The following is a 144179-nucleotide window of genomic DNA, read 5'->3' on the forward strand; positions in this document are numbered from 1 at the left end:
ACAAAATATTTCCTTGATCAGATTTAGTTTTATTATTCACAGGCATCCTTCCAGATATATGTGCATAGAAGCATAGGTGTATATGTATGCTACACCTACATACATGGATTAAAGAACTGATTATTATTTCATGGAATGTAAGTACTTTTCCTTTTATTAGCTGTGTGATTTTTAGCAATTAAGCACAGATGTGTGTTTAAATTTTCTTACTTGTAAAATGGGAGTAGTGATAGTACCACCCTCAAAATGGGATTGTGAAGATTAAATGAAACTTGTTGGAAAGTGCCTGATATATAGAAAATACGCAATAATTTTTAGATGTTATCATTGCCAAAATATTCTCTCACAGTTTTACTCAGTGGCATCCATTACAATTATTGGTTCCAAAGGATCTTCAGATCAGAGCTGCTAGGTCAATACTGTTCATGTATACTGTGTGCTTTCTATTCATATTCCAACACTGGAAGTTTATTTTTCATTTTGTCTTAACACCAGAAGACCACTTATTTGCTGCCTTCTACTCATCTCACACTTTCCCTGAACATAGGAAATGAAGAAAAAAATCAATATTTGGAAAGCTATAAAAGAAGGTAAAGGTTTCTGTAGTTCTCAAAGTTGGTGTTCAGTGTGTATTGATCCATGAGCCTAAAAGAGATTTGAAAAAGATGCCTTTGCCCCCCTTTTCTGTGGTGACTGAGGTCAGGAGGAGAATGTGAATGGGTATAAAAAAAAGTAAAGTTCTTAGGTAAAGGTTTATTTGAAATTGTCAGGCAGCTACCATAAAAAAACCTCCCTGGTTCTGAGAAAACTTCTTTGCCCTATTCATTCATTCATTCATTCATTCATTCATTGCTCTCTTTCTTTAATGCAGCATACAAACTTTATTTAACATATGTAACATGTAATGCCAAATAGGCATTTATATTAAAGAAAAATTGGCTAGAATAAATTTTATCTTAAACACCTTACAATAACCCAATTGCAGTTACATTTAACTTGAGCTCTGTTGCTGTGTAGAATATAGCTTAAACACAGGTGTTTGGATGAATGATTTGTATATTTTTTAAGTATCCACTGAATATTACCTTATGTACACACATACATTAATTTTGCAAAAGATTTAATTGATGATTCCCGATATACTTCATTTTTGTTGCTCTTTTGAGAGAGGTTGTCTAAAGAGAAGAATATGAGGTTTTGGCTCATGAATTGTGTAATGAACCCAGCCTAGACACTAACTCTGTTGAACACCAAGATTCCTCAACTCCTCTTCAGACATTATATGAGTTTTGGGTACTTGTTTGGAAAGTTCTCTGGGTAACATGACGTGCCAGTACTCCTAGCAGTGTTGGAAGAAATCATTCAAGTAGTAGAATGGCTTTGGGGTCGCCCTGCCCATGCACAGCAGGGAGGAAACCAGGGGAGCAAGGAAGAGTAAAGGCCCAGCAGTGCATGTCTCTCTCAAGTCAGGGCAAGGACTCCCTCTGTCCAATTTCTTACCTGACTGATATTGCTACTTGAATAAGGATAGAATAAAGCAAATAAATAAAAATAAAATAGATTTTAAAATAAGTGAATTAACCATATGAGCAGCAGAATAAATCAAAGTAACCAGAAAAATTTCACAAACTTAAGCAAAGGCCAGTTAGGTTGTCCCATCCCATGTAGTTTGGTGTTGCTGGGGTAGTGATGTTTTTCTGTTTTCAGTCATTTCCAGATTAATTCTTTCTGTGGGAATTCATGTTTTCCAACAAGTTTGGATCTCCTTTATTTCCACAATAAAGGACGTATAGAAAACCAGAAGTACAAATGTTGCTTATGAAAAATTTTCTTGCCTTGATATTGATGAAAATTTAACATATATGATTGATTTATCAACATCCAACTAATCTTGATATAAAAATTCAGTCATATTGCAATTTTAATTAAATTTATAGCTAACTTTATTTCATATTATTTCATCCCAGGAAATACAAAATGTCAAAAGTGAATACTAACTTCAAGAAAACTTTCATTCTTAATACACTTAATACAGTATAGATCATTAAGTAGTTACCAAATATAAGGGCTAATAAATTTTAAAACCTTGGAACAATGATTTCATTGTCAGAAAAAACTTCCATGGATAATTTTAAAGAGAAAAACTCTAAATATAATTGAATATTTGGAATTACTCTAGAAACTAACAAGATGTTTCTTTTATCTTTCAAAAGTTGTGCTTTTAGAAATAAATAGGTAATCTATGGTACTGAATCAAAACCTATAGACTTAATTATAGGCTTCCATTGTTTCTCTGATTAAAACCTTGTGTGTGTGCATGTGTGTGTGTATGTGTGTGTGTGTGTGTATGTGTGTGTGTGTTGAGTCATTACTCAGTTCTGGTTTTCCCCTTATTTTCTATATCCAATTCTTAGACATATAGTCAGCAAGAGACATGGCGGGCAAGTACAGAGAAAGAAACTCATTAAATATTTAGATAAGTGAATTATTTTCTTTCAGTTTGTTTTCTGAAACAATTATATTTCTACTTTTTTCTATTAAGATTGCATTTAGATAAGATCTAGTAAAGATGTCCTGCAGTCATTGATTCAAGGTTCAAATTTAGTTTTATTTGGACATGTAATAAGGACAATGTTTGGTTGGTTCTCAGTAGTTCTTGTTTCTAAGTTACTATAAGGCTCTTTATCAAGTTTACACCTGGAAGACTCAGATCAGAATTTCTTTCAAAACATGAAAAAGATAACTAATTCAGTATTAAAATTGAATCATTGTGCTTAGTGTGAGCAGTGGAAAGAAGACTATGGTGTAGAGAATGTCCTCTGCAAAGAGAAAGAAGAAGAAGAAAAGTCTCTTTCCAGAGGAAGATAGAAGTTGGATAAGCAAACTCTTGGGGTGGAGCTTTGAGGGAGGATGCTGGTGGAAGCATCCAGGGACTCTTCAGTACCCTTCAGGGGACACCAGTCCAGAGACCACTTCAGATTATCTACCAGATGGCAAAGATCAATAGAAAACGATTTAGGAAAGCCAAGTGCCTGCATTGTCAAGAATACTTCCCCTTATAAACTCTGAGTAGAAAAGCAAAGAGGGAAGAAACATCCCCAATAGGGACCCTTAAACTGACAAGATATTTAACTGAATGCAATTGTTTAACCTAGAAGTTATTTTAATTGGCAAGTTAAAGTGCCTGTCATTCTGCCATTGAACTGTATACTTAAAAATAGTTAAGATGTTATGTGTATTTTATTACAATTATTTTATGTATTTATGATTTTTAATTCAAGGCACTTTTGATGGGCATGGAGGCTGTACAAAGGCAGGGCCACTGACACCTCAAGTGGAAGCAGGCTGTGCTGTCCCACAGTGTGGGTGCCCTTCCTCCACCTCTGAAAAGAATGAGGGTGAACTCTTCTGGAAGAAGGAATGAAACTAGCCTATCCCCATCCCCTGGCCTCTCTCTTAACCAGGACTCAAAACAGAAGAGGGATTGGTGATAGAGAGGGTACCAAAGTTCTCCACGAATCTCTGGGCTTCAGTTGAAACCCTGTTCCTTCAGATGACCCTATTTTTATGAAAACCCTCTATAATAAGTTGATGCACAGAAAGGATAAGTTTCTCCTTGTGAGGAAATGAAGGAAAATTGCTGTTATTCCCTACGTCTTCATGCATGGCTTTCTCCATCGTTTATGTATTCAGCAAACATTAATATGGTACCATTTAAGTACCGGGCACTGTGCTAGATGCTGGGGAATACAGAGAGACAACACAGTCTAGAGCTAGGTTAGACAACAAACAAACAAACAAACAAAAAACCCAAAGATTACACTGTTTATGAAAGCTCTAACAGAAATACATTCAGGGCACCTGAGAGAGAAGTTAGGGTGATCCACCATTCCAGTTTACCTGGTGCTATCTCCATTTAGCACTGAAGATCTTCTTTCCTGGAAACACCTCAATTCTGCACAAACTGGAACAATTGGTTACCCTTGCTATGGGACATAGCAGGCTCCCATAATACAGCCTGGCCTAGCTGGTGGAAAGTATAATCATGTTAGAATTGATATCCAGCATAAACTTAATGAAATACTGGATGGATGAAGACATTGAGAGCATTTGTTAAGTCAATGGATTTAGCACGTGGGAACTAGATTACACTGAATGATTAGACAAGTTCTTGCAATATGCCCCCAGTTCATGTGGAACATTATTTCTAGAGCTGTTTGGAGATTAAGTAATGTAAATATATCTGACAAAGTCACTGCCTACAAAGAACTTCTATTTCAATAAAGGATAAAGCTATATGTACAAATCATTATGAAATAAGTTATAGAACAACCTGAAAGCAATTCAGTTAAAGGGCAATGGGATTCAGAAGACTATGTCATTGTGTTGGCCTGGCAGGGAGGATTGTCTTCAGGGCCCAGTGTTGGCTTTCTGGAATATCAAAGGAGAATCCCTGAGGGATGGGAGAGAGGGTGCTCAGGAGGAAAAGCAAGAAGAAAGCAAAGAGTACACCTGGTACCTCCAGATAGGGTGGAACAGGCAAAGTTGTGGGATAGGGTAACCCATTCTAGTCTCTTCCCATGTTGACATTTTCTCTCTCAAGATAGTTCCCAGAGATTCTGCAAAAAAAGTGTTCATTTGGAATTATTTGGACCGTGGCTATACTTTTTTGTAATTAAAGTCAATGTGTCAATATTTTGTTACCCCTAAGTCTTCACAGTGTGAAGAAGGTATTAGTGGACACTTTGATAACTATCCTTGACATATCTATTTACCATTTCTTTTTCAAGCTGAAACTGAATGACAATTGATAGCAAGATCCATGCTAGTACCTCCTAGTCTCTCACTCTGAGCCCTCATAAATTCAGTCACACTGTTCATCCATGTTCTCTCTCAGCTCCCCTCCTCCAGCTCTTGCTACCAATAAAATGGAGCATCCATGTCTCATTTCTCAGCAAAATTATGAGACGTGTTGAATGAATTCACATTAATAATATTTTAGCTAACAACGCTTTGAAGAGTCTACAGACCATTTACCAAGGAAACTAAATTATTTCAAATACTTGTGTCAAAATAAATGAACCAAGGCTTTCCTGAAGTAGTAGCCTAATATTTTATTGTGGGAATAAACACAATTCACTAACCTCCCAAATTCAGCAATCCTTATTAGGTTCTTTCTTCATTATTGAGAGTAAAGAATTGTTCCACTAGAGATTTTCCTGTAACTTTTAGTGGTAGAATAGGACATTGCTTTCCTATAGTAATTCAAACTAACCTGAAACCATTTTATAATATAAAACTATCTTTAGAATACCTTGGAATTATTGCAAATGATAAACAGAATTTATTAAGGTTATGAATCAAAAGAGAAATGTTGTGTGTTCTTGTCATTAAAAAGAAATTTGGATGTTAATCTTTCTTTCTTCTTTCAGCTTAGCTTTTTGAGGTTTTTGTTTGTTTGTTTGTTTTCAATTCTCTCTTAATAGGTTCTCTTTGGTTCCAAGTTACTCCCGGCTGCTGAGAGTCACAAATTCTGTCTGAATAGCAGGGTGACCTTTTCAGAGAGGAGCCAATGTTTGTAAGCTAAAATGCAAAGAAAGGGGGGAAAGGTTTACAAAATGACTGTGCTGGAAGAAGAAAGCTCCTTTAAATCAGCCCTCTTTCACCCCAGCTTCCATCCCACACCTAAGTATCCTAGCTCCTTCCTTTTCCATTCCTCCCTGACCTTACTAGACCAGTAGGATGGCCAGCTACAGAGTGTGGTGGTAGTCTGCCCAAGCTCTTTGATGTCTTTAAAATTCTCCTTAGTCTGTGCTCATTTCCTGGGGGGAGGAAGCAGCATATGGCACCTCAGCTGTGTGGAACATAGCCCACTGCTCCCAGGAACGGGAGTCAAGAGGCAGTGACCTAACTCAGGAAGGCAGGTGACCTGGGTTACCCTCTCTGCCACCAGTCACACAGGCAACATTTTGTCTGGATATAACCAGATGTCTTCAATTCCTTAGGCTTGAGTACACTTAACCTTGCTTCTCCAAACTGCTTTGCATTCTTTACCCACCCCCTCATCCCCTCCATTCTTAGCTCTTAAAAAAAAAAAAATCACAGATGCTGCAGTTATCATCTATCTTCTGACTTTTCATCATAGCTTTGCAGGCTCCTTTCAAATATTCTTTTCCTTTCTCCCTGTTTCTTTTTAACCTGACAATTTAGCTTTTTGGCGACTCACCAAAGATTTCTGTGCGACTTAAAAGAAATATTACCAGACAAACTCTCTCCTGGTATGAGAACTACAGAGTTATTTGCATATATAATCTCTTCTTGTGCCTTCTGCTAGCATGGGCCTTTTCATCTCCAAGCCTCATGACATGACAAAAGAATAAATTATGTTACTACTGATAGAACATTAAACTGACAATCTTCCAAGGCTCCGGCAATTTTAATAGAAACCAAAGAAAATTCAAGATTATACATTTTCTTGTAAATGTATTTCTTTTTCCTGTACTTCTACCATATTATCAATTTTCTTGCCTTCTTATTATTCAATTTCCTATCTGGCAGATAACAAACTTGCCAAGCTACCTTTGAGTCATTCTCCAATCAATGGAACTGTGTTTGTTGATAAAAGAATAAGGTATTGACAAATCAGTTATAAGGAGTTCAAGTTTATAATTAAAGATTTTGCTAAATTAATAAACTATTGCAGTTTTTAAAAAGACTACATGGATTTTCCTTACCTAATATTTTGCCTCCTTCCCAACTCCTTGGGAAGATAAAAGGACTGAAAATAAAGGTGTTTATATAGTGCCATCTAGTGACAGATGGTTTAAAAAGCTCTGTGTCATTTAGGGATTGCTTAAAAGAGCACAAAAATCAACAGGCTGTCATAAGGGTCTGGTATGGAATCTTCAGGTTTAATTCTAGATTTGTTTTTCCTCCTATGCGGACAATCCAATCCTAGGATCTGTTGGCGCTACTGAGAGTTTTAAGGTTTATTATGCTTTGCGAAAAGCCAAAATCAATGAAAACTTCAATATCCATAGGAATTACTGCCATAGGCTCTGTATTTTGGACTTTTCTGTGCCACCCTGTTCCTATCTGTTACACCAAAATAAAATACTGATTTTGCTGAGATTAGGAAAATGTTAACAATCCAGAAAACCCCAAAATGATTGCACCACTTAAACTACAACACTGCTGCCCTCTTAAATGGATCATTCTTTAATTTTACAAATATGCATGTGAAAAAACAAAGCTGTCATCAGTTAATTCTTATTAAGGAGATTTACATCTACAAGAACAATAACCAGAGTCTTAGAAGTTGGTCCACTATAAGCAGTGTTGAAAATCAAAGTGCAACCCTTCCTCTACACATATGGAAAGAAATAAAGAGTTAACAAATCACAGACAAATCATAAACTACTAACTTAAATATTTGTGTTTCCCACAAATCCACTTGCCCTTTCAAAGGCTAATCTTTAACTGTGAAATACATTCAGGAACAGGTCTTTATCCTGCCCCTCTCTTACCAGCTGCTCTGTTTCCAAAGCACTTTCACCTTTCCTAGCTTGAACTCTTTTACACAGGCACTGACAGGCTGACCAAATTTGCATGTGTCAATCATGGCCTGCTTCCCCGCTGGTGACAGAGGTAAATTATTACCCTGTTTGCCTCACAGGCCTCAAGTTTCCAGAGACTTCTTTTTTCCTCTTGTGCATTCTTTCATTCTATCATGATCTTGTAAATAACTGATAGGTATAAAAGCAAATCAAAATCTAAAACATGCTGGCAAGTAAAAAATGCTTTGTTTAAAATAATAAAATTAAACAACTTTCAGAACTCATATGTTGTCTGCTGAGATATCATAGATCGGCTGGGTCAAATACCTAATTTCTCAATACAACCCATCAATTAGAAATTTCTCCTCTGATAAATTTGATTTTGGCTCCTTAACAAATATGAAAGAGCTTCTTTGGTCTTAATTTTTTCATCACCGAGATTTAAAAATGAATGCAATTTTTCAGGATGTAAGATTTTAGAATATACTTTCACCATATTATTAGAGTAACCAAATGAGGCATTCCTGCCTAAAGCAGTTCAGGTTAAAAAGGACTCAACACCTCTGATCTTAATTTCAGCTAAACTACTTCAGAATTTTCTTTTCAAACAGGATAGTGATCTCTTGATTTCTTTGGTTTCAGTACCTCCCCTGACTCCCAATTCAAAGACTCCTATTTTATTGATGGCATTAGCAGTGATTTCATAATTGCTAGTTAGAACTGACATGCAGTGAAGTTCAAGTGGTTGTTGGGATCCTTGTTGATTAAAGATTTTTAAATTAAATACCAGTTCAGTACTTGGTGTTATTTGAAAGGGCCAATCTTCCACAGCAGGAATGTTTGTGGAAGAAAGCCAAGCAATGCTCGCTTTATGTCTCTCTTCCAACCTTCTCTAGTAGTGCCAAGTTTATTATGGGTTAGAAACTGAACAGGATTAAGCAGCCCATTTCTAAAATGTAATCATTTAATTTTCATATAATTATATGCAGTCAGTTTAATTATTTTATAATTACATAACCAGAACATGATCTGATGCAAGGTCGTGGTGAATAAACTATATCTAGACTAGAAGTATGGCAAAAATCAAAAACAAAAAAATGTAATCAAATAATTTATGCAAATTTAATTAAGGTAATTCATAATCTATGTTGTTCTCTCCCTTTTTCTCCTTGTTGAGTGGGCATTTACTCAGAATTTTCTGGAGCATGTAGTAAAAAAGAGTTATCCTCTGTGTTATTCTGGTTTTCTTTAGTTCTCGAAATTTCTAGTAACCTATAAGGCACAATTTTTTGTTAGTCTTAAAGAAGAATAATGAGACCCAATGGTGAGATAGGAGAGTGGCCCTACTTAGAGGACTTTCCTCTTGAAATCTGTCAACAAATGTGTAGCCTCTGCTCTTGGCACTAGTGTGCAGAGTGAATGGGTACAGATATTGGGGACTGGGCTTTGTACCTTCACCTCACTTAAAAATAATAAAAAGATGGATGTCTGTCACATCCAAAAGAGTATCTAGATTTCTTATTTAACATTTCATGGATCTTTGTAGATGCAATTAAGAGGAAAAAGGACATGCATCTTATGAGACCAAGTCTGGGTACTCTACAGTACCAATGATTTCTTGTATTACCATCCTCCTTATCCTCATGGGAATTTTTATACTTTGAATACTAAACAGAACATGATTGATAGGGATAAACATGAATACATATTTATATCTTTATGTTCCAGAATCCAGGTCTGTAGAAGTATTATAACTCTCTATTTTTTTTTAAAGGGCAGACTGATTCCTGTGTATTAGGGTAAGAGAAAGCATGGGTACTATGAGCTCCATCAAGAAGGAGAGAGGAACCTGCTTGGATGTCATGCCTCTTCAAAGAGAGACCTCAGTCGGAGAGAATTTGGAGTGTCACTGACTACATGGGCACTCAGATCGTGCACTAGGATTCTACTTGAAGTGTCTGGGGAGTAGTGGGGAGGGTATGACCGCTACTAGACAATCTTCTGAAGGAAGATCTATGTAAGTGTTGAGTAGAGACTGGACCAGAAGATTCTGCAATCTCATGTGGTATCAATGGCAGAACAGCAGAGCATCAGCTCTGACAGATGGATTACATGAGGCCAAGCCATGGTGCAAGAGCTATTCCTGCAGACTATAAAATCAATGCTCAAGGTTCTGAAATGCAGAAGAAGTTTCCAAATGACATATAAAAGACTCATTCCCTAATGGGATGATTATAAATGAATAGGTAGATAAATACATGTTTACGTATGTGTGTGTGTATATATATATATATATATATATATACACACACACACACACACACGAGATGACTTTTTCTGGTATTTTTTGGTGTGTATATATATATATATATATATACACACACACATATATGTTTATCTTTATATTTGATATATAAAGATATTTATAAGTATTAAATACTTGTACTATATAAAAGATAAATATGAAATATTTATTATTATATATATGATATATACTTTTTTTTTCAAATAAAGACTTCATTTTCATTTAAAAACCTAAGACTAAAAACAGTCTCCATATTCAAAGCTTTAGTTGCAATCATTGTTGGTTTGAATATTAGGGAGGAAAGATTATGGAACTCACAGAATCTTAATCTCACCTTTCATTTCCACCCTCAAATTCCCATATGTTCTACACAGCTTTGAGGAGTATTATGTTGCTCAAAGAAAGAGAAAAATGAAAAGATATATTAATAAATACTTGAAAATTATATGTTGATAAACATGTTTATGTTAAAGAATAATATTTTAAATAGGATATAATCATGACCCTCATCCAAATGTAACACGGACATATGCCAAAAATTTTATGTAGTTCATTAATTAATTAATAAGGGAAGTACTAAGGTGCTAGAACTGATTCATAGGAGAATTATTCAAAATCTCTCTCCCTTCTTCTTTTTTATTATCTTAATCTTCCATCTTCCACCATGGGAGACATAGCAAAAAGCTCCTTTCGCAAGAAGCAGATGCTTTAATACTGGACTTCTCAGTCTCCAGAACTGTAAGGAATACATCTTTATTGCTTATAAATTATCTAGTCTCAGGTATTCTGTTTTAGCAACACAAAATAGACTAAGCTAATCAGCAAAAAAATTATTTTATAAATAAATGCAAAACTTGCTTACTATATGAATGAAGGTAGGTAAATCAGTCATACTTCCATGTAATGAAATTAGTTTGCATGCCTGTGTGCCTGTGAACAGGAGTTACCTAAATTGCTATCACTTACTGACAATTTAATAGTTCAATAACAATGAAAGCCCCAGTGACCAAACAGAATCAGCTAAACCATATAGCTTTTCATTGAAATCATACAGTCATTTCTTTGATCCATTCCAGTCTTCCACAATCTTTATCTATGTTGACCATCATGGAAATAACAGATAGATTTCAGATGCTCCACAAAATCCTATTCAGTCTTCAATTCTCTCACAAAAAACTTCATTTAGAAGTTTTTCCTGATCCCCTCAACTGACTGCATTCTCTCTCATATGTAGTTCCAAAATTCCATGGTCTATCTTCTATGATAATATTTCTCTTTATCATTGGTGATACTTAAGAATCTATCTTATTTCCTATACTAGATTTTAAGTTGTTTTGTTGTGGTTATTGTTTTGATCCTCTACAGTGGGGATCAGGGTGCCTATGTATGCAGTATACTCAATAGATATGTTTTATTGAGTTCTGTGTAATTATTGGGTCCATTCAGTTAGTGCTGATTAGCTTTGCTTACCGGTAAGATAACAGTTTCCTACAAAGTAAGATCTGAGGAACTGATCTTTATATATTATTTTATTCTATGGCAATCATATAAATTAAAGAACTCTAGGCAATGTTTTTGTTAGATCCAATCTATAACCAAATCTATCCCTCTTAAATTACTGTCTCTGGAAACATTTCCACCACTGGATTTGCTAGTCAATTTAGTGAATTAAAGTATTATCTATGAAAGGGTATTTCAGTGCCTTACTAACCACTAGCTGCATTAATATCAGTATGGAACAATTTCCCAGTTTGATAGATCCCAAAAGAATGGTAGAAAAGGAAGTAGGCTTTTTTCCCCTTTCTTCTTTTAAACAGGATGAAGAACTAGAACACTTGGAGTTCAGGATGTGCTGGGTCTATAGTTAATAAAAATGAATGAAGTCAAGTCCCTCAATGTTATTCTTATGAGATGACTATTTCTGATATTTTTCCAGTAAAATTAGAAATCTAGAAAAATATTCATTTTAAAGCACTAATAAAAGTTTTAAAAACTTTTTTTTTAAAAAAGGATGCCTTTTATTTTTTGAAATGCAGTTCAGATCATAGCAATTATCTAAAAGTTATGGGTTGGTATTACATTGACATCTTCTTTATGTCATTGGGTATATAAATAGAGGAAATTTAAAATAATGCCATCATAATTAGAAATTATTGCATTGGGACCTAGAAACAGTTGGTATCCTTGCATGAAAGACAGTTGGTGTCAATTATTTATGAAGTAAATGGGTCTGAAATTCCAGATTAAATTATCCACAGTTTTGATTCAATTAGCTTTTGATTCAATGCCTATGTCTTTAATGACAAAGTTATTCCAGGAAAAGTTGAGTTCTGGAAAAGTTTTACCTAGCTAAGTTTCCCCTGAAGGGAGGATGTGAGTCACACTGTACTTACATTGGCAAATAAAACCACAGTGCATGTCTGCTCCCTGTGGATTTTAATTTGCAGCAACAATAAACTGAAAGTAATGGGTCTTAGGTTAAATGGTTGAATATGAGGTTCAAGTCAGAACTAAGAGGTCTTGCTTTGAAAAAAGATAAGGCAAATGTCACAGACCATGTGGTGTGAGAAGCCTATAGAAATGCCCTCCACCCCTTCACATCTAAATAGCCTGATTTTATCCATCCCCCTCCCATCCCTGTTGCTTTCATGTTTTTAAAAAATATTTAATTGGTTCTCTCAACTCAGGTTGTGCCTTGTACCCTCAGCTCTAGGGGAAAAGAGCAGAAAATATGATCAGGGCAAAATTTTAAGTTGTTAAAGCATGAGTTTCCTGTTGGTGCCTCCTGTTAGGGGGTAGACTTATATCTCCAAATACAGCATTCATGCTGTTTTTCCCCCTTCGTATATTCATTAATTTCTTCTTCCTTTGTTTTTATTTTTCTTATTCATGTACATTAATATATTCATCCCTAAACAAAAACCTATGGAGAACCTATGGTATTTCTTAATGCACATGCCATTGGCATTTTTAAAATCTCCTTTATTGTTTTACTAGCTATAATAATTGGCATTTTGGGTATGATAATTCTTTGAAATGAATCTCTGTGGCAGAATGTACATATATTTCATTTTATTTATTTTATGTGGTATTGAGGATCGAACTCAGGGCCTCGCATGTGCTAGGCGAGCGCTCTACCGCTGAGCCACAAACCCAGCCCTATATATGTATTTCAAAGTATTAATCATCTCTGGGCCTCACACACAAAGCAGTCCTCAGTCCTTGAGTGCACTAACACCTCTGCCCTAATTTCATTCCCAGACATTGTCAAAGAAGAACTCTTCAATCTACAATCTCCCTTTTTGAACATTGCAGGAGAACCTTGGGTAAGGTCCACTGCTGGGGGATAGCAGGATGAATAAGAAAATATTCTGTACAGAATAGAGGACACAGAAACCAATCCACAAAATTACAACTTTCTTATATTTGATAAAGGGGCTAAAAGCATGCAATGGAGGAAGGATAGGATCTTCAACAAATGGTGCTGGGAAAATTGGAAATCCATATGCAACAAAATGAAACTGAATCCCTTTCTCTCGCCATGCACAAAAGTTAACTCAAAATGGATCAAGGAGCTAGATATTAAATCAGAGACACCCCTCCAAATTCCTTAATAGGACGCCCATAGCCCAAGAGTTAATAACAAGAATAAATAAATGTGACTTACTTAAACTAAAAAGTTTTTTCTCAGCAAGAGAAACAATAAGAGAGGTAAATAGAGAGCCTACATCCTGGGAACAAATTTTTACCCCTCACACTTCAGATAGAGCCCTAATATCCAGAATATACAAAGAACTCAAAAAATTAAACAATAAGATAACAAATAACCCAATCAACAAATGGGCCAAGGACCTGAACAGACACTTCACAGAGGAGGACATACAATCAATCAACAAGTACATGAAAAAATGCTCACCATCTCTAGCAGTCAGATAAATGCAAATCAAAACCACCCTAAGATACCATCTCACTCCAGTAAGATTGGCAGCCATTATGAAGTCAAACAACAATAAGTGTTGGCGAGGATGTGGGGAAAAGGGTACACTTGTACACTGCTGGTGGGACTGCAAATTGGTGAGGCCAATTTGGAAAGCAGTATGGAGATACCTGGGAAAGCTGGGAATGGATCCACCATTTGACCCAGCTATCGCCCTCCTCAGACTATTCCCTGAGGATCTTAAAAGAGCGTACTATAGGGATACTGCCACATCAATGATCATAGCGGCACAATTCACAATAGCTAGACTGTGGAACCAACCTAGATGCCCTTCAATAGATGAATGGATAAAAAAAAATGTGGCATCTATACACAATGGAGTACTACGCAGCAATAAAAAATGACAAAAATCATAGAATTTGCAGGGAAATGGATGGCATTAGAGCAGATTATGGTAAGCGAAGCTAGCCAATCCTTAAAAAACAAATGCCAAATGTCTTCTTTGATATAAAGAGAGCAACTAAGAACAGAACAGGGAGGAAGAGCATGAGGAAAAGATTAACATTAAATAAAGACGAGTGGGGGAGAGAGAAAGGGAGAGAGAAGGGAAAGCATATGGAAATGGTAGGAGACCCTCAATGTTACACAAAATTACATAGAAGAGGATGTGAGGGGAAAGGGGGGGAAACAAGGGAGAGAATTGAACAACAGCAGATGAGGTAGAGAGGGAAGATGGGAGGGGAGGGGAGGGGGGATAGTAGGGGATAGGAAAAGTAGCAGAATACAACAGTCACTAATATGCCATTATGTAAAAATGTGAGTGTGTAACTGATGTGATTCTGCAATTTGTATTTGGGGTAAAAATGGGAGTTCATAACCCAATTGAGTCAAATGTATGAAAGATGATATATCATGAGCTTTGTAATGTTTTGAACAACCAATAAAAAAATATTTTTTTAAAAAAGAAAATATTCTGGACCTCAAAAAATTGTTACATCCCAGGGAAAACATACAAGTAAATATAATGCAGGTTAATACATATTATGTAAAAAAGAAAAGCAAATCAGTGACTCTGGAATTTTCATGATGGCTTCTCCGAGGAAAACATGTTTGAACTAAGTCTTTTAAAAACATGTATAAGTTCAATAAAGGTTTTCATAATCAGAAAAGGTTCAAAGGACATACCAGACTTCAGAAAAAATGTTCAGAAGTTGCAAGCAAATTCATCAAGAATGGTTTATGGAACTGGAATGAGGAAGGTGATTATTGATAAGGCAGAATTTGTGGATGGGAAACCAATAAAGAAGGGTGTCACAGGCCAGGCTGATATGCCTGGAATTTATTCTTAGAAATATGGGGGGATGGGGTGACACAATCAGATCTTTCAGGAAGATGACTCCAGCGAGAATTCTGTTATTGATTGGAAGAAATAAGACTAGAAGCAGGGAACACCATTTTGAGGATATTGAAATAATTTGGAAGATAAATTAAAAACACTTCAATATATTTCAATGGGTACTTCAATCAATACAGTAAGGACTACCAATACTCTCTAGCCAAATCCACCAGGAACATGCCTTTAGTTGAATAAGTTAGTTTTCTTACTAATGGCAATAAGGAAGAATGTTCATCATAAAGGAACAGGGCGTTTTAATAAGAAGGTGTTAGAAGGAACCTATTTATAGGATCTGAACTTCAGGTGGGTAATTTTGGAGAGAGTCTAAGGAAACAGGGTTTTACTATTATCAAAAAGTGAGGACAAAGGGCTGGGGTTGTGGTTCAGTGGTAGAGCCCTTGCCTTTCATGCATGAAACCCTGGGTTTGATCCTCAGCACCACATAAAAATAAATAAAAATAAAGATATTTTAAAAAGTGAGGGCAATTATGCATTTGAATATCTCAATAAGTCTCATCTAATCTACAGGGAAGGCAAGCTAAAAAGAAGATTTTTTCCCCCCTAGGGGGGTCTCACTGAGTTGCTAAGCGCCTTGCCATTGCTGAGGCTGGCTTATGAACTTGCCATCCTCCTGTCTCAGCCTTCCAGCTGTTGGGATTACAGGTGTGCACTACCAAGCCCAGTCAGTGATTGTTTTTTTTTTTTTTTTAACATATTTTTTTAATTGTAGATGGACACAATACCTTTATTTTATTTGTTTTTATTTTTATGTGGTTCCGGAAATTGAACCTAGTGCCTCACGCATGCTAGGCAAGTGCTCCACCACTGAGCCATAACCCCGGTTGGTCCCCTAGTCAGAGATTGATAAAGAAGTAGCAGTCACTCATATTAGCTGGGGACGGAGATGGTCAATGTTTTCGGTATTGCCCAGTGATCTTGTTCCTGACTCCCATTACCAGTGGTTTACATTGTAGGCAGACTTCAAGTGCTTGGCCGTAAGGGGAGAAAGATCAAGCTATAGTCAAAAGGCTTTGATTTAGGTGAGGTTTGTTTGTTTGTTTTTCAATTTCATGAAGAGAGATATTTTATCAAGATAATAAACTGGGGTAAAGCACTGCATAGAGAGTTTAAAGTGAGGGAGGAAAATAACATAATTCTGAAGACATTGGAGATTATGAATTTTTTGGTGAATTTCACAATTTGATTTTTTCTATTAACACCTATCAGCTAAGATGCAGGTAAGTAGAGGATAGATATTAGTTATTTCTGGTATCTATTTCCCTCTTTCAAGTGACTGCTAATTTCTATTTGCATATCCATGTGATTCTAGGGAAATTAATTCTATTTTTCTATTCTAATGGGGAACATATGGGTAAGTTTAAGCTTATTTTATTCTATTTCCCTGACTAGAAGGATGACTTTTCATAGTAGGCACAAGACTAAAAAGACTTTTATTGTGAATACTGGGACATATTTTTGCTTTTCCCTGCTGGATATGAATGCAGAAGGACTTGGTAACAGGCATCTTGAGGTCATCAGGGCCTGTCCTGAGAATGAGGCTAAACCTGAGAAAAAAGACAGAGTGAAAAGACAAAAAGTAACTTGGTCTCATTCCCATCATTTGACCTGCAAGATCAAACCTTATTTGAAGTCTGTTTTACCTTGAGACTTTTCAGTCTGACTACTCTACTATCTGAGAAAGTCTAAGATACTCTCACTGTTGTCTGTAACTTTGTCTCTCACCTAACTAATGTAAGAAATGAAGAAGGCTGACTTTCTGATTGATCCAAAGATATGGTTGAATACAACATACACTAGTATGGCAGTATGTAAAAAAGTGGATGTGTAACCGATGTGATTCTGCAATATGTATACGGGGTAAAAATGGGAGTTCATAATCCGCTTGAATCAAATGTATGAAATATGATATGTCAAGAGCTTTGTAATGTTTTGAACAACTAATAATAATAAAAAAATTTTTAAAAAACCAAAGATATGGTTGAAGTGGGCATGTGCAACAAGAAAGGTGGCTGAATTAAGATTGTTGGAAAATGTATGGCCAAAATGATGGTGATAGACTCAATAGGCAAAAAAGTACCTTGCCTACTTCCTCTAAAAATTTCCTTTCCTCTATCTTTTCTTGCTAGGGTCAAAGTCTGTACTTTCTATGTTGTCATCTAATTTAATTAGATTCCAACAAAAATTAACATTTATCAGAATACTGTGGTAAATTTTGTGAGAATACAAGTCTATACTCCTGTTTATAATAGTCAGGCCATATAATTGGGGAATTAGCATGTGCTCACACACACATGCACACCACTCACCCATTTGCTTATTAAACACTTTAAGACAAGACAAGGCAAAATATGAGGAAAAGCTCAAGTGACTTTTACGATAGCAAGTGCAATGGGATTTGAGAAGTAGAAGTCAATCTGTTATTCAGCTAATGTGGGGTGATTAGAGGAAGTTCCCCAGGGCTCACTCATCTCTCAGCTAATGTGTTAGTATTAGAGAGGGCAGTGGGCCTACTCTGCCTGATTGAGGTGAGGAATTTTTTACTAGTTCCTGTGTCATTCACCAAGTCATTTAACCTCTTTGAACTTTTATCTTTTTCATTTAAAAATATTTTAAAAATTAAAATGATATAATTGACACATAATAATCATACATACTTATGGGATATAATGCAATCATTTGATATATTTGTACAATGCATAATAATCAAATCAGGGTAATTAATATTTCTGTCTCATCAAACAGTTAACCATTTCTCTGTGTTGAGAATCTTTTCCACAGAACACCAGAACTTATTCTTCCTAGTTGCACTTTGGTATCTATTAATGTCACTGTATTCCCCTCCTGCTTTCCATCCCTAGCCTCTAGAGACCTATATCCTAATGTCAACTTCCAAGAAATCAAGTATTTTAGCTTGCACATATGAGTGAGAACATGCAGTATTTATCTTTCTGTGACTGCTTTATATCATTTTACATAATGTTCTTAAGTTTCTCCATGATGCCACAAGGCACTTTTTTTTTATGATTGAATAGCATACCATTGTGCATATATACCACATTTCTTTATTCATTTTTTTAATTAATGGGCTCTTTGCTTGATTCCACATCTTGGCTATTGTGAATAGGGCTACAATAAACATGGAAGTTAATGTATCTCTTTCATATGTACTGATTTCATTTCCTTTAGGTATATGCCCAGTATTGGAGTGGCTGGATTATATAGTAGTTCTGTTTGTGTGTGTTTTTTTTTTTTGAGGACCCTCCACACTGTTTTCCACAATGGTTATACTAAATTTATATTCCACTCCATATCAGAGTTCACCTTTCTCTACATCCTTGCCAGCATTTGTTAAATTTTGCCTTTTTTTTTTTTTTGAGACCGCCTGTATCTGTATGTGTATGTCTTAGTGTCTTCTGTTCTGTTTTATTGGTTTATGTGTTTTATTTATGTAAAGTACCAAAAAGCTTTTTTTTAAAAAATTATAACTCTGAAGCATAATTTGAAGTCAGGTATTGTGATGCCTCCAACATTGTTGTTTTGGCTTAGAGTTGCTTTTAATGTTCTGGGTCTTTATTCTTCCAAATTAATTTTAGGACTCATTTTCTATTTCTGTGAAGAATATCATTGGTATTCTGATAGACATTTCATCAAATTTGTATATTGCTTTTGGTAATATGGCCATTTTTTACTAATATTAATCTGCCTATCCATGAACATAGAAAGCCTTTTCCATCTTCTAATGACTTTTTCAATTTCTTTCTTCAGTGTTCTACACTTTTCAATATAGAAGTCTTTTTCCTTTTTGGGTAGATTTTTTCCCCAGGTATTTTATTTTACTTTTTCAGGCTATAATGAATGGGATTTTTTCCTGATTTCTTTCTCAGCAGATGTATTATTGGTGTTTAGGAAAGCTACTGATTTATACATGTTGGTTTTGCAACCTGTTACTTTGCTGATTTTTTAAATTAGCTCTGTCTTCCGGTGGAGTTTTGTGGATCTTTTAAGTAAAGGTTTATATAATCTGGGAACAAGTGATATTTTAATTTCTTCATTTTCTATTTTTATTCCTTTCATTTTCTTCTCTTGCCTAATTACTCTAGCTAGAATTTCTAGTACTATATTAAATAGAAGAACAAGAGTAGAACTACTTTACCTGTTCTGGATTTTGAAGGGAATGCTTTCAGTTTTTTATCATTCACTATGATGATGGTTTTGGGCTTGTCATATATATAATTTATGGTGTTGAGGCAAGTTCCTTCTATCTCTGGTTTCTTTAGTGTTTTTATGATGATTGAGTGCTGAATTTTGTTGAAGGCTTTCTCTGCAGTATATTGAAATCATTATGTGACTTTTGTAGTTAATCTATTTATGTAATGAATGACATTTATTTCTGATTGTTTTAAAAAGTTGGTATATCTTTTGCTGAGAGAGAGAGGTGTTAAAATATCCTATTGTGATTATGGTATTGTCTATTTATCCTTTTAGTTCAGTCAATTTTTGATTCATGTATTTTGAAGTTTAATTATCAGGCACATACATATTAATGATTAGGCATACTCATATTATTTCATCCTGAAGAATTGACACTTTTATCATGACACAATATACCTCTTTATCTCTGATGATACTTTGTCTTAAAGTCTTTTCTTTTTTGCTATTATAGTAACTAGTTCAGCTTTATAATGCTAATGATATATCTTTTAAAATATATTTACATTTTTGAGGTACTACAGATTGAATCCAGGAGTGCTTTACCACTGAGCTACTTGCCAGCCTTTTTTATTTTTTATTTTAAGACAGGGTTTCACTAAGTTACTGAGGCTGGCCTTGAACTTGCAATCCTCCTGCCTCAACCTCCCAAGTTGCTGGAATCATGGGCATGCTCCACTGTGCTGGGCAATCTGTTTATTTTATATATATATATATATTGTGTACCAGGGATTGAATTCAGGACACTCAACCACTGAGCCACATCCCCAGCCCTATTCTGTATTTTATTTAGAGACAGAGTCTCACTGAGTTGCTTAGTGCCTTGCTTTTTACTAAGGCTAGTTTTGAACTCTGGATTCTCCTGCCTCAGCCTCTGGAGCCGCTGTGATTACAGGTGTGCGCCACCATGCCAGGCTCTCTATATTTAAAGTGAGTCTCTTTAGACAACATATACTTGGGTCTTTTATTCAAATTATCATTCATTATACCTAGGAGTATTCACATTTCAGCACAAAAATAGACCATGAAAAGATACTTGTTTATACTATGAGAGCTGGAAAAAAAAAAAAGGCAGAACATCACTCTGTTTACTTTGTGCTGGGAATGTGCTGGGCAGGTTTGCTTTGGGCAATTCAGATTTTTTGCTCTTTCGCACATGACCCTGAGTCATGGTGAAAGACCGTATTGATTTTTGGGGTCACAAATATGTTTTAGCAAGCAGAATTTGCAAATATGGAATTTGTGACTAGAGGACCTCCTGTAGGTCTTCAAATATTTCCATTTCTCATGTTATTCCCTCTTTCCTGAAATTTCAAGTTTCTATTTGGGAACATTCCTTTCAGGCTAAAGAACTTTCTTCAGATCATTTCTTACGTGGCAGTTTTCATAGTAACTAATTTCTTTAGTTTTTTTTTTTTTTTATGAAAATATCTTCATCATGGCTTCATTACTGAGGGATGTTTTCTCAGTTGAAGACAAGGTGACAATAAGTCCTCATAGTTCACAATGTAAAATCTGTGATGGTTCAAGTTATTAATCCTTTTGTGTCATACTTCATTTTTGTTTCAATGCTTTCAGTTTCTATTTTTGGTTTTCAGCAATTTGGGTAAGATTTGTGTTTTTCCAAGCTAAGATTTACTGAGCTTATTTAGGTCTTTCAGGATTTTGGCTTTGCTTGTTGATTCTTGGTTTTTTGCTCATCTGTGTTTTTATATTTAGAAAAAAAATAGTTTATAGAGAAGGTTGTGTCTATTGCATGTTCTCCTTGAGGGCAGGAAAAGGACCTGCTGCTGCTTTCTGAATATGTGTCTCCCTTCAGGGATATGAATATGGGGTGGAACATACAGACAAAAGGAAGAGCTAGTACCTAATGTTCTTGATATGTTTCCTGATTATTTCAAGTTTTACCAGTCACATGGGCTCTTGTCCTATCTATTAAACTTAAGAGCCTATATTCTAAATAGAGACAGAAACCACTGGTGCTATTGTGGGATGAGGAATGAGGAAGCTTAATCGTTACCTGCTCTTGCTATGATCCCTTATAGTTAGGACTCTTTCTTGTTACCTCTGGATGTAAAAGATTCTTTGTGCTTTACTATTTATTTACTTTTTGGTAACAGCCGTTTCTTCTGTTGTTTGGGGGCTTTTACTCCTTTCTTGATATCTAGCCTCTTATTTTTCAAGGACTCCTCATAGGTTTTGGATGATAAGTGCCTTATCTTCTTGTTTACCAATGCATTTATGGGATTAACTATTTAAAGTATTTCTTTTCTGCCAGTTCTACAGATTTGTGCCATGAAGAAGACTCCAATGTATATCAAACATCTTTCTTCTCTTTTCTCCTCCTCCTCCTTCCTCTCTCTTTCTTCCAACTGGTATTATATTGTATTTGATTACTTAGCTAAGTAGACAGAGTAGACAAGCAACACTACATAAGATGGGGTGGCAAAAGAACACTACACATTGTCAGTAAAGAGGAGAGTTTGGGGAATTCAGAGTGATTTGATTATAATAGAATGAAGCATACTTAGTTGATAGAACTGATTTCTCACAAACTTTTACTTGTTTCATGCAGGCTCCGAATTTGCCTTGAATTTCTCTAGTATTAGCCTTGAATTTCTTATATTTCTTAGTGAACTATGCTTTTAAGAATATGCAGTTCTAAAATTATATTCAAACACTGCCACCTTGTGGGTCATCCCTGGTGTCTCCCCATCACACCATTCAAACACTTGGAAATGGTCCATTCAGAAAATTTTGGGTTATGTTAAACAAATGTTAAGAGCTTTACATGTATTCTCTCATTTAAACTTTTAAAGAACTTAATGAAAGAAGTAATATTAATCCCTTTTCAGAGTTGAGCACATTAGGCCTAAAGTAGTTATGTAACTTGCCAGAGTGAGTTATAATAGGAGTAAAAATTTGTAATCAGGCAATTTGTCTCCAGAGTCTTTGTTTTTACTGGACCCATATAAAAAACTAATAATTTTTTTTAAAAAGTGTGGCACATAAGTTATAGAAGTAGAATAATGTAAAAGGGAATGTTGTTAGGAAAAGCCATTACAGAAGGCTCACAGATTTGTGAGGAGATGGCCTTTTTGGAGGGAGGATTTGAAGGATAGTCACTATATAGGAAGAATGTAGCTGAAACCATATCCTCCAGTTCCAAGAATACAAAAATAGCCTATTGCTTAATTTCTATCTTTAGCGTTCTGTAGTTTTCATTGCAGATGTCTTTCACCGCTTTCGTTAGGTTGACTCCCAAGTATTTTATTTTTTGAGGCTATTGTAAATGGGGTAGTTTTCCTCATTTATCTTTCAGATGATTTGTCACTGATATACAGAAAAACCTTTGATATATGGGTGTTGATTTTGTATCCTGCTACTTTGATGAATTCATTTTCTAGTTCTAGAAGTTTTCTGGTAGAATTTTTTGGGTCTTCTAGGTATAGAATCATATTGTTAGCAAATAGTGTTAATTTGAGTTCTTCTTTTCTTATCCATATTCCTTTCATTTCTTTCCTTTAATTGCTCTGGGAAGTGTTTCAAGAACTAAGTTAAATAGAAGTGGTGAAAGAGGGCATCCTTCCCTTGTTCCAGTTTTTAGAGGGAATGCTTTCAATTTTTCTCCATTTAGAATGATATTAGCCTGGGGCTTAGCATAGATAGCTTTTACAATGTTGAGATATGTTCCTGTTGTCCCTAGTTTTTCTAGTGTTTTGAACATGAAGCGGTGCTCTATTTCATTTAATGCTTTTTCTGCACCTATTGAGATGATCATATAGTTCTCATCTTTAAGTTTATTGATGTGATGAATTACATTTATTGATTTCTATATGTCGAACTAAACTTGCATCCCTGGGATGAACCCCACTTATGGAAAGATCTCCCTTGTTCTTGGATAGGCAGAATTAATATTGTCAAAATAACCATACTACCAAAAGCACTATACAGATTTAATGCAATTCCAATCAAAATCTCAATGACATTTCTCATAGAAATAGAAAAAGCAGTCATGAAATTCATTTGGAAAAATAAGAGACCTAGAATAGCTACAGCAATCCTTAGCAAGAAGAGTGAAACAGGTGGCATTACAATGCCAGATCTTAAACTATACTCCAGAGCAATAGTAACAAAAACAGCATGGCATTGGCACCAAAATAGATTGGTAGACCAATGATACAGAATAGAGTACATAGAAACTAACCCACATAATTACAGTTATATTAGACAAAGGTGCCAAAAACATACATTGGAGAAAAGACAGCCTCTTCAACAAATGGTGCTGAGAAAACTGGAAATCCATATGCAACAAAATGAAATTAAACCCCTATCTCTCACCACGCACAAAACTCAACTCAAAGTGGATCAAGAACCTAGGAATTAAACCAGAGACACTGCACCTATTAGAAGAAAAAATAGGCCCAAATCTGCATCCTGTTGGATTAGGCCCCTATTTCCTTAATAAGACGCCTATAACACAAGAATTAAAATCAAGGATCAGTAAATGGATGGATTCAAACTAAAAACTTCTCAGCAAAAGAAACAATCAGCGAGGTGAATAGAGAGCCTACATCTTGGGAGTAAATTTTTACCATTCGCACATCAGATAGAGCACTAATCTCTAGGGCATATAAAGAATTTAAAAAGCTAAATACCAAAAAAACAAATAGCCCAATGAGTTAATGGGCTAAGAAACTGAACAGACACTTCTCAGAAGATGAAATACAATCAATCAACAAGTATATAAAAAATGTTCAACATCTCTAGCAATTAGAAATGCAAATCAAAACTACTCTAAGATTTCATCTCTTCCAGTCAGAATGGCAGCTATTATGAAGACAAACAACAATAAGTGTTGGCAACTATGTGGGGGAAAAGGCATACTCATACATTGCTGGTGGGACTGCAAATTGGTGCATCCGTTATGGAAAACAGTATAGTGGATTCCTTGGAAAATTGGGAATGGAACCACTATTTGACCCAGCTTCCCACTCCTTGGTCTATACCCAAAGGACTTAAAAACAGTATACTACAGGTACATAGCCACATCAATGTCTGTAGCAGCACAATTCACAATAGCTAAATTGTGGAACCAACCTAGATGCCCTTCAGTAGATGAATGGCTAAAGAAAATGTGGTATATATACACAATGGAATATTACTCAGCAATAAAAAAGAATAAAATCATGGCATTTGCAGGTAAATGGATGGAGTCAGAGAATATAATGCTAAGTAAAGTTAGCCAATCCCCCAAAACCAAGTGCTGAATGTTTTCTCTGATATAAGGAGGCTGATTCATAGTGGGGTTGGGAGGGTGAGCTGGGAGGATTAGATGAACTCTAGATAGGGCAAAGGGGTGGAAGGGGAAGGTAGGGGGAATGGGGGTAAAAAAGATGGTGGAATGAGATGGATATCATTATTCTAAGTACATGTATGAAAACATGAATTGTGTGAATATACTTTATATATAACCAGAGGTATGAAAAATTGTGCTCTATATGTGTAATGTGAATTGTAATGCATTCTGCTGTCATATATAACAAATTAGAATAAAAAATGTTTAACAAAAAATAGAAAATAATTGACTATTGTTAAGACTATCTTTGTGTGCCTGCCAAACCCTGCCTTCTTTGGGGGAATTACTCCTTATTCTGTTTCATTCATATGAATTCAACAGAGATTGTTAATCATGATATACTTGACTCTTCATTTAATCCAAGCCAATAGGAATACATTAGGCTTTTGGAATTTTTGTGCTTGAGGCAGATGCTTCAGTGCTACCTTCTCTAACGGCCAAAGCTAAGATGTCCATCAGGAAGTCATAGCCAGCAAGGATTCTCTTGTGAAAGACCATCTGGAGAAGAAATTAAACAATAAGCTCTCAGGCATTTCTAAGAGGTCAATTATACTGCTGACCCCCTGTTCTTGTAGAACGTAATCAGATTTGAGTTTCTAGCTATAGGGGCAGCTGTGTAATTCCTTACCCCGTGCAACTTGAAAGACAGCCCAATCATATAATGAGGAAGTAGCATTTTTTTATTATGAAGGATAGTGTTTGAAAAAATATGGCATCTATGGAATTTATTGCAGATGCTGTGTGATTTAATTTTCTGTTCCACTCCCCATGCCTAGATTATTCTTCTAATTGTCTTCTCTCAATCACCACAATCTTCCAAAGCCATCTCTAATTTTATTTCTTCCGTTAAGTCTAATCTATAAATTCTAGTCAATTATTTTTCCAAACTTTGACTTTTCAATCACCCAAGTAACACTTAATTATTGCAGTGAAAATTACAAAACAGAAAATGACAGAAATTAAAAATTACCCATTTTTACACTGCACAGAATTAATCATGGTTGTGGTTATATATTTTAATCCATTCAATCCCTTATGTGTAAACACATTTAAAAAAAACAAACAAAATGACCAATTTTTTATTTTTTCTCTCCTAACCACAACTACATTTTTTATTCAGCTGTATTTGTAGTTTCCTTATTATTTCAATATTCTGCACTGCAAATAACAATACCTTTGAAAGGTATTGAAAAAGCACCTTATTTTACAGGGAAAATAGGAGCAATTCCACATTTTTTGGCCTCAGATGTTCTTTATTTCCTCATTTACCTAGTTATCTCCTGATCATTCTTCTGATGTTAATTCATGTGAGATTTCTTTAGAACGTCAGATAAAATCTATCATGGTATATTCTTTGGCATACTTGTAAAAGTTGCAATTTATTTTTATGTTTAGGATTATCTGAGTCTATTAGCCTCATTATTGGATCCTCAGTGCTTATAAGTGTCTGAAACTTGGCAATTTTTAAGTGAAGGATGCTTGGAGTCATTCAGCTGCTAAGAAAATATTTATAAATGTAGCAATGTTTAGGAAGTCTTATTGTGTGCTAGGCACTCTGCTAAGTGCTATATATTTCTATAATTGCATTTTTACTATCTCAAAATGCATCAATGTTCTCACTCTGCAAATGAGGAAATTGAGATTTCAGAAATCAATTAACTTGCTCAGACACAAGTAAGAGACAGATAAACGTTTTCAACTCAGGTCAGTGCTTTTATTTATATTTTTAGCTTTGTTCGCCACTACTGGCATCTTTATTCATGAGTATGAAGTCACCATATACAGCTTACTTTCAAAATCACTGTTTTTACATTACAAATTGGTTTTTGTTATATGCCAAAGTAGTAAGTAGGGGAGCAAAGAAACGACAGACTTTGTACTGGGAGAAGCAGGAGAGCTGGATCCCAATTAGTCTCCCTTCCTTCTTCACTAACTAGCTTGTGTAGGTTTGGGCTAGTAACTTGGCCTCCCACAAAGGTTACAAAGTAGGAAGTAAGAAGACATCTAGTCCAACTGCTTTTAATAGATGAGATTAAGAGGCTTGTACAATACACAACGTGGCAGAGGTTCAGCCAACTGCTGACTCCTATTGTTTGTTTTGAGTCATACTACCCCTCCTTGAACAAATGTTTATTGAGTGCCTACTGTATTAGGGACTGGGCATAAGTATTTTTCCCATTCGATATTGATTATTGGCTGTCTTTCCTAATACTTTTCACTAAGCAACTTTAAAAACGGCCCTTAGATTCCGAGTTATATGGGGGAAAAATTTCCTGTAAGCCTGGCGTTAGGCACAGGGTGGCATGACCCAAGTCAGCAGCTGGTCGTGCTAGTGGCGATCTAGGAAGGGAGTGACACCTTCTGACTCTGGGATCATCCGGGTGTACCAGAGGGTCAGCGTGGTTAGGCTGTCTTCGGGAGACGACGCCTTTGGTTTTCCAGTGACCCACACTGCTAATGTTACACGACGAAACTCCACTGTGCGTGCGATCAGATGCCCAAGGCACGCGGCCAGGTCTCCCCGTATCCTCGCTACCCCGGGTTTATCTTCCCTATTGAGCTGCCCGGAAAGCGACGTTTCTATATGAGCAACAGCTGATCTCGAGAGGAACACTTCCTCAACGCTACTGGCCTAGAATCCACCCCGACGGACTTTCGCCACTCTCTGCCAGCCCGCAGCCCCAAGGCCGGCAGGGTCAAGCAACTCCGGGATGCCAGGGAAAGGCCACAGTTGGGTGCTGCCACGCTAGGCCTTCTGGGCAGGCACCAGCCAATGGCCGTAAGGCATACATGAGCCCCAGCCAATCAACACCCATCTTGTTCCCGGGTCCCGCCCGCTCCGGCCCTTCTCCCAGCCCTCCTCCCGGTGCCCGTAGTCGCGGCTGTAGCTGCGGCCGCCTCCAGAGCCGACCGGGGTCTGGGGACCGGCACCTCCTGGCGCCGTTCAGTTTCTCCTACTGCCTTCACTGAGGATGAGTTCCTGTGTTGCTGTGCGTCCACCCCGCGGAGACCACCGGCGCAGTTTCATCTAGCGACTGGTGAGGGAGGGCTCCGCGCGGCCCGACGCTGTTCAGCGGGCTGAGGTGACGGCGTCCCGCCAGTCACCCGGCCGTGGGAGAGCTCTCGCCTTTCAGAGGGTGCGGGTGACCGCGGACGCTGGTGGCGCGAGTCGACCACGGGGAGGGGACTCCGCGCCCCAGAGGCCGCTGAGGTTCTTGTGAGCTAGCGCGGGCCGACTCAGTGGCCCTCTGCCGTCGCCTCTCCACCGCCCCCCTCAGCTAATGAATGGCCTGTTCAGGCCACTTGCTACGTTGCATTTCTGCCTGACACGCCCTCCAACATTGTTGCATTCCCAGTGTCACTTCTCTTTAAACCCGGGATTGGAAACCATTCCTGGTGGCGCCCTTGGCCCCTTTACCCCCTTCGTGGAGTTCCAAAGTTTGAGTCCACTCTGGGGACTGTCGGAGAGCAGGTCGTGAAGTTAGGTGGGAATTGACAACTATGTTAAAAAAGGAACAGTGGCTTGTTTGAGAAGTGCGGAAGACAGTGCTCTTATTAGCTTTCAGGTTCCAGAAGCGTTGTTGTTCTGATACAAAATAGAGAACGCCCGTCACAGGCCATCCTTGTCGCTTGTTTTCCAACATAGTTCTAGAACTTAAGTTATGTTATCCCGACGCTATGTTTTTCAGGAAGCCGAGGTTGAGTAGCACCTTCTTTCGTATGCTTCGAAGTGGGGCATTTGAAATTGAAAATTCATCAGAAGTAATGAAAGGATGTTACTTTTATGAGTGGGTAGTGTTTCTCTGCTTATATTGTGCAAGCATTGGCTTTTTTTTTTTTTATCATTTCCCTTTTTTACTATTTTGGATTCCTTGATTTTTGTTTTAGAATCTGGAGTAAGGTAGGTGAGGACAGAAAGAATGTTTTCTAAAAATAAAAAAAAAAAATCACAAAACAGACATTCGAAAAACTTTAGTCACCCTATAGTTCAAAAAAAGATGAAAAATGGCTGTGTTCTATTAAAAAATTGACAAATATTAGAGACTTTCAGTATGCTAAGTTCTGTGTAAGGCACTTACTACATTTTTAACTTAAAATGCTTCTGGACTATAAATTCAGCACTCTACATGTGAATGTATCTTTAAACTAAAGAGACTCAGTTTACTTGATTAACTATTATAAATGATACAAAACTAATTTGCCATCATCAAGAGGGGAATAATTCTTTGCCACATTTAGAGATGTGCTTGCCCCCTAATATTTGGGTGATTTCTGTATTGCAAAACTAGATAATGCACTGATGAAGTATTGAACTGAAGTTTCTAGATCTTGTACCCAGAGAATATTTGAGAAAACTGTAGAATAAAATAAAATATTAAAAATCTAAATTACTAATTTGCTAAATTGTGTCTGTATTTTAAAAGCTAATTTTAGGGTCAACAGAAAATGTTTTAAATTCTTTGATTATGAGTCAGTAATCTGCAGCTTATAACATTTATTTGTATGTATACAAATTTATTGGGAGAATATTTTGGTTTTAAAGAGCACTTTAAACCAGTAAGCCTGCTTATTGAACGTATTTTGTGAGAAATAAGTATAGCATTTCTCCCCTCCTTTCCCTTAAGATAAGCTTAAAATCTTTATGTACATATGGATTTGTCATTAAACAGATATGCATTTGAATTCCAACTCCCTTGTTAGTATGATTTTAGTTACTTATTCAACATCTCTGATACATAATTTCTACACTTAGCAGACAGTTTATTATTATCATTTCACAAATGAAGAAATTGAGGGTTAGGGAGCTTAACATACTTGCCCAGGGTTTCGCATGTAGCAACCCAATACATACATAACCCAAAATTGGGATAGTTTTTTCGTACTGCACTATACTACTTTTTATTGAAGAATTCTCTTTCACTGCATTTTGATAGAGCAGCTTGATAGGGTGAAATAGGCAGTATGTAGAGTGTTCATTTTCTTTCGGTGTGATTTTTGGATAGGCTACTTATTTCCTCCTTGTAAAATGAAGGTAGTCATATTTATAGGGGCAATGATGAGGCTGAAATGAGGATCATTTAATATAAATAAAGCTGTGAATGTGTTCATATGAAAGCTCGAAGTATTATGTTTGTAAGCCATGAGGAAGTGTTAACCTTATAAAGATTTGGGTGAAAAGCATTCCAATCAAAAAGAACTTTCATATAGTTACGGCATTTTGTCATCTTGCTTACCAGATGCGTGATTTGTCACATTTAATTTTTAAAACCAAGTTAGAAGTTAAATAGTTGTTTTCTCCTTACAAATGAACTGAAGTTTCAAGAAATTAAGTTATGTGCCCATGGTTTCTTATCTAGTTAGTGTTGAACCTAGTTGCTAGCTTAGGTATTCTGAATTTGATATGCTGTATGATCCCCAGATCTAACTGAAATTTCTTGAGGTCCTGAGGCTATTTTTAACACATGAGATATGAGTATTGGTTCATTTCAATAGCATGATCTGACTAATGTTTTAGGAAGTTAACTGAGCTGTTAAACAAGGATAAGAAACTTTGTGAGCCATTGTTCAGGGCTCACTTTCAACTGGCTAAAACCTTTGTGGTAGACCAGTATTCAAGGTTCAACAATTGCCTCCTAACTCAATTTTCCCTCAACACTTGATCATGTGATAATAAATTTTCACCTTTAATGTTATTTGTTCTTTGCTTAGGTTTGTTTTATTTTTCTGATTTCCAAAGTATTTGCCTGTAACTCCTCCTCTTAGTTGGCCTATCATCCAAGCCAGAAACCTGGGTGTTATCACCACACCTTGTCAACTCAAGATTCTATTTATATCTTTGAATTGCCTGCTTTCTTTATCCCCATGGAAAAACACATGAAGCTGTTCAAAATCTGACCCATCCTTTTATATATTAGGACTCAGTCTTTTCTGACTTTTGAATTATTTGGAATTTTTAGAATGGACTAAGATGGTTCTAGTCTTTTATGTGTACCATTCTGCTTTGAGAAATAATCCCTCCTAAAGTTTATCAGGCAAACACATACTCATCTTTTAAGACTTATTTATATACCTATAGGAAATCTTTCCTGTATTCCTCTTCTCCACTCTTCATTCATATGTCACTTATTTTATTTGACCACAGGTTTATAATATATGTTTTTTACTTGTTTAAATAGAAAGAGCCTCCTCTATCAAACTATGACCCATTGATGGTAGGAATTGTGTAATAGATAATGAATTTTGTTCACTCAATAGTAAAATAGCTGTATACTCATCTAAATATTATCCCTGAAACGTTTTTTTATATAAAATATTTATGCCTTGTTTATTTTTGTATTTCTAATGTTACCTGTGGATACACTGGAGAAAGTAGTGGATTGTAACAGAAATAGCATGGATTTGTCATTAAACAGATATGCATTGAATTCCAACTCCCTAATTATTGATAGTATGATTTGGGTTACTTATTCAACATCTCTATACATAATTTCTAGCATGTATTAGGTATTTAATAAGTATTTTTCTCTTCCTTACTCTTCAAAAAGCATTTTTTAATAACACATAGATAAGATTTACAACAGGTATTAGGAATATGGGCCTGGAATTCTGGAGAAATGTGTGAGCAGGAGAAATTCAGGGATTAGAAGCATGCTGGGTAGAATTAAAAAGAGAACTAAGGATTAAACATTGAGAGAAGCTGAGGTTTTGAAGGTCAGGGTAGAGGACAGTATCCTAGGAAGAAGTGGGTGGGAGAGATTCCATGCTTATTTGTTTGGCTCACTTCCTCCCCTTTTAGGATCCCTTTCTAGACTCCTGAAGAGAATTACCAATGAGATTCTGCAACCTGTACACTCAGAAAAATAAGAAATTATACCCCATTTGATTCAAATGTATGAGATGTCAAGATCATTGTACTGTCATGTGTAACTAATAAAAATAAATAAATAAAATTTAAAAAAGACTTAAAAGCAGAGAAAGCAAATAAGATGAAAACTGAAACTATCTAAAAGTATTTGACTATTTGGAGGCTATTAGTAACTTTTTATGAAGTATGATTTCATTGGGGAATTTTGCAGGTAGCAGTGATATTGAAACTCAAACATGAATTTTTACCTTTTTGTTACTGAAGTATTTATAATAGTGAAAGTCACCATTTGTTGAAGACATGTTTAGTGCCAGGCATTATGATAGGCAGTTTACTTATTTTTCAGATGAAGAATAAAGAATTGGGAGAGATTATGTAATTTTTAGTGTTACATAACTAGTAACAGCCCACTTTCTTATATTTAAATTCAAATATGTAAGACTCTAGGACACCCTAACCTCTGATTATTTTTGTTTTTATATTCATAGTATTGTCTATATACTTCTCTCTACATAAGGATATATAGATATGACAGCGTGGTATGATTATTTTAATATTCCTTTTTTCCCTTTTTAAATGTTGAAAGTATATAAAGTAACAAATGAGAGAACTCTCTTCTGTTCTATCCTAATTCTTTCCTTTGGGGTTTGAGGGATTCACCAATCAATATATCCTTTCAGGTATTATGTGTACACTGAAAGTATAAAGATGGTGGGGTTTTAGAGCCTCAAAAGAGTGAAATTAACTACATATGACTTTTGCCATATGTCATTCTTTTCTGTTTTAACATTCTAAACTACTTGAGGCTTTGGTTCCTTTTTCTTTGTGTCATTTTTGGTCCAATCAACATTTAAGGGGGGATAATTTTTATAAGGACTATATTGAGTTTAAAAACATAGAAAAAGACCTGGAATTAGAGTTCAGTACTTTCATTTCCAGATGAGGAATCAGAATAGTTAAGAACAGAACACTAGTTAAATCTCAGACTTCTGACTCTTCATGTGATTTGAAGTGAGAGTGGAAAACATAGATTTGGAATGTTTCATATTTGTATCTGATGCATAGAAATTTCCCCTTTACATATATAAATTCATGTGTGTATCTCTGAGTAGTCTTATATCTCTTTTTTCCTGCTCCCAAAGACTATATATTAAGGATTTTCTCCTAGTTGTCTTTGAACTTTTTTATGTAGTTTTTAAACTATTGAATTTATTCATTTTTGTTTTATGACTTTGGACTTCATATCATACTTAGGCCTTTGTACTTTGCAGTTATAAAAAAACAGTCTCATGTTTTCATGCTTTTATGATTTCATTTTTTTTCTCTTTATGGCATCTAGAATTTATATTGGCATAAGGTAAAAAGTGTCTTAAATATTTTTTCCCCAGATAGCTATCTCATTGTCCTAATACTCTTATTTATCTTCTGTAGTGTAGGACCTTTCAGGAAGAGAAAATAATGTTATCAATGTGCATAATGCCTGCCACTTAGTAAAAACTGAATAACTGATAGTATTGGTTGTTGTTGTGATGTGGTGATGATGATAATGATGCAGCTTTTGGAGGTAAAGGTTTTGGAGGAGATTACCATAAAGATGGTAGATTTAAATGTGTTTATAGATTCTGGGGGAACATAACTTGTAAGAACATAAAAATATTGGAGAGAAAGAATTAAGGTTCTTGAAGGCAAGGTCAACTCCAGGTACAGACATAGAGGCTAACCTTAACTATGAGAGTGGAAAAAAAGGAGGTAAGTATACAGATATGAAAAGTCTTTTTTAAAAATACAAATTAAGGGAATTTAAATGTGGAGGTAGTTGTAAAGTACTTCAAGAGAATGATCAAGAGATTTTGTATTTTTACCTTTCCTTTTTCCTTCTCTTACAGGTCACCCTCGCAATTATGGATATTTAAAAGGATCAGGCAGTGTGGAGGGGGAGTTCCCCTCCTCACTCCCCCTTGGTGCTTGACTCTAGGAATAATTTATAAACTGTGGAATTTTTTTTAAATGAAGAACTTGTATTTGATATGAACTTTATAGTTATTTATAACTTTTTCTGATTTAAGTGCCAAAAAGATTATACAAAGATACATATAGTTTTATACTGTTGCCACGAGAATTTAAACTATAATCCTAAAGGGGTCATTTATTTTCTTTCTTCTTGGAAATCATCTTCGTGTCCTGGCTTTTTCATTTTTAATAATTAGTCTTCAGTGACTATTCTGAACAAGTAAGCAGTGTAAAAACAATTAGGATGAATTCTCCCATTCCTGACTGCACGTCAAAATGTCAGTCTCTGAAGCATGCTTTGGATGTCCTTTCTGTTGTAACAAAGGGGAGTGAAAAGCAGATTAAGGCTTTTCTCTCCAGTCATTGTTACAATGCTACAACTATCAAAGATGCCTTTGGCAGGAATGCTCTCCACCTTGTTTCTTCCTGTGGAAAGAAAGGAGTATTAGATTGGCTTATTGAGAAAGGAGTGGATCCACTGGTAAAAGACAAAGAGTCTGGCTGGACAGCATTGCACAGAAGCATTTTTTATGGACATATTGATTGTGTTTGGTCTCTCTTGAAGGTAAGTGTCATTTGTTTATTTAAAACCATTATTAGTCAAGGTATATGTTTTTTCATACATCCCACTTTCTAAGAAATATTTTTCATTTGTTTTTACCACTTGTTTATCTCTGATACAGTTCCTCTCTGAAATTAAAATCCTATATATCTTTTTAAAAAATTTACACTTCTTACAGATATTAAAATTTTATGGATTATTTTACATAAAATTTTAAACATCAAAATTTATGAGATATAAGGAATTATTGGCCAATTTGTGTATATCAAGTATTGTTTTGAAGTAACTCCCACTTTGTGATTTAGTCAGTACTCTTGTTGTTAAAAGAAAAACTATAGAAAAAAACAAATTTAATAGTGTTTATTTGAGCAAAAAAATGAATCATGAATCAGACAGCACTTAGAACTAGAGAAATCTAGAGTGCTATGATGCAGTAGCATTGCCAGTGAGTTTTATAGGCTAATGCAGAAGATAGGGAAACTACATTTAATTGGTCATAATGGAAAGACTCTGATTAGAAGTTAGTTGGTAGTTTCTGATTGGTAATGTATCTAGTTTCATTTTACTGTTTTTATTGACTTTGACTTGCTTACATCGGAACTTATATTAGAGCTACCCCAGTCCAATGGCATCCCAAGTAAATTATTTTTAATGATATCTTCTGCTATCTAAAAAAATATGGTTTACTCTTAAGTAATTAAGTTATTAACTACTTTCAAAGGGCATTGGTTGTGAACATCACTTAGGGACTGTGTTTTTGAGTAATATGTTCATTTCTTGTTTAACTGAGATAAAATGTTTATATTTCTTAAAAATATGGATAGTTAAAATCATTTTAATTTTATGAAATTTCCCAGTTTTTTAGATGAAGTCTAGGTTTGTTGTGTAAATTGCCAAATAATGAAGTATTTTGAGGCACACCCCAATGTTATTTCCCTGGCCAAAACTCACAATTAGAAGTCATGAATTATAAATTTAACAATTTTGTTTTATGTAGACATTTTGTCATGTTTTCACAGGCCCTAGAAAAGAATAGCTCCTGTCCTTAAGCAACTTGTAGTCAGATTAGGAAGCTTTAGTCTCTTCATCTCATTTTGAGTGTTAAAAATTATTTACATGGTAGCTTTTATGTGGTAATATTTTCTGGTCAAAATGTTTTTAATATATATTAATAGTAAAGTATTCCTTCTTTGGAGCTAAATTGGCTAGGCCTACTACTTAACTGAATCTCATTAGCTAATTTCCTGAACCTTGGACTTCAGTTTTATCTATAAAAAAGAGAATAAGTAATAGTAAATAGTAATAATTCCTTCCTTGTTTTTTCCCTAGGGAGCATCAGTAAAGAAAAACTTAATTCTTAAGTTTATTGATAATATAGTAAATTCCTCTTATATCTAAAATCTTTGACTATTGACTTAATTATCTTATTATAATCTCTTTTTACAGGGAAAGCTAGGTTAGTAAGAGTTAAAAAGCATCAATCAGCTTTGCTCTTTTTCTTACCTGTAAAACCTTGACTTTTTTTCTGTTCTTTGCTGGAATATTGGATAGCTTTCCTTGGATTTTCTATTATCCAAGGGTTTGCCATTCATGTGTCAGGATTTGAAGCTTTAGTTTGAAATGGTTGTGGACTGGCCAAAAAATCGTGTCTTAACCTGCTTGCCCTTAGTTTTACTCTCTTATATTGTCATTAAAGCCTTACCAAGCTGTGATAAATATCCAGCTGTGGGTGAATTCCACTGATAAAACATTTTCACAAAAGCTCCTTTAAGCCATTTAGTATTCTCATATTGGAAGCTATCTGCATTTTTTTTTTTTTTCAGCACATCTTTCTTTCTTTTGGCCTTGCAACACTCCTGTAATTGCAAGTGATAGTGCTTCATCGAAGGGGCCTTCATGTCTGTTCCACTTCTGATGCCAACTATATAGCACTTCAGCTGTTGTGAATTGGCAGGAAGAAATTATACACACATAGGCATTTCAAGTGAATTTGCATTTGATAAAACTTCATAGCTACAAAATTTTTAAGTTAAGTGCCAAAATAAATTGTATAAATATAGACCCATACTGTAAGTTCCTGATTGCCAAAGATACAAAGCCTTATCAGAAACTTGTTGCGTATAAAAAATTACGGTAGGGATAGCATATCTTATGCAGAATTTTCTTTGGCTCCCTCATTCTATTATGAGATGCATGCTGGCAAAGACTTAATGCTTACAGTGTTCTGCTTTATTTGTTGTCTGTTGTCATTTACCATTGTTTTCCCCCACCCCCACCCCAAGCCTTGGTGTTTTTCTTACTATTCTGAAAGAACTTGCTATGAATTTTTCCCCATTGGTAAATTGGAGTCATTAGAATTGCAAGGTTTTATGGAAACAAATGCTTTACAATATGAAAATATATGGAGCAAATTATTTTGAGTATCTGATAACATTCTAGACAATAATCTAGGCACTTGGGATATTGCAGTAAATTAGCCAGAGTCCTTTCTTGGAGTTTTCTTAGTAATAGGAGAAATAGACCACAATCAAGGAATTAAATGAACAAATAAGAAAGTATAATAAATGCTGGTATATTAGAGTTCTTTTTTGCATGCAATGGGAGCTAACTCTGGTAACATAAGCAAAAAGATTTAAAAGGATACTAGAAGGACATAGGATACTTCTCAGAATAGAGGTTCAGGTCATGAACCAAAACACCCAATTAACTGTTAAATTATAAATAAATCAAGGCTTCTCAAACTAAAATAGAATAACTATAAACTAATTAGAATAATTAATCTGAAATTTTGTCTTCTCCACCTCCAGGTATAATTAAACAGCAGAACCTGTTCCTAGTTTGTGATATTAAAGCCATGTCATTGGAATATCAGAGACTGCTTACTCTTCTGTTTCTGTAGTAGGAGGGCATCTAGCCAGTTTTCCAAAAGTACTATCAAAGTATTGAAGATTAGCTTTGAAAGAAGCAGAGGAGAATACGTCCTCGTTTTACCATATAGAAATTACATATTCTCAGAATATTTCTTTCGGTTTTGACTTTCTTGGCAGTATATGGGCAGGCATAGCCAGAGAGCTATATTAAACTCATTCAGCTTGGCTTGTAATCAGTTAAAAAGATCAGTGCATTAGATACTCTTGAGGAACTACTTCATGTCATTATTGGCCTTAATTCCACCACAGCTTTAGTGACCAGTTTTGAATAGGTTTCTAGCAGCTTTGGGTGGGTATAATCTTCATCTTGTTTCTGATACTACTGCATACCTCTTATTTTATGTCCCAGAGTTTGGCACACATATATGACTAACAGAAAGTATGAGAGTTATAAGTTTTTGTAGAGCAATTATTGGGTAATGGACAATGGAGCCAGTGGTAAATATTCCCTTCTTTTATCCCTTGATTGGACAACTGATTATTTTGACATATTGTCTAAGACTTTCAAACATCCTGACAGAGATCTCCTTAGTAGCAACTTGATAACACATTCTAGTACTGATCTTTTCTCCTTTCTTGATTTTTTTCTCACTGGTTCATCAGTACTGCTTTCTAGAACTTCTCATTCAGGTCGTGCGAGTCTTTATCGTATGTTCTGCTTTGGGGTAATACAGTTGAAACAAACAGTTTTATGTTATTTCCTGACAATCGCCTATAGTAGTGTTACCAGTGTTTTATAGTAAAATAGTTGTGTTTAAAGTCCATGTGCTGCTTGTAGAGTATTGTCATGAAATGCTCAGGCTTATAACGCTATTATAGACTCAGATGTTACTTAGTAAATGAATTGGCCACCATTTTGGGCATATATCAAAAAATTGATTTTTAAGTGGAAAAGACTACACCTAGGTTCTTCTACCTTTAGAGTTTAAAATAAACATTTTAGAAAGTATCAGCGTTCACTAAGGAGCTAAAAACAAAAGTCTCTAGTCCTTTGTGCAGTTGGGGCTGCTTAGGATGTTGCATCTGTCTTTAGTTTTAATAGGGTTCAGTTGGTATATGTAAAATTCAGGGCAAGTTTATAAAACTGGCAAAAAAAAAAAAAAAAAAAAAAAATAAAACCTTCCAGGGATCTAAGTTATTAACTTCTCACTTGTCAGAGTCATAATTTGCAACACTTTGCCTCAGAATCTACCCTTCTTAACCTTATGAAGGTCAACCTTAAGTTTTCTCACAAGGACTTATCTTTTTTTAACAGTTGTGGGCAATGCACAATTTTAAATTTATTAAGATATTAGACAATCATTTCTGCATGGTTCATTTTAGTTTATGACTATCCAGATAAACTGTGTAAACAGGCAGTGGTGACATGTACCATGTAAAATAGATAAGTCTGAATATTGTTGAAAATCCTATAAAACTGTCAGCAAATAAGTTATTCTTGGCAAGGAGTACATTTTCTATTTAAAACATTGAAATGAAGTGACAATAATCTGAATTTAATTGCTCTCTGTCTTGTTTCCCACCCCAATTAAAAGGTGCTGACTGGGCTTGGGTGTGCTGTTAAGTGATACACAAAGTGTTCTGTTTCACATTGGAAATGTGGAGATAAGAATTATAGATCACTTTATTTCTCCTTAAAAAAACATACACACATTTTGAATATATATAAAATTTGTAATCTATATGTGATTTACAAAAGACTGCAATTAATGCTCTAAAAATTTAAGAGACAAAATATTGTACAAATGGATATAGAAGGATATAGTCTCTTATGTCAGTAATAGTTACAATTGAGTTCCAGGCAAAAAGAAATGGGACATGGATGATCACATTATAAACACTAAATTCAAAGGTAAGTATTGTGCTGCTACAGCCTTGGAATCTTTGCAGTCCTTACCTGTAAAAGAAATGGAATATGACTCTTTTACACTTTTACATGTTTGTGTAAACATGTATACTCATACAGATACAGTCACAGCAGTAGGGCGGGCCTTCTAGGCAATCAGACCTGCCTTACTGTTAGTCTTTTCTATTACAATTACACAATATCTGATATAACTCAATTTACAAAGAGGAAAGTTTGTTTGACTCACATTTTTGGAGATTTTATACCATGACTGATATAGCACAATATATAATGGCAGGGAGAATGTGATGGATCCTGAGGTAGCACGGTGTATAATTGGCAGGGAGCATGTGGTAGAGCAGACTGCTCACCTCATAGTTATCAGAAAGCACAAGAGGAAGAAACCAATATCCTATAATCCCCTTTGAGGTCATGCCCCCAATGACCCAAGGCTTCCCACCAGTCTCCAGTTACAGGATCCAACACCTCCCAGTAATGCCACAGGATGAGGACCATGCCTTTGGGCCTTTAGTGAACATTACAGATCCAAATTTTAGCATTTACCTTATAAAACTGTCATATCTAGTTCATCTTAATTAAAGTGTTACTTATTTTATTTCTTCACATTTTCTGGTGAAGAAAAATTGGTGATTTTTCTCAGTTCTCTTCTGTGTGAGAAATGTGTATGAATATGAGATTATTACTAAATGTTTAATTTTATTTTTTCATTGTATTAATGGGATTGATTATCTTTTTGATTCTTTAGAATAGAAAATTATCAATTATAAGCAAACAGATAAAATGTGTGTTTCTTTTTATAGCATGGTGTTAGTCTGTATATTCAAGATAAAGAAGGCTTGTCAGCTTTGGATCTTCTAATGAAGGATAGACCAACTCATGTAGTATTCAAGAATACTGGTAAGAAAATTATGTAAATATATTCCATTAAGGTACAGCTTAGAACATTTCCTATTATCATAATGGGAAAGATTTATTTGTGTGTGGATATCTGCAAAGAACTATTGCTTAGGTATATGTTAGATTTTATATATTATATTTTTTGTTTTAATTTCAGAACACTTTGTTTTATTGTGAATTTTCAATTTTAATTTATACTTATGCCTATGAGAATAAAAATGCAACCTAAAATGTTAAGGCATTTAGAATTGTAGCTATTATAAAGTAATTAATGTACACCTGGAAAACAATATCAACTTGAGGAGAGGTAAAATTAATGCTCTGTGGGATTTAGAAATAAGAATTAGTGAAAAAGAGAAGAGATTTAAATGGTATATTCTGTAATTTTCATCTAAGCTAAGTAAGGATGCACTCTTCATTGGAAACTACATTTTAGGTAACAGTTATAATTCCATTCTGGGAGTTCATCAGGCTTCTAAAATGAAAGTGAAGATTTATGTCATAAACTTGTGTCATAAACTTAGCTATTAAGCTTTATCCCATTTCACTGGGATCTTACCCTAGTCACAAGTGCAATCTTATCCCTATTAAGAGCAAACTATTCAAAGTTAAAGTTTCAGTAGATATGTCAATATCACATTTGCTTCATTTAGAGCCTTTATATGCAAGATTAATAACATCTTGCACTTAAAATAATATGTTATTTTCATCGAAACTAAGTAGATATGATAGGTGATGGTTTGCTCATTTGCATTTAAACTTCAGCTGCTAAGAAAACAAGAAAAAGGCATTTGATTACTTATACTGAGACAGATTTGTACTGCAATTTGGGTTTTTTGATTTCTGCAGTTTTCTAGAATTATATAATATATTAGAAGATTCATAATTTTAAAATATTCGTTGTTATATTCTTGTCAGAACTCATATTTTAGATAAGTTGATTAGTATATATTGTAAACTGTACTGGTATGTATTTTAAAATAAAAAGTATAAAAACTAATTTTCATTTTAGATCCTACAGATGTCTACACTTGGGGTGATAATACAAATTTTACTCTGGGTCATGGAAGCCAGAATAGCAAATATCATCCAGAGTTGGTGGATCTGTTCTCTAGGAGTGGCATTTACATCAAGCAGGTATTTTGAAATACAATTTGTATACTTTTGGAGATTAAAAATAACTTGTTTTGTATTTGATAGTTTGCCTATGGGTTTGTTGATTTTATTGAAGGTATAATAACAATTTAATGAAGAAATCTATCCATGGAACTTTACTAATTATGTTTTTAATTTTGTTAGCATTAATCTTATTTAAACTATGAAAAATGATTCCCAAGTATGAGATGTTTGTGCAAGGAGTGTTAGAAATTAGAAGCTGCTAATGAGTTTAATTTTAAGAAAGTAGAACTTCTGTTAATTTTCTAGTGTTTGTTCACATTTAACAAAAATTAGAATTTTTCAAGTTACTTTTTAAGTGACTTTGTTGACGTTTAGTGTTATTTTTGATAACAGATAAGTTTCTATGTGAGTAATGGTACAAGTTTAGTTGATATAATTGTAAAGTTTTGTTTTTGGTCTTATGTCCTTCTGCTGGATGATACATTCTACTTTCATAGATTCTGCTACTGTTAGCATACTCTCTTTCTCTATAACATTGTACATGTATTTGTGTGTGTGTATGTATAATTTATACCTTTAGCCTCAGCCTTTTTCTTGGGCTTCATTTTAATTGTACTTTGGGCAGCAATTTAAGGTGTTTAAATTTAATATCTGAAATCTTATTTTGGCCACTCTTAAAACTTTCTCTACTTAATTTGCTTTAATATTTATTTTTTAGCTGTAGATGGACACAATATCTTTTATTTTTTTATATGGTGCTAAGGATTGAACCCAGTGCCTCATGCATGCAAGGCAAGCACTCTACCTATCACTGCACTACAACCCCAGCCCCTCTACTTAATTTTTAATGGTGTAAATTTCAGTTTTTAAATTCTACAGATTTTATCTCAGAACATATCTATACAGTTCATCTCTGTCTTATGCACTGGTTTTGTCAGCTTTGTTATTTTAACAAACTACTTGAGATGATCAACTTAAAAAGAGAAAAAAAATTATTTTGATTCATAATTGTAGAGGTTCCAGTTCATGGCCACTTGGCCCTGTTGCGTTTGGGCCTGTGATGAGGTAGCATAGCATGGTGGGGACTGTGTCATGGAGAAAGCAGCTTACCTCACAGTGGCTGGGAAGCAAAGAGAAAAGAGAGAAAGCTAGAGAGAGGACCTATAGTCCCCCTTTGAAGACATGCCCTCAGTGACCTAAAACCTCCCACTATGCCCTAGCTGTTAAAGGTTTCTGCTACCTTCCAGTAGCACCTAGCTGAGGACCAATTCTTTAAATACATGAACCGAGCTGCCAGGCCTTTTCTAAGCTCATTCTTGGATAGTGACAACAATGTCCAGATTTGACTCTTTAACCTCATTAAATTTCATCTTCTGTTAATATCTTTTTTAGAATTATTATCTTTAAGAAACAGAGCTAATTATGTTTTTATCTGTTAATTCATCTTTGAATAAAATCTAAACTCTGTGGCTTAGAATGTAAGGCCTTTTAAAATGTTTTTTTTTAAATTCTAATTTGTTATATATGACAGCAGCCTTGTTTAATTTTCCTAAACTATCATGTTGGCTCATTCCCAGTACTTTCTAGTTGTTTTTTATGCATTTTGATATTCTTAAAATGACTTGTCTCAAATTAGGAGCTTGTTTTTTATTAATGTGTTACTGACACATTGGAACTTTTACCTGATGTTCATGTCTCATACAAATATTTAATTCATAGTTTGAGATTGAACTCTGTTTTTAAAACTACTTTGAGCTGGGTGCAATGGCACAGGCCTATAATCCCAGTTAAGGCAGAAGGATTACAAATTTGAGGCTAGCCTCAATAATTTAGTGAGGCTCTCAGCAACTTAGTGACACTGTCTCAAAATAAAAAAATATAAAGGGCTGGGGATGTGGCTCAGTGATAAGCACCCCATGTTCAATCCTTAGTACCCCATCCCCTAAAAAAAATTGTGTGTGTGTGTGTGTGTGTGTGTGTGTGTGTGTGAAGAGAGAGAGAGAGAGGAACTACTTTTTCTTTTTAGTACTAGGGATTGAAACCAGAGTTGCTTTACCACTAAGCCATATTCCAGCCCTTTTTTAAATTTTGTTTTTTATTTTGAGACAAGATCTTCCTAAGTTGCTTGCTAAGTTTTTGCAGCTGGCTTCAAACTTGTGATCCTCCTATCTCAGCCTCCTGAGACCCTGGGACTACATACCTGTACCTCTACTCTAGTCGAACTGCTATGACTGTTATTTGCCTGATTTGCCTAGGAAAGATTTGGTTTTTGATTGTTTTCCTAGTGTAATTTGTTAATATCATTACCTTTCATTCTTAAAAATATTTGGATGACAAATTGTATGAATTATATCTTTAGGGCTCTGTAGAACACTACAGAGTTTACAGTTTACAGTTACAGCAGGAGTTTCTGCCCTAATGCAATCCAGAACCTTGAGCTCTGGACTATATATGTATGTGTGTATGTGTGTGTGTATATATATATATATATATAAATATATTTTATATATATATATATACACACTATATATGTATATGTATGTATATATAATATATTTGTATTTTAGAAATTAAAGTGAAAAGCCATGCTTAGTAATTTTCTTTAAAAATTACGATGTTTTAAAGTTGGAGGACTTAAATTTTCTGGTATCAATGGTGTTTTAATAGAAGTCAGAAGTTGTATAATGGCCTTCTAGTATAAATTTAAACAAAATATTTTATTTCTTGACTCAAAATGATCTTTCCTCTACAAATTTTAACTTTAAAAAAAATACAAGTTTGTACTTTAGACTCTTTTTTAAAGATATTTGTGGTACAGCTAGATGAGATAATGACCTGTGTATCACCTTTAATTGACAGGCATGTTATGTTTATATAACTTTGTGAGTGGCCTAAGGATATGAAAATACAGTTCAGCTTATAATTTTCTTATTTTCCAAAGGACTTTGACTTTCTGGAAAATTATGTTGAACTTTCTTTATTTCTTACTCATTTTTTTAATATCTGAAGAAGTATAAATACAAATATTTTTAAAAAGAATAATAAAAGATATTTAAAATAATATATTAAGGTAGAATGAATACAATAAAAATAGAATTAGAAAAATATAGCCTGGAAGTTAGGTATGGAATTATACACACATTTGCTGTTGGTTTCCTATTACTGCTTTCTGATGATATAGTTCAGTCATTTCAGTGTCCTTGACTTCTGGAATATGTGAATGAGTAAGTGTGTTTTAGGAACAGGAAGGATATTGGGAATCAGGCAGATAAGGAAAAAGAAGGTGGGAAAGAGAGAAAAACTTAAAAGTAAATATAAATTATTTTAAGCCACATAATATTAAAGATACATTAGATAATATTAGAAATACGAAAAGGATGTACTTAGCCCATTGTTATTTAAAAAATACTCTTTAGACATTTCTACTACTTTTATTAATAATGTATATGATTATTTGTTAATCTTTATGCTTTGTATTGCACTCTGTTCATTTCTTGCTATTTGGTATTTCATGAAATTAGAAAACAAAGAGCCATTATGTTTTGTAATCGAAGACTTAAAAGTTAACATTTTTCTTCTGTAGATAATGCATAACTGAATTGTCTTCTATGTTCTTTTTTCAGTGTCATCATTTTTAGATAATTTAAAGTAAAGCATATTTTTTATTTATTATAGAAAATTTTAAGTGGAATTGTATGACTCCCCCATCATCCAGCTTAAACAATAGCAATATTCTATGTGTTTTGTAAAATAGAGGATATTGTATTCATAGAAGATCAATAATGTTCTTTTGTTTTTCCTTAGGTGGTGCTTTGTAAATTTCATTCAGTGTTTCTGTCTCAGAAAGGGCAGGTTTATACCTGTGGTCATGGTCCTGGAGGGCGTTTAGGCCATGGAGATGAACAGACTTGCTTGGTAATTGAAATGTCATTATGCAGTTCAGGTAGCTTCAGTAAAACTTTGACAAATTGGAAGTTTCAGTTAACTCAATTTCCACCCCCCCCCCAACCACACTGGGAAAATAATATACCAATTGATAATAAGTTCTAAATAAACCAGTATTATCATCTTACATAAAATGAAGATAACAATTCCTGTATTCATGGAGCTATTGTGAAACTTAAAAGAAATACTAATGGATGAAAAAATAATAATGACTAGAAGCAATAAATTATCTCCTCCCAAACAGAAGTTATCATTAATCTTTCTCTCCTTCTTAAAGCATCCTTTGATAGATAATAAATATACTAATAGTCCTCTTAAAAAAAATTCCTAAAAATAACTGAGTGAGCTAATTTTTTGATAGGTAGTAAGTTTCTTCCAATTAGCACCAAGTTTCAGTAGCAAAAAATAAAATTTTGTGATTATAAAATGAAAACTTTTCAACTGTCAGTATTTTATTAGAAATATAAAATAAATAAAACCTATTCTGTTCCGGATAGTGTTTTACGTTAGTCTGCCTTCATAGTTCAACCCTGGTAATAATCATAAAGCTTATTTAGATACTCTTCTGATTCGATATTTGCTATATTTCCTTTGATACTTTTGTTTTATATCTAAATACTTAAGTTAAACATTGTATACTAGGAACTAACTGATTAAAAATTTGATTAAGATCAAATAGCTAGTGAGTTGCAGAAGATTTGAACCCAGTGCAGATAAAACTCTGAAGGAGCATGATACTGTATGGTTGGTTACTCACTGAAGGGAAGCATTGATTCTTTTATTTTGTTTTTTTCTTTATATAATTCCATTGATTACTTCCCTTTATTCATACGAAACAAATCTGTACTTTGTATTTGGTAAGAACTTAGAAATAATTTATTGAATTGAATTATTTTTTTGAAATTTCTTGTTCAGCTTATGTATTTTGCTCATAAACCAATGACCATATAATTTTAAATTAATCTGCCCGTTGCTGAAATTTAAAGTTTACTTATGTTAGATACAGTCATGTCAGTTATAACATTTTGGATAAAGTATCATCAGATTCTTTTGTATTTTCATATAAATGGTTTAAATAATAAAATTTATTTTATAGGTTCCCAGGCTTGTGGAAGGACTGAGTGGTCATAATTGTTCCCAAGTGGCAGCTGCTAATGATCACACTGTTGTATTAACTGAAGATGGATGTGTTTATACATTTGGTCTAAATATTTTTCATCAATTAGGAATTGTTCCTCCACCTTCCAGTTGTAATGTACCCAGACAGGTAAACTTCTCTTTTTTAAACAATAAGGTGACATTTGCTTTTTTGCTATAAAACCTACATGGACATTAAGGTGTAATGTATTGACAGAGCAACTTTTTTTTTTTTTTTTTTAAATTTTACTTATTTAACTTCATCTTCAGTGTTGTATGTGTATCCTGTTAAGGAGAAATTGAGTAGTGCTGGTATGTGTATGTTTGTGCATGTGTGTGTGTGTGTATATTCTCCCATCAAAAAGAAATTAAGCATTATGCAAACCTGCATTTGTTTGGAACAAGAAAGAAAGCACTAGGGAAATCAAGCACTTGATAGATTAGCTACCAAACTATAGATTCAACCTTTAAGTATTCATAAGCAGAGGATGAACTAGATTTTGGGCTTATTTGTTCATTTTTGTTCCTTGTGAGGTTTTTTTTTTTTTTTTGGTGTGTGTGTTAGTATTGGGAATTGAACCCAGCCTCTCACATATTAGGCATGTGCTCTGCCCAGTGAGCTACACCCTCATCCCTAGATTTTTTAGGTTTGAAACTTCAAACAATTTTTAGGTCTTCTTTAAGAAAAGAAGAGGAAATTTATCAGTACAACTTGGGCCTGTACAAGCGAGGCACTAAATAACCTAATTTACCAGCTATATTAAATCTGATCACATATGTCACAACTGGTAAGTTGATGTTATGAAATGTGGGTCCATAACCCACCATGTTTTGTTCCACTTTTCCAATTCTGTCTGTACAACCGTTGCCAGAAGATGCCCTTTCCTCACTTTTAACAACCTGGCATATAGAATTGGGACTAGTGCTCTAAATTAATATTAGAATCATCACCTATAACAAGTGTGTTTTCAGCTCATACAATTTTGCATTTTAATGTTAAAATTCTTCAGCAATTTTCTTGATTTAAAATTCCTACTACACATACATGTTTTATTAAGTATTTGAATCCAACACCTTCCTATTCTGAATTAATAAGAATTATTTCAAAATATTTGGGAGTAGTCTTCAATTTTTCTCTAACTGGGATCTGTGGATATTTAATCATTTCATAGACTTCTCTAGGAATGGCAAATAAATTTTACTCCCATTTTTCTTATTGTATATCACTTGGAGCTGTGAGTTGATACACATGTGGAGTATTCTCAACTGGGAGCAGTTTTGATTCCTGAGGCTGTTTGGCAGTGTCTGGAGACTTTTAGTTATTAGAACAAGAGTGTGGCTGGGTGTGGTGGTGCACGCCTGTAATCCCAGCAGCTGGGGAGACTGAGGCAGGAGGATCGAGAGTTCAAAGCCAGCCTCAGCAAAAGCAAGGTCCTACGCAACTCAGTGAGATCCTGTCTCTTAAAAAAAAAAAAGGGGGGGGTTGGTTCACCACTTGAGTGCTCCAGAGTTTAATCCCTGGTCCCTCCACCAAAAAAAAAAAAAAAAAAAGGAGTGTATGTACATAAACTATACACACTAGTGAGTGGAGTCTGGGGATGCTTCTAACCATCTTATAGTACACTAGATGATTCCTCTTAACAAGGAATCATCTGGCCCAAAATGTCAGTAGTGCCACTGTTGAAAATGACTCTGTAAATGTCAAATTAAAAAGTACCATTCTTTTTGCTAATGCCTATTTGCATATTGCTTATTAGAAAAAAATAAATAGGCAAAAGTTTAATGATTTGGTTTTTAAACCATGTCATTTTTTTTTTGTGTTAAATCTGCTTAGTGAAAGTGCTGCATGAGAATATCTTGTGTTCTGGGAAAGGTTTGGGTCTCAGTACAAGTGCTAAGATCTATTAGCAGTAATTGCCATTAGCACTTGTGAGGGTGATAGCAGCAAGTATGCCATGTATATTTGCTAACCTGGTCTACTGGGTCTTTGAAAAAATTGTAGTAGATCATAGATATATATAAAATGCAGTCTTATTTGTCTTTTTGAACAGATGCAGGCAAAATATCTTAAGGGAAGGACTATCATTGGTGTAGCAGCAGGCAGATTTCATACAGTGCTGTGGACTAGAGAAGCTGTTTATACCATGGGACTAAATGGTGGACAACTAGGTAAGAAATATTTCTTGACAATTACTAAAAAATCAGTGGGGGCTTAAAACAGATAATTTATGATTTGTTTATTTGTATAATTTTTTTAGGATGTTTACTAGATCCCAATGGAGAAAAGTATGTAACTGTTCCTCGTCAAGTCTCTGCCCTTCATCATAAGGATATCACTCTGTCTTTGGTTGCTGCAAGTGATGGAGCTACAGTCTGTGTTACTACCAGGGGAGATATTTACCTACTTGCAGACTATCAGTGCAAAAAGCTGGCGTCTAAGTATGTGTAGAAGAAACAAATCTTTAAGTTTCATATTAACTGTTCCAGCAAGTATGGAATGTCCACTTTATATTGTGCTCTGTAAATGTTAAGTGAAAAATTGAGAGGAAAGTCAGGAAGTTTTGCCTTTGATGATCTTTGTATTTTGACAAGGATCCAGTGACTATATGTAAAATATTTTTGTAAGTTGTAAAACAATATTTATAAGTTATATTTAACATGTTTAAATATGACTTATAATTTTTTTTCTTTTTTAATGCATCTGGTGCACAGAACTAGATTAATGATAATTCTTGGCTTGTGCTACTATTATCATTGGTTTATCTGTAGCCTTTTATATCTTATTAATTTATATATTTTTAAAAAATAATTAATGTATACCATAAATCTTTTATCCATGCTCAGTGTTTTATCTAATTGATATATATTTTATTATTTGTATTTGTAACTTGTTATGTTTTAGTAATAAGCAGTAAACTAGCAGTCGGTTAGAAAACAAAAAGTTAAAATAGAGAATCACAATGTTTTTAGCAAGGATACTTTTTCCAGTTGGAGTTTTCTTTAGTTTATAAACCACACTCATAATGTTTTACCTGTGATTTTTTTTTTTTCCATTTTGAATGATGGAAGGAGCAACTGCTTAAAAATAACTGTGAAGTAATGTAAATGCAGAATCCTGTACTTACATATTTCAGTCTCTTGTAGTTGATTAATGCATATCTGATTTGGTAGCATTGTGCTGCTGCTTGTATTCATTGTGTCATTCCAAAGTATACAACTCTTATGGAAAATATTTTTCAGACTAATATTTTATTAATTTAGATAATATTTTATTATATTGTACAATTATAGAAAGAAATACAAGTACAGAATTAATTTTTGCACCAATGCAACAGATTCTTGGGAAAATATAGTTCAACTAATGGAAGCAGTTGTGGGCAAGAATTCTAGAGAACCATCTAAGTTTTAAGGCAATTAGGGACTTAAATTTAAATGCAACAAAATATACTTTGTTCATGTAAAGAGGTGGTAACTTAAACAGATACCATACTTGAAATTAACTCATGATCAGAAAATGCCAAGCATCAGTTTGTCATAATTTATCTTCTCTATATAATAATTAGAAAGTTACTTTTGACATTAATTGTAGGTCATAGTTCATTAATAGAAACATGAAAAAATGAACAGATGTGTTTCTTTAAATTGACTAGGTTGTTTTATTCCTGCCATGAGGTGATATAAGTTAGTATTTTTAGTTAACATTTATAAAATTGCCCTTGTACCATTAAATTACATACATATATCCAAGTTTTCACTAGGACAGTTCTTTTGTTGTAGATTATTAGGACATAGTAATTTTGGAAATATTTTTTTTAATGCAGGTAAACTGTTTGAAAGGGAAAATAGTCATTGGGATAGCAGAAGGTAGTTTTCACAATGATGCTGTGCACATCAGATATACAGATATAGTGAAGTGTGTGGCAAATGTATAAATTTTTAATTAGCAATAGTGATGAGTTCCTATTTTAAGATTGACCATATTTAAAATTAATCATGTCTCATTTTGAACTTTTTTGGTTTTTGCAGAGCTGGGGATTAAATTTAGAGCCTTGAACATGCTAGATAAGTACTGTACCACTGAACCATATCCCCAGCCACTAATTTTGAATTTTACATATTTTTCTATTCAAATGGTTATACGTATAGGAGATTGTAGCCTTACTTAAACTCTAAATGAATGTATGCATTAGCAAGTGGGGTTTAGGTATTGAATGTGTATGTGAGTAGAGGCTTTGAGAGGGAAGAACTTGCCTTACGAAAGTCAACCACCAACTTAAAGAAAGGAGAGACTGGTGATTCCAGAGACCAGATCATTTTACTTCATCTTTCATAATAATTGCCTATTAGTTATTATCTGATTAGTTATATCTTTAAAGTTAATCATGTTTACTTTAGAGAATATATTAATTGAGGAATTTTTTTCTTTTCCATCCAGACAACTAAACTTGAAAAAGGTTCTTGTGTCTGGGGGTTGTATGGAATATAAGGTTGATCCTGAACATTTGAAAGAAAATGGGGGTCAAAAAATCTGCATTCTTGCAATGGATGGAGCTGGAAGGGTGAGTGTATTTATGTAACAGCTCATTTGACAGGCATAGGAGATCTAACAGTGTGAGAATGTTTTACCATTTCTGTGATGATTTCTGTTGACTTTCTTACTTATTTTTGACATCTGATACTATGTAATATAAGCTAGTATTTCAGAGGAAGTATGACAACATTTAATCTAATGTTCACAGTATTACAGTGTCAAACTATAAATTAAAATTCCATTTATTGTTCTTAAAATGAACATAAAGAATTTTGATGAATTGTTAGGTATGCATACTGAGTATTGATAAGTGGTGTCGGATTGCATAGCTAAGGGATGTCATGTAACTACTCTTAAAAAGTAAAGACTCAGCAGCCAATATTGCAAATTTGGTGCATAATTGGAAAATTTTCCCTCAGATTTAGTGTTATACAAATGTTCACATTATATAAATGCACAGATTATAACTATTCACATTATGTATGTAAAAGCTAGTATATTTTCAGATCATTATATATGAAGAATCTTACCCCTTAGTTTTAATTTTACTTCCCTGTACAAATATAGCTGTACATTTATCTAATAAGATGGTTAATTTGAAATATATTTTCAATTTGTATGTTTAAATGTATACTTAAATATGCATTGATATTTGTATACCATATATAATATTTTAAATTTATAATAAAACTTAGAAGTGTTTAAATTAAAAATTACATTTAAAAAGAAATGCATTGGTAACACTGAAAAAATTATAGACTTTGGCCAAAAAATTCATAGTTTTCTGTCTTTTTTGCTTATGAAGTAAAAAATAGGAATGTTTTCTGTCTAAAAAGTGCTGTAAAATTAGACATTTTGGAAATTGAAGAATTAATCATAAATCTCTATGTCTGGTTCATTATTGGTATAAATTACTGTCATTGATAATTCTATAGATTTTTCATGAAAGTAACATGTATGATCTTGGTGGTTACTGTTTGTGCTTTAGTTTTTAAAATTTGATGATGAGGGAATTAGTCTCAAAAATCAGCAGTTTTAATTTTTCAAATGAAAGCATACATGGAATGCCAGTATAGAAACAGATACAAGAGTTGCTTCCCTGCATAAAGCTGGATTAGGAAACCTAATAAACTACCTTTCCTTATTCTCTCTGTCTCTTAGCGATTGTCCCAGATTCACTTCTCAGGACCACTGGGTTTTGCCAGGACCATTTGAAACGATTGAACTCTTTGATGATTTTTTTCTCTCTCGAGATTGTGTTTTAGTTACTTGTCTGAGTTAAGCACACATCTACTTTTTTTTTTTTTTTTTTTGAGAGTTTACTTTGGATTTTCATAGGGTGATTTTCAATCTTGCAAATAGATAGCTATAGTAAACCTGAAATTCAGGTTTTAAGATTTTGTTTTTCTATAGCATTGTACCAAATCTATTTGTCCCCAATAAGTAATACTGAAAATTCTTTCTTTCTTTTTTTTTTTTTTTTTGGTGGTTCTGAGGATTGAACCCAGAGTCTTGTACATGTGAGGCAAGTACTCTACCAATTGAGCTATATTCTCAACCCCAAATTATTTCTTATTAAGAGGAGTGTCTTTGAAGTAATTTTTAATGCTTCATGTTTGCTTAATGTATTTTCCTGAAAGTTCTTTCAAATCAGCTTGATTTTTGTAGTATTTATTCTGTAGAAAAATGAGCATTAAAACATACTATTTAGAGCTTTTATTTTGACAATATTGTTCCTTGACTTCAGATTTTACTTGTTCAGCTGCTGTGTTGCTTTATATTCTGATGTGATTTGGTTTTATTTTAGGTATTTTGCTGGAGATCAGTCAATAGTTCTCTGAAGCAGTGTCGATGGGCCTATCCACGCCAGGTCTTCATTTCTGATATTGCTTTAAATAGAAATGAAATTCTGTTTGTCACACAGGATGGGGAAGGATTTAGAGGGAAATGGTTTGAAGAAAAAAGAAAGAGTTCTGAAAAGAAAGGTTAGTTCACGTATGTGGACAGCACATTAAAGTCCCTTTCAGTTAACTTAACAATATTATTAGGTTTTACCTTTAGTCATTTATGCAATATCTTTGTGATTTGTTTCTTAATGCTTGTCTCCTATTGGACTGTAAGTTCAGTGATGACAAGGGGGCACATTCCACTGTACCTTTAGCATTTGTCCTATTTCCTGGAACATTGTAGTTCCTCATTAAGTCATCTGTTGAATGAATAATTTAGTTATTAAATGCTAAAAATATATGTAATAAACATTTTAATTTTGGATAATTTATTATTTTTTGTATTTTATTTATTTATAGATTATTCAAATCTGGTAACATTTAAAGTATATTTACTGTGTGCTAGAGACAGGGAGAAGTTTTTTTGTTGTTGTTATCAGGGATTGTACCCAGTGGGCTTAAACACTGAGCCACATCCCCAGCCCTTTTTGTATTTCATTTTGAGACAAGGCCTCACTAAGTTGCTTAGGGCCTCGCTAAATTGCTGAGACTGACTTTGAACTTGCAATGCTCCTGGCTTCAGCCTCCTGAGCAACTGGGATTACAGGTGTGTGGAACTGATCCTGGCCAGAGAAGTTTTCATGATGTGAAAATATGAATCCCTGTTCTCAGGGACTCCTAAGTTTATATGTACATGGTTCTGAGATTGATGCTCATAGGCACGTAAGTTTCTTAAGAACCTAGAAATTGGTGGTGGGGGAACAAGTGTTAGAGAAAGACTAGTAGAGCTTCCCTAAGACAGAAATAGAGGGAATTTGAGAGAGTAACTAGAACACAGGTTTCACTTGTAAATACTGAAAATTCTTAGAATTGTGTCTTAGGCAATGTTTAGTAATTGAATTCATGGTCTCATGATCCCATGTCTGGTTTTTAGTTTTAGTAAATGGTTATTTTCAACACCCCATATTCTCTGTCTGGCACATCTAATGAGTTACTGAATTTTGTTTCTTCTATCTCAGATGCTTTTGAAATCTTTTTACTTTTCTGTACATCAATTGCTACCAACTCAGTCTATATCATTTATTCATTTTTTGGAATGTAAAGTAATACAGATTCTTTATTCTTGTGTACTTTAAAAATTCTTCACAGTTTAGCTAGAGTCATTTCTTCATATGCAGATTTCATGACTCTTGTGGAAGCACTATATAGTTTGCTTTCATAGTTTTGATTTGACCTGTAATGGTACATTCTTGTTTAATGTCTTTCTAGATTGTGTACTTACTGAGGGTAGGGATGTTTCTTTCTTGATCACTAAAGTATCCCTACAGGTCGACACATGATCACTGTATTACAGTAGTACAGTATAGTCATTTAGGTATTTGCTGAATAAATGCAAGAAAAAGAAAAAAGAAAGGAAATAAGTAGGCAGATTATGAAGACAGTAAGTTTATATAGTTTAAATGTAGGTTGAAGAGTTTTAAAAACTAAAATATTACATTAGCCTTTTAGAAAGAATTTTGGTTACAATATGAAGGGTGTTTTTGCACAAAGAAATGAAATCATGACCAATTAAGAATTGATTCACTAAAAATTCTCTGTAATACAACAAATATTTAATGTAAAATGTTGTGTTGAAGAGGGTATGTAATGCTTCAAAATAATAAATATAAAAGATATTCCATATTTTTTCCAATTGTTTTTCTATTCCTTTTACTCCTAAATCATTTTAATAATTCCTGTAAAGCTTTGATTAATTGTAGCATATTATTTTTTTTTGGCAGACGTTTTATCAAACCTACATAATCCCTCATCAGATGGGTCTTATGCTTCTGATACAAATAGTGTGTATGAAAGAATTCGACTTGAGAAACTTTCTTTTGCTCATAGAGCTGTTAGTGTCAGCACAGACCCAAGTGGATGCAACTTTGCAATCCTGCAGTCAGATCCTAAAACAAGGTATACTTGTAATTATTAAATTTCATTTTTAGAAGGAATGATGACTGGGTTTTCTTTTGTTTTCAGTAGTTCCTAGTACACATTTGAGTGCTGTTGCCAAGTCCTGTAGAGACCTTAAGACAAACATGTTACCAGGATAATCCAAAGGTGGAATTTGTTAATACTAGATAGGAATGATTAGTGTTCCCTTTAGTTTGTAACCTAATGCCTATTGAAAATATTGAAGATATATATACATGCACATGTATAATTTGTTTTTAGTACTTTATGCTGTGTTCTTGAATTCTCAAATTCTGAGAAATGTATTATAAATATTTCTTAGCAGTTTGTGAAAATCTCTGACCCTTGCATATGATGAGAATTGACAAAAAGAAGAGGTGGAGTAGAAACATCTATAGCATAGAATCCCACTGCAAATTTCCTACATCACATTAATAGACAGATAGGTTAAGATAAGAACCAAGGGTGTTGTTGAACAAAGAAGTAGTCTTGGCAGTAGGGTGACCATCCATTCTGGTTTGCTCAGGTCTGTCCTAGTTTTAGCAGTGAAAGTCTCATCTCCTGGGAAACCCTTCAGTCAAATCAGGAAAGTTAAAGGGTAAATTGGGAATGTGTGATTACATTGATGTAGTTCTGAAAGAACCAGTATTACAAATTGTTTGTGTATCTTAATATTTATTTTGACTTGAGTGTGTAACATATTTTTTGATTTGGGACTTAAAGTGTTCACTCAGTCCTTGGTTTGTGTTTCTTCACTTGTAAAATAAGATATTTGAAAGAGGAAAAATTGAGAAAATACTCTTTACTCATTTTTGAATGTTTTTAGTTATGTTTAGTAATTTAAAAACTTTATGTGAAACATCCATTTGAATTTACATTGCGTAGCATTTCATTGTAGCAACAGGGAATATTGCTTTCAAAGGAAAACTTAATTCTTGTTGTTTTAGTATGAGAGAAAAATACAAATAGAAAAAGGAACAGAAAGAATTAAGATTGATACAATTTCTAAGACTTTGTGATATTTTTATATTTGAGGACTTCCAAATTAAGAAAAAGTCTAAATAAATAAAATTTTCTAAGTTTAATAAATAACGTCATTTGATTTTCAAAGGAATCAACCAGGGATGCTTTTTTCTCCCAATTTTCTTTAAAGTAAAAATTATTTTTGTTCTACTTCTAGCCTTTATGAAATTCCAGCTGTGTGCTCATCATCCTTTTCTGAAGAATTTGGCAAACTGTTGAGGGAAGCAGATGAAATGGACAACATTCACGATGTAACATTTCAAGTTGGCAACAGAATCTTTCCTGCACATAAATATATTTTGGCAGTGCGTTCTGACTTTTTTCAGAAATTGTTTCTTTCAGATGGTACCACTTCAGAATTTTCAGATATTTACCAGAAAGATGAAGATTCTGCAGGATGCCCTCTCTTTGTGATAGAGAAAGTTCATCCTGAGTTGTTTGAGTACCTTTTACAATTCATATATACAGAAACTTGTGACTTTTTAACTCATGGCTTCAAACCACGAATACCCTTAAACAAAAAACCAGAAGAATATCAGGGTACTCTGAGTTCTCATATGAATAAAATGAATTGCCATGAAGATGATAATCAGAAGACAGCATTTGAAGTTTATAAAAGTAATCAAGCTCATAGAATTAGTGAAAGGCAGAAGAGCAAACCTAAATCTAAAAAAGGAAAAAGTGCCGGGGAAGATGATCCTGTAAGAATGTTGCAAAATGTTGCAAAGAAATTTGGCCTCAGTAATCTGAGTAGTAGGTATGACTCCTTAATATCTGTCTTGGACCTGAATTCTCCTGTTTAAATATTTTTACCTTTTCTTTTTTTGTTTTCTTATCCCCACTGCTCCCACTCCTTTTTTGGGAGAGGTTCATTGATGTGTTCTGTTTTCTGGTAGAGACATCTGTGGGGGACTCCCTGGTTTGGACATTAAAGGGTAGGAAGGCTATTAGAGGATTTCTGCCCATTGTGGTATGGCTCTCTAATAGGGATCTACAGTGACAAGCAATGTGGTGTGCTAGAAAGATCTTGGGAATTAGAAAGACTCATGAAATTATGCTCCTTAGTCTACTATTACTGGATTGCTGGCTGGGGCATATTTAATAGTTTGCTTGTAACTCATGTTCTCAATATATAGTAGGGATAATATTCACCTCATGTTATTGGCAAAGTTTTGTTGTATAGCATATGTAAAGTGCCTGAAACAGTATCTGTCACATTATAAATCAGATTCTTTGTTATTCTCTATTTTAAGACCTTTTTGTTACTTGCAAAAGAATAACATTAATTGAGGATTGTGAGAAGGGGAGGAGTGTATATAATATTTCTCTTTAACAATGCTGAAGGACTTTGTGCTATATCTTTGATTTGCTATTTTCAATAATGATATTGAATATATTTTTAATTCTAATTAAAATCAAAGAAAAATTAATTATTATTAAATATTATAATGGGGTTTGTTAGATACTTTTCTAAATGATGATATGATTATGTTCAGATATGAACTAAATTGTTTGATTTTTGTATGTTTGTCTTTTAATCTTGGTAGTGGAGTGTATCCACTTGTTGATTTTTTTTCTTTTCTTGATAGGTTAGATGAAGTCAGATTTGAAAATGAAAAAATTAATGTTATTGCTAAGAAAACTGGTAATAAACTGAAACTGAATCAGAAAAAATGGTAAGTTAGATAATGAAGATAAACTTTCATGTCTGGATTTTGGTGTACAAATGTAGAAATCAAAGATCTTAGGTATATATCCTCTTACCTTTTCTAGTCTTCATTTTTGGAAATTTTAGAGAGCTATTGAGTTAATGGATAAAACATTAACTGCTCAATAAGACATTGAAGGAGTTCACTCTTTCTGATGTGAATTTAGAAATTTTTTTTTCTTGCTTGAATTTTATATCTTATTGTTAGTAGTATTTGATTTAGTCCTAAAAACCAAATTGCATATTTCCATCATTATGATGACTATTTCCTTTAGTATACTTTTTTCCATGAATAAATATGCTACTCTAAGTATATTTATTATGTAAAGTTTCATTTTAAGTATTTGTAGGTGAAAAGTTTTGGAGAAAAAGAAACTGTGTAGGTGTCCAGACTCTGCTTGGCACAAAATAGGTACAAGTAATTGAATTAAAGAACTTTAAACATGGAGTTGCTTTAACTCTTGTTAATACTTTACATGGAAATAAAAAAGTAAAACCAGGAGAAAGTCTTTTTTGAATATTTATTTGTGCTCAGTTTTCTTTTCAAATGTTATCTTTTTATTAAGACTTAATTGTTTTCCCTGAGGTGGAGGGAGATGAAGTACGTTATTTATATGTATATCCATAAGATTTTTATTCTCTGCCACCTTTATCTAAAACAAAATATAAAGTTAAGTCAAATCCTTTGATATATTTTATTTGCTTAATAATGTAAAGAAATCACTCTTGCTTCAATAAACATTTTTTTTTTTTTTTCTTTTGGTACCAGGGTTTGAACTTAGGGGCACTCAACTGCTGAGCCACATCCCCAGCCCTATTTTGTATTTTATTAGAGACAGAGTCTCACTGAGTTGTTTTGTGCCTTGCTTTTTGCTGAGGCTGGCTTTAACTCGAAATTCTCCTGTCTCCGCCTCCCGAGCTGCTGGGATTATAGGTGTGTGCCACACCCAGCTTCAATAAACATTTTTATTTTTATTTTGCAGTTCATTTCTGTGTGATGTGACCATGAAATCAGTGGATGGAAAGGAATTTCCTTGTCATAAATGTGTTCTTTGTGCTAGACTTGGTAGGTATATTTTTTGTTAACTGCTGATTTATTTGTTTTAGTCTTGTTTCACTATTCTAATTACATCAAACTTTTTCCCTTTCAGAATATTTTCATAGTATGCTGAGCAGCTCGTGGATTGAGGTAAGACTTAAATAGAAAGCACCTAGGCAAATAACTAAAATTCTTTACACTTAGAAGTTAGAATTGATGATAAAAGGCTTTTGAAATCAAAATAGTCTTGTTTTTATCTAGAAATGTGTTAGGAATGCTAGTGTGTTCCTTATTTTCTGAAATTTTCTTTGTTCATTTTTTGTTATTTTAATATTGAATGTAATTTTAGCTTTGTGTTTTATAGATTTATTTTTTGCTTTTAATGTGATTTCTTATCCAGAGTTTTTCATATCAAATAACTCAAGTTAGAATATAGTCGTACTTTATTTTAAACTTTACAATAATGTTTAAAATTAATTGTTTTCCTTTATTTTATCTTAATTTACCTAGGCTTCCAGTTGTGCAGCTCTGGAAATGGCAATACATTCTGACATACTGAAGATTATTTTGGACTACCTCTATACTGATGAAGCTGTGGTGATAACAGGTACTTTTAGAAAATTTTAGATTGTGTATAATAAAATAATGATAAAATAAACATGAGACTTAATTTTGACACTACTTTAAATAAGCTGTCATTAGAGGCTTAATTTAAAATAAGCAGTAGGATGATTACTAACAGTGAAAGTACAGAAAGAGTTTTCAATATCCCTTGAACTCTTTGAGACTTGTATGTAATATTGAGTGGTGTGCCGCAGTCTGGCTGGGCACAAAATCACGAGCCACCACACAGCTTGTAGATTCAAACAGCAACTCTTTATTCCCGAACTCACACCAGCCCTCTACAATCACGTTCTGGGGAAATCCACGTTCTCTGCCCAAATCCACCCCCACTGGGCTTCTGTCTCCCAAAAAATACTGTCTGAATCCCGTGAGAATTCAAGGGGAACTCAGGCAGCAGGATATGCCCTGTTCCCAGCAGGAATAACCTTAAACCTGGAACCACCCTAAACCCGGATAGTCCTAAACCTGATAGTCCTAAACCGGGAACACCCTAAACCCGGATCTGCCCTGGTCCTTGAGCAAGGTCACCTTAGATGCAATGTCACTGCAAAATGTCCTATTTCCAAGAGTCCTTCCACTAAGCAACATGGGGTACGCTGGCAAGGAAGTTGTCATACCTACTTGGCTAATGGCTCCCAGCAGTGGTGTATGGATTGAGGTCAAGACTTAAATAGAAAACACCTAGGCTTTCTATTATATTTAGCAGTTCCATTTTCAGCTACTCTACAATTGAGATGAATGGAGAACAGGGAATATAGTTTTGTCAAATTCCTTACTTAAGTTGTTTCTTGCCTATTTCCCCCCTTGTAATAACACACCAGAAGTGAAAGAAGTAGATGAAGAATTGAGCCAAAATTTATGAAGAGACTACATTTATATGCTTTGTCAGGCAAGACACCATATTTTAGTTGTACAACATCAGGTTTCTTTAGTTGTTGGAGTGGTATTGAGTGTTCTGTGATATTATTTTACCATTGTTTTTTAGCCTTAGCTGTATATTAAGGATAAAAAATTTAAAGTTTCTGCCTTTATTTTTAAGACACCTACAATCTAATGTAAAAAACGACTACATAAGAAAACAAGTATAACTAAACAGAGTAACCCTCTAAAAAATGGGTACATTTTTGAGAAACTAGCGTCTAAATATATGTGGGGAAATCTGAACAGTGTTTGTAAAGGAGGTAGTATTTAACTGAGAACAAATTTTCTAAAGATTTGTGTACTTTAAGAGGATAGTGGAAACATTGGTACTTTTCCTCTATTTCTGTCATTTTTTAAAAAAAATTATTATATACCATAAAGTTTATTCTTCTAAAGTGTATGATTAAATGGTTTTTAGTATATTTCAAAATGGTATAGCTCAGCATTTTCTAATTCTAGTGCATTTTCCTTACTCTAATAAAGAAACCTTTTACCCAGTAAGCAAATACTTTCCACTCATCCACCTTCTGGTCCCTGGTAATGACTAATATACTTTTTTTCTTTCTCTATGCCTTTTCTGCACATTGCATAAAAATAAAATGAAACATTATGTGCCCTTTTGTGTTTAACTTCTCTTACTTAGCATTATGTTTTCAATTATTATGTTATAGCATATACTAGCACATCATATTTTCTATTGCCAAATAATATCCTTTTTGTAGATATACCACATTTTATTTATTCATTCATCAGTTGATGGACATTTGAGATATTTTCACTTTTTAGCTATAAGGAATTATTTTTGTGGGCTTGTGTTTTTGTTGTTTTTAAGCCATATACCTAGAAGTTAAAGCGCTGGGTCATATAGTAACTCTTAAGTTAGTTTTTAGGAACTGCTGAACTTTAAAAAGGGACTGTTTTAACTTTCTTACTGGCAGTGCACATTAAAGTTCCATTTTCTCCACATCCTTCCGATACTCTTTAATGTTTGTTTTCTTGTAACTTCTAGTGGGTGTAAAGTAGTATAACATTGTGATTTTGTTTTGCATTTCTCCAGTGATGTTGAACATCTTTTCATGTGTTTTATGACCAAATGTGTATCATCTTTGAAAAATGTTTAAAAATTTGGGTCATTTTTATTTCAATTAGTTGGGGTTTTTTTTTTTTTTTTTTTTTTTTTTTTTTGGTGCCAGGGATTAAACCCAGGGGCACTTAACCACTGAGTCACATCCCAACCCTTTTTACTTTTTATTTGGAGACAGGCTCTCACTTAGATGCCTAGGGACTCACTAAGTTGCTGAGGCTGGTTTTGAACTTGTGATCCTACTGCCTTAGCCTCCCGAGTTGCTGGGATTATAGACTTGCGCCACTGTGCCTTGCTTGTTTTTTATTATGTTGTAAAAGTTCTTAAATACCCTGGGTACAAGTCGATTATCATATGTATATATTTTTCTTGTTCTCTGGGTTATATTTTCATTTTCTTTATAGAGTCTTTTAAAATATAAAAGTTTTAGTTTTGTTGAAGTCCAGATTACCTATTTTTACTTGCTGCTCATGCTTTTGTTGTCATATTGAGAATCCATTGTCAAAGCTGAGGTCATGACAATTACTTCCTGTATTTTCCTCTTAAGAGGAAATCATGTCGCTCACATTAGAGTCTTTGATTAATTTTGCTTAATTATTCCCCCAGCTGTATTGAGGTATAATTCACAAATATGAATTGTGTATATTCAGATATACAAGGTAATGTTTTGACATATGTATTACTTGTGAAATGATTATCATAATAAAACTAATTAATATATGTATCACCTTAAATAGTTAATTGTTTTTTTTGGTGGGGGCAAGAATGCTTAAGATCTCTCTTGGCAAATTTCAAGTGTACAACACGTTATTATTAACAAACTTGTCACCTAGCAGACCAATAAGTCTCTAGAACTTACTTGTTTGTAGTACAATGTGCAATGTTCTGCATTTCTCCCATCCCTGGCCCTAGGTAACCACTTTTGTAATTGAGTTAGTTATTTTTTTTGTGTTGTGGGTTAAGGGTCCAACTTCCTTCTTTTACATGTGTTTATCTAGTTGCTGTAGTATCATCTGTTAAACAGGTTTTTATTTCCCCATTGAATTGTTTTGGCACTTTCCTCAAAAATCAGTTGATTGTAAATGTAAGATTTTATTTCTTGTTTCTCAGTTCTGTTCCATTGATATATTTGTGTCTTTTGGCCAGTGCCACACTGTCTAAATAACCATTGCTGTGTAATAAGTTTTGAAGGTGAGAAATGTGAGTCCTCCTCCTTTATTCTGTTTCAAGATGTTTTGGATCCTGACATTTTCATATGAATTTTAGGATTAGTTTGTCAATTTCTGCAAAATAGGTAGCTGTGGTTTTAATAGTGATGGTGATGAATGTGTAAATCAGTTTGAAGATTCTTACCATCTACCATGGTTGTCTTTCCATTTTTTGTCTTTAATTTTTGTCAGTGATTTTTAAGATAGCTTTCAATGTACAAGCCTTGTTTTTCCTTTATTAAAATTATCCCCAAGTATTCTTTTTCCTGCTACTTTTAAATTGAAATGATTTCAAATTTTCATTTTTGGATTGTTCTTTGCTACTGCTTAAGATAGCAATTGGATTCTTTCACTAGTTCTGTTAGTTTTAAGTGGATTTCTTAGGATTTCCTTTATACAATATCATGTTATCTGCAAATAGAGATGGTTTTACTTCTTCCTTTATAATCTGGATGCCTTTTGTTTCTTTTTCCTGCCTATCGACTCTGACTATAAGAACTTCTTTTACAGTGTTGTGTGGAGTCTATCCTTGTGTTGTTCCTAATCTTAGGAGGAAAGAATTGAGTCAATATTAGTTAGTTAGTTGTAGGATTTTTTATTTTTATTTTTTTTGGTAATTGTTTATCAAGTTGGGGAAGATTTTTCTATTCCTGGTTTGAGTGTTTTTATCATGAAAGGGAATCAGTCTTCATTAAATGCTTTTCTGTATCTCTTGAGATGATTTAAATCACTTTTTCTGTCCTTTAGTTCCATTTTTGTTCATTATATTGGTTGATTTTTATATGTAGAATCTTTCATTCTGGGAATATTCTACACTTGATCTTAGCCAAAAGGCCGAGAAGCGATAATCATTCTGGGAATATTCTACTTAATCATGTGTAATTCTTTTTTATGTTACTGGATTCAGTTTAGTATTTTTTGTATCTATAATCATAAAATGGATATTAGTCTTAGTTTTCCTGTAATGTTTCTGTTTGGCTTTAGTATCAGGACATTGTTGACATCATTGAATGAGATGGAATTTGTTCTAACATACTTTTGAAGAATTTGGGGACAATTGGTGTTAAACATTTGGCCAAATTTGTCAATGAAGCAATCTGATCCTGCACTTTTCATTGTACAAAGATTTTTAATTACTAATTTAATCCCTTTATTTATTGTAGATCTGCTCAGTTTTATATTGAATCAATTTAAGTAATGTGTGTTCTACAGATTTGTTCATTTTATCTGGATTTTTGCTTTGTTAGCATACAAATCTGTTCATAGTTTGTAGTGTCTGTTAACCTTTTTTACTTCTGGTTGGTTTTATCAAGTTACTTTTTTCTTTCTTGATTTTGGTAATTAAAGTCTTCTCTCTAGTTTTTTATTGATCATTTTCCTAAAGATTTGTCAATTTTATGATTTTTTTTTCATAAAATAACTTTGAGTTTTGTTTGTATACCTTGTTTTTTTGTTCTTGTTTTGTTGATTCCAGCCTAATTTTTATCATTGTTTTCTTTCTGCTTGCTCTGTGTTGGCTTATTCTTTTCTGTAGTTTCTTAAAATGGAAGTAGACTATTGGTTGGAGATCTTTCTTCTTCTTTATTACTGCCCCCTTTTGTGTCAAATGGATATTTTCTCCTTTGCTTTTGAAATGCTCTTGTAGAAGTAATTTTTTAATGGTTACTCTGGGGACTGTAATTAATATCATAAGTTAAAACAATCCTGTTCGTATTAATGCTAACTTAATTTCAGTATCATTTAAAAAATGTTGTTTCTTTATAGCACCTTTCCTTCCTACTCCTTTGTGCTATTTGTCATTCATATTATACCTTTGTATATTACATGCCCATTAACATGTATTTGTTATTGTTTTATGCAGTTGTAAAAAAAAGGTTAAGAAGAAGAATACATTTATATTTTTATACTATCTTTTTTACTTATTTGTGTAGTTAGGTTTATGGATGTTCTTGATGGATTTGAATTATCTTTGAAGTGCCCTTTTAGTTCCGTTTGAAGTTCTACTTTTAGCATTTCTTGTTAGAGCAGATTAACTAGAGACAAATTCTCCTTTTTTGTTATTAATCTGTGAACATCTCAATTTCTTCATTCTTGAAGGATAGTTTTGCTAGATAATAGAATTCTTGGTGATGGTCTTTTTGTTTTACTATTATTAATATGCCATCCCATTGCTTTCTCATGTCTTATCAGATCTTAATCTCATTGAGGATCCCTAACACATGATTAGTTGTTTCTCTCCTGCTGATCTCAAGATTTTCTTTAGTTTCCAACAGTTTATTGTATCTAGATGTGAATACCTTTGAATTTACCTTACTTGGAGTTTGTGTGCTTTTTGGATATGCAGATATATTTTTTAAAAAAATCAAATTTGAAAAGTTTTCAGTTATTATTACTTAATATTCTTTTTTTCCTTTCTCTCATTTTTTCCTTCTGGAACTTTTATTTGTATCTTGGTATGCATAGTAGATCTCTATAAGGACTTTTGGGTTTTGCTCATTTTTCTTTCTGTTCCTTACATGAGGTAATCTCAACTGACCTTTAACTTCTCTTTAATGATATTCTAGTTTTAACCCTAACATTGTCTTCATTCTTTAATTTTTTAAGACAGGGTTTCTTTTAGTTCTTCAGACATATTTAAAATAGGTGATTTAAAGTCTTATCTAGTAAATCTGAAGTCTTCCTCAGCAACAGTTTCTTCTGCCTACTTTTTTTGTGTGTGTGTGCATAGGTTATACTTGAATTTTTTTCATTTCATCTTTCATAAAGTTTTGTTGTTGAAAATTGGACTTTAAATAATATAGTGTAGCAGCTGTGGAGATCCAGATTCTTCCCTCATCCACAGGTTTTTTTTTTTTTTTCCAACAACTTTCCTGAACTAATTCTGTAATTTCTTTATTCATCCTTTGTGAACACTGAAATGACTGCTTGGTTAGGTTAGTGATCAGCTAATTATTTGAGAGACATTTCTGTAAATGCCTGGAAATAATAAATCTTCTCACTTTTGTGTGTTGGGGACTTGTTGTCATTATTCTGGCAGGCAGTTTACAACTCAATTTGTTTCCTTTTGTGCACAGTCTCAGTGTAAGCCAGAGGTAAGAGGTAGGGCCTTAAAAAGTCTTTGCTGGGTATGTTTTTAGCCCTCTACTTGTGTATAGCTAGATTCACAGGAATATTTTGGAAGTTTTCAAAACCTCCTATAGACATCTGTATTGGTTTGCTTAGGCTGCCAAACCATACCAAACAAACTGAGTGACTTAAGTTACATATAGTAATTTTCTCATGGTTTTGGAAGCTAGATATTCTAGAGCATGTTCTGGCAACATTGGTTTCTGATAAGAGCTCCTTTCTAGATTTGCACATATTGCCTCTTGCTATGTTTTCACAAGGCCATTCCTTAATGCATATGTGTGGAAAGAGAGTAAGCAAGGTCTCTGTGATCTCCTCTTAGAGGTATACTAATCCTGTTGAGTTAGGGCTCCAACCTTATAGCCTCATTTAATCTTAATTACTTCCATAGAATCCCTATTTTCAAATACAACACTGGGGATTAGGATGTCAACATATGAATTTTGAGGGGCATTATAAGCATTTTGTCTAACAACATTCTATCCTCTAGTATTTCTTTTTAAGGTTTTTTTTCTATCTGCTGCTTGTTTGTTCCAACTGTCATCTTAGGCAGACTCAGTGTTAAAATGATTACTGCTAATTATTTTCTTTTTTTTTTTTTGTATTTTTTTTAAAAGAGAGAGAGAAGGAGAGAGAGAGTGAGAGAGAGAGAGAGTGAGAGAGAGAGAATTTTTAGTATTTATTTTTTAGTTTTCAGCGGACACAACATCTTTGTTTTTGTATGTGGTGCTGAGGATTGGAACCGGGCCGCATGCATGCCAGGCGAGCGCGCTACCGCTTGAGCCACATCCCCAGCCCCACTGCTAATTATTTTCAATAAAGGAAAATGTTGGTCTCATTAGGGAAGCTTTGAGTTAGGTCAAATAAAGACAAGTTATTCTAGTTGAATTTTAAGGGAAGAGCTGACAGGTCAAAATATTGATAGTTCTTTGATAATATTACTTCATAACCACTTTTGTTTTCTCCAGCAGCTACTAGGCTGCTCATTTTCACGGTAATTGTGGATCTATTGGTTTTCAGTCCAGGTTGAGTATCATTTATCCAAAATGTTTGGGACTGTATGTGCTCTTTATTTATAGTCTCAAAATTTTTGGAATATTTCTGTATTGTAATGAGTTATCTTTTGAGATGGGACCAAAATCTAAACCTAAAATTCACTTATGTTTTGATCATACCTATTACAGATAGCCTGAAAATAACTTTACACAATGTTTTTAGTCTGTTTCTGTTTTGACTGTGACCTGTCTCATGAGGTCATGTGTGGTATTTTCAACTTTTGGTCCCTTATAAGTACTCAAAAAGATTTGGATTTTGGATTTTGAATAGGGATGCTTAACCTGTTATACCATGTAGAAAAGGAGAGGAGGGATTGAATAGGAAAAGCTACAATATCCCAAATGTCACTGTTCTTGGAAAAAATTCAGTCACTTTTCTTGAATAAACATACCCCCAAATTACTGCAAGCCTTTGATTTCTAGATAAAGTTGATTTAGATAATTATTGGGAGTCTTCTCATTGCTTTTATGGAGGAAAGGATTTCTAAAAGTTCTTAGATTATCATTCACAATGACCTTCCCTCCTCCATTTTTAAAATCCATTTGCTATTCCTTCCTATTCCTTTTTTTCCTCCTATGTTGTTAGATTATTTTTTCTTTTTCTTCCTTCCCCTTTTCTCCCTGTTTCTGTTGTTACTTGGCTGTCGCCTAGGAGCATTTTATAGACTATTGGTAGTATTTAGACAGGGTCTTGCTAAGTTGCTGAGGGTCTTGATTCGTTGTTGAGGCTAGCCTTGAACTTGGAATCTTCCTTGCCTCAGCCTCCTGAGTTTCTGGTATTATAGGCTTGCATCACTGCACCTGGCAGGTGTTTTTAAAAGTGTTGTTAAATGATAAATTTATTTTAAATATGAGCAGAGATTTGACTTTCTCTAACAACATAGGAGATTGTAAACAAGTCAGCTATTTGGTAGCCTTCTAGTAGTAGTTGAACATTTTATGGTCTCATGTGAGCCAAGGCATTTTGGTGTATTTTTTCAGCTTTCAACCTAAAACTTTGAAATATTTCAATCTATTTACTTTTTATTTTAATTCTTATTCCAACGTGTGGAAAGTAATCATGTTTCTCTTTCCTAATGTCTTATTTACATCACTTTTTCTCCTAGGAAGGTATAATTGTTATAGCTTAACAGAGTAATGCTTGTTTTCTTTTTCTTTTTAGAATGTCAAAATGTGGATTTTATTTGTAGTGTTCTTGTGGTAGCTGATCAGCTTCTTATAACTCGATTGAAAGAGATTTGTGAAGTAGCATTAACTGAAAAACGTGAGTAATTTTAAATTAGAATATTAATATGTTTTCAGATTGACGAATAACTATGACTCTTTATGTTTACAGTAAAATACTTCATTTTTTTGTTCCTTTAAAAGTGTCAAAACTTTATTACATGTATAAGTATATTCTTATCTCAGAAATATGTGATAATATGCATATCTTTGAATTGAAATATGATGTTAATTTTTATTGCAATGTCATAAAATCATAAATAATAATGTCATTTATTTTGGAATTTCAGGAATAAGAATTTGAAAGCTAAATTTTCTTTTTTTGCTACTTTGCTGGTCTTGGGTATAGTTTTTAGCTATTCATTTTCTACTGAAGGTGGAAGTTTTACATGATTCTTCCATTAATGTATCTCAACCAATTTCATCTCTCAAACTTTTTTCTATCCATTATTTCAGTTAATTTCATGACTTTTCCTGAATACTCCAACTTTGAAATTCCAAATTATTTGTAATTTGTCCCTTATGCCCAGATTCTTTAGCTATCAAAGCTGATTACATTTCCCTCACCTTTTGATTCTCACTGTCACTATGCTAGTTGAGGTCACTGTTAATCATCCCTTCTGTGTAGTATTCTAGTAGTCTTTAAAATGCTTCTCTCCCTTCTACTTTCTTTAATCTTTGTATAGAAAGTAACAATGTTTTTTCTTTGTTTAGATATTTTTAATTGCTTTCTCTAGAATGCAGATTGAATTTTCTTAGCCTGATATGCAAGATTTTATTACTTTCTAAAATCTTGTATTTGTTTTGCTTTATTGATGCTTTGGTAGTATGGAGGTAGTTAAATTTTTCTACTTTGTACTTGCTAGGAGTTTTCTTAGCCTTGTTGTTCTTATTTGTTCACTTTCCTTGAGCACCGTGGACCATCTTCTCCTTGGTTATAAAAAAAGAGAACAATAGCCTTGATCTTTTTTTAATAGTAAGAAAAGAAAAAACATTAAAATAAAGAACACAACATATAGTAGGTATAAGATATACATATAGGTGATATTTTCACTTGTTCAGTTGACTTTCCTGAACTTCCTTGGCTATTCTGCATAGTTTCCTTTATTAATTCTTTAATACTCCTAGAACCTAGCAAAAGAAGTGTTCCATAGAAGTTTGGTCTTTGATTATTGGTCAATCTTTGTTCCCAAATAAATAATTTTAGGGAAGTTTTTATATGATCCAATTTTATTATTTATGAGAGATGTGAGATGTTTTTATCATTAGCTGAAAGGTTAGTCCGGTAAGGTAGAGACCTTTATTGACTGCCATTTCAATTTTTGAGAGTATAACAGAGAAAGAATTAAAAAAGCATGGAAGAGGCCATGTGTAGAAAGCACTTGTGTTCATGTGTTGGCTGCGGATCAGGGTAACTAAGAAAAAGATAGAGAAGTTCAGGAAGCTAACGTTATATGCTACATAGGTAGAATATCTTAGCAAAATAGGGTTCTTCATACATCAAGTTCCTAGCATTATAACTATCCAGAGTCTTTCACAGAATATATTAAATTCAGCACTAGCATGAATAAGGTAAGATTTAGATGCATTTTCTAAATGTATACATATATTCTGATAGATTAATCAACTTAGTGCATTTTACAGAATTATTTCGTCAGTTCCTCTTAGTCTTAATATCATTTTTACTTTTATAGAAGACAGAATGACTACTCTGCTATGCAAATGAAAAGGAAAGTTGTTCATTAGTGAAAGTTAATAATAAAAAATTATTTGGTGGAAGATTGTCAATTCTTATATATTTGCTTTTTGGTGGCACCCAGTGTTTCTTTTATATTTTGTTTTGCTTAAAATTTTCATTTGTGTGTGTTTTTCCTTATAACCAATCTTTTGAAATTACTTTTGCATATTTGGGTGGAAGTTAAATTCTGTATTTTGCCCCAGAAAAAATTTTTGTATTTTTGGTAAAACAGAATAACCATTGTTTCCTTTGTTTTGAATGTTGAAAGCTTACAAACTTAAGTGTATTTATTTGTTTGTAGTAGCATGCCTTTCATGTAATTTTGTAAATCTTTTCTTTCTTTGTAGTTACCCTTAAGAATGCTGCTATGCTTCTGGAATTTGCGGCATTGTATAATGCTGAACAATTGAAACTGTCTTGTTTACAGTTCATAGGACTGAATATGGCAGCTTTACTAGAAGCAAGGTTAGTTCTGTGTACATATTCTATGACTTTTGCAAAAATGGGTGTTTATATATAATAGTAGATATGTTAGTAATTTAAAAGTGAATAATAATATTTACTTGGAAATTTGAAGTAAACAAATTTGAAAATGCTAATGAGTTAGGAGTCAACATTTTTGAATTAGGGGGATTTGGAAATTTGTCAACTTTTTAGCAATTTTTTATTGAAAAAAATTAATATTTTTTAAAAAATACAAGGTCAAAATATTTTTTTTCTTATTATAAAAATCAGTAATGGGGAAAATGAAGCTTTTCCTAGGGAACATAGTTACTTAAGTTTAGAAGCCATATTTTTAGTTTTAGTTTAAAGCTTTATCATCTAGTTTCAATAGTACTGATAATAAAAACTAATACTTAGTGTCTCCTGTGTACTAGGAAGTTTTCCAAATGTGTTACATAGATTAATTCATTTTATTTTCACAAAAATCTTATAAGTAGATTTTGTTAATATCCTTAAGTTGCAAAAGCGAAAACAAAGGCAATATTTTTTCTTTTATTTTTGGGAAAGAATTGAAAATTTAGATGTATATACTTGTTATAAATGATTTCAACTTTTTAATGACTTAGTTTTCAAACTCAGAATGATCTTAAATTAATTCAAAATCATGATTAATGAAACATTCTAAAACATGATTGAAATACAGTGTTTTGGTTTATGGAAGCACATCACAAAGAGATTATTAACAATTTCCCGGTAGGGTTCAGTTTAGAGAAAATTCTTTTGCTATTTCAGTTTTTATTAGTTTGTGGAAAATGCTTTTGAATGCACATTAATGTTTTGAGATACTAGACAATGTCATTTTAAAATGCATTTGATATCCAAGTGTCAGAACCTAGCTAGAGTTTCAAGCTAAATTTAATTCCATTGCTGACATTACATTAGTAGTTCTCTTCATAGCAGTTTATTAATCTGTATCTCCAAATTAAGCTCATTCTGTTTGTCAACCAAAAAAAAATATATATATATATAACATACATCAACTCTGTCTAAATTATTATATTGGAAAATGGTGTCAATATCTTTCAGCTATTTCAGCTACTAGGTTAAGACAGATGTGTCAACTGAGCCACTTAAGGACAATACCTGCTATGGTGATATCTCTACTTACATAACTTAACATGAGGAGATGCACACCTTGCATTAAAACAAAGATTTGTGCAAAATTAACTGTTCTTTGTCAAACATGTATTTGCTAGAAATATAAATAGTATGTGAAGAGATTTAGGAAACTGAGGGCTGCACCAGAATTGACTTAGCATCACAGATTAATGCATTGTATATCTCCAAAGTGTTGACAACTGATAGGGTATATACAAGTTATTTATTTCTGATTGTAGAAAAAAATTTTTTTAAAAGAGTGTTTGTATTAGAATGTAAACTTTGATTTAAATTTTCACTGCTATCTTAAAATACCTGTTTGAAACTTGAGAGGTCCTTGAGATTTGTCTTAAGCAAAAGTGAGTTGCTCAGATTATACAGTTAATTGGTATAAGTGATAATTCTTGATAGAATGGATTCTATCAATATAGTACTCCTTTTGTAGTTAATTATAATTTCTGGAAAATGAAGGTTGTAAAATGAGTATTTGCTATTTTGTAGTGATAGAAACGATTCTTTGTACATTTATTCATAACAGTTACTTGAGATTTATTGATATTTGTATAATATGTTTGTTGTTTACTTAAGATATATAATACATAACTGCACCCATTTCCAAAAAGAATCTGTAGAGGCTAGTACATATAAAGCTTGAAAAATAACTTTATTACTTATTTGGCGATATGTAGATGTACTTGGTAAGTATTAAGTCATTTGAGTCTTAAGATAAAATTATACTTCCTATCTTTTAGGTCTCTTGATGTTTTAAGTGATGATGTTTTGAAGGATCTTTCTGTATTTTACAGAAAAATGGTAAGATTTATGTTTTTCCATCGAAGATTTTAGTGGCTGTAATATTACCATCTAAAACAGTATATTAGGTTACACTTCTTAATGAAATAATTTTCTAAGTAATTCTCTTTAGGATCTTTTAGAAATATTGAAAAGAAACCAGTCAGAACTTCTGGAAGTAAAAGACATAGTCAATCAAATTAAAAATTTACTTGAAAGCATCACCAACAGTTTAGATTGCATAGAAAATAGAACTTCAGCACTTGAAGACAGAACCTCAAGCCTGAAGAAAGGATACTTGAATTTGAGTAGAATACCATAAAGGGAAAAAAAAAAAAAAGAACACGATCCGAACACACAGGAGATTTGGGACAACATCAAGAGACCAAACCTGAGAATCACTGGGTTAATGGAGAACATGGAGATACAAGCTAAAGGCCTTAAGAACATTATTAATGAGGTAGTCACAGAAGACTTTCCCAATATCAGAAAGGAGATAGACATCCACATACAAGAAACAAACAGAACCCCAAAAAGACCTGATGAAGAGAAGTTCTCCAAGATGCGTCATAATTAGAATGCCTACCATAATATTAAAAGCTACAAGAGAGAAACATCAGTTCACATTTAGAGGCAAACTAAGAAGGCTCACTTCTGACTTCTCATCTCATTCCAGGAGGGTTTGGAATGAGATATTCCAAACTCTAAAAACAATTATCAATTGAGTTTGCTATACTCCGAATAACTCCCTTTCATATTCAGTGGGTAAATAAAATTTTCCATTACAAGGATAAACTAAAAGAATTCATGACAACCAAGCCAGCACTACATAGAATTCTCCAAGGTAAACTGCTCATAGAGAAAGCCAAAACAAATCCTAAAACTCCCAAATAGATGATGATTAATAGAAGACTAATCATCTAAATGAGAATCAAGATAGAATTAAACGTAAGAAGAAGTCAAAATGGCAATAAACCACATATCCATAATAAGAGTGAATATAAATGGTTTCAACACCTTAATTAAAATATATAGGTTAGCAGAATGGGTCAAAAAGCAAGAGCCAACTGTATGCTGTCTACAACAGACTTACAGGTAAAAGGATGAAAAAGATATTGTATGTGAATGGAGTTTGTAAACAAGTTAGAGTAGCTAGGCTCCTATTTTAAAAGATGCAAAAATTAATCAAAGGAGACACAGGGGCTGATAATGGGAATAAGCCAGTAAGAAGATATAACAATAATATGTATATGTACGCCAAATGTCAATACACTCAATTATATTAAAAAATGCTTGATATTAAATTCTTGATAGACCCTAATATAATAATATTGGTTGTTTCATTACATTCCTGTTACCAATAGACAGGTCATCAAAGCATAAAATCAATAAAGATGTATCCAACCTAAGTACTACTATAAATCAAATGGACCTAGTAGATATCTACAGAATATTTCACCCCCAAACAGCTGAATTTGCCTTCTCAGCAGCTCATAGAATATTTTCCAAAATAGACCATATTCTAGGTTACAATATAAGTCTTAGCAAATACAAAGAAATTGATTTAATCTTATGCATCCTGTCAGAACCTAATGGAATGAAACTAGAGATCAACAGCAAGAAAAATAATAGAAAACACATAAACACATGGAGATTAAACAATACTATTTTAAGTGAAGAATGGATAGAAGAAGAAATAAGAGGAGAAATTCTTATAAACAAATAAAAACAAAATACAACATGTCGAAATATCTGGGACAATATGAAACTGGTATCAAGAGGAAAATTTATTGCATTGAATGCCTACATCATAAAAATTAAGAGTCCAATAATAAGCATATGTACTACCTTAAGAAAAAACAAACCTCCAAATCAATAAAAGATAAGAAATAATATAAATCAGAGCAGAAATTAATGAAATCAGGCATAAAAGAATAATACACAGGATCAATGCAAAAAATAATTGCTTCTTCAAAAAGATAAATAAGATTGATAAACTCTTAGCCAAACTAACCTAAAGAAAGAAAATACTCAAATCAACAAAATTAGAGATGAAAAAAGAGATATCACCACATGCACATCTGAAATTCAAAGGATCATTGGAAACTTGAAAATTTATACTCCAATAAACTGAAAAATCTAGAAGACATTGACAGATTTCTAGGCACTTATGACCTACCCAGATTGAATCAAGTAATGAAATTGAAACTGCAATTAAAAGCCTATCAAAAAAGAAAAGCACAGGGCCAGTTGCATTCTCAGCAGAGTTCCACCAGATCTTTAAAGAGGAGCTAACACTGGAGTTTCTCAAATTGTTCCATGAAATTGAAAGAGAAGGAACATTGCTGATTACATTCTGTGATGGTAATACAACCCTCATAATAAAATTAAAGACACATTTAGGAAAGAACCACAGATCTATCTCCCTGATGAACACAAATGCAAAAATCCTTAATTAAATATCAGGAAACTGCATTCAAAAACATATTAATAGGATAATATACCATGACTAAGTGGGCTTCATTCCAAGGTTGCAAGTTTACTTCAACACATGCAAATTAATATAATTCACTGCATAAATAGAATTTAGGACAAGAACCATACTATCATCTTAATAAACACAGGAAAGGTCTTTGATAAAATACAGCTACCATTCATGTAAAAAATACTGGAGAAACTAGGGATAGAAGGAAGGTACTTACCTAACATTATAAAAGCCATATATGATAAACCCAAAGCCAACAGTATACTGAATGGAGAAGAACTAAAGGTTTTCCTCTAAAATCAGGAATAAGACCAAGATGTCCACTCTCACCATTTCTATTTAATATAATACTTGAACCTCTAGCCAGAGCAATCCGTCAAGGGAAGGATATTAAAGATAAAAAAATAGGAAAAGAGGAAGTCAAACTGTCACTGTTTGCTGATAACATGATAGTATATATAGAAGACCCAAAAAAAGTCCACAAGACTCCTAGAGCTGATAAATGAATTTAGCAGAGTAGCAGGATACCAGATCAGCACTGAAATCAGTAGCTTTTCTATACTCCCAACAGTGACTCAGTGGAGAAAGAAATCAGGAAAATCATCCCCTTAACGTTATCCTAAAAAATAAAAACACAAAAATCTAGGAATTAATGAAAACTATAGAACACTGAAGAAAGAAATTGAAGACCTCAGAAGGTGTTCTCAGATAGGCAGAATTAATATTGTCAAGATGGTCATACTTCCAAAAGTATAGATTCAATGTCAATCCCACAAAATACCAGTGACATTTCTCACAGAACTAGAAAAAATAATCCTTAAATTTATTTGGAAGAATAAGAGACTGAGAATAGCCAAAGGAATTGTGAATAAGAAAGGTGGTACAGGAGGCATCACAATACCCCATCTCAAATTATACTATAGAGCTGTAGTAGCAAAAAAACGGCATAGTATCGCCATTGAGGTAGATATGAAGTCCAGTGGAATAGAAGACTCAGAAACAAATCCACATATAGCCATCTGATACTTGACAAAAAACATATGTTGGAGAAAAGATAGCCATTTAGACAAATGATACTGTGAAAACTGGATATTTATATGTAGAGAAATGAAATTAAATCCCTATCTTTCTTTTTGCTTTACGATTCTTAATACACACATATACCACAATTTTTCATATAGCTGTTTATGTATATAAAGTATGTTGACACTAAATCCCTATCTTTCATTTGGCACAAATCAAAATATTTCCAAGACTAAGGAATTAGATCAGAAACTGTGGAACTGCCAGAAGAAAACATAGGGTCTAAGCACTCCATCATATAGATGCAGGCACTGATTTCCCCAACAAGACCCCTAAAGCTTAATGAATAAAACCAAGAATTAATAAGTGGGATGTCATCTAATTAAAAGCTTCTGCGCAGCAAAGAAGATAATTAAGAGAGTGAAGCAAGAGCCTATAGAATGGAAAAAGTCTTTGCCAGCTACTAACTCTGACAGGGGATTAATATCTAGAATATATAAAGAACTCAAACAGCCCAGTGCTAATAAAAGCAAATAACCCAGTCAATAAATAATCAAAAGAACTAAACAGAAATTTCTCAAAAGAAGAAACACAAATGGCCAACAAATACATGGAAAAAATGTTCTTATTTAGCAATCAAGGAGATGCAAATCAAACCTACACTAAGGTTTCATCTTACTGTAGGCAGAATGGCAATTATCAAGAACATGAATGATAATAAATGTTGGTAAGGTTGTGGGGGGAAAAGGTACACTCATACATTATTGGTGAGACTGCACATTAGTATAATTTGGAAAGTATTATGGATATTCCTCAAAAAATTGGGAATGGAACCACCATATTACCCAGCTATCCCAATCCTCAGTATTTATTCAAATGCACAAAAAGCAACTACTGTGGTGATATGGATACTAAATGTTTATAGCAACAGGCAATTTATGGAATCAACCCAGATGCCTGTTAATAGATGAATGGTTGAAGAAAATATGGCATATTTACACAGTGGAATTCCCAAAATGAAGAATAAAATAGCATTACTAGCATTTGCTAGTAAGTGGATAGAAATGAAGAAAACCATGCTAAGCGAAATAAGCTAGACTCAGAAAATCAAGGGTTTAATGTTTTCTCTCGTGGACGCTAAAGCAAAATGAGGAAAAGAAGGCAGTGGGGTAGGAAGATCAGATTTCATAAAGATGCAAGGAAGATCAGTGGAGTAGAAATGGAGAATGAGAAGGAGGAAGTAAGGAAGGAAAAGAGAAATATGGAATGAATCTAACAGAATGATAATAAATATCATATATGGGGAAAGAACTAATTAAAAATAAATAATGGAGTGAAAGGAAGGTCAGTAGAGTGGAGGAGGGAGAAAAGGGAGTGGGAAGAGAGAATGGGGATTGAAATCTAATTCCTTGTATGTTGATTAATTCCTTGTATGTTAATAATTTTGTCAAAAGGGATCCAAATACTATGTATAATTATATTGCATTAATAAAATTAAAAATATATTTTAAGAAATACTCAATAGACACACAAAGATGTTCACAAAAAAAGAAATGGAATATTTAATAATAAAAGTAGAAATTTTTTTTCCGAGGACACACGAAAGGCTTTTGAGAAAATACAGCTACCATTCATGTAAAAAATGCTGGAGAAACTTGGGATAGGAGGAAGGTACTTACCTTAACATTATAAAGGCCATATATGATAAACCCAAAGCCAACAGTATACTGAATGGAGAAAAACTAAGGGTTTTCCTCTAAAATCAGGAAATAGCAGTTTTGTGAATTATACTTTTTAATGAAGCTAGTCACATTATTCTTTGTTGTAAATTTAGGAGGTCAGTAGGCATTCTGAACTTTTTCTAGTTAATGTTAGCACATACTAAAAACATAAGTATATATATTTTTAAAATTAAAAAAAAAAAACTTGGTACTTAAAAATAACATGGTTAATTCTACAGATTCCCGCAATGGATAGACGAATCATTACACCTTATCAAGATGGACCAGATATTAGCTATTTGGAAATAGAAGATGGAGATATCTTTTTGAATGAAGAAATAAATATGGAACAAAATTACTCGTAAGCTGTTTTTGTTTTATTTTCTGTCCTTTTCTTCCTTCCTTCCTTTTTTCTCCCCCAGTCTTGGATACTTGACATTTTATTTTGATATTTTGGAAAAAGAAGTTGAAAAATTTATATTCTTTCTTAGTCTTGTTATAATATAGAATAAATGTATAATTAATCCTTGCAAATCTAATAAATGTATCAAGTATAAGTATAAAAAGAATATAGGCTTTAGTTTAAACATATTCGATCAAATAAGTACAGTAATCTTAACTATCTTCCAATGTGCTGAGATTACAGTAAAGAAATTTGAAAGGTCATATTGTACTACAGCAGAGAGAAGAAGAAAGGAGCAAACAGTCCTCAGGATATGTTAAGAGTTTTGGAATCTGGAAAGTAGTTCTGAAGAGTAATGACTTAAAAAAAATAAAGCAGTTCTGGAAATGCTTAAGAATTAGTGGTATCAGATTTATGAAGACTAGGGTGAGTACTTGGATTTAAGGAGCATTAGATCCCTGGTCCATTCCTAAGCCCCATTCAGCCAAGGGATTGCCTCTCTGCCATCTTGGTAGAAGAGTAGAGATTTACCTTTGGAGAGATTGAACTAAAGAGGTTCCAAAGAGGAGAGCACCAGCCAGAAATGATGTGCTATTTTCAAATGATTCCTCTCTAAGGAACTTATTTCAATAGATTATAAGCCTACAGTGACTGACAAAATATCCCAGATTCTATATAATCCCTTAGAGTGAGCTGACTTGACCAGCCCTGAATAGAATTTGTAATCACTGTTGTAGGTTAACTTATCGACTTATTACAGAATTACTCTTACTCTGTTTAGTAAAATAACCTGTTAAAATGAAATCTTTGGGTGTTCAGGTCATTTACTATATAGAGCCACTGTGTACCTCACTGAAAAACTACTCTTGGGTTCCAGAGGTATTTTTTTCACTTATTTCTTAAATTCTCTCTTCCTAGTGTTTGGTAGCATTTGGGGTACTATAAGTTGGACATCTGACTTAGATATATTATATTATATTAAAAGTTATAATAAATTTATTAACATTGATATAAATAACTCATTTTATTTCTACAAAATAACACTTCATTGCTGACCCTTGTAAGTGGATAAAATATATAATGAGATCTATAATTTTTTGGTTAAAATAGGATAGTTATTTCCCTAATAGTACTTAATTTAGGGAATTAATAAGCATTTTCTGAAATTCTTAACAAATTGTCACCAGATATTTCTAGGTTAAGATCTTGGCTAATAAAACAGTGTGTATAAATGTGAACAGTGTTTTACTTTTTTTTTCTTTGTAAAGGTTTTATTATGCTTAAGGGTCTTAGTCCTTGACAACAGTTTTCTTCCTGGTGGGTAGGGTATTTTCAGCTCTTCTTGCTACCTCTTGGCACATATGTGTTTTCTTGGTGAACTTGAAGATTTGTTGTCCTTGGAGACCTTGGAGCACTGCTCATACTCAGGAAAGCTATATACCTCTTGGATCATGTCTGATGTGAACTTGGTGTATTTGGTGAGGCACCATGGTAGTGGCTGTGCCTTGTCCTGCTTCTGTTCATAGTCTCTTTGTAGCACTTTTTGAGGCCTATGACTAGCGTTTTACTTTTCCACATATTTTCCTTTTTACCATTTTGTTTTTAATTTTTCACAGAAATGCCAGGATGGGAATAATAATATCACAGTAAGACCCAGTGAAATTAAGTAATTTACTCAGATCTACATTGGTGAATGTAACTAGAGCTTGCCTGTGCTATCATAGTTTCTGTTTGACCAAAATATACTATATTCTGTTGGTTAAAATGCATAGTTTTTCCACTGTTTCATCTCTAATTCATTTTCACTTTTGTGTGTGCTTTTTTCTAGGGAAATCATGTTTAAAAAGGCAAAAACAAAAGCTAAAAAGAAGCCACGTAAGCGTTCAGATAGTTCTGGAGGTTATAACCTCTCAGACATTATTCAGAGTCCACCATCTACAGGTCAGTGAAAGTGTTTTAGCATATATTTCCAATTTTAGTCTTTGATGTCTTGTTACCTTATTCTATGTGCTACGTGCTATCTGCTGGAGCACATAGAATATAGTCCTTTCAGAAGCTACAAAATTACAGTTTGTATTGTGGTATCCACTCTGAAGTTTGCTCTGGCAGCACAAAAGAGACATTCCAATGAATTTGAAATCAAGGAATACCTGTTAGAGGAAAGTGATGTCCCAGCTGGAGCTTTAAGATGAAGAGAAATTAACCAAGAAAATGAGGCAGATGGACATACTTAGCAAAGGGGACAATATATTCCCAAGTGGACTTAGCCATGTAGTGATGTAGTGTGTGTGCAGATAGGAGATACATTGGATAGGGTCAGATTTTGGAGGCTATTGTTTGCCAAACTAAGGAATTTGGAGTTTTATTTTAATGGCTGTGGGTGATGAATTTTTAAAACAGGGTATGATTGAATAAAATTTATGTTTTTAGAAAGACTATTCTGTCCAGTGGCATAGAGGTTTAGTATGGGCAACATATGACAGATTATATTGTTATGTTGATTTAATTCAAATATGTTAATGCTCTAACTGAGATGCAATTTATGTGCATAAAGAGGTTATAATCTAATCAAATGTAGCACATTTTAAATCTAGGAATTATGTGGTTTGAAAATAAAAGGCAATGTTTTTCTAAATTCCTTTTCTCAGTCTTTTCTTTGGAAATCTTTTAACTTACTGAAAAGATGAAAGAAAAATACCAATAACACCTATATACTCAAGTTTGTGTGTATGTGTATAATAATAGATACTTTTGAGTACTGATCCACTTGGAATAAGTTTTAGACATGACATGTTTCCTTAAATATTTTAATATGAATCACCTAAGAATGAAACCACAATACTATTGTGGTTTTCTATAAAACCACAATACTATTATCACAACAAGACAATTAACATTAATTCACTAGTATTGTTTAGTTTTACATTCTATATCCAGATTTCCCTGATTATTCAAAATTGTTTTATAGCCTTTTTAGTTTTAATCTTTAAAATAATCCAGTGTTCTGTCAAGTTAAACCCTGCTTTTGCTTATTTATATCTCTTTAGTCTTAATTAGAACAGTATCCCTGGTATCTTTTTGTTTTGTATTTTTCCCCCCACAATTTTAGGCTGGTAATATTATTGACTGTTGCACATTCTAGGTTTATATGATCTAGATTTATCTAAATTTTTAACAGTTTCTCTAGATAAAATGTGAAATATGACAATAAAATAATGAGACTATAGTATGGCTTTTGTAAATGGTAGGTATGTCTGTCTATAGCACTAAGACATACCTTGTACAGTTTCTATCAGTCAACTCCATATTAGTGACTTTGAAAAGTAAAAGACAAGCATCGTTTCACATCTCTTAGGAAAAGATAGCTGTTATGCAGAAAAAAAAGAGGGTGTTTATTTTTGTTTAATTAGCTATTACAAATGGGGTACTTAAAATGTTAATAAAGCTCACAGGGAATAATATCAAGAATAATAGTTTTAGATCAACAAAAGATATGAAAAGCATAGATAATATGCCTAAGTTGGTTTACGAAGTACTGAGAATATTAATCAGGAGACATAGTAAATGGGAAACATGTCTGAAGACCTTTGCAGACTTAAAACTGTAGTTTTCTATTTTCTGTTGTGAGTTATATCTAGCCCTTAGGAAGAGCCGTTGGTAGATGGATGGAAGGATAAATAGACAGTCATCAACTTAGTGATATCCTAGTCACCTAAATGACATAAAAAAGGGCAGATATTTGATTTGCTTTTATGTTATTTTTAGTACATGTGTTAAAATCTTAGCATGTCAGAACTCAAAGAGACCATAGTAATGAAATAATTTATATTCCTTACTTTAAACCTCAGAAAACTTAAGCGATTTGAGGTAGTGGCAAAAAGAAATAGAATTTACTTTCTTGATTCCAATACTATATTTTTCTTGCTGTACCATTCTTTCTGTAGCCAAAGTTGATAATGGTTAGAAGACTAAATTTAAACAAAAGACCTAATTATGGAAATAAATTAAGAGTATGTGGCAAATTTCACTGAAGACATTGTGTGAAGGTTTAGCATGTGTGTTGATGCTTAAAGTTACACGATTGACATTCTGTGAAAGTGTTAATATGCAGAATACAAGGTGTGAAACAAAGGCAGGCATTTAGGCTTCCTCAGTTATCTAAGAAGTGGTATATACATTTCATAACACTTTACTTCAGGAGATAAACTAATTTAAAATACTCCCAATAGAAGACATTTTTTACAGGGGGAAAAAAAGAACACCAACTCTCAAACAGATTATAATCGACTTCTCTAGGAATCTCTGCTACTAGGCTAGTCTGCTGGATAAAGGAGAGGCAAAAAGGCCATGTGCTTCCTCTGACACAGATGATATTAGTCCTTTTCTGCATGAATGTAGAGATTTCTGTACAAGGAGAGAAAGACAAAGGAGAGGAGTCTGGAGTTCCTTCATTTCTTCTTCTTTTTTTTTCTTTTATGGTGGAAAAAAGGTCCTCAACCATTGCTTCAAAGCAGATCCCAAAAACTATCCTCCTCAGTTTCATTGCATAATTGGCATGTAATCATGATGAATAACACTATTGTTTTACAACCTCTTTCATTTTATTTTTTTCACTTAATCTAATATCTTTCTCCAGTTAGCTTGAATGATAAGATTTTGGTGTGGTGAATATAATTTAAATTTTATAAAATCTGGTTAAGTGGAAGCTTTTAGCTCTCTATTTGGCTCATTGACTGTATTGCATATATGTAATTTTTATGTGTTTAAATTTTTTTGGTTTTGTTTTAACTTCTTACTTTAGGATTATTAAAGTCTGGTAAGACCAATTCTGTGGAATCTCTTCCAGAACTATTGACATCAGACTCTGAAGGAAGCTATGCAGGTGTGGGTAGTCCTAGAGATTTACAGTCCCCTGATTTCACAACAGGATTTCATTCAGATAAGATTGAGGTTAGTTTTATAAAGCACTGTTTCCTTACCTTTAGTTTTTAGATCTGTATACAGTTTAACTTTAGTTTTTCATTATTTTTACTCAAACTTTAAAACACTGTCCTGGCTGGTTTATAAGATAAAATTAATACAATATGTGTAGTGTTAGTTTCTCAAATTTGTATAACCTTCCTAATTTTATTCAATGACTCTTTCAAACCCTTTATGAATGTTATGTCTAATCTTTCTACAAGTAAAATAGAGTGTTGATGTGTAAAATATAATGATGTAAAATATAGTAACACTATGTAGACAGTGAAAACTATATTTGTAGATGAATTACTGAATTGTCTTTTGTGAAATGTCAGTTAACAGAAGATAAAAATTATCAAAGGTAAAGTAATTTTGAAAATAAGTCTAAATTCAGATTCTACTAGTCCCTTTCATAGTATTAACTAGAGCAAAACAAGCTGGAATGATTTGAGATCTTCTAGTCTAGCATAATTGACATTAAGCTGCAGGATTCCTAGTCTGGGTATCTCTGAGGAATGCATTTTTTAGACATCCTGACATTTTATTCCATAGTTTATAATCTATGGGGAAGGGAAATATCTACTTTATTTGAGATAGACTTATTTTTCTCTAATTCCTGTACATCCCTAAAGCATATTCTAGGGCTGGGGATGTAGCTCAGTGGTAGAGCACTTGCCTGCACATGCAAGACCCTGAGTTCAATCCCTAGTATTGCCTTTAAAAAAAAAAATAATAATCCTAACTTTTAGGAATTCCTAAGACAATAGAACTTATGCTTTCTACCCTGTCTTGTTCTAGGCCTCAAGGATTGATTATTTTAATGTAGGGTAAACATTTGGGGTCAATTATTATTCAGATAAGATTGGTCTGGAATATAGAAGGCATATTGTGAATGTCTTATAATAGTAGAAGAATTAATCCTGGCAATAGAAATACTATTTTAATAACTTACTTGACCTATTATAATATCAGTAGTTTCCAGGTCCCTTTTGAAATATCAGTATTATTTGACTTTAATTTTATTCAGAGTCCTTTAATTATGTTCAGAGTGACTTTCTATGACATTTATACCAAATTTTCATTTTGTTTCATATCTGAAGTTGTGGACATTAATTTAAAATTGCTGCTTCATATCTTACTGTATAGCTTCTATATATTAACATTCTTGTTTACTCTTTGTATAAATATAAGTTTAATAGGCAAACATTATCCCTAAAAATTATTCTCCAAGCTCACAATCATCTGATTGTTTGAGAATTGGTTAAAGCATTAACCTGTAGAAGAATATGAATTAAAAATGTTAGATGGTTTATTATCAGAAGATTTTCCATAATGTAACTAATATTTGTTAAGAATCAACTACATATTAGCTACTGAGCTAGGTATCTGCTCTTATTAACTTTAATGTTTTTTTCCCCTTCCCTTAGGTGAAAGTTAAACCTTATGTTAATGGTACAACTAATACATCTTCTAGGGAAGATTTCAAACCATGGGAAAAATCATCAATACTTAAAGTATCTACTCCACAGCCCATTCCCAGTAACAGAATTGATGTAACAAGTTCTTCCAGCTGGGTTGCTGGCTCTTTCAGGTAGAATTTTCATTTTGTTCTGTATCTGAGAAATATCATTAATTTTAATCAAATGAAAAAATTTAAAAAATATTAATATACTCTACTATACATAAAATTACCTATATGCATACAAATTGCTAATCAATATAATAGGCTTATCCCCCACCCAGGCAAAATATAGTTGTCTTTGTATTATTGTCAGTATATTATAGCATATTTTTCTTTGTTAATGTATATTAATTAAAACTCCTACTCAAGGGGAAGGTAATGATGGAGAAAGACTGATGCATATGTAAGGTAAAAAGTCATAGAAGAGAGAAGTTCTGCTGTTCTGTTGCACAGTAGGATAACTATAGATAATAATATGCTGCTTATTAAAAAAAAAAAGCTGAAAGAAAAGATTTTGAATATTTTCACCATAAAGACCTGATAAATGTTTGAGGGGACAGTTTTACCTTGATTGGAATATTTCATAATATATATGTATGTTGAAAGATCACATGGTATTTCATAAATAGGTATACTTTTTATGTGTCAGTTAAAAACTTAAAAACCAAGGCAAAAACAGAATTAGAAAAAAAGCCCATCTTCCTTTTAGGAAAACCATTTTTTTTTTTTTTTTTAATTTGTAAGCTTTATGCTTTTTGAGCTACCTTTAGGCCATGAAGTAGTATTAACTGGAACATCATAATCTTTGTTCCATATATGCATAATAGAGCACCTTATTATCTCACAAAATATATTATTATACAGTTAAATGTTTGCACCTTAGTGGGTATTTAAAATCTCATAAAATGTACTGTTCATTGTTAGTATATCTGAGGATATTTATTGAATGTTATACTATCTTTTTACTTATATTTTATGCATATTTTTCTTTTATTTAGAAGTCAAATGAAGGAGTATTTGTAAATAGAAAGCATAGTTTGCTTTTTTGTAGGGCTGTAGAGCTTGTGCTTCATTTTTATGTAACTACTTTGGTTGATTATAGGCTAAAACTGTCAAGTGACTTATTGATTATATTATCACTCTGACCATTTGTGCAATTTTTTTGAAATGTGCTCTGTTATGTATTGGAACAAAGTATATGATGTTTCAGTTTATGTTGCTTCATGGTCTAATGGTAGCTCAGAAATTAGTCTGAAATGTTTTGGCATTCTAAGTAACATAACAATTTCTGGGGACATCTGGAAACATATTCTGAGTACTGATATTAGAATATTTTCTAAACATGTCTTAAAAATAGTGCCTAGCTATATAAATTGGTCAATATTTTACATATTAATGCATACATAAACAATTCTACATCATTCTGAAGTATCATCTAGTGGGAATAAATACAGAAATATAGTAAATATTTTTCTTTTTGAAAGAAAAAACAGCAGGTTATCCTTCAATATATAGTAATATGACTTATTTTTAGCTGTATCATAGATTTCATTTAGGTTAGAAACTGTAAAAATCATGGAGTATTTTTTTTTTATGGTATAGCTAGCTACTTTTGGTGGGTTTCCAATATTAATATTGTTGAATATCCTAAGGTTTTCTAGAAAATGTCTGTTTTTGTTAATACTAATAAGAATTTTGTTATCAGCAAAACAATTCTAAATTATACTTTCATTATTAATCTACATATAATTTATAGTTTCATTGAAGTTTGGGGTTGGGTTTTAAAGGTAATTGAAGGCTTTTGTAAAGTAATTCTTTAATTTTTTTTAGTCCTGTCAGCCCTCCTGTCGTGGATCTCAGAACCATCATGGAAATAGAAGAAAGTAGACAAAAATGTGGAGCTACACCTAAGTCAAATTTAGGGTTGGTTAAAAAAATCATAAAAAAAATTATATTCCTGTCCTAAAAAATTGGAAAGATCCATTGGATCGTTCTCATTATTTCTCTGCCTTTGATCTAATAGATTTAAGCCTTTTTCTAGGTAATTTAACCTTTATAATATTTCTTAAATCTGTGTAAAGATTGAGTTAAGTTGATAGACTAGCTTTTATACAAAACAGTATCACATGCTAGAAACCATGTGATCTGTTCTTGAAGAAAAATCAAAGAAAAAGCAAAAATTTTTAAGCTTTGTAATGTAAATTATCCTTGAAAAGTATATAAAGGAGGAATTAATCATAGCTATTACTTAATGATTGATAGTATAAATTAATATCACCACTGTTGATACTTTGTGAACATCTTGATCAAATAGTAAAGTCACACCAAATAAATAGGAAATATTATCCTTATCTCTAACTTTCATTAAAGAAATTCATGCTAATTGGTTTAATTTCTAGCAAAATTATTTCTCATGATATTAAACTTTCTCAGGAGCAGTGAAACTAATTGATTTAATTTAATTTAATCTTCAGCAAAATGGTTTCTCCTGGAGTTAAACTTTCTCAGAAGCAACGAAAAATGATCGCATTGACTACCAAAGAAAATAATTCAGGAATGAGTAGCATGGAAACAGTTTTAACCACTCCTTCCAAAGTCCCCAAACCAGTGAATGCATGGTATGTATCACTTTTATTAAAATTAGCTTAGATTGGTTTATTAGTTTATAAAGTGATTCTTTACTCCTGAGGTTTTCCCTGCCTATATTAGCAAATATTTCATTCCTTCCTTTGCTTTTAAGTCAAAAATGGGATTTTTTTGTTTTGTTTTAATTTTTAATGTATTGACATTATATCATGATTTTCAAATGTTTTTCATTATGAATATAATTTCTTCTTGTTATTCTGCTAAACTTCTCTTGTTAAAGTGACTTAAAATAAGTTTACTTTTTCATTTTATAATAAATAAAATGCACCACAGGACATTTTCATAAAAGCAAACTTTATTTTTAGTACCCTTATTTCTTTGTCCTTTTGTATGCATCATAAATGTCTTTACGTAGTTATACAAAGCTTCTTGTCACTTTTTTAAACAGTGCTGTTAACATTACATTATTTATGTTTTCTCTATTATAATTTACCCAAAGTGGCATAATTATAGGAGTAATCTTCGAAGAGGTCAGATGACAATTTTGAGATGTGTAAAACAGGCTGTATTCTGCTTCCCTTCCATCTGCCCTTTTCTTTGTTATCCACATCAGAATATCTGGAAACCAGTTCTAGAGAAGCACATACATAAGTAGTGTGAAGGGTAAGGAAGAAGTAGAACCCACTTTCTTTCACAGGAACTGAGGGTGATCTTGGTAGCCACCCTTAGTTTGGGAAAATCCTTCAGTGTCCTAATGCTAAATTATTCTGTTTGTAAAAGGGAATATTTTTCCTACTAAGGGGGAATGACACTCAGTTTTGAGTGTTGCCAGTGGGAATTAACATAATGCTAGTCAGAGCTGCTAATAGGTCTAAAGTACAATTTCTGACCAAAGAAAGTAAACACAAGAAATTGGAATACTGAAGTAGAAGAAAACTGAGGATGACACTTGAGAAAATGGTCTTAGCAGAATTTTTTTTAATTCTTCAGTATTTCTTAAACATCTTCCACATGTAAGGCATTCTTTTAATTTCTGGTGATATGACAATAAAGCAAGACCAATTTTCTTATTGCCTTTGTAGGTTTTATGGTGTAACTGTTAACAACATTGAGTTGTGTTTTCGCTGGTGTAGAAAATAGCAAGAGGGAAAAAAGTATTATTGAAATAATCATTAAGATACTAAAATTATTGTAATTTGAAAGCATTAACTAACTACGTTTGGAAGCATTTGGCTTAGTAATGTTGTTTTAGATGTGCCATCAATTGGTTTCCTTATTTAAACAAAAAAATAAATGAAAAAAAATACATTTGTTTTCTTAGAGGCTTCTGCCTTAGAACCTTGTGTTTTTCTCTGGTCTGAACTGGGTCTTTTCTAGGCCTGTGGATTATCTGCCATCTTGGATTTTCCTTAATTGTCATCTTAGAAATGTCCTTGCTTTCCTCCAGTATTTAATCTGGTTTTCTATGTTTTGTGTTTGTCTGTTTTTTGATTTATTCCATGTTTTGATGTAGTACAACTCCAGTAGTTTGCTGACAAAGAATATGTACTGCTTACGTTTTTGGAGTTTTTTATTCACGAACATTTTGTTGTTTTCTTTTTTATTATTGATTGCTAGTTAGATTGGAACAAGATTCTAAGTTGGGATCCTTTGGAGAATTTGTTCCTTTTTGTTATCCCTGTGGCTTTTGGGAAGTCTAATATCATTTGATTTCCATTTCTTTTTATGGTACCCCCCATTATCCTTCTTCCACCTTTGTTTTCCCCCTAGAAATTTATAGTTTTCTTTATTCCTAGTGTTCAGAAATTTCAAAATTATGTACTTTCATGGGGTTTGTTTTGACATATTATTTTGAGAATTTGTGTTAATTGAAAACAGCATGCCCTTAGGTTTAGAAAAATTGTATGAACTATTCCTTTGATAACTTTTCCTTTTGTTTTCTCTAAAATTTATACTAATCAGATATTGGTCCTCCTGGATTTCTGTAATTAATTTTTCTACTGTCCATATATTTGTCTTCCCATTTCATATTCTCAAATATTTCCTTGATTATTTTCAACTATTAAAATCTTTAATCACCAAAAAAAGGCAACATATATAAGAATGTTTGTAACAACATTATCTGTAATAACTAAAGTTGGAAATAGCCTAAATATCTATCAGCATTAAATGGATGCATTTTTTAAAGTAATAGAACACTACCCAGTGATTAAAAAATGAATTATGACTAAATACTATGTGGATGAATCTCACTGATATAATATTGTGGAAAAAAAGCCAGTCAGAAAAAAGAAATATGGTTCCATATATGAAAAGTTAAAAATAGTCATTGACTTATATTCCTGTTTTATTCACTCTTTTCTGTATATTTCTTGGTTCGTTTTAATATTTTATTCTTTAGATTTATTGATTGTTTTAAGTTCTGATTAGAAGCACCATGTGCCTGTGTGGAATGGGTATGACTTTAGGATGCTTTGCAATATCCTTAGGGTATCCTTAGGAAGCACCACCCTAATATTGGTTACCTCCTTGATATTTTTTTTCCTTGGTCTCCATAGGATGTTGATGATTTTTTTCCCCCTCCCTTTTGGTACAGGGGATTGAACCCAAGGGACACTTAACCATTAAGCCACATTCTAGCCCTTTTTATTTTTTATTTTGAGACAGGGTCTTGCTAAGTTGATTAGGGCCTTGAAAAACTGCTGAGGATGGCTTTTGAACTTTGAATTCTCCTGCTTCAAACTCCCAAGTCACTAGGGTTACAGACCTGTGCCACCATGCTTGGGGGCATGTCAATTTTTTTAAAGAACAGATAAAATTATTTGTTGTGAAGGTCTATAAATTTGGTTGCCAGCATTTTGGAAGCTGATCAGGGTGAATAGTTTAGGGCAGAGACTAAAGTTTTCACTGGATATAGATTTTCACTCACTTTACCATTTATTGTATAAACTTGTGCAGAAGCAAATAGTTTGCTTCTGCCTTTCTATTTTACTAGTGTCTTTGAATCAGATTTTCCTTTTGATAAGGTATGGGAGGTGCAGTCATGTGACCTCATGAAATTAGGACATTTACTATTCTCAATTATGCCAACAAATAAACTTCAAAAACCAGTTTTCACATTTTTAGCCATGTTCTTAATTCAGTATTTGATACAATATATGAGCTTTTCCGGGTTTTTGATCTTTTCACAGTACTACCACCTAATTGATAGCAGGCTTTTTTTTAAATTCCCACTCTACCAGCTATCACTCTGCTTCTTCATTCTCCAAAAACATGTTGCTATTTTTAGTCTGTCATCTCTTAATATCTTATTCTTTTTTTGTGTGAGGTGGGCTTACACACTTCTGGTTGCTTTTCTATTCACTTTAGGTGAAATTTCAGGAAAAAAGTATTAAAGGGAAGAATAGTTATTTATTTGACACTTAAGACTTGAATGTTCAAATTTAGGCAAAATGTTTCTCCAGTAATTATTAGCAACATGAGCTCAGAGAGTCCTACTTTGAAGGCACTTTCTAAATTTTAGAAGTAGTCTATTATGAAAATATTCAGGAGAAGTCTAGAAAGATAGGAAGAAAATGCCATGAAATTTGGCCCAAAACGTAAATCAGTGTACTTTTCATTGAGAAGTATTTGGCAACTATTAAATCTAAATGATGTTTATTATAAATTTATTTTATGAAAACCTACTTGGAAAATTTAAATACAAACAAATGAGTAATGAATTTTGTGGCAAATTACAATTTTATTTTGAATTATTGTAAAGGTTAGAAGTGTCTTGAGTTGTCATAAAATTAATAATTATGCATTTTATAATGATAATACACTTTTGTTAAATCTTAAGGATCTTTTAAAGTTGATTTCTGCAAAATTATTTTGAATATATTCATTGTTTTTATTTATACTTATTAAAGAGTGAATTGAAGCAACTTTGTAAAGTATATATGTAGAAATGTATATATAAGTATATATTTAGAATAAATATATACATATATTTTTTATTAGATTATGAGAATTTTATTCTAAGTTAATGGCACAAATCAAAACATTATAAATTTTAAGAACACATTCACATTAAATAGTTAATATTTGGTATATAGGAACTTTGAGGCATGTTTAGTATAAATTGAAATAAAATTATTAGGTTTTTAATTTTCTTTCTTTATGCTATATTTTGTAGTGCTGGGAATTCATAATTTTCTTTCTGAGATTTCTATAAAATTGCAAGGAATTCTAAATTGAACTGTGATTATTGAGTAGATACAATGTGGTGTGCTGGTTTGTATGATTAAAAGTTATTTTAATTTTATATTATGTATAGAATTATCTTTGAAATTATGAAGTAACCACAGTATTATTTATAATGATAACACTTGATTTTTACTTTGGTACACACAGTACCTGAGTAGCACATATGCAATACATGCTAGAAATTTCTGAGAACATCCCTTAAACGCCTTGGTTTAAAAACTCACTGAAAGAATTTAAACTTTTTTCTACTTTAATAAAATAAAAAAATGATCTGAAATTAGCATTTTAATCTAATTTGTGGATTGTGTTTCAGAGTCTTTTCATGATTATAGTATTTTAAATATTTCTCAAATATACATTATCACTTCTAATGTATCATCTAATCAGAATTTATTTCTTTACAAGATGTTTTTATACTATATCTTAATATTAAAGTTAATGTGCAGTTCATCATTTGCAAATCACAGATCAGCCCTCTAAATCTGCTTTTGGTTGTGGTAGGATTTTTGGTAGCCTTTTTACACATTATTTCACCTAGTATATAAATTCACAATTATAGTTTTATTCTTGTTGCCTGCAATTAGATGTGGCAAAGTAAAGTATTAAAGACAATTGTTTTTTGCACGGGAATGAAGTTCTAACCATTTGAATTTTAAATCTAATGTGAAAACATTAAGTATATATGAGATTTGGCCACTTTTCATCTTCAAGTGTTTTACTTGGAGAAGTAATACATTTCTCATCAGTCATCTTGAGTGGAAGAATACACAGTCTTCATGGCCTGGCTTGATATATGAATGCAATTTTTTCCAAATTCCATCGAGAACTAGCTAACATATATAGAGTAGTTTCCAATTATTCAACTTTTTTGAGCTAGAAATGTATTCATTAAAGTTTCAGGGGTACTTTAGCTGAGGAATACAATTTTTGTTAATTTTCATGTGGATATAAATGTCTATAAATATTTTTCCATGAAGTTTCTGTGGCTACTCAAATGGAAAATAACCAGAGCCTATGAGGAAAGTAAAATTGTGGGAAATTAGACACTGTATCAAATCATGGCATAATCAGTGGAAAGAACCTTGGAATTTCTTTGAAGAATTCTTCATACCACATTTTATAATTGATCACTGTGTGTAACTAATGAATGTGTGAGTTAAAACATTTTATAAGCAGTCTTACTTATTATTTATTCTTGGAGAGCTTTTACCCTAAGTAACTTCTTAAAAAAACCTGTGGGATAGAAATCATGTATTACATCTGGGAGTCCCCAGATTAACCACTAGAATGAATTTGACAACTTGTACGTTTCAATAGTGATAGTTCCAGGTTTCTGTATTTAGAAAAATAATTTACAGGAGACACTCAGGGAATTTGCTAGTAAGAATATTTGCGAACACTGTTCCCAACAATTAATGATACACACTGTATTTTATATCATAGTTAACTTAAGATATGTGTGCTTTTGAGGGGAGAAAGGATTTGGGAAGGAAATTTGAACTGTATGTGTGTTTGACTTTTGTCTTCTGTATATGTGTATGTTTTGGGGAAAATTTTTGTGATAAGGCCAAAGATTAGTTCTCTTGAAGGAATATTGTTAACATGAATAGCTTAGTAGGTCATCTTCTGATGCAAATCTATAAAGAAAATTTCTTCATATTGTCTCAGGTTTTATGTAGGGTAAATGACTTCAAATATGGACTCAGCATAACAAATTATCCCTACAAAGCAGCTTAAAAGAAACAACAATTATTTCTCACAATACCTGTGAGTCTAGAATGTTAGCTGTGTTCCTCTTCAAGCTTCCCAGTGCTGCCCTTAGGGTTCATCCAGAACTATAATAATCTTAAGGATTGACTTGCAGAGGGCCCTCTTCCAAGCTTACTCACATGGATATAAGTTGGATTGACATTTTTCCTCCTTTCATCACATTAAAGATGTCTTCCCACTTCCAGTGAAGTCTTTTGGACTTCATTGTTTCCATAACAAGCTAGCCATTTTCATATTGTGTTATACTTCTATGATTGCTTCAATGAATTTTTTTTTAATCTTTAGTTTTAAGTTGTTTGCCTATGATGTCCCTAAGTGTGATTATCTTTGCATTTATCTTGTTTGATGTTTGTTAAAACTTAGATTTTTAAATTTTTTCTTCCACCAAACTTGGAAAATTTTCAGCTGTTGTTTCAATATTTTGGTCTGCCATCTCACTGTCTCTTCTGCTTACAGTACTTTTCATATCCTGTAATTCCCCAAGGCTGACTTTTTCTCACTCCTGAGATTTCTATTGTTTATATGATTCCTATTGACTTCTTAGTCTACAAAGTTCATCCAAGTGCTAATTTTGTCTTTTCAACATCATTTTGTTCTTTTTTGTTTCTGTTCCTGTACTGAGTTTACCAGTTTTTTAAATTTTTTTTTTATTTTTATTTTTTTAAAGAGAGAGGGAGGGGGGGAGAGAGAGAGGGGGGGGCGGGGGAGAATTTTAATATTTTTTAGTTATCGGTGGACACAACATCTTTGTTTGTACGTGCTGCTGAGGATTGAACCCGGGCCGCACACATGCCAGGCGAGTGCGCTACCGCTTGAGCCACATCCCCAGCCCAACCAGTTTTTTAATTCCTTCTGAGTATATCTTTGCTACTGTTGTTGTCTGAGGCATAGTTACAATAGCTATTTCAGTATCCTTGCTATTTTCAACATCTAGATTTATCCTTAGTGGTATTGTCCACTGATTTCTTTTTCTTTTTTTTATTTTATTTTATTTTATTTATTTTTTTTTATTGTTGGCTGTTCAAAACATTACATAGTTCTTGATATATCATATTTCACACTTTGATTCAAGTGGGTTATGAGCTCCCATTTTTACCCCATATACAGATTGCAGAATTACATCAGTTACATATCCATTGATTTACATATTGCCATACTAGTGTCTGTTGTGTTCTGCTGCCTTTCCTATTCTCTACTATCACCCCTCCCCTCCCCTCCCCTCCCCTCCCCTCCCGTCTTCTCTCTCTGCCCCCTCTACTGACATTCATTTTTCCCCCTTGTATTATTTTTCCCTTTCCCCTCACTTCCTCTTGTATGTACTTTTGTATAACTCTGAGGGACCTTCCATTTCCATGCAATTTCCCTTCTCTCTCCCTTTCCCTCCCACCTCTCATCCCTGTTTAATGTTAATCTTCTTCTCCTGCTCTTCGATCCTACTCTGTTCTTAGTTACTCTCCTTATATCAAAGAAGACATTTGGCATTTGTTTTTTAGGGATTGGCTAGCTTCACTTAGCATAATCTGCTCTAGTGCCATCCATTTCCCTGTAAATTCTATGATTTTGTCATTTTTTAATGCAGAGTAATACTCCATTGTGTATAAATGCCACATTTTTTTTTTATCCATTCATCTATTGAAGGGCATCTAGGTTGGTTCCACAGTCTTGCTATTGTGAATTGTGCTGCTATGAACATCGATGTAGCAGTGTCCCTGTAGCATGCTCTTTTTAGGTCTTTAGGGAATAGACCGAGAAGGGGAATAGCTGGGTCAAATGGTGGCTCCATTCCCAGCTTTCCAAGAAATCTCCATACTGCTTTCCAAATTGGCTGCACCAATTTGCAGTCCCACCAGCAGTGTACAAGTGTACACTTTTCCCCGCATCCTCGCCAGCACTTGTTGTTGTTTGACTTCATAATGGCTGCCAATCTAACTGGAGTGAGATGGTATCTTAGGGTGGTTTTGATTTGCATTTCTCTGACTGCTAGAGATGGTGAGCATTTTTTCATGTACTTGTTGATTGATTGTATGTCCTCCTCTGAGAAGTGTCTGTTCAGGTCCTTGGCCCATTTGTTGATTGGGTTGTTTGTTCTCTTATTGTCTAATTTTTTGAGTTGTTTGTATACTCTGGATATTAGGGCTCTATCTGAAGTGTGAGGAGTAAAGATTTGTTCCCAGGATGTAGGCTCTCTATTTACCTCTCTTATTGTTTCTTTTGCTGAGAAAAAACTTTTTAGTTTGAGTAAGTCCCATTTGTTGATTCTAGTTATTAACTTTTGTGCTATGGGTGTCCTATTGAGGAATTTGGAGCCCGACCCCACAGTATGTAGATCGTAGCCAACTTTTTCTTCTATCAGACGGCGTGTCTCTGATTTGATATCAAGCTCCTTGATCCATTTTGAATTCACTTTTGTGCATGGCGAGAGAAAGGGATTCAGTTTCATTTTGTTGCATATGGATTTCCAGTTTTCCCAGCACCATTTGTTGAAGATGCTATCCTTCCTCCATTGCATGCTTTTAGCCCCTTTATCAAATATAAGATAGTTGTAGTTTTGTGGATTGGTTTCTGTGTCCTCTATTCTGTACCATTGGTCCACCCGCCTGTTTTGGTACCAGTACCATGCTGTTTTTGTTACTATTGCTCTGTAGTATAGTTTGAAGTCTGGTATCGCTATACTGCCTGATTCACACTTCCTGCTTAGCATTGTTTTTACTATTCTGAGTCTTTTATTTTTCCATATGAATTTCATGATTGCTTTCTCTATTTCTACAAGAACTGCCGTTGGGATTTTGATTGGCATTGCATTAAACCTATAGAGAACTTTTGGTAATATCGCCATTTTGATGATGTTAGTTCTGCCTATCCATGAACAGGGTATATTTTTGCATCTTCTAAGATCTTCTTCTATTTCTCTCTTTCTTTTTCTTACTCATAGTTTTGATTGGTTAACATTTGATAGCAAGGATTGACCATTATATTGGAAACTATATTGTTAAATTTTTCACATATATATTCTCTGTATGTCCATTAATTTCCAGGAATGCCATTTTACAAAATGGATGTTCTAGCATGATCTTTGCTTTCTTTTGCAGGGCATCTTCTCTACATTCAGCTTCATCCAAGTCATTCCGGGATTTCTTACTAGAAGAAAAAAAATCTGTTACTGGTCATAGTTCAGGAGATCATGTCAAAAAAGTTTGTTTTAAAGGAACTGAAAATTCTCAGGCTCCAAAAGTTGTAAGGTAATGAAGCAAAACCAATATATTTTTTACCTTAAACTATTCTATGGTTGTTATATGGTTTGAAATGATAAAAAATTTATGAGGCAGTTTTTTTATATTCAAAATTAAAAGTAGTATTCCTATTCCCTTTCGCCTTATAATTTTTTCCCCCTAAAACAGTATTGAGGTATTTGCCTTACAATAAACTGCATGTATTTAAAGTATACAATTTGAGGTTTTAATATATGTGCATATTTGTCAAATCCTCACCACTTTTGAGATAATGAACATAATCATTCTCAGAATTTTTCTTATTTCCCTTCCCCGATTACCAGTTTACTTTTTTCAGTAGAGACTAGCTTGTATTTGTTCAACTTTTTCATCAATTGAACTATATAGTATATACCTTTTTTTATAATCTGTCATATTTTATTCAGCACGATTATTTCAAGACTCATCCGTGTTTTAACCAGCAGTTGATTACTTTCTTTTTCTTTGCTAAATAATATTTTTCTGTATGGATATACCAGAATCTACTCGTCCCCTGTTGATTGTACCTTTAATAGTTTTAGATTTTTTTCTCTAGCTGTTTTTGATATTCAGTGTATACATATAAAACAGCTTATAGCCTTTTTTTTTTTTTAAAGAGAGAGTGAGAGAATTTTTTTAATATTTATTTTTTAGTTTTCAGCGGACACAACATCTTTGTTTTTGTATGTGGTGCTGAGGATCGAACCCGGGCCGCAAGCATGCCAGGCGAGCGCACTACCGCTTGAGCAATATCCCCTGCCCCAGCTTATAGCTTTTTTACATAAAAATTTATAGGTAAAATTTTTTTATGATAGGCTTATAAATAAAAGTTGGGTGCTATGTAAAATGTACAAGTGTTAAAATTGGCAAAAATTTATTACATGTTTTTGTATCAGACATTATGCTAACTACTTAAATTACATATTGGTGAAAAAAAATCAATATAGCCCCTACTCATAGAACTCACAGTCTAAAGAAAATAAAAGCTTAAGCAAATAAATAGTTCCATGAAGCATTATGAAGAGGAAGTATTAGACTCATCATTCAGTTTCTACATTTTGTTTATTATCAAATATTAAGAAATCTGGTTTTAAATAAATAGTTTAAAAATGTTTTAAATCTGCTCTTGGTAAGTTTAAGAGCATTCTTCATTTAGAAAGCTAGTAGAAGAAGCTATATTCTGAATTTATATTAAAGCAAAGTAACTTGGCAATAGGAGTGAACATGCTGATGATCTTTGGTGTATTAAAAATATTAGTTTCTGGGACTTGGGGTTGTGGCTTAGTGTTAGAGCTCTTGCCTCACACTTGTGAGGTACTTAGTTTGATCCTCAGCACCACATAAAAATAAATAAATAAACAAAATAAAGATATTGTGTCCATTTACAACTAAAAAATATATTAGTTTAAAAAATGTCTTTAAGAAAAAGTAAATACCAACAAATCCTCTGTAATGACCCTGGGTCTCATTTTTCACCTTTATTGTAATATTAAAAAAAATAGAATCTGAAATAGTCAGGATCTCCCTAAGTTACTAAGGGCTTCAAACTTAGGATCCTACTGTTTCAACCTCCTGAGCTATTGGGATTACAGGTGTGCACCACTGTGCTTGGCACCATTTTTTTATTAGTGTGATTCTTTATTATTAGTGTGATTCTTCCCATCTGAGTTTAAATATGCTCAGGTTCCTCCCATGTGGTCTGGGTGGGATAATTAATCCCTCACTCAGTTTCCATATTTAATTCTAATAATTGTCCTATAAGTACCAATCCCACACTTCCTTCATCACCAGATTTCTCAAAAGAACTGCCAGTTCCCACTCATTCTGTAACTAATTCTGGCTTCTACCCTCACTGTTAAACTGAAAGCAGTTTAGGCTGAGTTCAATAATAACCTTCATATTGCCAACATCATGGACTTTTTATGTGATTCATCTTACTAGAAGTTTAATTACAGGTCATTGATCATGTACTTTCTACACTATTTGTTTAATGAGCCTGTGTTCAGTTTATCATGTATATTCTAAAGATTCAAAATAAGTATGTCTCCTGCCCCTATCTATCTGAGCTTCAGATTTAGTTATCCAAGTATCTTGACCTTTTCATCCTATCTGGATGTCCAGAATCAAACTTAACATCAAAAATGTTGACAAAACATAAAACAACCTATTTTTCCTGATTTTTAATCCTCAGTAAATAACATTTGGAAATCTTTTAAAACCTCTGTGTTCCTCACCAATATTTAGTCTTTTATCAAGATATGATAGTTTCACTCTGAAATATTTATAGACTAAACTTTATATCTAGAACCATTACACTTTTATTCAAACTGCTACGTTTTTTTACCTGGACTACCATAATGGTCTTCCTAACTGGTCTTGCATGCATAGTCCTTTTCCCTTTCTTCCAATATATTAAACTAGTGTGTTCTTTTGAAAATATGGAGCTTCCTGCTTTTAGGACAAAGGCCAGAATTTGTATTATAGCCTTTAAGACCTACATAGTTGGCTCCTGCCAACCTCTTTAGCTTTCTCTTGTAACAAGATCTCTAAATTCTAACCTCCTTGGCCTTTTCTTTGTTCTCAAATACACTTTCTTTTTTTTCTTCCTTCTTATCCTTTGACTAATTGACTCTTTACTCTTCATGCAGACTCTGTTCAGTCATCTACTTTAGAGAAGTCTGACTTCATTTACTGGCTGAAGTTCCTGTTATATATTTCCGTATCATTCCTTCATTGTACCTTCCACAATTATTATTAGTGTGATTCTTTAATGTTTGTTTACTACAAATATTTTTATGTCTGTACACTTAATTATATGTTCCATGAGAGCAAGGAAGATGTCTTTCTTTGCTAGTCATTGTATCACTAATAGTTACAATGGTTCCTATCATGTGGGACCCAGTGAACATTTGGTGAATGACTGAATGAATAAATAAAAACTAGCTATTTCAAATAACATTTGTTTCTAATTTAGTGAGTTATAGTGTTTGCTTTAGATATATAAATTTTAAAGTATGAAAATTAAGTTTGTTTTTGTAATATTTTACATTTTAAATGTTAAAGATATATGTTGAAATATAAAATTTTTATTTGGATGTATATTTGTCATGGGACTCACAAAATATTAAAAATCTGTGGTTTCGTAGTTGATCACTAGAGTGTGCTATAACATCAAGACTCTTAGTTGTGAAAAATGTGCCATTATAGATATATTGCTTTGGAAGTTTGAATTGGAGTGTGTGGCTCAGTCACGTATCCATGGGTTTAGTATGAGAGTTAATGTTTTAAATAGCTACAGTGATCATGAATAATAATTTTCAAAAAGAAAACATAGCTTATGTTTCAGTTTTTATTTCTTTATAGAAGGTTTGTGAATCATAATCAAAATAAATATGTTTCTTTGCAGTGTTTTATATTTCCTTATAGATAAATTAAAGTATATAATCACCAAATTATGTAACACTTGATAAAAGCACATGTTTTACTGGCTTCATATAAATATAAAACACAGGTCCAGCCTTTAATGTGTTTGAAGTCTAGTTGATCTAAATATATACACAGAGAAGTTAAATGACAGACAAGAATGAAATTATAATACAACTTAACAGTATTAAAGAGGTCACAAATGAGATATGGGATTAATGCCAAATGAGTGGTTCAGAGAAGGAAAAGTGACCACCATGGATTAGAGTTGTTAGGAATGATTTCATTGATGAAGGTTTTTTTTTTTTTTTTTTTACTCATGTGGTCATAAATATAATTATCACATATTTGGAACTGAATAAAAATATTATAAATATTATATATCATAAATTAAATATAATTATATTTATATATTTTATATTTTTATGTATGATTATATTATAAATTAAATATAATTAAATATTATAAATATTTTTATTCAGTTCCAAATATGTGATAATTATATTTATGACCATGTGAGTAAAAAAAAAGATCAGTGAGAAAAAAAATCAATTATTGATCCCTTTTATTGTCACAATCTTTTGAACTTGGGATGAGATTTTAAAAAAGAGAGAAGAAAGGACAGTATAAACAGAGGAAATAGTGGAAGTTAAAGTAAGAAGATAGGAATGCTTATGATCCTTTGTGGAGTTGGGGTGGTAGGGGTGGGAGGCCCATCTAAAGAAATTCTACAAATTATACATTCTTATTTTAATTGTAGAAAATGTGACTTTTCCAAGGCTAAGGCAAAAAAGGCAATGTTGTATGAGATGTCAAAATTTAGAAGAGGGGAATTTTTACAGTTTCTATGTGTTTATTATTTTTCATTTTATGTGTTTTTTTTTTTTTTTTTAGTTTTTGTTTCACTTAAGATAACTTCTTATGTAGTTCTGGGCAAGAAAATGTGAGCTTGTGTTTTTAATTAGTAAGAAAAACTACTTATGAAACAAAATTACTGTAGAATTATATCAGCTCTAATATTACATAAAACTATTGTAATCAAACTAATATACAATTTTATTTAAAAAATGGAGCAAAAAGTAATGTAGTTGTTCTCATCAGGTCTAAATTTGACAATGTTAATTTTCTTCAGTTTGAACAAAAATCTTTTATTTATTTGATGGGTTTTTTTGTTTGTTTTTTGTTTCTTTTGCAGTACTGGGGATTGAATCTGGGGCCTAACATATGCTAGGCAAGTGCTCTACCAGGGAGCTGTATCCCAGTCATTTTTAATTTTATTTTTTAGACAAGGTCTTGCTAAGTTGCTCAAACTGGCCTAAAACTTGTGATCTCCTGCCTCAGGCTCATAAGAAGTTGGAATTACAGAAGTGTGCCATTGCACCTGGTTGGAACAAAAATCTTTCAAAAAAGATTTTAGCTAACCTTTTTTATATTGCTTTTTATTTTCAGAAGGCTAAATATTATAGAGATTGTCTATAGGAATGTCTGTTTCTTTGTTGTTACTATTAAAAACTTATTAATAATACTATTAAGTATTTGGTTGATTTTTAAAAACTGTCAATTTTATTTAATTAATTTGCTTCAATTTTAAGATGAAATTTTGAGACCCCTAAGTTATTTTGAATAAATTTATAATTAATGAGATTATTCATTGAAAAAATTATTAGTGGAAAGAGTTCTGGGATTATAATCTTAAGAAACAGATTTGATATTTAGTCTAACACTGTAACCCTTTCTGAACCTCATCATATATCATTTATGAGCATAGTAATACTATCATACATGTTTACTCTAAGGCTATGTCAGATAGTGTATATCAGAGTTATAAAACATTACATTAATAAGTTGTACTTGAGCTTTGGTTGTTTCACTTTGATTTTATAAGATCTGTGTAAAATAATTTTAGTACTATTATTCAGTTTTATTAGCTAGTGACATAATATTTTAATTTTTTGCTTTTCTTCAGAAATGTCCCTAGAACAATGGGATGATTTTTTAGCATATAAGTATTATCTGTTTTGTTCTTTAATTCCCAAGAAAACCTCTGTTCTCTATTCTTAGATTGACTTAAAGACCTACCTAGGGAATTTACATTTAGTCTCTAAAGTAGTTCCCTTAGAATATAGATTTTTTTCTCTATTTATTTTATATTCTTGTCCAGATTCTCATTATTGCATAACAAGTTTATCCCAACAGCTTTCTTATTCATCTTTTTGACTTCATTTTTTTCCCTGGACTGAAATTGTCCTCTACTTTGTCCTGGGGGATTTTTCTTTTAGGTATGAGGTAAATTAGTAGGTTTCTAGTCATAGAACTTGGTTAAAACTAAGAACCCTATAGCTAGAGATATTCTTACTTTGTTTTATATTTTATACCTATACCTGGAAGAAAAAGTTATGAGTAATTCAAAGCAATAAGGAACTTAAAATCAAAACAAAATTCTCCTTTTGTTTTATCCCATGTCAAATAAACCGAAGAACTCTGAGTTGCTGTTTCATTCTACTTCGTTTCTCATAAATGGTTGTGTACTAGGTATTCTGCTGGACATAGAGGTAGAAAGAACAACAAAACAATCCTATGCTCAGAAAGACCAGTCTAGCAGTTAGGACAAACATGTAAGCAGTAATGAGAGTATGTAGAGCTTTATGATAGTGATTGGAGTTTTATAGCAAGACAAAGAAGATGATCTTGAGCCAGTCACTAAGGAATGCATTCTAGATATTTGAAGTAGAATGCATTCCAGACTAAGAGGAATCATGACAATAAAGGCAGCTGTGTGGTAATGGAAAACTCACTGTACTCTGAGTAAAAAAGACTTTGGTTTGAAATATGTCTTTGCTCCCTGATCCAATTTGAATCAGGGAGATTATACCAGATTCTTTGAGTCTTTGTTTCCTAATCTGTTTGATGTAAATAATACACACTTTCTTTACAAAGAATCACAAGGATTAAATGAAATAATACACATGAAAATACTTAGGGTCTCAATAAATTTGTTTGCACACATATCAAGTCTAAATATTTTAGCTTTCAGTGTGCCTGGTCTTAACTGTTTTTTAAATTTTATTTTCATTTAAAATCTCTTTTTGTTTTCAATCCTGTCATTTTGTGTTTATTGAAGAGTAGCCTGCCTTCAAAAATCTTTAATGGTGTATTTGTGCAACCAAAGTCATATCTCAGAGCAGCTCTTTTCAACATTAATGTCATTTCTTTGATGAAGTCATGAGCATATACCCTCTTCCATATTATGTTAATCTTGCCTATGAATCTCAGCACTTTGTACATATTAGTATAGATACCAGTTACATTACTCTCATACATTGTTTTATCATTACTTAAATACAGCATTTTAAAATATCTCCCACTAGAATCTTTTGAGGGGAGGGGATTGAGTTTTAATCTGCTTGATTCTCAGTATCTACCATAGTCCCAAGTCATGCCCAAATAAACGTTTGTAAATGAATCAGAAAGTCAATATTTTAGTCCTTATTTGTTTACTCTGCTCATCTAGGCCTCAATTTTCTCATTGATGAAAGGGCATTTGATTCATCTAGATAATGTCTGGAGACCTGTCTAGCTCTAAAATCCACAATTTGGTCAGTCTATAATATCTTTTTAAAGTGTTTTCTTCTTTCTTGAATGCTTCCTGCCCCCTCATCATATGCCTCTTTATTATAATCTTCTCAAATTCTTTCTTCTCCCTGAGGCCGTATCAAGTTACTAAAATATTTGTTTTTTTAGTCCATGGAGTCAGTTGAACTTGATTTGTTATATACTACTTAAATTCTTTTTCATTCTTTTATATGCCATTTTATATGTTGGTTTTCTTAACCAGCTTATGAACTTTTAGAGCTTGTGTCTTGTATTCCTGTTCTATATATGATCCCTAGCTTATCACAGTATACTAGCCATTCACAAGATTTGACTAATAATTATTTGGTTTCATGTGTTTTGAAAATTAGTACTAATTGTAATTTTAATTCATAAAATTTTATTAATGTGAAACACGTTTCACAAAGTTCTCTGTACTTCCTAATGTGTTTGATTACTATAAATAGTTATATGACTATTATTAGAAAAAGTAGATCATTTTTTGCAGTCTTTCTCTGTTACTGTATGTGCAGCATTTTTAAAATATCGATAAATTATTTTGTGTACTTGTAATTTTCAAGGTAAGCCTGCTTGCATACATTAATTTCTCTCCTAAATTAGGAGCTTATAGTTCTTCATGTCTGTTAATAAGCAGCTTTAGTCTCCAGTTTTTGCATTTCTTTTGCAGATGCTCTGTTCATGGTACTGCAGGACCAGAAGGCAACCATATTTCAGATTTACCTCTTTTAGACAGTCCCAAGTAAGGTTAATTGATTACTTTTGGGTCTCTAAAGCTGAACTGCTGCTTAAAGAATGTTAATATGAGTGTTTCTTAGAGAATGTTAAGACATTGGGAATAATATGGTATTAATGGGATGTATTATTTTTTGAACACTCTGTGCTTCACAGTTTCTTCTTTAGTTATATTGTTTCTCCTCCACCCCCACTGTCTGTAATTTTCCAGAATTTCACATAACACTGATCCAAAATAATAATCATTTTTTTTTCTGTTTCTTAATAGTCATCATCCTGTAATCTTTGCAAAAGCTTCCAGATCCCCTTATCTAGTAGTCACTGGAAAACAAAAACAAAAAGTGGCATTGCTAAAGAGTATTTCAGAAGAAATTTTGTTGGGCAAAACTTGGGAAGATGAATGAAATTCATTATTATTGTTCTTACAGTCCCTGGCTATCTTCTTCATTGACTACTTCTTCCATGGTAGCCCCAGTCACTTTTGCATCTATTGTAGAAGAAGAGCTACAACAGGAAGCAGCTCTTATCAGAAGTCGAGAGAAACCCTTGGCTTTGATTCAGGTATATAACATCCGAGTTTAACTTGGGAAGAACTACACTGCATGTCATCCTTGAGTCTTAAGAAAATTATATTTGGGCTGGGGATATAAGTTGGTAGATTGCTTGTGTTGCATGCACAAGGCCCTGGGTTCAATCCCCAGCACCACAAAAAAAAAAAAAAAAGCCGGGCTTGGGATGTGGCTCAAGCGGTAACGTGCTCACCTGGCATGTGTGGGGCGCTGGGTTCAATCCTCAGCACCACATAAAATAAAATAAAGATGTGTCCACAGAAAACTGCAAAATAAATATTAAAAATTCTCTCTTTAAAAAAAATTAAATAAAATGTAAATGCCAGGTATAACTACACTGAGGCATTTAATAATTTAAATATTAATTGACGGTATTCAGGATAATTAATTTAGAACCAGTAAATTATGATAAAGCATACAGTTTTGGCTTTGGTAGTGTTTGAGACTGTTTGAGGATTTAAAAGTGACCAGTAATGCTCTGGGGATGTGGCTCAAGCGGTAGCATGCTGTCCTGGCATGCGCACAGCGCTGGGTTCGATCCTCAGCACCAAATAAAAAATTAAAAAAAGATGTTGTGTCCACCGAAAACTAAAAAATAAATATTAAAAAATTCTCTCTCTCTCTAAAAAAAAAAGTGACCAATAAGAGAATTTCACAGTATCTATTGATATTCTCAGAGCTTCTGTATCAGTAAGAGTTCTTAGATTGTAAGTAACAGATACCATCTCTGGCTAACTTAAGGAAAATAATTTATTTGATAAATAATTAAGATTCTATAGACTTATTGAAAGACCAGAGAGTTAGGCTCAGAAACAAACAAGACCCATATTTATATAGAAACAGACAAGACCCATATTTGCATTGAAGAGCTCAGAAGCAACATGTAAAGGACTTGTACAATACCAGAAGGTATCTTACAGGATAAAACAGAATGAGTATATTACAACAATTATTTTCAGTTTCTTTTTCCTTCTGCTTAAGAGTTAAATTTCAAGTTGAGTGAGTATCTGATTACTTTAAAAGTGATAACAAGATACCTGATTTAATTCTCCTGTATTTCATTCATGTAAAATGATAGTGCCTTAAATGGAAATTGGAAAACTAATGTATCCGGCTTAATTTATGCATAAAAGAGTAAAACAAGTCATTTTTCCTTCTCTCTTCTTTCAGATTGAGGAGCGTGCAATACAAGATTTACTAGTTTTCTATGAGGCATTTGGCAACCCTGATGAGTTTGTCATTGTTGAAAGGACACCGCAGGGACCACTGGCAGTACCTATGTGGAATAAGCATGGATGCTAATTCACTGTGGAGTTGAGATGCATTTTTCATAATTGTGATTGCTATTAACAACATAAAGATATGCCATGGAAAAGAGGTCTTAAAGATTTGGTAGCCGATCATTCTAGACAGAATAAGCAATGATCTAATTTCTTCACTGATAACAGTTTATAATGTTTGTATGATTTAAAAGAAATTCACCATAATTGTGATCCTAGAAAATCTTGTGAGAATATTTCAGAGTAAAAACCTACTAAGTAAAGGTTAAATAGGATTGTTTCTTCTGAATTATCTTATAAATGAAATTGTGAGTGAAGTGTAAAATTTAAGAGTGATTCATTAAAATAAATTTTTCATTTGAGATAAATAATTTTTTGCCACATATCTGTTGTTACTTCGCTTTTATAATATGACATTGATGAGTTTAAAATAGGAGCATCAGTTGTTACTTCTGATCCATTAATGGCCAGAATTTTGTGTTTGCTATAAAAATTAAGTCTCTATTCTTGTTGCTTTTCCATCAGGCTGTCAATGTTTTATGTGTGTTTAAAGCATGACCTGCTTAAAAGACATATTTCTGTTTGGAGAGTACATTGTTTCTTTTGCTTTAAGTGATAGATTGCAGTGGAAAGAAAATAAGAACACTTAACTCTTCTGAACAATTTAGTCCAAGATAGTAGTTTCTTTGTAAAATTTGGAATCCTTGTAGATGGGGTTTTTTGTTTGTTTTGGGGTGTGCAGGGAGAAGACATTATGGAAGCCTAATTGAAAGTCATCAGTTTCTCAAAATGTTAAAATTTTCTGAACCAAATCCCTGTTCATACACAGAAGAATTGAAGAGAGTTGGCTTACAATTATCTTTTTACAATATTATATAATCAGAAGTTCTGTGAGTCCGGATTATATGTATGGATGTAAAAATTGTTTTCTTTATAGTATGCTATCTGATTTGCTTTTGAGTGTTTAATTTTTCTTAAAGTTAACTCTGTGTTCCATTATGTAGACAAATTGGGAAGGTTCCTGTTCTTGTTTCTGGAAAATAAACCTGGGGGAACATATAGGCAATTAACTGCTATAATTTAGTTGATGGAAAAATGGCAGAAGCTTACTCAGTATTTCAAGTTTAGCTCTACCTAGAAGCAGCAGACATGTAAGCAAATGTGCAATAAAAAAAGAAAAAATCTTTCTCCATTCACTACTCATGTGTGCTTGATACCTTGTACTATGTTAACATCAGCTATGGGAAGAATTACTAATTATTCTCTTGATATTCTATATTAATGTACAGTATATGTTAAGTTGATGTTGTATCCATTCTTAGACTGCTTTAAAAAGGACAGTTCCAATATGAACCTTTGAAAAGTTTTATGTTTGAGAAAAAATGAATTTTATAATGTTTTATTTATGTTGCAGTAAAAAAGCCTTCTGAAGTAATTAATTTTATTTCATTTGGAGTTTTGATATTCCGTGCATATTGGTATCTTTAATATTTAAAGATGCTATAAGATGATGATTTTCTTGATGTATTTTATGCTGCCTGGGAAGTACCCTCAGGGTCTTTGTTGGATGGGATGTAAAGAGGAACAAAGGCTGACCAAGTCTGTGAGGCTTTAGTCCTTTACAAACTAATCAGAGCAGTTGCACTTTATGGTCTGTATTAAATAGTGAGCTATTATATAAAATTTCATTTGGAAAAGGAAGATTTTTGCTGGTAAAGTGAAAATCAAGCATAGTTTAAAACGATGTGTCTTCATAAATGATTCTGTGAAGATAACAGCCTATAACATTACCACATAAAGCCCAGAAAAGTGATGATTATTTTTCTAACAGTAATATTCTTCTTGCAGTAATTTGTCCATATTTGATTTCATAACCTCAAGAAATAAGAAAATTGAAAAAAATATCTAGCAATGGCAAATTTAAATGATCATTGGAATGAAGAAGTCTTTAAGATGGACCAAAATGATTATAGAACTTAAGCCTGAAAGGTGATGATGGGGTGTAATTTCAAGGTGAAGGGATATTAGAAACATAATATGCTTAAAATTTGCAAAATCAAGAAGACTACCAGTTAGGTAAAGTAAAAATTGATAAAATTCTGGGAGTAAGAGCTCTGTAAATTCTAAATAGATGACTTAAAATTTTAAGAAAATCCGGCTTCATATAGGAGCAAGTCAATTGAGAAAGGTATTACTGGTTATGGGTGGATTGGCTATAACTCTTTTAAAGGGCAGGTGATATGTATTTTTTTTCCTGGTAAAGGGTTTGACAGCTATTTTATAAAATGTTAAATCTGAAGAAGGCTTATTGGTTAACTGCAGGCATATTCTCTTACTTCAATAATTAAAGAAAGTAAACTCCTCCAATAAAGAAAGTAGAGAAAGGGACTACTTAGAATGAAGTCTTCTTTTTTAAGTATGGTTCCCCTATAACTATTGCCAGCTATCTCTTTAAAAGTGCCAGTTGTCTAAAGCAATTTAACCAAGACTAAAGAAAAAAATGTGGAAAAAATGTAACCCAGAAACTTCCAAGTTTGGCAGTGTAAGAGATGTTTTCAGAAAAACAAAACTACAACAACCTTCAACTGAGGAATTGGAGACAAATGATTCAGGATCTTCATGCTAATGCCTATCTTTTGCTTGAGATGATGCTTCAGTTATGTGGAAATATCAAAACATATTAATTGTTCCTGTACATACATATAAGCTATCAAGCTGTATCTCCGCTGTAAGTACAGGTATTTCATTTTCTTTCTTATTTGCCCTTTTCCCTGTTCCTTTACCTATCCCTGCCTTTATTGGCTGTCCAGTCTCTTAATTCTGACTTTTTCATATCTTTAATTTATTTCCATTTTTTTCTTAGTATTACTACTGTATTTTATGTCCTTATTTCTTTTTGGCAATTCTCAGTTTTTGGCTTAGGATCCCTTTACAATCTTAAAAATTATTGAGGAACCCAAAGAGCTTTTGTTCGTATAGATTATATCTATTAATGTTGAATGTATTCATAATTGAAATCGACTTTTACAATTTAATTCATTTAAAAATAAATCAACATGCTAACATGAATAGTATTTGTAACAAATAATTTTATGGAACAAAATCAGTAAGGAGAGGGGGATTTGTTTTACAAATAAAAATATATCTTTCAGATTTAGGTTGTTACTGTTTGGTTTGAAAGAAGACCTCTAGATTCTCATTTTCCTTTTGTATATTCAGTCTATTGCAATATATGTCGTAACCTCTGGAAATTTTAAGAGATTGAGATTGAAAAGGCAAGTGACGTTACGAATCAGTTTTTATCTTACCATCTCCTTAAAGATGGAGAAAGTGATTGAGAATCATTGTATTAATCCATTAGCTGCTATACCTTCCTTCATCTCTCTCCTAGGTCCAGTCTTTCTAGTTCTCAACCATACTATCAAAAACATATCTCTACATAGCTCTGAAAACTGAAGTTATTCTCTTTACATTTACAACATGATTTTTCTCTTTTCATGTATTCATGTAGTGGTGAAGCCAAACTTGAACTGATATTTCTCACAAATATGATTCAAGCTTTGCTCATGCAGACCTCTAAACTTTTCTTTCTTTTGTTATTGAAATTCTACCTGTCCATGATTAAGACAATCCAAATTTTATCTCCTTAATAAAGTTTTTCTTGTCTACTCCCAACATAATCCCTCACAATAAAGTAAAAACATACGTGGATTGACTATGTTCTCATTTCTTCATAACACTTTATACCTGTAACACTTCATACCTTGTTTCATTCTGCCATTATTTTTGCTTTTCTATTAATCTTTGCCTTTTACTAAATTATTTAACTTTAAGATCATAGGCATTCTTTTCTTTCTTGTATGTGTATATGTTTACATCTTTCAAAATCTTTAACGATGACACAGATAAGTGCAAAAGACAAATATTTATCTCAGTCATTTACCAGTAGGTCAAGAAATAGACCATTAGCAGCATCTCAGGAAGAGATACTGGGTTGATTTTCTAATAACTTCATTGAGGATTTTTACATCTATTATCATGAGAGATTTTGATCTGTGATTTTTCTTTAGCTATCTTTTTCTGACATTGGCATCCGTATAATACTGGCCTCATGGGATGAATTGGAAAGCATTTACTCCTCTAGAAGAATTTATTAATTATTGGTATTATTTATTACTTAAATATTTATAGAATTAACCTGTGAAGTCATCAGGATATGGAATTTTGTGGAAAATTTTTAATCATTAATTTAGTTTCTACTTCTTTACATATTATCTTCAGATTTTCTATATCTTTTGGAGTCATCTTTAGTAATTTATCTTTCTAGGAATTTATCCAGTTCATATAAATTTTCTGGTTTGTTAGCATAAACTGTTTATAGTATTCCTATATACTCCTTTAGATTTCTGTAAGATTGATGATTATGGTGCCACTTTCATTCTTGATTTTAGCAATCTGTTTCTTTCATTATCATATCAATATTGATCTTTGAAAGAACTAACTTTGGATTCATTGGTTTTTCTCTGTTGAGTTTCCTTTCATTTTTTGCTCTGATCTTTATTGTTTGCTTTTTAATCCTGTTTGTTTTAGCTTTCTTCAAATTGCTCTTCTTTTTCTAGATATTTAAACTTAGATTACTGATTTGAGGTCTGTCTTCTTCCCAAATACAGGCATATTTTTTCTCTCTAAGCACTGCTTCTCTTGCATTGCATAAATTTTTATATTGTGTTTTAGTTTTCAGTCATTTCAAAAGGTTTTCTAATTTCATTTTGATTTCTTCTTTGAACTATGGAATATTGAAAAACATTTAATTTCCAAGTATTTGAGAATTTCCCTCAAATATCTTTGTTGTTGATTACTAACTCAATTTTCTTAAATTTGGAGAACATATTTTATATTATTTCAATTCTTTTAAATAAATTTGAGACGTGTTTTGTAGTCCAGTGCATAATCTGTCCTGGAGAATTTTCCATAGGTACATGAGAAAAACTTGAAAAGAATATTGACATCTACCTCTCATAAATACTTTATAGGACGTAGTTTCCTGTGTTGAGGACATAAATTTGTTACTTAAATATAAGAATAGATGTTGAAGAACCAAAAGGGTGAGCTGTTGCATATTATCCTATTTGCCCCTCAGATCTGTTCTCCCATTTTTTTCATACTGTTGTGGAGTTAAACCCTAGATCTTTATCAACTATTTCATTTCCCTCCTTGTTATTTGAGTCATTTTTGAGCAATAGCAGAATGTAGGCATATTGGCAGGACTAAAAAAAGAATGAAACTCTGTGTGTGTGTGTGTGTGTGTGTGTGTGTGTGTGTGTGTGTATGTGTATTTGCCTGCTTCATACCTCCACGATGTTGCTGTGAATCACACACATGGGAAGATCACAGCTTCTATCAGACAGCTCTCTTCACATAATACTTTCTCTTATCAGGTTCTGGTAATTATTGCTTCTCCTCACCCTTTCAGACTCTGAAATGGCAGTGATTCTCCTGTTGTTTCTACCCCAGCTTACTACTATATTGTTGTTTCTTTATGTCCTTCCTACATTATTTTAGAGTCTGTTAAATTTACTCTACTTGCAAATGCATCTGCTTCAACTGATTGAGCTGAATGATGGAGGAAAAAAAAGATAACAGAGGTTTTGGTTCAAGAGTGTTTTACCTAGAAATTTGGTAGTGTGCAAATGCATGAGAGTCATATTATGGAAGCTAGATGGGACACTTGTTTTATGTTTTTTTTTTAATATTTATTTTTTAGTTTTTGACGGACAACATCTTTGTTTGTATGTGGTGCTGAGTATCGAACCCGGGCCGCACGCATGCCAGGCGAGCGCGCTACCGCTTGAACCACATCCCCAGCCCTTGTTTTATGTTTTTAAAAAGTGGAGGTTTGTACATCTAGAAGGCAGAAAGAAAAAAATCAAGGCATATATAAAGAGATTGGAGATGCTGGAATATAGGAAATGATGGCAGAATGGAGATGTAGATGAAACAGACTAAGTAAAACTTGTTGGAAAGGAGAAAAATGGTATTTTTCTTTCTGAGGGGAAGAAATTGAGGATAATTATATCAGTGGTCCCCAGATTAACATTAACCTAACTGGAAACGTGGAAAAAATACATTCTTGGGCTCCACACCAGTTCTAACGAATCAGAAACAGTGGAGCCCACAATCTCTGTTATAACAAGTCCCTCCCTGTAGAGTCTGATATATGTGGAAGTACAGGCTTTGAAGTGAAAGAAAAGGGAAGATTGGTATGGACAGGCTTTCTAGTGTGCAAAAGAGTTTGAAAAGCATAGCATTTGTTGGTAATGAAGAGAGTAGAAAACAAGATATGCAAATTTAAAACCCTCAAATTTATCTTACCTAATAGGAATTTTCATTAATTGATAGCAAAAGGGGACTATTTGTAAATTGCTTACATTTTAAATTTCAAACGTTTGGCAAAGCTAAAAAGGGTTTTGAGAGTCTTTGAGTACACAAACATTCAGTAATCTTAATTATTTATAACTTCCATTAAGAAAATAAGTTTTTCCCAGCTACATTATCTGTTAGAAAATAAAAATTAAGTGGTTCAAACTAAGAAGGTGTTTTATAATCTCTTTATTTATCCATGTCTTATACATTTAATTTTATGTGTGTACTTAGTAGATTCCATACCTACTATAATTTCTTTTGAGCTTAATTTGCATAGAAAAATGAACAGAATGCATTTTTTGAATTCTAATCTTGAATATGAATTTATAATGCAAATTTTTTCAAAATACTATACTTTAGCTATGGAGCTCAATTTGTAATGCATTTGGAACTCCTAAAGGATACAATTTGATAAATATACTCCTTTAAAAATAGATGGTATGAGTTATCTCATATTAGACAAAGGCGCCAAAAACATATTGCAGAAAGAATAGCCTCTTCAACAAATGGTGCTGGGAAAACTGGAAATCCATATGTCACAAAAATTAATCCCCTATTTCTCACCATGCACAAAACTCAAAGACGATCAAGGACCTGGGAAATAAACCAGAGACCCTGTGTCTAATAGAAGAAAAAGTAGGCCCAAATCTCCATCATTGTCAAATTAGGACCTAAGTTCTTTAATAAGACTCCTATTATAGTGCAAGAATTAAAACCAAGAATCAATAAAAAGCTTCTTAGCAAAAGAAACAATCATTGATGGCCTACAGAATGAAGCAAAATTTTTACCACATGCACATCAGATAGAGTACTAACCTTTAGGTAGGATATAAAAAGATTAAAAATCTTAACACCAAAAAAAAAAAAAAACCTAATCAATAAATGGGCCAAGAAACTGAACAGACACTTCTCAGAAGATGACAATTAATCGATAAATATATGAAGAAGTGTTGAACATCTCTAGCAATTAGAGAAATGCAAATCAAAACTAAGATTTCATCTCACTCCAGTCAGAATGGCAGCTATTAAGAATACAAACAATAAGTGTTGGCAAGGATGTGGGGGAAAAGTCACACTCCTACTTTGCTGGTGGGACTGCAAATTTATGCAGCCAATATGGAGATTCCTTGGACAACTGGGAATGGAACCATTTAATCCAGCTATCCCACTCCTCCGTTTGTACCCAAAGGAATTAAAAACAGCATACTACAGGGATGCAGCCACATCAACTTTTATAGCAGCACAATTCACAATAGCTAAATTGTGGAACCGACCTAGATGCCCTTCAGTAGATGAATGAATGAAAAAGTGTGGTATATAAACACAATGGAATATTATTCAGCATTAAAGAATAAAATCATGGCATTTGCAGGTAAATGGATGGAGTTAGAGAATATAATGCTAAGTGAAGTAAGTCAATCCCCAAAAAACAAATGCCAAATGTTTTCTCTGATACAAGGATGCTGATTCATAATGGAGATAAGGTGAGCATGGAAGGAATATACAAACTTTAGATAGGGCAAAGAGGAGGGAGGGGAAAGGAGGGGGCATGGGTGTAGGAAAGACAGTCGAATGAGATGGACATCATTACCCTAAGTGCATGTATGAAGACTTGAATGATGTGACTCTACATTATGTGCAACCAAAGACATGAAAAATTCTGCTCTATATGTATAATATGAATTGAATTGCATTCTGCTGTCTTATATACCAAATTAGAATAAATAAAATTTAAAATAGATGGTAAATATACATAATATCTTTTAAAAAGTAGACTGAAAAAATTAAGAGAACCTTCAGTGCTTTAATCTGCACATTGAAATTATTAAAGAAAGATTTAAAGATGGTGTAACTTTATTGTATTATTATTTAGTAGAGGCTTTGGGGGCACAATGTAGTGTGCAATAGGATTTTTAGTTTTAAGATAGCAAAGACATCTTCAGACTCAATCACCTGACAACAACAAGAAAAAAAAAAAGTAGCATTACCTTTGATCATACTAAGATTTATAAGACTGATTTGCAGTATAGGAAGACAGAATGTGTGTGGCTTAATGATGAGTACTTGGTAAAGTCAAATCAAGTGTCTGGAGAGCATAAAGAAGCCTAGAGAAGTGAGCAGATCTGACCCCCAGAAAGACTCAAGAATCAGAACTACCAGGTGTCATGTAAGGCAAGATGTCAAAACCAGTGTTTTTATTTGATAATCGATGTAAGTAGTTACAAATCGTTGTCAGATGTGTACATAAAACATCTTGATTCCCATCAGCAAAGGAAGCATGAGACTTACTCTCTGTAGAAGCTGTTTCAGAGGTTTTAGTTCATGGGTACATGAACAGTTGTAGATGAACTATCAGTGACTGTGGACTCCCTACCCCATCCAGCTTCAGAAAGCTGACCAACTGTGATATGAGTTTGGGCTATCCTACAGAGAAACCAAGTACTGCAAAGAAACACATTGACATTTTGATATTCCTAATAAAAATTTACTTGGTTTCTAGCCACTTTATAATCAGGTTCACTAGTTTAATGGTATTTGTGTTCCCTTCTCCTTATCTGAAATTTCAACTTTGTGGTGCTTAACTTGTAAATATGAGTAGACAGCCAAGGATCACTAAATGTTTGAGGGAAACCTTCAGTGTAAAAAGAAATCCTTCTTAAAAAAAATTACTTGGAAACTAATATATAAAGAGCAGAATTAAACTTCAAAAAAATCTGTGATTAATATGTTTAAATGAATATGGGAAAATGTTGCATCTATAAACTGAGAAATGTATGTTCTGAAAAAGAGAAAAAAAACAGAATAAATTTTGGAGGAATCAAATGTGATAACTGAAGTTTTTTAAATGAATACAAAGTTAAATGATAAAATTGAACTAATCTAACAGTAGAAGGAAAAGAACCTAATGGATAATCTGAGCAAAACATAAGAGCCTTAAATTATCAATCCAAGTGTTACAGTATTTTATTCTCTTTGGAAAAAGAATAGAAAAAAGCAATAGATAAGAAATTATTAAAGAAATAATTTAAAATATTTCTAGAACTGATGGATATAAGTATTTGGCATTTCAGAAAGGCTTGGTGGTGGTCCAGTGTATAAGAGAAAGAAGACCCCACCATGGCCCAACATGGGAATTTTCAGAACACTGAGGATTAAACAACAACAAAAGAAATCAGGTTTCATAATTATGTCAGACTTTTTAACAGCAGTATTGGAAATTAGAGAATTACCATCATGATTTGGAGGAAAAATAATTTTCAATTTATGATTTTATGTCTTACTGTGCTCTCTCCATTATATACAAAGGTAGATTTTTTTTCAAAAGCAGAATCTCAAATAAACCTACCTTAAAGCCTTTCTTAAGCAATTGGAGATATATTCCTAAATGATGAAATAAGTGAAGAGAAAAGGCATGATATTTACAAAACAAGGTATCCAACATTTATCAGAGAAAGGCACAGGGAATTCCCAGGTTAATAGCAAGGGGGAAGTTTATTTATTTATTAGTTAAATCAGTTATACATGGCAGTAGAAAGTTCTTTGATTCATTGTACACAAATGCAGCAGAATTTTTCACTTCTCTGGTTGTGCACAAAGAGTCACACCATTCATGCATCACACATGTACCTGAGGTAATGATGTCCATTTTATTCCACTGTCTTTCCTACCCCATTGCCCCCTGACCTTTGCCCCATCCAAAGTTCCTCCACTTATCCCATGTCCCCACACCCACAATATGGATTAGCATCCATGCATCAGAGAAAACCTTCGCCCCCTAGTTTTATGAGATTGGCCTATTTTGTTTAGCATGATATTCTCCAACTCAATCCATTTACCTGCAAATGCCATGATTTTATTCTCTTTTAATGCTGAGTAATAGTCCATTGTGTATATACACCACAGTTTCTTTATCCATTTGTCTATTGAAGGACATCTAGATTTGTTCCACAGTTTAGAAATTGTGAATTGTGCTGCTATAAACATTGAAGTGTATGCGTTTTTATCATATCCAGAGAGCAACCTGTCCAGGTGAACTGGGGATGATGGCAGGCTCCAGGAAGGCAATTTAAAGGCAACACTTGGTTTATCTGATCAGCTTAACAGGTGAAAAGCCTTGAGGAGAGAGTTCCCACAGAGCTGTCAGAGGTTGGTTAAATCTTTAGTCCAAAGAATTAACAACAAAAAATAACCTTCCAAAAAAATAATCTAAAGGCAAAACAAACAAAAAACAGCAGAGAAAGAAATAGTTTAAAAGAGTTTAAAGAGTTTGGCTATGAGCTGAAGTCAGGGGACAGTGATTTGGGCATAATTCTTTTTTTCAATGAAGTTTGACTTTCAAGCCCTGCAAATGTATTTTATAATGATTTAAAATTTTACATTTAACTATAAACCAAAAAAATGTGGTAAGTAGATGGCTGACTTTATAGAACCAGGTGTCCTTGTTCAATATAAATTTTGACTATGTAAAGCAAATACCCCAAATGTAGTTAAAATGAAAGCTCTAATTATTAAAACACATTTCTTTCACAAAATGAGCCTCTGCTTCAGAAAATGCATCTATCTTCACCTTCTAACAACCATGGATTGTAAGGCAAAGTCTATGGTGGAATATATTATAAGCATTTATAGTGTTTATATATATTAAATCTTATTTCATAGCTCCAAGTGGTTTTTAGACTTTTAAAGGTAAACATTTTGAATTTTATTTGGATACATTAACGATATGAAGAAACAAGTAAATTGCATATTCTGACAAATGACCAAAACATACCATATAGTTACAGCATATGGAAAAACTCATTTCTATTAAACATAGCAATTGCTGAATCTTATATGGACTATCAGTCAGTAAAGAAATTGACCAAAGCAGCATTTTAACAAAATCAGTTAAGAGTTATGAATGCCTGTGCTGATTTCTACTAAACACTTTCAAAATTGATTTAATTTTGTGTTTCATTTGAGCATCGAATTTTCTGAAATCATACAAACATGAATCCATGAAGACTTCTGAAATTAGAAATTAGAGGTCTTTCACAGGTTATAGAATATTCTAAAGTTCAAATTCTCATGCTTTAGTAAAAGTTTTAAAAGAGACAATATCTTTTAGATTCATAGCAACAGATGGCATATTAATTTAGAATTTGAAATCGTGAATTGTATCAGAATTTTTAGCTTAAGAAATAGGAAGGTAACATTTTTGTATTCTGTATGAAAATGTCTAAAGTTGCTAGGTGAATAAGTGTTTAAACAGTGCTGTAGTTTGGATGTCGAATGTTTCCTAAAAGCTTATGTGTTCCATGCTTGATCCCCAGGATGCCGCTTTTGAGGTGGGGGAATCTTAAGACATTGGTGCCTAGTGGGAGGTGCATGGGTCATAGAAGGGAGATGCCCTCAAAGGGAATAGTGGGATCCCAACCCCTTTCTCTTGTTTGCTTCCTGGTCATTAGGTGAAAAATTTGCTCTGCCACTCTCTCTCAGCCATTGCCATTCATTAACCACCTTAGAGGCCTAAAAGCAATGGGTACACTTGCTGGACCATGAACTGGAACCTCCAAAACCATGAGCCAAAACAAACATTTTCTAAGTTAATTATCTCAGATATCTTCTTTCAGTGAAAGATAGCTTATTAACATAATAAAATTATATACTGTAGATTTATCATTTATTTTGTGTTTGTGATCACTGAATTGTGACCCAAATAAACTAAAAACAAGTTAGAAGTCAAAATACAATTTTTCACTTTTAAACAAAATCATGAACTTCAAATTAAGCTAAGTGTTGCTCCACTCCAGTGTGTTAAAGTTCTGGAAAGTGGTAAGTTCCGGTGTATTATAAAAGTATATTGTATGTACTTTATGTTGTGGTATATTATAAAAATGTATTTTGTGTTCTTTATGTAGTTTAGGACAAAGAAGAAATAAAAACATTTACCTTCACTGAAGAAAAATCTTTAATAATAAAATAAGAACATAAGAGAATATTAAGTTCAATTTATAACAGTTTATGCCTGATGCCATTACATGTCTTAGTTCAGACTCTTTTAATGTATTTTATACATAGAAATTACAGAAGGTTCTATTAAAAATGTCAAAGGATTTTCTTAGTTATTCTAATTCAATTGGGCATTTCTTTATACATTAAGTGTTAGAGAAAATGAAGAATTTGTAATTATTGTATTTCTAAAGTGCTATTTGCTACATATATGCTTGACCTTAGGTAAGTCAATATGGGCTTTAAAAATATCTTTCAAACCAATTATTAATTGCACTTATCAATAGAAAGAGAAAAACATTCAAGTGTTATAACTCTGGTATTCCTTTTATTTCCAGTCCAGTGAAATGGAAATTCCAGGAAGCTGGAATGAAAAGGTGAATTTTCCTTTTCCTTCTAAGAATAACAGCAGTGACCAGCCTAGGTTTTCTCATTACTAAGATGTGATTACTATAAAATAGAATAATGTATTTGACTCATTTGGCAAATCATATGAGCAATGGAAAACTTTTAAGGGGGAAAAAAAGCATGTATGATGAATGAAATCATCATTAGATTTTTGTCCATAGTAATGTATTTTCTAGTTGATGATCATCACACTTATTACCAAGCATTTGTTTAAATGGCTATTCTATAGAAGGTAGGATTCAAGGATGGGGGAAAGAAGGTATAGAACTGACATTTGAGCTGAAAGTGGTAGAAAATAATGTTTTTAGAGCCATGTAGAGACACAAGAACATAAAGGTACTCTTTGGTGTAGGTAAAACATTTATTTTGCATTAGTTAAATGGAACCCTCAAATGACTTTATTATCTAATTTTTTCAGGACAGTTTACAATTCAAAGTGAAAATCAAGATTAATAAGGGGAGTTATGTTCTCTTTACTACCTCGTGTCCTCTGACTGGTGGGTGTAAACTTAGAGCTCTTCTAGGGTTATCTTCAGAGATTAAAGGAATATATACACATTTAATTTAACCAAGTTTATTTAGGGCTTATTATTTTCATTGGTAACATGCTCCAATGCCATATAAGCTATTTGTAGAGTTTTTGTGAACTCTACTTTGGTACTACTCATATCAGCGTTAGATGGTTTGCAGAAACATCAAGCATTTTAAAATAGACCAGAGAGTATGCTCAGTGCAAGATTCCTTAAAATGTATTCAATGGAATGATAATTATGAGGAGTACTGATTGTGTTATAGTTTTCTAAAAAGCCCTATGGTTAAGTTAATTTGAGAAATGCTAGGTTAAACAAAGACTTCTCCTTGCAGAACTTCTTGGAACCTTTAATATGCTAATGTGCATTGCAACCTCTAAAGAAGGGATGTTTGCAACCTGCTTTATTTTAGAATTTATATTAGATTCATTTAACCAATGAAGCCTGTGTTTGAGCAATATCTCTAGTAATGGAGTTCTATGGGAGATTATTCGGGATCACAGTGGAAATTAGAGTTAGATATAAAAGCTCTGGATTAGACAAAATAGCAACTCATCCTACCTCTTTAAGTTCTGGGATTCTTACCTGTACATTAGGAATAGTAATTCCTACCTAATCAGAGTACTAAATATTGCTAATTCACGTAAAGAACTTAGCATGTCATAAATGAAAAACAATGCTTATGAAAACAGGATTAATTGATGAGACAAATCACAATGTAGCCAATATGATTTTTCTATAGAAAAAGTCTAGAAAAGCTGAGATGTATGTCACCAAAGACAACTATAATGTAACTGAAGAAAATTTGATCTATTTTATATTAAAATACACATTTTTCCCTTGGTTCCTGATTCATAATTTGATCTAAAATTGATTTACTCTTTACCAAACTGGATATTTTCATGTACATTATCTCATTTATCTCCATACAAATATTATTGAGGTCTTACATTTGTTTTTACATTTAATTTTACAGACGAGGAATTTTTTTTGCTTTAATTATTTTTTTATTTGTTTTAATTAGTTACACATGACAGTACAATGACCTTGACATATTATACATTTGAATCAGATGGGATATAATTTCTCATTTTTCTGAGTTTACAGGTTGCAGAATCATATTGGTCATGCAGTCACATATATACACACAGTAATAATAATGTCTGTTTCATTCTACTATCCTTCCTATCCTCCCCTCCCCTCTCATCATTTCTCTCTACCTAATCTAAGGTAACGCTATTCTTTTTTTTTCTCACATCTTCATACATGTATTTTGTATAACAATGAGGGTTTAACTTTCACAAGCTCCAACAACTAATATGTGGAGCTTATACTGAAACTGATCTGACTCCAAAGCCCATATTATTTTCAAAATTAATATATTCCTGTAGTTTAAAAATCAAGTAATAATCCATACCTTCTATCCCTGTCCAAATCCTCATATTCCCAACACATGTTCCCCACAATTTCATTATATTAAGTTTTCTTCTAATTTCTTTATGCAGATTTAAGTACATTCAAATATACTTTTCTGTAAGTGAAGAGCTAGACATGACATCAAAAACATTCTCTATAAATTTAGAAAACCAATAAATTTAAAAATGTTTGTGCTACAAAATGCCCTGTTATTAGAAAGACAAACTTAGAGATTATATCTAAATATGTAAAGAACAACATAACAAAACAATAAGATTACAATATAGGGAAAAGACAACAGATTTCACCATAAGAAAAGATAACAGATGACAATAATTTCATGAGACAATGTTCAATAACAATTGTAGAAAAAAATGCAAAATAAAACTACAATGAGTTATCATTATACACTTCCTAGAATGGCTAAAATGAAAAATAGTGAAAATACCAAATGTTGGTGAGGATGTGAAAAGCTAAGCTGAGTCTTCCATTTGCTGGTGAAAAAGTAAAATGGTGCAGCTACTCTGGAAAATACTTGGGCAGTTTCTTATAAAACTGATCATGCCTTACCATATGACCCAGGAATTGTACTCTTGGGTATTTATGCTAAAAAAATTAAAGCTTTATGTTCACATAAAACCTGTATACAAATGTTTATAATATATTTAATTTTAATAAAAAATACTGAAAGTAACTTAAATATTATTCAACCTAAATTTCTTACATTATGTGTGAATAATTCTCAGTCTCTGCTATTCTTCATTTACTTAGATGGAGGATTGTGTAACTTGTTTCCCTGATTGGGGCAATAATCCTTCCATTCCCACACTTAACAAACTCTCATATATCTGTACAAAGGAATAGTCACCATGAAAAGAGATAAACTATTGATACATGACAACTATAGACCTCAAGGATCTTAACCTTGCTGGAAAAAGTCAATGTCAAAAAAGTATGTGCTGTATGATTCTATTTACATAATATTCTCAAAATAAAAAAAGTTTAGAGGTGGAGAACATATTAGTGGTTACCAGGGTAGAAATAGGGAGTGGGGAAGAGGCCAGTGGGAAAAGGGAGCAGAAATACAAAGAAGTAGCACAAAGGAGTTCTTGATGATGATGGAATGGTTTGGTATCCTGATTGTAATGGTTATTATCTGAAAATATACATGGTGTAAAATTGCATAGATATATATGCACATACATGCCGAAAGGAATATGGGGCCAAAAGCAAAAACAGTAAAGTACATATTCAAGTTATCAGTAATATATTGGTATGAATTTCCTGGTTTTGATATCATACTATATTTCTACTACTTTATATTGTGGTATACTTGTAATATTGTACTATAGATATCCTTTTTTGTTGATGTATTATGATTATACAAAATAGTGGGATTTGTTGTGATGAATTCATATATGCACATAATTTGATTAATTTCCTTTCCCATTACCTCCCCTTCCCTCCCTTCTTTCCTCCCTCTAATCCCCTTCTTATACTCTACTCATCTCATCTCCCTTAAGGAGTTCTTTTTTTAAAAAAAATCTTTTTACACTCTAGCTTTTACATAAGAGAAAAAAGAACTCTTGACTTTCTGAGTCTGGCTTACTTCACTCAACATGATGCTCTCCAGTCTCACCCATTTTCCTGTAAATGCCATAATTTCATTCTCCTTTATGGTTGAATAAAACTCCATTGTGTAGATACATCACATTTTCTTTATCCACTCATCTGTTGATGGACACCTAAATTGGTTCTATAATTTGGCTATGAATTGTGCTACTATATGTAAACATGGGTATGCAGGTATTACTATAATTATACTTTTGACATTGCCATTTGGGGAAGTAGCTTGAAAGCCACATAGGACTCTATATTGTTTTTTGCATCTTCCATGAGGCTTTAATTATTTCAAAATAAAAAGTTGTGTTCCTTTTGTTTTAATGAGAGCATATAAGATGATAAGGCTTATTGCCACCAGTTTGGAGACAAGTTACACAGTCCTTCAGCCAAGTGAGTAAATAGTGATACAAAGATTGAGAACTTATGATCCTGGAGTCAGAAAATAAGAGTCTTGATTCCAAATAATGTATCCATATTTTGTGGAGAGTCAGGGGATGGAGCCAGCTCTAGATGTTGGTTGGCAAGAACAATCAGGATCCATATCCATTAACTTCATTAGCACCTGTCTTTGAGTGTGAAAAGTCTACTGGGCAGAACAACTATAGGCCAAAAAATTAAAGGACACCTAGGCAGAGACACATCCTGAAAATAAGGCCAATTTGAGAAAGGAATGGGCAACTGCAGACTCAAGGTGTTTGGACAGAGAATAATCTCAGCAGGGGCAATCTGAGTCACTGGATCTCATATTGGTCAGTGTGATTTCTTCCCAAACCCTGTAGTTTTGGGCTTCTGAGGCAGATAAAATGCACACTCTCAAAAGATCTGTGGGGTTGGGACAGACCCTAGCTCACAGAAGACATGATAATGAGCTAGAGAATGCAGACAATGGAAATCAAGCAGGGGTCAAAATAGTTACAAAAAATAGTGATTTTCTTTTTCCTTAGGAATCCTAAATCTTACCTCCTTTTCTTTACTGTTGCTCTCTTGCATGTTTTCAATTAAGCAATGACTGCAAAGTACTATACTTTAAAAAAAAATAGAACAAAGATACAGATTTACTAAGAAATGTAAGGTTATACTTAGATGGAATCAAACCACATATGAAGACTGAAATAATTCTAATTCTTTGGGGAAGAATGGCAATGTTCTTTATAGTCACTGCCCTTGCCTTTTAAAAAAAAATTATTAGTTGCTCAAAACATTACAATGATCTTGACATATCATACATTGGATTCAAATGGGGTATGAATTCTTATTTTTCCACGTGTACAGATTGCAGTATCACATTGGTTTTACAGCCATGTTTATACATACAGCCATACTAGTGTCTATTGTATTCTGCTACCCTTCCTATCCCCCCGTCCCCTCCCCTCCCGTCCCATCACCTCTCTCTACCCACTCTACTATGACACTTTTCTCTCTCTTTTTTTTCTTCCCCCTCACACCATCTTATATGTAATTTTGCATAACAATGAGGGTCTCCTTCCATCTTCCATGCGATTCCCCTTCTCTCTCCCATTCCCATGCATCTCTCATCCCTATTTAATGGTAATCTTCTCATGCTCTTCCTCCCTGCTCTGTTTTGAGTCGTCCCCCTTATATCAAAGAAGACATTCGGCATTTGCTCCTTAGGGATTGGCTAGCTTCACTCAGCATAATCTGCTCTAACGCCATCCATTTCCCTGCAAATGCCATGATTTTGTTATTTTTTAGTGCTGAGTAATATTCCATTGTGTACAAATTCCACATTTTTTTAATCCATTCATCTAGTGAAGGGCATCTGGGTTGGTTCCACAGTCTAGCTATTGTGAATTGTGCTGCCATAAACATTGATGTAGCTGTGTCCCTGTAATATGCTCTTTTAAGTTCTTTTGGGAATAGTCCCATAAGGGGAATAGCTGGGTCAAATGGTGGTTCCATTCCCAGCTTTCCAAGGAATCTCCATACTGCTTTCCAAATTGGCCGCACCAATTTGCAGTCCCACCAGCAATGTATAAGTGTACCCTTTTCCCCACATCCTCGCCAGCACTTATTATTGTTTGACTTCATAAGGCTGCCATTCTTACTGGAATGAGATGGTATCTTAGAGTGGTTTTAATTTGCATTTCTCTGATTGCTAGAGATGGTGAGCATTTTTTCCGTGTATTTGTTGATTGATTGTATATCCTCCTCTGAGAAGTGTCTGTTCAGATCCTTGGCCCATTTGTTGATTGGGGTTATTTGTTTTCTTATTGTTTAATTTTTTGAGTTCTTTGTATACTCTGGCGATTAGAGCTCTATCTAAAGTGTGAGGGGTAAATATTTGTTCCCATGATGTAGGCTCCCTATTTACCTCTCTCATTGTTTCTCTTGCTGAGAAAAAACTTTTTAGTTTGAGTATGTCCCATTTGTTGATTCTTGATTTTAACTCTTGTGCTATAAGTGTCCTATTAAGAAATTTGGAGCCCGACCCCACGAGATGGAGACTAGAGCCAACTTTTTCTTCTATCAGACGCAGAGTTTCTGGTTTGATCCCTAGCTCCTTGATCCATTTTGAGTTAACTTTTGTGCATGGTGAGAGAAAGGGATTCAGTTTCATTTTGTTGCATATGGATTTCCAGTTTTCCCAGCACCATTTGTTGAAGATGCTATCCTTTCTCCATTTAGCATCTTTGTCTAATATAAGGTAGTTGTAATTTTGTGGATTTGTCTCTGTGTCCTCTATTCTGTACCATTGGTCTACCTGCCTGTTTTGGTACCAGTACCATGCTGTTTTTGTTACTATTGCTCTGTAGTATAGTTTAAAATCTGGTATCGCTATACCACCAGTTGCCTTTTATTTAAAGAAGAAAGATGAGCTTTTGAAATAATTTCCATGTAATCCTCCAACAAGGTAATGCCAATATATTTAAGTTTGGGGACTTAAAATTTTCCTGACCAAGTAACCCTCTTATTCCCTTTTCAAGATAGTAAAAATGGTGAATTACATATCTTTTCAGTCCCTTCCTGCACCCCAGGGTACTGGGAGTGGACAAGTAGGTTGAATTAGTGTTTTCAGTAATTGTGAATGTTCATGCCTAATTGTGAATGATCATGTGCATAAATGTTGTTTTATTCACAGTCCCTTCCATTTACCCCTTCTTTCAGAAGAATATTTCATGTAGAGTTGACTTCACAGCACGTCAGTTGCCCAATTCCATGTTCTTTAGGCCTGACATAGCTCTGACTCAAACCTCTATTCTTGTTTCAGTGTTAGAAATGTTAGGTCCTGGACTTACACTCTTTGCGTTAAAGAAATGTCAGTAAGAAGCATGTCTTCAGAAGAAAGTGTGTCCAAAAACTTACCACGTACATTATCCTGTCTTTATTTTCTGCAAAGGAGGAGAGAATTTATAAGTTGAATCAGGAGGATGGGAATGACACAGCTGTCAGAGACACTAAATACTTAAGATCATTTGTTCTGTTCTTCACAGCCATCCTGATGCAGTCCTGTAATTCTCAGGCTATTTCTTCCCTCTACTTGGAAATGAAATATATAAAAGAACCTCCACCTCACACATAGAAATCTTAATTCCTGTTGCTGGGGAGTTCCAACAAAAAATATTTATTGGGAGAGCATGCATATGCATGCAGAGCAGTCCAAACGCCTTTGTGTTATCTAATTTTATTTCTAGAGATAAAAATAAATTTGATAAGAAAATTTTCCATTTTTCATTGACTGAGTAAATATTCAAAATTTTGAATTAATGTAGGATACTATTTAAATGCATGCTTTTCAATAAACTTATAGGAAAAACAAAATGTAAGGCAAGTGTGAATGATGGCTTTAGTGAGACATTCACTTGCTTAAATGACCTTATGATTTTTAAATTTGGAAATTATTTCTGACAGATTATTTCAGTAAGAATATAATAATATGATATCAAACATCACAATGTTAACAATGACAATAGTGACTAGAAAGATCAGGGTTTTATTTAGCAGATTAAATTATATATTAATTAAAGGGGAAGGTGATTCCAAATTTAGTTTTGCTATAACAAAATACTTGAAACTGGGTAATTTATAAAAAATAGTAGTTTATTTAGCTCATGGTGACAGGCTGGGAAGTCCAAAAACATGGTGCTGGCATGTGGTGAGGACTTCTTGCTGTTTCCTAACCTGAAGGAGAACATCACATGGTAAGACAGAGAAAATGGAATGGGAGAGAGATAGAGAAAGAGAGAGAGATAGAGCTGAGAGAGAGAGAGAGAGAGAGAGAGAGAGAGAGAGAAACTTTTATAACAAAGTCATTTCTGTAATAGCACATTAATCTGTGAATAGATTAGTGTATTCATGAGGGTAGAAGCCTCGAGATCCAATCACCTCCTGATGTTCCCACCATTTGCTGCACTGAGGTTCAAGTTGCCAACATATAAATTTGAGACATATACATTCAAACCACAGTAATCTGCATGTTGCAAGAAAGCAGGAAGTGATGTTTCCCCAGGAGTGCAGCTTTGGACACATGGACTAGAAATTAGGACCAAGGTATAACCCAACTTTTCAGTTGTGCTGCAGTATGCTAGCTGGCATACACATGGCCTTCCCTGCCTCGTGTTGTAATCTTCCAATAAGAATCTTGTAAACACCTGTTCCTTATCTTAGTGGATTGCTATCAAAGTTAGTTTTAAAATAAATACAAGCTCTTTGGATATCTCTGGCACAAGTGGGAATTAGTTTTCATGTTACATTATAAAACAAGCATTCTTAGGAAAGGAGAATCTGGACTGGACACAGGGCACAGGGAATAGCTAATTGTCCCCCTCATAAATCATTGGCAAATATTAGGTTCCTCTGATTTCTTTGTAGAAAGCATAGCCCAGGCCTGAAACCCCCCAACATGTGAAGCCCTTAGGACATAGCCAGTATTATACATTGCTCTCCGAAGAACAAAAACTGCTTCCTATCTCAATAAAAGAGATTTGGAAATGTTAGAGAAATAAGCTCAAGAGTTGTGCCTTAAGCAAATATGTTAGAACTCCAGGAAGACTAACGCTATTGGTTTTGTTAGTGAGGACTACAAGTGTTTTTTTGTGTTAATTAAGGTCAGAGCACTGAGCATGTGGCTTAAGAAGAGGGTATTCAGATACAGAAGTGATATATGATATAAAACATCAGGTCTTCTTATGAAGAATCAGTTTCTTCCCCAGTGACTTCATGCTACTTTCTGTAAAATGTTGAATGGCAGCTTTTAGCAACATTAAGTATTTGAGCACTGTGATCGCACAATTCATGGTGGTTGCCATGGTTTTCACAAAAGATGGTGATAGAGAATGCTGGAAACTTAAGAACCCAAGAAATTCAGATAGTTTGGAGTCTCTAAGGAAGTATTCAGCGGGTCTTCTACTTTGAGCATTGAGCAAAGGTTTCTCAATTCTCATCGAAACTTCATAAGCGATCCTGGCATCTTTTCTGCTCACCTTAAGAGACGAATATGGAAGCCTCCATTTAGATTTTTCTGAGCCACACTGTGGGGAGAAGGGAGATGACTCAGACATTACATTTTCTGCTAACCCTTTCTTGCATTTATGGACATTTGTGAACATTCTGACTAATGGGGTAGAATCCTAGGCATCTTTCCTAGCAACCTAGAAATAGCATCCAATTCTTAGGCTAACTAATCCCAGGTGAGGTGAAGATCTGTGGTAAGCCATGGCATTGTCACCATGCAAAACCAAGACATATGGGAAATGTTTAAATGTGATATTCTTGTGACTGTGGATTATAATTCATGTAAGCAAGACCCTTATTTGCCAAATGAGAGTGTTAATGTTTGGACTTCAAACTGGAACTCTTCCTGGGTTTTGCTTATACTTGTTTTTTTCATTTCTTAAAGTAGTTTTAGAATCTGTGGTTGATATATGAATAGTAATATCATGGTATTAATTTTGCTTTTAAATTGCATCAAGAAGTATCCGAAGGTTTTAAAACTGAATAGTCAATCATAGAGCAGAATAGATTCTATCAGACTCTCGCTACTTTCCCATTGGATCTTGAATCTTGCATCTTGTTTGCATGCATGCACACTGAATATTCTCTGCTAAATTTTTAGCTACTTAGGGCATACCAACTTATCTGCACTTTAGCCTGGTGAGCAGAAGGGTAAGCCTGTGGTTACCTTGAATCCAGAAAAAGCTGTGATTCTGTGGGAACATTTATTATATCATGTTTTCTGCTCTTCTTCTCCTCAAGGGCAACTGAGGGAATGATCCCTCTGAGGCTTTGGCATGAGTCAGTTAGCGTCAGGCTGCTACTTGTGGGCTTTTGGCAGGCAGTGGGCCCCCTCCTCTTCCCCATCCAGGAAGCACATCTTCATCACTGCAGTGCATTCCTCCTTCTGTCCTAAATTTGTTTATTAAAAGGGAGGTGTGTGTGTGTGGGATATGTGTGTGTGGTATGTAGTGTGTGTGTGTGTGTGTGTGTAGGGAGAGGGAGTTAGAAGAATAGGTGATTCACATGTTTCGAATTCCCTTCCATTTTGTAGGAGGATCACATACTATTTCCAAGACAGAGACTTCCTGTGAGAAACAGATTTCATTAGAGAGTCTGAAATGACAGGAATGGTTTAAATTTAGCACTGGGGAGGGAATGCTGCCTCTAGGTAACATACAACTAAAATGATTCCAAATGTTTTATCTGATGCCAGCTGTGCAGCCTTCTGGATAAATCATTTCACGTCACACACTTCAGAGAAGTTGCTGCAGATGTCTCCCTCTGCCTCAGAGGTCTTTAATGGAAAACAAGCAGCCATGACAGTGCTGCCCCCCATAAAGGAGCTGCTCCCTCCACCCCATCCAGACCGCATTTCCTGCACCATCACCTCATCCCATCAGCTCAGTGACAGGGTTCAATATGATGCAGACCAATAAACTCTGTCCATTGGGACTGAGTTTCCCTGGGTAGGCGAACCACTCACTCCTAGTTATTTTCCTTGGGACCTGGTGAATCATCTTTTGTGCTCTTACGTTGTGTGACTCATTTCAGGCTATTTTCTGCCCAGTCTCAGCCTGGTGGCTCATTTCTGGAGAAGGCCCTGCCTCGTCTGTTAAATGTCATGGTTCAGAGCACCGCACTTCGTAAGAGCCTCCTGCTCACTTCATTGGAGATTAGTGTAGTTAAACAGTAAGAAGATGACAAAGAAGAAATTGCTTTTGTGTGGGTGAAACTACCCAGGCCTCTGAGAGGCTTATTTTAAGACCATAATTTGCATATTGCTTTATGGTGATGACAATGTTGGCCTTCATAATTTTGTTCCCTTTGCTTTTATCAGGAGACATATGTGTATCAAATGCAGAATGTGAAATCAACATCTGCTTAAAGAAGTTTTCAGAACAGACGTGATTAGTGGTTGTTCCCATTTTCTAATGGCTTCCCTTCCCCTCCCCGCTTCCGTTTTCCTTTTCTACATGTACATTTTGGAGAAAAAAAAATATTTTTCCTTGAATGCCCTTTCTAATTTGTAAAAATGTTTTTCTAGAAGAAGCATTACTAGTTAAATCAGAAAAATAAGAGTTTATGCAGTATACCTAGAATTGATAAACTTTACCTTCTCTAGAGATTTGAGGACATTTTTTAGTCTCTTAGATACTAATGAAGCTAGTAGCAATTACTGCTTTGACTGAAGGGCCAGGAAGAGCTCAGAAAGGTCTGCTTCAGGTGTGCAGGGTGAGTGTGGCCATCCCACTGCTGTGATTCCAAACGGCTGGGCTGGCTATGGCCCTCAGCCAAATGTTGAATTTTCTCAGTAGAACAAAGGAAATATTTCCCCAATTGTTTGATTTAATCATCTTTCTCCTTTGGGAAAAAATTTAGGTTTTTACAAGGGTCAGAATAAGCATTTCCTAGATTAGGAAGCAAGTTGTGAAATATTTTTCTGGGTCAGGATAAAAAAGTCCATTACCCGGAGGTATTCTCAGGATCTGGTTCAAGGCCAAAATGCCTCGAAAGTTTAGGTTTGGTCTGAGGAAAATGTGACAGGGAACGCTTGCATCCCTGAGCTGGAGAGTTACCTAATGAACTGAAAGTTCCAATGGAGTCTATGCAATGGTCCTGATGAGAATTGCTTTTAATAGAGTGTTCCTGACCAGCCATCGTCAGCTTAAAGACTTGCGGCCCCCCCTACAGCTGCAGCACAGAGAATGTAGGGCATGGCATGCTCTTGCTGTATGTTTTAAATTAGCTTAGTCAAGCTATAAATATTTTTAGTAATTTCTAAAAAATGAAATGTTTCTGTCTAAACCAGAAGACTGGGTTGTGCAATACAAATTAACATCTTATGGAGGTGAGGTCTGGAGAACAGAATGGGGAGAGTGTTTCTGACTCTGGATGGCCTAATAGACTTAGTTATAATTGGTCATATTTGCTCTGAGGATTTCTTAGTTACCTCAGGCATGAAATTCCTGCCCATAGACTCTAATGACTTCCATCGGCTGACTTCCTCAGATTATTCTCAATACTTACCTTCTCAGGAGCTGCTTCTGATTGATTTTGCCTCAACTTAAGGCACTTTTACAACCAGTGTAATTTCTATCTTCCTTTAGGTCCTTCTCTGTGTTTCTCCCCACCACCTGGCCCCACCCATAATTGATACCAAAGGAAACCCTCTCATCTCAAGAACATTTTCTGAAGAAATCGAAACAATTTCTAATCACTTACCCTCACCTCCTCTCTTTTCATTCTGTAAGCAACATTAATCTTATATACAGTGTACCTTGGCATTCACTGGAGATCCATTTTGAGTGTCTTCAGAACAGGAAACTGCTCTAAATACCATACTGCATTAGAATGGTTATAGTATTCAAGTAGGTAGAAATGAAATGTCATATACATAACCTTCTTCTCTTTCTACTTCTACTACCTCAGAGAATGAAAAATAAAAAAAAAAGATGAAGGAAATACTAGGCAAAGATGGATTTCTTAAACTGAAAAACCTAGAAGGCTTGGGATGAACTAGATGATACCAAAATATTTTCAGACTTTGGAACTAGCAATGGTAGTTTAATTGAAGTTCTGGTTAACCAGATCTCTGCTAGGTCCTTGGCAACAATTACCTATTGTCACCCCTCATTTTCACAGTTAAAAGGAACCAAATATGACAAGGCAGATATGATCTAATAATTATTATAGTTTGTTGACAATAATGATGGTACTAGAATGTGTTGTAAGGATAGAAAAAGGAAAGAGTTAAAAGAAAATTTTTAAATTCCGCTCCTCCCAAAATCATCTGTTGGATTGAACCTTGTGCTAAGATGTGGAGGCAGATACACAATCATACTCTTTGATCCTAATGATTACAGAGGCCATGGGGCAGTGGGAACTGGAATAAAAAAGTGAATTGGATTTGAGAATTCATATACAACTACAGGGAAGTGAAATGGAGAAAGCTTGACCTGATTGGAGGAAAAAGCTGCCAGGAAAGAGAAAGCCTAGTCTGGGATGGTATTGAGACTTCCCTTGGGAGAGGAGGTGAATGGTGGTGTCATTCCACTGAGAAGAGCGATGTCATCCCAGGAGCAGTGCTGGAACCTCTGAGGTCTGCATTCACTGGAACTACTAAAGATACTGCAACGCTAACATGGCCCAAACCAGGACTCTTAATTTCTATTCTCCACCCCCACCCTCTTTTCTTGATTATTTTGCTGTTTTTCAGTTAATGGCATCCACTCAAAGAAACTCAGTTACTCAAAGGAAAAAAAAAGCCTAAGGATAATTCTTAGTTCTTTTATTATTTGCTATTCCTCCAAACATAGTGTATGTCAATGTATTTCCGAAATATGTCCCAAAGACATCTCTTTATATCTCCACTGCTACCTCTTTTCCAACACCAATAGAAGTTTAAGCCAATGAGTGTTTTCAATGGCATGATTTTAATTCTGTCTTCTCTTTCAAAACAAAAATAGGAAACTACCATCAGAATATGCAGCTCTTGGGTGTTGGGGCTCCAGGCACATCACAACATCTAGTGACCTCTTCTTTTCCAACTCTGCACCCTTGAACAATACTAGTTATGTGAGATCTCTTCTTGATAGAGATGAAAGAAGACACAAGAAGATAGTGTGTGACTTTGGGCCATACACAGTTTCCCCCCATCTATTGTGGTAGGGTTCATGGGGTTATATTTGTAGTGTTTGAGCTACTAGGGGGGTGCCCTCCTTTTCTCTCCTCCATTCTCTCCTTTCCCATTTCCCTTTAGCCCATATTCTTCCAAGGAGTCCCTCTTCTACCATCTTAAAGGGAACCTCAGAGCACACATCCTACGGTGCCTCCATTTTCAGAGCAGGATATCCATCTGGGAATAATTAGTGGAGAAAGAAAAGAGAAGATTGTACAATAACTCTTTCTCAATCTCGGGAATTCGGGGTAAAGACAATAGATTGGACTCTAATCAAATTTTGTTACAAATTCATTGATTTCAAACTATGTAATTTTAAAAACTCTCGATAAAATCTCGAAACACATTTCATCTATTTAATTATAATTTTATCTCCAGTAGACTTAAATGTTATTTTTAAGATCAACCTAAGGTGAAGCAAATCAAAATAGTAAATAGTTATGCTATTAACTTTTAATAAAGCAAAATAGCAATTGAGAATTTTTAAATAATATGGCTCTACAACCCCATTTCTGAAAAATCCAAGGTATTTCACAGAATTCCTAAATATAGTTTTCAAAAGGTTAAAAATATAAAGTATAAAAACAATTGATGCTGCTTTATAAAATTAACCTAGCTTCCACAAAGACTTCCTGGAGTCAATATTTATTCTTTGCTAAACCCATTAATATCTGCATAATTCCAGTCTTTCTAAGTTCAAAATGATTTGAACGCACTTTCTTTTTCTTTAGTTGTGGCTGAATTTAATAACTATATGATTTTTGATGTTACTTTTTGAGAAAAATCATATTAAAAGTCTATTCATCACTTTCTAGACACTTTTCTTTTTGTATCACCTTTAATCTTTATATTCAAAATGATTCTGATTACAGTTAGAAAACTGAGCCTGAAATTGTTTTTAGGATCCAAAGAAAGAGAGAAAATAATCTACATGATAGAAACACCTAGGAAATTATAGTGGAAGCAGGCAGAGAAATAAATAGCTTTAATATACATTTGGGAGATGAAATTAATGGAACTCATTGACAGATTAGATGAAAGGGTAAGGAAAAGCAAAAAGTCAATGATCATTCCTAAGTTCTGGTCTTTAGCAAGGTGATGGTGATCACGCCAACTACAGATAAGGGAATGTTGGAGGAGAAATCAGTTAGTGGGGCAGGTGGGAATTAGAGAGTTCTTGTTTTGTCATGTCCCATGGAGGTATCAAATATATAATTTTGGAAGCTCTATGTGGGGTTAGTGGTTACCTCCCATGGCTGCTCCTTTCTTTTCCATTACCATTGTGTGGCACCCATATTATCTGGAGGGAATTGGCTCCTCAGTTGGAAACTAGAATTGATATTGATTGTTTTATCTCAATCATGATAATTCTTCCTGTCTTATTGACTAGTCACTGGTTCAGTAAATCTAGATTTAAGCTACTCTGCACATTGCAGTGCCTTATCCAAAGGAATTAGATTAACAGTAAGTCTGTAAAAACTTTGGACACATGAAACATTCAGAGCACTGAGAAAGCTATCAGAAATCAATTTTCTTTCACATTTTCAATGGCATGATTTGTGGTTGTGAAGTGTGGGACTACCGCTGTCACTTTGTCAACAAGGGGACACTGGCTTAAGGATGAAGCGAATAACGTGAAAGATAGGATAGAGAGGTAGAAAGAAACTGATCCCCTGACAACATCATTGAACCACAAGAACCATCTTGTCTCTGGACTTTTTGGTTGTGTTAGCCAATAACTTTCCTGTAATATTTAAGACAGAGTTTGATTTTTTTATTTGTTTGCAGTATGAGAGACCTAACTGATAACTCCTGCATGAGTTATTAGCATGTAAATAGTGTTTATATCATGAGACTGGATGAAATAATCTGCAGACAGAATGTAGAGAAGGAAGATTGAATTCTGTCATTGAACCTTAGAATTTGACTAGGAGGAGGAGGAGGAGCATGCAAAGAAAGAGAAAAGAAACTGGAAGAATCCATGAAGTTCTATAGAGAAAATTCTTCAAGAAGAAAAGAGTGGTCATCCTTTTGAGATTTATTGGGAGTCTGGGTAATGTAAGGTCAGACACCATCCTTGGAAATGCAACATACAGATTGTTAATGTGATTGCAAGAGCAGTCAATGGAGAATAGGATGAAAGACTGATAGGAGATACTGGCTGAAAGGCAAAAGAGGGTTAGGCAGTGAAGACTATTAGTGGATACAAATTTTGAGAAATTTTTCCATGAGGAGAAGAGCAGTAAGCCAGGTATAGAGGCCGATATGAGATTTAGAGGAGCTTGCTTCCATATATATACATATATATATATATATATATATATATATATATATATATTTTTTTTTTTTTTTTTTTTTTTGAGAAAGGATAATATAAACATGACCATGTGCTTATGGAATGATCCATGGGAGAATAGAGGAAATTGTAGAAGTGATGTCCTTGTCAAGGCAAAGGGAGAAAAGGAGATATTTCATAGGCATAGAGACACTTGCCTTATCAAAGAATGGAATAGAGAACATGGGTATGGATAAAAGTAGATTTGTGGATTTGTGGCAAGAAGATAGAACAATTTGTTTTATTTTCTTGTTCAAGGATGAATAAGCTTTATCAGCTAAGATGTAGGGAAAGAATGTGATTAAAACATTAGTCCTTTAAATCATACTCCTTTATAGGAAGAAATTGTATTAGGCTCTTGGGAAATCGTCTTTTATGTTCTTGATGTTCTAAAACCCTTTATAGTAAATTTCTTATTGAGAAAGTGTTCTTTATTATTTTATTAAAAAGTTTGCTGGGCATAAATGGAGGTAAAGGAGTATTGGAGGGTGGTTGTCTCTTTTGCTATCAGTTTTCTCTTAAAGCTGATTTTAGTGAGAAGGGAATTTGAATTTTTTCTGCCCCAAATATTTATAAGCTAATGACATTCATTATTTTCATTCCAACATGGAGCATCTATTTGCTACAACTAAGTTAGCTCATATCTGTGCTCCTCATTGACGTAGCCCCCACCTTTTCTTTTTTCATTAAATGTCTTCCAGTTCTTTGATTGGGAGGACTTTGTCAAAACTTGAGAAAATAGTTTCTAACCCTTATCCAAAACTATAACAAAATTGTATTTTCTCAAAAGACTAGATGATGAATAAAATAAATTCCCTTTCTCTAGACAGTTTTGTAATAAGCATCAAGTTGAAAAACTACATAATGTTTCAAGATGATTAGCTATGACTTCTAGTTATATGTTAATGGGAGGTTCTTATTACATCTCAATTATAGCTTTTAGATAACAAAATAATTTGAGTTAATTATGAAAACCATGTGGGGGAGGAAAAGTGTGTGGGTTATTGTTTTATGAACACTATTAGGTTTGTGCTCATTTGGGGCAGTGTAAAAACAACTTATTTTTTTGTATAAAGCCTCTTGGGGACTTGCAATACAACTTCTTTTGTATGCAGCTTCTCTTGTTGCACAATTCTGAAGGGCCAACACAGCCATCAGACCTACCTACAGAAATAGTTTCCAATCCTGATGACACATGGCTAAAAACAAAGACTAGTTTCATTTGAGTAAAGTCAAATCTAGGTCAAACCATCTTCTCTGAACCAAAGAAGTTTTGGGCCTAAATGAAAATACAAGAATTTTTAGTTAGTTTGTTTAATATACATAGATCAGAAAAAGAATAAAACACACATTCATAAAACATAGTCACTGGGCCAGTTCCTGGTTTTTTCAAAGGGCATGAGTTAAAACTACCTTGAAGATGTTTAGGTCAAATAGAAAATTTCCACCAATATGTAGTTATTTAGATCTAAAGTTGCACATATGACTGATTATACACAATATATAATAAAAACATAATTTGTACATGAAATAATGTGTTGGGCTGGGGTTGTGGCTCAGTAGTAGAGCGCTTGCCTAGCATGTGTGAGGCACTGGGTTCGATTCTTAGCACTGCATATAAACAAATAAATAAATAAATAAAGGTTCATCAATAACTAATAAAAATATTTAAAAATATAATGTGTTATATATAAAACTTACATATATCATATATGTATAATTTAAAATTCAATATATATGAGGTTCAAATTATATAATTGTGTATGTTTTATATATATGTTTGTGTATGTTTATTATATATATGTATATATAATGTAGCATTCAATTTTAATGGCAGGGAAGTGGTAGGAGTCAGAGTTCAAATAGCTGTGTTAAATATTTAAAGCTGATTCTGAAAGTGGTTCTCTTATTGCATTGAATGGGTCAGCAACTTCATGTTGTAAGTATAAATGCATTTTTCAAAGAAGTGGAGCTCATTTGAGTGATTCTTACACTGAAAATGTTAGATATGGGTTCGTTTGGATGAATTTGTTTGTGGGATTATCAGTAAAATATTCAATGTATTTTCAGTTTGCCCCTATGAGAGAGTGAAGTTTAGGGTCAGCACTAGTCAATCAGTAATCTGCCTATTAATTTTATTTTATTTTTCTTGATTGAGACAGTTATCTCTGTCCAAAATGCAGAAATGAAAGAGGTGAGGTTAAGAAATGAGAAAGGAAAATAAAGTCCCAATCATTAGCCTTGGCTTTGTGTCTTTTCTCCTGCTTCTTCCCTTTCTTCCCAGTAAAGGATGCCATACATACTTTATCACTGGGACTTTGTAGCCTTTTGCCAACTTTGTAATTTGTTCAGATATAGCCAGAGTCAAGCAGTTATTTGAACAAAACTCTTGGCTTTTCACCAAGTCATCCAGACCAATTTGCCCTGACACATTGGTAGGGCCAAGGAGAGATGCATACATAGTCCTGTCAAAAGAGATGAGTCCAGTGTTGAGAGACAGCAGGGCATAGGTGGCCTGCACAAACTTACCACCATGGAACTTGATCCCAATAACAGCATAAGGAAGAAAATCAAACAAATTCTGCTCCCTTCCAAGAGAAGCAGATGGTTTTCAGTTTTCCCTTGGATATGTCTAACATTCAGAATGTTTAGACAGAACATAGTGCAAGATTTAAGGGGCTGTAAATATTTTTTTAAAGTTTTTCTTTTAGAAATATTTAGGTATATGAAAGTGATAAATGAAATTTTGGACAATTATATCATCTTTATTTTATTTACTGTTTTTTCAAATGGAAAGAAAAGCATAAACTGCAAGTTTAACAGATATGTGAATGAAATCTAATATTTCATAGTGGCTTAATTTTGAATTGCCTCACAGTCCTGATTCCTTCCTCTGCCACAGAGAACATAGGGTAACCAAAACCCAGAGAGATTTTCATTTTCTGTCCATAATATGGGGTGTCTCAAAGTGCATTCTCAGAACTAGTTCTGCTAACTGCTCCTTGTTGAGGATTATAGGTCTTTACTCTAAATCCTCACCCTAGGTCCTCAGTTGACAATAGGCATAACCACGTGACTTGCCTCAGCCAATGAAATGGCACACAGGTACAAGTATCACTTCCAGCAAAAACTTTAAGAACATCACATAGTTCTACTACTTTACTTTCTTCCCCCACAAAACTGGCAACAGTCTTAATTCAAGAGTGAAGAAAATGCTGAGTAGAACCACAGTCAAGTTCAGCTGCCATGCAAAATGAATAGGAAATAAAGCATTGTTATTAGAAACCATTGAGTTGCTTTGTTACTCCAGCATTACCTAACTTACACTTACTGATACATTCTTAGAAACAAGTAGATATTGTGTCAAATAAATGTTGGAAGGTTTGAATATGATATCCTACTTAGAGAATAATAAAGTACATTGATAATTTAAAGACTGTAAAATAATTCTGCAAGAATGAAAACTGCTTACCACTGAGAATCCAGCATTTTCCCAATTATCTTGACTTAATAATTATTTTAAATTATTAATTACTAATATTTAATTACTGTTCAATGAACATATTTTTTAAAGAGCTATCCTAAAGCATTTTTTTCCTTTTATCTGATAGATTGATTCAAAAAGCTGGTAGCTTTTGTGAAGTTTGCCAATCATTAACTACAAGCTTCATTCTTTTTTATTTTATTTATTCATTCATTTATTCTTTCATTCACTTACTAACGAATAGCTATGCCAGTGTTGGAAATACTAAAGTTTCCCACTGTTAATCTTGTTGGATGTTCAAGAAATATTACTGTCATTGACATGTATAACTTGATTTAATTTCTGGCTACATTTTTAAGCTTTGACATAGTACCAAGTTTTGGGAGTATGATTACTGCTGGTTATGGCTTGTATGTCCAAACTGGTCACTGCTCCAGTGTCTATTTCCTAGTTTTACATGTTAGGTTCAGGAATGAGGATCTTGATATTATTATTCTAGTTTCTTGCCAAACTTGGGGCAGGAGAAAAATCTTTGTGCATGGTTTAGATATGCTTTGAGTGTGTCCTCCAAGAGTTCATATGCTGGGCTGGCTGGGGTGGTGCATGTCTGTTATCTAAGCGACTCAGGAGGTTGAGGCAAGAGTATTGCAAGTTAAGAGACAAACATCAGCAACTTAGGCCCTACGGACTTAGTGAGACCCTGTTTCAAAATAAAGCATTTTAAAAAAGGGCTGGGGATGTGGCTTAGTGGTGAAGTACCCCTGGGTTCAAACCCTGTACCAAAAAAAAAAAAAAAAACAAAACCAGAGTTCATATTCTGTAAGGCTAATTCTTAATGGACAATGTTGGGCATGGTGAGGCATTTAGAAAGTGGGCTTAGGGCAAAATAATTTGGTCAGTGAAGGCATCGTCCTCTGAAGGGATTAATGTAGTTCTCATGGAATCCTGTTTAGTTCCCGTGAAAGTGAGTTTTCATGAAAAGAGCAAGCTTGACCTTTGAATTGTTTTGCCTTCCTGTCTCACCATGCAATGTCTCCCTCTTACACATGTTCCTACCATGATGCCCTCTACCATGTTGTGATATAGCCAAAGTGGTATCACCAGAGACCAAACAGATGAAACCATCCAAAGGCCAACAATCAGATTTAACTCAACAAAGTCTATCCCCAGATGTATTATAATTAAGCTCTCAAAGGTGAAAAATAAAGAAGATTCTTAGTACAGTTAGAAAATAAAAAGAGGTGTCCTAATATACCTTACAGCAGACTGTTGAACAGAAACCTTACAGATAAGGAAAGATTGGCATGCAATTTTCACAGTAATGAAGGAAAAAAGAAAGAAGGAAAGAAGGAAAGAAAGAAAGAAAGAAAGAAAGAAAGAAAGAAAGAAAGAAAGAAAGAAAGAAAGAAAGGAAGAAAGAAAGAAAGGAAAGGCAACCCAGGAAAGCTGTACTTTAAAAATGAAGGATGATAAAGACATTCTTAGACCAAAAAAAGCTGGAAGCATTTATCACCTCCTAACCTATAAGAAATACTAAAAAATAATTCTTCAAATTGAAAAAAGAGAGACGCACATTAACGAGAAAGAAGAAAACATCAGATTGTATAAAACTCACAGGTAAGAGCAACTGTGAAGATGAATTCAGAATGCTGTGTATTGTAAACATGGTACATGAAACATTCAAATCTTTAGTATGAAAATGAACAGCAAAATAATTAAAATAATAATGATAATAACTTTAATTCAGTATCCTCTTTGACCACAAAGAGGATTAATAACTTAATCCTCTTTGACCACAAAGAGGATTAATAACTTAATCCTCTTTGACCACAAAGAGGATTAATAACTTAATCCTCTTTGTGGTCAAAGAGGATACTGAATATGATTTAAGTTTCTTTATATTTTTAGGCTTGTTTTGTGGCTTATATCTATCCTGAAGAATGTTCCACGTATCTCAGGGAATGTAAGAATGGTTCAACATATGCAAGTCAATAAATATGGTACACCACATCTACAGAATGAATTGCAAAAGCCATATGATCATCTCAATAGAGGCAAAAGAAAAAAAAAGGCATTTGAAAAAGTTCAACCTCAAATTATGAACTAATTAGGTATACAGGGAATGTTACATAACATAACAAATATCATATGTAATAAGCCAATGGATAACATTATATTGAATGTGGGAAAGCTGAAATCTTTCTAAGCCTAGTATTTGGAATTTAGCCAGATTAAATTAGTCAAGAAAAATAAATATATAGCATTCAAATTGGAAGAGACAAAGTAAAATTGTCACTGTTTGCAAATGTCATGAGTTAGTATTTAGAGAACTCCAGAGACTCTACTAAAAATTATTAGAACCAAAGAATGAATTCACCAAAGTTACAGTATAGAAAGTCAACCTACAAAAATAAGGAGCATCGCTACACACCAATAGTGAACTATCTGAAATAGAAATCAAGGAAGCAATCTCATTTAAACAATTACTTTGAAAAAAATATCTAGGAATAAATTCAGCTTAAGAAATGAAAGTTTTCTACATTTAAAACTGCAAACATTGATGAAAGAAACTGAAGAAGATGCACACAAACACAATGGAAAGACATTATATATTGATGGATAGGAAGAATCAATACTGCTAAAATATTCATACTACCCAGAGTAATCTACTGATTCAATGCAATCCCTATAAAAGGGATAATGATAGCCTTCACAGATCTAGAAAAAACAATCCAAAACTTTGTATGGAGTGACAAAACAACCCCGAATATCCAAAACAATCTTAGGCAAACTAACAAAGTAAAGGAGGCATTACACTACCTGACTGTAAAATCTGCTACAAAGTTATAGTAATCAAAATAGCATGGTATTGCCATATAAACAGATGCAGAGCAATGGAACAGAATTGAGAGACTAGAACTAATCCCACACATTCATAGCCAACTTATTTTTGAAAAGGTGTTTAGAACATGCATTGGAGAAAGAATAGACTTTTTAATAGATGATTCTGGGAAAATTGGTTCTTCACATGCAGAAGAATGGAATTAGAATTCTATCTCTCACCATTAACAAAAATCAACTCAGAACGGACTAAAACTTAAATGTATGACTAGAGAAAAATGAAATTACTAGAAGAAAACATCTGGATATTGGAATGGGCAAGGGATATTTGTGGACAAAACCTCAAAAGCACAGGAAACAAAAGTAAACATAGACAAATGGAATTATAAAAAAAAAAAAAAAACCATAAACCTTCTGCAAAGCAAAGGAAACAATCACCAGAGTGAAGTGACAACATACAGGATGGAAAAAAATATTTGCAAACTATACATCTGACAAGAAGTTAATATCAAAAAACTCAACAGTAAAAACACAAATAACTCACTTGTTCAGGGCAGTAGTCTGAAATAGACAATTCTCAAAAATAAAATAAAACAAAAACAACAACCCCCCCACATATACAAATAGCCAAGAAATACATGAAAAAATGCTCAACATCACTAGTCATGAGGGAAATGCAAGTCAAAACCACAATGATATATATTACCACATTTTTGTAAGTACATCTATTATAAAAAAATACAAAAGAGAACAAGTGCTGGCAACAATGTGGACAGAAGCAAATCCTTGCACACTGTTGATGTGAGTGTAAATTTGCACAGTCATTATGGAAAGCAGTATGGAAATTCCTCAAACAAATTAAGAATAATATTACCATATAATCTAGCAATCCATTCCTGGGTATAGATCCAAAGCAAGTTTGATCAGTCGGTTGAAGAGTCATCTGCACTCACACGTTTATTGCAACACTGTGCACATAGACAAGATGTGGAAACAACCTAATTGTCCATCAACTGATGAATGGATAAAGAAAATGTGGTACCTACCACGCAGTGAAATACGATTTAACCATAAAAAGAAATAAATTCTTGCCATTGACAAAATACAGATGGAACTAGAAATCAATAAATAAGTCAGGCACAGAAATACAAATACCCCGTGATCTCACTCATATGTAGAATATAAAAAGTTGATCTCATAGAAATTGCGAGGAAAATGGAGGTTACCAGAGGCTGGAGGATGGGGGAAAGGGAGGAATGGGAAAAGTTGGTCAATGGATAGTTGTAGTTAGGTAGGAGTCAGAAGTTCTCTTGTACTCAGTAGGGTGACCATAGATGGTGAATGTGGACTGTATATCTCAAGAAGTTAGAAGAAAGTCTTTTGGATGTATTCCCTAAAAAGAAGTGATAAACTTTTGTGAAGATAGATACCATAGATTTGTTTAACCTGATTACACAGTGTATACATGTATTGAAATATCACATTGTACTCCAATAATCTGTACATTATTATTATTATTATTATTGTTATTATTACAGTACTAGGGATTGAACCCAGGAGTGTTTAGCACTGAGCCATGCTCCCCACCCCTTTTAGTTTTTTATTTAGAGACAGGGTCCCAATAAGTTGCTGAATCTGGCCTAGAACTCGCAATCCTCCCAACTCAGCCTCCCAAGTCACTAGGATTTACAATCATGTGCCACCTTGCTTGGCTGATATGTACATTTTTAAAATGAATTTTAAAAGCCAACAAACAATAAACTAGGTACAGCTGTGAAGGGATTTTTGCAAATGCAATTGAAATCCCTAATCAGTAGACTTTTAATTAGGGAAATTATTCAGATGGGTCTGACCTGATTACTTAAGCCTTGTAAAAGCAGAAAGAATTTTCCTTTTAGTTTCAGAAGAGTAAGTAAGAAATTTGAAACATGAGAAGGATTTAACACATTGTTACTGGCTCGAAGATGGAATGGGACATATGGCAGGGAATGTGATTGGCCTCTTGGAGCTCAGAGCAGCTCTGATAGCCAGGAGGAAATGTGGGTCTGAGCCCTACAATCTCCAGAAGTGACTCTGCCAATTATAAGCAGGTTTCTCCCCAGTGTCTCTAGACAAGAACAGCCTGGCTAATACTTTGATAATACTCTGCAGAGAACGGAGCTATACCAACCTGGCCCTATTGAACTGGATCTGTAGAACTGTAAACTATAGAAATAGAGAACTTGCTGAAACCATACTACTATGAGCTCATAAATGATATTTTAGGCTGCTAATTTGTGTTAATTAGTCATGCAGCAATAGAAAATGAATAAAGGCACCAAAGACTTTTTTCTCTCTTTTGTCCTGGCTGGGGTTTCTAATTCTAGTTTGGAGAAGTCGGAGGGGGAGAGGGAAACCTGTCCATCCTTTGTTTCTCCAAGGCATTCTATTTATACCTCTTTCTTTCATCTCCTTCAAAGCCCTCATATGATGTCTTAAAGGTTTAGACTTTTAGAAAGCAAAATCCAGAGAGTCTTACAAGCCACTTCTGACACAAGCTTTCCCTTCTTCCATCCTCAAAAACACACAGTGCCCTTCGGGAATAAGATCAGAGCCTACTAACTGTTTGAAAGTGGGGAAAGGAAAGGGAAAACTACAAGGAGGGGAAAGTGCTTTGCAAAGTGTTATCTTCACATATTGTTCCATCCCGACAGCTTCATCCCACTTCTGCATGGATTGAGACATGGCAAAGAAATATTTTCCAGGAGAGACCTGGTGGCACCTGATCATGAGTCAGCCTGGCTTTATGCACAGCTATTCAGGCCCACCCCTTACTACAGTGAGTAAGTGGCACAGGATAAAAGACCACCTCTGCCGAAAGCCATACCCTGGGTTCTGGCCAGTGGGTGACACTTCAAGGGGCAAAGCTCTGAGATGGCAGCACGAGGTGACAAAGGAATTGCAGAGAAGTTACTAATTCCAGAGACTCCCAGTCAAAGGGAGAAATCATTTGGTAAAATTTCCTGCTATCAGACTCTCAACACCTGTGGACCCAATCCCAATTTGACAATTTCACAAATACACATCTCTCTTGGGTCCCAAGAAGTTCCTGGAAAATAAGTGGTTGAGAGATTGTGCTTCTGATAATTATAGGTGAAACAACTCACATCTTTCTTTCTCCAGGAGAAAGAAAATAGAATTAGCAAGCAAATAGAATTAGCAGTTTCCATTTACTCGGTGCCCATCTTTTGCCAGGAAATATGCAACACATTATGTAGTTCAGCCCTCACACACCTCCTAAGTGGTAGAATCAGGGTCAGTCAGAAAAGAAGGATCAGGGCGGGGCTGACCAGGCTCCATCTAACAGAGCTTGCCTCTCACTGCTCCTGCTCTCCACTGTGTAGAGCAGGCTTCCTCTCACATGAGAGCTTACAACAAAGTTGTCTGAGTGTAAGAGATGGGCAGGAATCTCACGTTGCTCAGGGGCAGTAAGAATAGGCATGTGGGTGACTCTGTTTAAACTGATTGGCAAAGAATACAAATTGGATGGGAAGTTGTGATTATTTTGAGTGTCTGCAGTGTAACAGGACATAATCCCAATGAACTCCAAAATGTGGTTTTATTTGTTTGCACTCAATATGGCTGTCTGGGGAGCTCCATCAGCTCAACACTATTTTAGGTCTTATTGTATGTGAATGGGAAGAATCATTCACTCCTCTCTATCCAAAAAAATATTTCATTCAAACTGCGTCTATTACATTTATCACATTGTATTAAAGTGTGTTGTTACCAAACATTTTG

At 33.5% G+C, this 144179-nt stretch overlaps 1 protein-coding gene across 3 annotated transcripts; it reads left to right on the top strand.

Moving 5' to 3' along the window:
* The first annotated feature begins 27634 nt into the window (after positions 1 to 27634).
* On the top strand, positions 27635 to 108927 carry Ibtk (inhibitor of Bruton tyrosine kinase). 3 transcript variants are annotated; one of them, XM_027928274.2, is made up of 29 exons: positions 27636 to 27821; positions 33535 to 34223; positions 39818 to 39914; positions 40927 to 41051; positions 44838 to 44948; positions 46075 to 46245; positions 48167 to 48284; positions 48374 to 48554; positions 50551 to 50674; positions 52454 to 52631; positions 54374 to 54548; positions 55729 to 56328; positions 57161 to 57247; positions 58263 to 58345; positions 58431 to 58468; positions 58829 to 58925; positions 67499 to 67600; positions 69646 to 69763; positions 71653 to 71713; positions 77161 to 77282; positions 79153 to 79265; positions 82126 to 82274; positions 83714 to 83877; positions 85579 to 85671; positions 86223 to 86366; positions 95442 to 95591; positions 103303 to 103374; positions 103796 to 103928; positions 105107 to 108927. In XM_027928274.2, exons 2-29 carry the CDS (start codon positions 33903 to 33905, stop codon positions 105236 to 105238), a joined length of 4059 nt encoding a protein of 1352 aa, XP_027784075.2. In that variant the 5' UTR covers positions 27636 to 27821; positions 33535 to 33902; the 3' UTR covers positions 105239 to 108927. The 3 variants fall into 3 exon arrangements, with proteins under 3 accessions (XP_071469343.1, XP_027784075.2, XP_071469342.1); XM_071613241.1 differs by having other exon boundaries at positions 82171 to 82274; XM_071613242.1 differs by lacking the exon at positions 103303 to 103374 and having other exon boundaries at positions 27635 to 27821.
* The last annotated feature ends 35252 nt before the right edge of the window (positions 108928 to 144179 follow it).

Source organism: Marmota flaviventris, chromosome 6 (assembly GCF_047511675.1).
Source record: "Marmota flaviventris isolate mMarFla1 chromosome 6, mMarFla1.hap1, whole genome shotgun sequence".
In the NCBI taxonomy this organism is placed as follows: Eukaryota; Metazoa; Chordata; class Mammalia; order Rodentia; family Sciuridae; genus Marmota; species Marmota flaviventris.

What these genes read in the sequence shown, in the direction of transcription:
- Ibtk (XM_027928274.2), top strand. Translation starts at nt 33,903, where the DNA reads ATGAATTCTCCCATTCCTGACTGCACGTCAAAATGTCAGTCTCTGAAG. An exon ending in GAGATGAACAGACTTGCTTG is followed by an intron (nt 44,949 to 46,074) that starts GTAATTGAAATG and finishes TTTATTTTATAG; the next exon opens with GTTCCCAGGCTTGTGGAAGG. An exon ending in CAGGCTCCAAAAGTTGTAAG is followed by an intron (nt 95,592 to 103,302) that starts GTAATGAAGCAA and finishes TTTCTTTTGCAG; the next exon opens with ATGCTCTGTTCATGGTACTG.